Genomic DNA, 131,503 nt, shown 5'->3' on the forward strand with positions numbered 1-131,503 from the left:
CAGAGTCTGCCAAAACAGCAATGTAGAACAAGGGCATTGAGAGAAGCTAGTCAAGATTAAAAAAATCAAAGCTGAAAGGATTGTAAGGGGCTTTAAGTATGTGTGTTGGGGGACTGCAGGAAGGAAACTGGTGGTGATATAAATAATTTTACTACTGAGATATAACATGAAGGGTGAAACTCAAGAGATACTCCCAAGGAGAGGCTCTCAGACACTGTAAGGGGTCCATGGACACAGAGAGAAAGACCAGAGACAGGCCCCTAGACAAAGAAGAGTCCCATAGAGGCAGTTTCCAAGGTACTTCCGAGATCTAAATCTATGACCCCATAGTGGAACCAGAGAGATCCCAAAGAGGAAAATCAGGGCAAAGAGATCAAAGGGGACGAGAACCTCAGGGCTCTTAGGTGGCAGAATCATGAGTTTATTTGGGGAGTGTCTTGTTGGAGTTAAGCAGCAGGCCCAGAAGGGAAACCCAACTGACTAAGGAGAGCTTGTGTCCTGTTCTGTGACTCCCATTATTGCCCTGCCAGGGCAGGGGGTGGGAGTGGTAGCTGCTGTCTGTGCCCCTTTTGTCCCTGTAGTCAGTGGTCCTGGGATGCTGCACCCACCCCTCCACCCTGGATGCCCAGGGCACCTTGGAGCAAGGTAAGAACAGAGGCTACCTACCTACTGGGGTAGTGTCGTGCAGCAGCAGCAGATGCCGACAGAAGTAACTTCCCACTTCCTTCCTTGACCTCCCAGTCATCCCCACCCTCCAGCATCCGGCTAACTGGCAAGAGGAGCCCTGGCAAGCAAAGGGATGCTAAAGAAGCAGCACAGCTCCCTCTAGAGCCATGGGGCCACGAATGAGGCAGAAATCATGTGGACCAAGCTGTGATTGGGGGGCCAAAGATCTTTTCCCCCTAGAGCAATGATGCTGAGGACTTTTTTTTTTTCCTAAAAGGGAAGGGAAAGGATGGTCAACAAATTTCTGGAGCTCTTAAGACCAAAAGGATGAGTGAGAGTCTGGTACCAGTCTGGAGGCCTGGCCATCTCAAGGTCAAGGATATGGGGTAGAGGGAGCACTAGAGCTCCCATTCCCCTTAATCTGTTTGCAGAACTGTACAAGTTTGGGGCGGCCAGGTAGCACAGCGAGTAACAGCACCGGCTCCAGGCTCCAGTGTTGAGAACACCTGGAGATTGAATCCCGGGCTCAGACACTTAGCACCCACCCAGAAACACCTGGCCGTGTAACCTTGAGTAAGTTACTTAACCCCAATTGCTTAGGGTCGGCCAGCTGGCTCCCCAAGTAAGAGCACTGGTTCTAGTGTCGGGATGACCTGGATCAAATCTGGGCTCAGATACTCAGCACCACACCAAGAAATAACTGGCCGTGTAACCTTGAGCAAGTTACTTAACCCCAATTGCTTAAAAAAAAAAAACTGTACAAGTTGATTAGGCTTCACTCACCCATTCAACCAAGCATTTATTAAATACCTATCATTAGGTACCTACTATTAAATACCCCCACAAGAACTGTGGAGGAAAAAAAATCATCACTGCCCTGGAAAAGTATATAGTCTATTGACAGGTGGGGAACAATATGTACACAGTATATACAAAGTAATTTCTGGGTGGCGAGTACTGGTAACTGGAGGGGTAAGGGGAATCAGGGTTGGCTTCCTCCAGGTGGTGACACCTGAGTTGAAACTTAAATCAGGAATTCTGAGGATCTTGAGATTTTGGAGCTGGAAGGGACATTGATTGGATGGAGAGAGGCTAGCTCCATCCTTTTGTTACACTTTAGAGACAAAAGTAATACAAGGGATTTAGTAGCAAAACTAGTACTCAATACTGGTTTCCAAAGCTCTTTCCACCCCATAATGTGTGTGGTTCATTTCATTGAACACTGAACTCACTGAATTAATTCAATTGGGATGTTGGACAAACCCCCTATATGAACAGTCAAATGGCATCTATTAAAGGCCTACTATGGACCAAGCTAAGCACTTGGGACCTACAGGAATGGAAACAAAACAACCAGTCCCTGCTCACAAGGAGCTCATAGTCTATGCATCCCTCCTTAGGTATTTTGCAGTTTGGGGGCCAGGGGCAACATCAGTTGGGCACTTGGCTTTACAGGGCTGTCAGGGAGGGGGGCATTGTTGTTACTTTAAATCTTGACCCTATGGATGACTGCCCAATGTCGGGGTGCTGTAGACGGGGTGGGAGCAGCCGCTGGGATGGGAGTTTACTGTGGCACAGGGGCGTGGGGGCCTGGGTCTGGCTCCCTCAGCTCGGCGGGTCCCCCATAAACCAAAGGTGGCACCTCCGGGTTAGTGCTGAGGTGGCACTCCCGGGCGGCCCACATGAAAGGGTGCCCATAAAACAGGTCGGAGCATCATGAGGGGGAGGGTCCCGCCGCGCTTGGGGATCCCGGGCGGGGATGAAAGGCGCGGGCCGCGTTCCCCCCGCTTGGCTGGGCTGGGCTCCGAGGGCCACCCTCCCCCAGCACGCCGGCCGCCCGCCGGACTCCCGGGGCCGCTCCAGTTCCCCTTGTCTCCCGCACCGTGCCCAGGGAGCAGAACGCGAGGGTGTTGCCATGACGACAGGGCCCTCGGAACCCTGAGACTGAGCGGGTCTCCAGGGCCAGCGCGCGGCCGCGCCGGCGACAGGCACGGAGCCCCACTCCGCGCCCCCGCATACTCCTCCAAGCTGGCTCCCCCGATGAGCCGGGGCCGCCTATGGGCCAGCACTCCGGCCCCGGCGCCAAGACGCGGCCCGGCGCCGCTCTGGCAGCCCGCTCGCCCTCCCGCCGGCCGGCGAGCCCGAGAGAGCCTCTCTGGGCGCACCCAGGCCGCCGCGGCGGCGCTGCTCGTTGCTCCTGCGCCCGGAAGTGCTCTTTACCGCCCGCCCCCCACCCGGCTCCCTGGTTCTGGCGGTAAGATGGCGGCGGCCGCGGAGTGTGATGTGGTAATGGCGGCGGCGGCGGCCGAACCTGAGCCCGAACTGCTTGATGACGAGGAAACCAGGAGGTAACGGGGGCGCCAGCGGGTCCCGGGGAGGAGGAGGAAGCTGGCCCCGGCTCCTAGGGTGGAGAGGCCACTACCACCCCCTAGCCTGACTGGGCCCTGTCCCTGCGCGCGGCTGGAGCCCCCCCGGGGCTGGAGAGGGGGACGCGGGAGTGACGATCAAGGCTGCTGTGACCCCCCCTCCCCCCGGTCCAGGCATCCCCCCCACCGAGACACTTCCCAAGCCTGGGTCCCCGGCCCGAGGTGTTAGGAAGGGAAGGAGGGAGCCTTAACCAAGAGTTCCGGGACCCACACAGTCACAGCCGGGGCCCACAACTTTTGCTGTGTGACCTTGGGCGGGCCCCTTGGCCTCTCTGGGTCTCGGCGTCCTCTTCTGCCAGAGAAGGGTGGGGGCTTTGGGGTGGAGGCTCCCCTCCCCCTTCCCCCCACACCGGGTGCCGGCCCCTTAACCAGCTTGGTGACCGTGCGCTTCCTACACATTGCCTCGACACTATCCTCGCTCTGCGGTATTGGGTTATAATACACAGGCCTGGGTTGGGGGCGTTAATTGTTGAGGGGGATCCTGTTTGCCTGCCCCTCCACAAGTGTCCTGGGAAAAATCCCTTCTGGACGGAGCCCAGAAGTAAGCCTGCTTGGGGCCCAGTTGGCCCTGTGGGTGAAGCAGCTGCAGTGGCCTGAGTTGGCCGGGGAGGACCAACCCCAGCCTCTGCAGCCGAGTGGGAGGTTTTCTGAGAAGGCCTGGATTCTTCCCACATTATTTTATGACTGTTCATTTTAACTGCCTTTCCCCTTCTATGACCCTCAGTCATAGCCCCATTTTGGACTCTTCTAGGTTGTGGGGTGGAGATATAGGATTATGGGATTCAGGTGACTCTGGCTGTGATCCAGTCCCTAGCCATAAGCATATCCTCTCAGTGTGGTCAGTTGAATATTTACCCATTATTAAATTTTCACTCCGATCAAAGGATGCATTGCCAGAGTTCTCACCCTGAGAGTTTGATGTGATGGGAGACACAGAAGTACCTGCAAGCAGTTTAACTTTACTCAGAGCTCAGATATACCATAGTTGAAAAGGACCTGCAAAGAGTGGCCTCCGATTCTTGGTGTTGATGTAAACATTCGTCCTCTAATCATTTGAGAAGTTAGAGTAAATGTGTTCCATTCTTCTACTAAGGAATTGCAGAGTGGAAAGCAATAGTCCATAGTCCTTCCTTCTAACTGTAGACAGACCTGCTTAGGTGACCTGTATGACAACCTAACTTTCCTTGGTTAACTAAGTCTAGCCAAGTCAGAGTGGAAGAGCTTTAAGTTTGGATATTTAGTGCTGAAAATGAGGTGGGTGTGCAGAGTTCAACATCTTAGGAGGTTGTTTTTGTATTCATACAAGTTGTACCCTCTCACCTCCCAGTCACCTGTATCTCCCACTTATCCACATCAGAGGGCAGGGACTGGGGACAATCCTTAGAAATTTCCCTTTTGTGTGCTGTGACATGGTTAACCAGGCCCATGGGCTGATTTTGTGAGTTTGTGTTTGTGGATGTGCTCTGTATGTCCACTGGGCCAGGCACTCCTTTGGCTCAAGGAAAAGATTATCCCTTCATCATTGCCACCTGCCTTTGCTGCTGAACTATCACTGTCCCAGCAGGGGGCAAAGTAAGAAGAGTTTTCTAGAGCTCTCTGGTGTCTAGGTATCAGTAGTTGTCATGTTTAAAATAGGCAGTAGGTTTCATTTTCTTAGCTGGGTGTCTCCAAGGGAAAATGAAACTACTTATTTTGTGCTCAGTTCCCCTGGCAGTGTTCTTTTTCCTGAAGAAGCTGAAATTAAAGCTTTTTGCCCTAAAGGCTAATGTCTGCTACAGAATGGACTGAGATTCCACGCAGAGAGATTCTTGGTTCCTCTTGCCTCTAGAAGAGCTTCATCCTATTAGAAATCAAGGAACTGATACATGGCTTAAAATTCCAGTGGTTCATGTTCTCAGATTCACATTTTCCTATAGAATACAAGTATTATCTTCGTGACTGCTCGAGTGGGCTACCCATGTCGACATCCAGCCTACCCTGAGGGCCCTGTGGTAAAGCAGCATAGCTGTTGTTTGATGCTTCCAGGGCTCTATAGCAGATTGGCCTCTATATGAGATATTATAAGGGTAAGTCTGGACTTTGAGTTGTTCTTTCTCTTATTAAAGAATAGATTCTTGTTTACACACTTCTGAAAGTAAGTGGTCATTCAAAGAGCTTCCTTGACCTACAGGACCGTTAGAGTCCCAGTTCCAAATCTACAATGCTGTCTGTGATCCTAAACCAGGGAGAAATGAGGAGAGTTACATCTGTAAGAATCAGTATACCTGGATTTGTTTGACTAAGCCAGTCACCATACCAATGACTTCATCTTACTTCAAGCAAATAAAATTATTTTAACTGCCTCAGAAAGCAGGCGTAAAAGATTTTCAATCACTTCATAGCAATAAACTGAACGTAATCTATAATATGTGTGTCACATATACAAACATTTTTATATTGTGTATATATGTACATATATGTAGATGCACATAATATAATGCTGTATGGCAACTGAAAGTTTCTCATGCCTGCATCAGATAGGATGTTGTATATCTCTCACACACACCCCTCTCCCAAGAATTTATATTTATAAAGAGTATTCCCAGACTCCATTTCTATTTGTCTGTGTAATGTGACTGGAATTAAAGATAAATGAATAAAAGTTAAAGGGAACATCAGTGAGATATGTGGGAGGGATAGAGCTAGGAGTTCTAAATCCTGAATAGCAACAAATTATTTGAACATACTTACTTTAAAGTTCCAGAATTGAAATTATTACATTGAAAAAATAGAACACACACTGAAGGTCTTCCCCTTCTCCTCCACATCATCTCATTCATAGGCCCATATGATAAATCAAATAATTTTTGATGAATGTTGGGCCAGTTGACTGGCAGTTGCTCAGGTCCATTCCCAACCACCAGCATTCCGATTGGCTTAAAGCCCAACCCTATTGTGTGTTCTGACCAATCAGAAACCAGTTTATTCATAGAAGGGACCGTTTTTTTTTTTAAAGTAGATCTGAGTACTGGGCACTGGGGGAGCCAGCTGGTTTTCCTGTTCCTGGACTTTGGTTTGGAGAATAATGGTCAGCTGCCCAGTGGCCCTGTTGCTTGGTGCAGGGTATCTCTGAGCATATTTCTCCTTTGTCCTCCTAATGTTTGGCTCCCCTCTCCAGTGCTGAATGATGTGGAAGTTACTTAGAGGTCATTCCAGGTATTCTTTTAAATTATAAGAGTCTAAACAAAAAGATACAGGTTCAGAGACTTGACCTGTGTAGTTTTTCCACTGGCCATGTCATTTTCTGGATGATATCTTTTCGACCCTAATTAGGTCAAAATGTTGTTTTGGGATTGTTGTGGGTTTTTTTCCCTGGTTCACCACACCATAAAGTCTGGATGGCTTGCAAGAGCAATGACTCAATGAGGGGGATTTGGTTTTGGTGATCTAATTCTAACAGAGTTCTGGGAGTTGAAGTTTATTTCCATTTGGATGTGTTACTCCTGTAATTGGAAGTTTCAGTCTAACTGTCAAACAGGGTAACTGTCCTTCCTAATCCTAAGGGAGAACATAGTGTTAGATCTGTGAGGAAAATATGAGAAAGAGACTGGCCTGAACTCTTGGGTCAGCAGACCTGTAATGGCAGTCAGCAGCTCCAACAGGTTCTGTTTCTACAGTCTCTTTTCTTTCTTGTCTGACATCTTTCTCAGAAAGCATTGAACTTATCCTGATTCTGGGTGAGAGTGAAGTATCCAATGCCAGTCAGTCTTTCTGGTCTGTTTAGAAAGCCAGTGGTTCTTAGGAAAATTACTCTGAAGCAGCGTGTTTCTGCCTTCAGTTTGGGGCTAGAAACGTTTGTGAAATACACCCAGAGTTTTCCCGTGAACATCAGGTAGTTTCACAGACTTTTGCCTTCAGTCCCTCTTGAACCTGTGGCCTACCTCACCCCCACAGGTTGTGCTCTTCAAATTAAAAAAGGTTAGACTTCTCAGAGTTGATGTAGTAGTACACCTGTCTGCGTACACAGTAGCAGGGCTTCTTCAGAAACTGGGGGAAGAAGCTAGTTTGTATTTATTCAGCTGAGCTGTAACTGTTTCAAGCAACTTGCTGTAGGTTCTCCTTTCTACAAACAGTAGGGAGTGCTGCTGCCCTGTGTGATCTGTCCCTAGCTCCTCTTGTCTGCAGCATTGGTTCTTTTTCTTATGAGTGTGTTATGGAGACTGCCGTCTGAGAAGAACAACAATCACTTGATAAATTTTAGTTAGAGGTTGGAGGGTCTTCTTTCTCAATGAGCACTTCCAACTTTCCAACACAGAAATACCTTCTATTATTTTAAGTGCCTGATGTCAAAACACTAGGATGGTTTTCCTCTCCCATTCCTTTCCCCATGTCCTTACCCACCTGTCCAAACTGGAACACACACAGACATCCTCTAAATCATTTAGAATATCCAATGACTCTTACTATCTCCAGGTTCACTGGTATGACTCCTAGATTTTATGAAAGACCAGGAAGTTGTGACAGGGATATGACTTAATAAGGGTAAGATGTAAATCATTGACAAGCCTTACAGTAGAACCTAGATTTCTAGTCGCTGTTCTACCCTCTTATGAGACATAGAAGCAGTAGAACCTAGAACAACAACCTCCTACTGAGCCTTTGAGGACAGAAGACTTGGACTATGGAATAGAAAGTTTTACTTTGATATCATCATCTTAAGATTCCTTAAGTTTTGAAGGATGTGAGAGTTTTATTAATCCCTAGAAGTAACAGTAAATATGACTGAAAAAAGGAATATTTAAGAGTTATTAAATGATATGGCTCTTTGGAAGTGATGTTTATAAGAATTATGAGTATATAAAACACCTCTGCCACCACTGTTGTCTTCGTTGTCATTATTGTCTTTCCCTTATTTGATCCTGTCCTTATTAAAAGATATTCACTGGTGGAGGAAAGATGCATTTTACTCACTTCCTTGCTGCTGTTCTAATATTCTCTGAAGGAAGAAAAAAACCCTCAAAACACTATGCTCTCCCAACAAAGAACATCACTCGGGGCAAAAAAATTTTTTTCCCTTTAGCGAGGGAACTATATCAGTGATAAAATGCAAAATGACCTCATTCAGGCCTCTACATGTGTTCTAATTGGAACAATTACTAATGATATCAGAAGAGATGAATTTTTAAATATATTAAAACCAATGCCTTGTAATAAATAAAATGTCTTTTTTCTGGACATCCAAAAGAAAAAAAGTCAGCATATCATGGTTCAGAAAAAGAGACTGAAATTGCCCTATTATTTTTAAGGCATCAGAGTAGAATAAATCCTAAGTTGGAAAAGCACAAATAATGTAGATTTCTTTAATAGCCTATAAAAAAGTACAGTGCTTATGAGTTTGGATTCTGATTGTTTATTAGTTTTGTGAACTTGTACTACACATTGACTTCTCTGAGCCTCAGATTCTCATCTCTAAAATGTGGATAATGATAGTAATCATTTATCAAATGCTTACAGTGTTCCAAGCATTGAGCTAAGTGCTTGGGATATAAAAACAGGCAAAAGATAGTCCTTGACCTTAAGGAGCTCACAGTTTAATGGGGGAGACAACAAGCAAACAAATATGTATAAGCAAGTTACATATAAAAACACGAGATAAGTAGGATATAATTAGGAAAAGAGTTACTACTCTTGGTACCTGCCTGACAGTGTTATTCTGTGGATAATACTTTGTAAAATATAAATTTAACTGTTCAGTATAATTTTAACTATTCGTTGTAATTTCAGAGAAACTCTTCAGCGGTGTCAGGAGCTCCATCAAGTAAAGACTCCTGCATTAATGATAACTGATTAAAATTGCCAGATACTACTTTATGTATTTTTTTGCTTTTTTTTTGGGAGGGCAATTGGGATTAAGTGACTTGCCCAGGGTCACATGGCTAGTAAGTGTCAGGTGTCTAAGGCTGAATTTGAACTCAGGTCCTCCTGACTCCAGAGCTGGTGCTCTATTCACTGTGCCACCTACCTGCTCCTGTGTGTATTTTCTAAGAGTAAGCAGTGTTCACATTTGTTCACATTCACAAAGAAAAATACACACACACACACACACACTCACACTCATTCATTCACTCTTTTTTCCTTTCTCTCCCCTGTCCCTCTTACCCCCAACCCCAGGGAAGAGTTGTAACAGCCACAAATTCAACTTGGGATAAATTGTTGTAGTCACAAAGTAGCTAAGAAAATCTGCTCCTAGTTCAGATACTGAACCTTAAAACTTGATACTGATTCTCTTGGCATGGCAACCTTTGTGTAAATATTAGCAATAGGTGAAAGTGGGAGAGTAATTAGAAAATACTATATTTTAACCACACGAAATAGAATAGTGTGTTCCTAACAAGTTGGCTTCCTGACTGGATAGATAATTTATATAAAATAGAACATCTCTTTATATAGTAACTGCATCAATGGTACTTGAATGAACTTTGTACAAGCACTTAACCCATCTGGACCTCAACTTCCTCCTCAGTAAAACGAAAGAATTGGACAAGATAATCTCAAAGGCGTCTTCTGGTTTTGATCTCATGATCCTATGAAATAAAAACTCAAACTGAGACATTGTTTCTTTTAAAAATCAGAAACCCAAAGCCAAAGAATTATGTTAATGCCTTTGGTCTTTACAGCATAGTCATTTTCTATCCTACCCCTTCCAGATTTAATCCTTCCTAATAACAAAGAAAAACCTCAGCAAAAACGTTTGATAGAGACATTCATTGTATAAAATATTCTGCCTTGATAGTCCTGTACCTTTGCCATGGATGAGGAGCTAAGCTTCATTATCTTTTCAAACCACTGATTTTTCTTTTAGTTATTTGTTCATTTACATTGTGGTTATTACTTGTTTTTCTCTTGGTTCTGCTAATTTCACTATATTAGCTCATACAAGTCTTTTCCATATTTCCCTGAATTCCTCATTTGTAACAACATTGCGTTTTATTCCTTGTATATACTGTAAGAGATAAATGATCAGTTTTTTCATCCATTTCTCAGTTGATAGGCATTTACTTTGTTTTCAATTCTTTATTATCACAGAATGGTTCTGTGAATGTTTTCATGTATATATTACACCTTTATTTCTGTCTTTGATTTCCAGTAGTGGAAAAGCTAGGTCAAAGGTATGAGCAGTTTTGTTACTTTTCTCTAAAAATTCCAAATTGAAATATGGAACTGTATTCAGAGTTCCACCAACAGTTCATCCATCGTTGTGCCTTTAAATGCCCAACTTTGGCACCTTTGGCACTGTGCATGGCTCAAGGTGAAGCCTCAGTTTTGTGTGTGTGTGTGTTTTTTTTTAAAGCAGATGGAGTTAAGTAACTTGAACAAGGTTACACGGCCAGTTATTTTGTGTGGGTGCTAAGTATCTGAGGCAGGAACTGATCCCAGGTCTCCCAACTCTGGGGCCTGTGCTCTTACTCACTGTGCCACCTGGCCACCCCAAATGTTGAGTTCCAAATTCTCTCCCCCCCCTTTTTTTTTTTTGCTTTTTGGAGGGCAGTTTGGGTTAAGTGACTTGACCAAGGTCACATGTCTAGTTTTTGTGTTAAGTTTCTGAGGCTGGATCTGAACCCAGGTTCTCCTGACTCCAGGGCCAGTGCTCTATTCACTGTGCCACCTAGCCGCCCCTTTCAGTTATTTTAATTTTTAATTTCTCTTGTAGATGGTGATTTGGAGAATATTTTCATGTGGTCATTTATAGTAATTTTAAAAATGCAAATATCCTTTGATTACTATTAGGGAATCGTTCTTGAGGTTATACATTTGTGTTCAAAGCCATATAGTTTAGTTTTGATTATCAGATTTGTAAGGGTATTTAATGCAAATATTTTTTTCCCCACTACGCCCTTTCTCTCCTAATTGGATCTTCATTTATTTTACTCATACAAAAGCTTTTTGTTTTTGTTTTATGTAGTTTAAATTGTAGAGTATGATCTTTTGATCTTCCTTGTTTAAGAGGTAAATCAGGCCCCAAGGGAACTCTGGTGTTGCCTGCCAAAATCTCCCAGTACCAGCCCCATTGATTGATCTTCTTAGTCACAAACAGCAAAAAGGACAGCAGCTCTGAATTAAATTATTCATCTTTGGGTATTAGATTGGGAACTGGCGCTAGATTTATTCTTGACCTACTTAGGTGACAACTTTGAAGGTGTCTGTCCAATGTTAATCCAGGAATTGAGCACCAAAACCTTGTTTCGTTTTCACCTGAAGAAATTTGATGTAGTTAAGGAAGAGGCTTTCTTTCAGGTGTAGGGTCCATCGGAGTTCGGAACTGGGAATCAAGAGATCTGGATTATAGTTCTGGCTCTGTCACTACCTAGCTGTGTAACTTTAGGCAGTTCCCTGTGCCTCAGTTATCTCTTCTTTCAAATGGGGATAATGGTATCAGACAGTTTCCAGAAAATATAGTGCCAAATTTGTCATCAGAGGAAATATGTTGTCAGAACCAGCATTTGAAATAAGCTTTGTGACCGTGGGCAAATTACCTCTCTGCGCTTTAGTTTCTTCATCTGTAAAATGGACAAAATACTTATACTACCTTACTTCATAGGGTTGTTATGGGGAGAATATATTGCAAATTTTAGTACCTAGATAAAAGTAAACTATTATGATAACCAGAGGAAATAAAGAGATGTGAAACCACTTTTAGGTTGGAAATAAAGTCAAGTGTGAACATATAGTCAAGTGTAATCAGTTTTACTTAACTGTTTTTCTTTGTTGGAAGGTTAACTGGGTAGAGGGAGTATTTCTGAAAATGACTGTGATGTAAAAACAAAAGATATTAATAAAGCTTTTAAAAATAGAGTGGTTGCAAAAATTAAAACTGCTATGAATTGGTCTGATCATTCTGGATATCAGTTTGAAACTCTGCCCCCAAAGACACTAACTGTGAATACCTATTGACCCAGGAATATCACTATTAGGCTTATGCCCCAAAGAAATCAAAGGAGAAAAATATTTATAGAAGCACTTTTTTATTGTAACAAAGCGCTAGAAACAAAGGGAGTGTTCATTGGTTGGGGAATGACTGAACAGATGGTGATAGACAAATGTTAATGGCATATTATAGTGCCATAAGAAATGGTGACCAGGGTGGCTAGGTGGCAGGCACAGTGATAGAGCACCAGCCCTGGAGTCAGGAGGACCTGAGTTCAAATCTGGCCTCAGACACTTAACACTTACTAGCCATGTGACCTTGGGCAAGTCACTTAACCCAATTGCCCTGCCCTTCCCCCTCCAAAAAAAAAAGAAGAAATGGTGCCCAACATAGTTTCAGAGAAACTTGGAAAGGCTTATATGAACTGATGCTGAGTGAAGTAAGCAGAATCAGAATAGTTTATACAGTTAACATTGTAAAGAAAAACAACCTTTAAAGAAAGACTTAAGAACATTGAAACATGCAGTAACCATCAGCAACTCTAAAGGATTGTTCAGGAAGGATGTTTGCCCAACTCCTAAGAGAAGGGTAATGGACACAGTTTATAGAATTAGAGGCACATATTTTGGGGCACGGCATAAATGTATGGCCTTGTTTTGCTTGAGTATGCTTCTTTGTCATATTGTTTTTCATTTTTATTTAGGGAGGAGGGTTATTTAGGGTGGAGAAAGCAGCTAGCAATAGAGTTGCCAAAAAAGTGTCATTGAAACATCTTTTCAAATGCACAGAAGGGAACAGAAAGAAGTTCAGGAGGAAACAACAGATGAGGATAGCTTTGAAAGTAACATCTTGAATTTTTACTTATTTTTTTAAAAGTCAAGCTGTTCACATCCAGAGAAAGAACTGTGGAGTCAGAATGCAGAACAAAGCAGACTGCTTTCTTTGTTTTGTTTTGTTTTGGTTTTTTCTTTCTCATGGTTTTTCTCATTCTTTATAATTCTTCTATGCAACATGACTAATGTGAAAATGTGTTTAATAGGAATGTTTGTATATTCAATTGCAAGCCGTCTTTGGGAGGGGGGAGAAAATTTGAAACTTATGGAAGTGAATGTTGAAAACTAAAAATAAAAAATAAAATGCTAGTTTAAAAAAATCAAGTACTTAGAGCATTTTTACAATCCATATCCTTTCTGTTCTGTGTAGTATATGAAAATGTTTTATTTTGGTGTCCACTAAATTCAGAATGAAAAAGAAATCAAAATATATTTTCTTGGTCTTTTAAGTCATGACTTGAATGGATTTGATCTTTGGGTAGTTCCCAGTATAGCATCGTACAGATCTTGTTGTTGCTGCCATGCTGGATTCAGAAGATGTACTCCTTTTTTATGATGCTGGGTCAAGCTAAAGCTGAATGTGTATTTGGTGGGTAAATTAAAAATAAAAGTCAGACTTTTGGGGGAAAAACATGGAGGCAAAAAGTAATAATAATAATCACTTGGTGTAAAAGTACCAAGTGCATGTTTGGTCAGCTGTTGATCAACAAGGTTTCAGTGAAAACAATCCTTTTTCATAAGGCAGTTGTGTGGGAATGGCTGATTATGGCCCAACTGTTGAGAGTGGGGTTAAAACCATGTTAACTTGTCACAACAGAATTCCTCTTGTTCTTTCTGCTGTGGGCTGACTCCACATTACTCGCTTTGTTCTAGAATGGAATCTACTCACCATTTACTAAAATGACATGCATTTCCCCGGGGGAGGTAAGACCAGTTCACTAGATCTTGCATTTTAAATAGAAAGGACCATATTAATAGAGAGCATTCCTGGCATACACTCTGCTTATTTTGTCATGGAAACATTATTGAATTAAGATTTGCCTTCTTTACCCAAGTTCTTTTTTTGTGGAAACAGTATCTGGTTCAGTTACTCTCAAAGCCTGGACAAACTGATGAGCTTTTCTTTTTTTTTTTTTTTTTGTTTTTTTTGTTTTTGCTTTTTGAAGGGCATTTGGGGTTAAGTGACTTGCCCAAGGTCACATGGCTAGTTTTTGTGTTAAGTGTCTGAGGCTAACCTTTTCTGAGCTTGGGTTTTCCTTTTTTGTAAACTGAGCCTAATGCTTGTACTTCCTACCTCATGGGGGTGTCATGAAGATCAGAAGAGATAATGGGTGAGAACACGAGGTGTGGAGCTCTTAATTGTTATTTGGCTCTATATGATGCACATGTTCTAGATTTGATTAATTCTCCACACTACCTCACCCACAGTGATCTATATTCTGCTCCTGTTACATGAGATATAACGGTATTTTGCAATGTAGGGAATTTACCCTTCTCCAGAACCTTTTGAATTTTATCCCGAAAAAGCCTATGCTAGACCCAGCAATTACTGTGTGACTAGTTCTCAGAGCAGAAAGAACCTAGTGATCAAGCTCTTAGGGTTGAGAGAAAGAGAGTATGTGAGAGAGAGAGCGCCTTGCTTCTTTGAGTTCTGTTCCTGTATTAGGTGGTCTTTGGTTTTTCCTAAAACTTTAGTTTTTGGTTTTTGTGCATTCTCAGCCAACCAAATGACAGTCCAGAGCCTCTTCTCTCACATTAGTTTCTGTACCTGGTATCTAGGGTGTCTTCCGACAACACACAAATACCCGATTTGGAATTTATTTCCTATCAAAGTATGTTATTGGCTCTGCTTCTAAAATCGTTTTCCCAACCCTTTTTCCCAAAACTTTGGAATGTTACCTCCCAAAGGAGAGGCCCTTCTGTGTTCTGTATTTTGTCCTGCCTCCTTAGTATGAGTACTGCAGCTCCTTTTGAAATTGGAATCTTAGCTATTATAGTTTGTATGCATAGTAGGGACCCTCACTTATTTAGGCCACTAGAGGAAGATTTATACATAGGACAGTTCAGGCTTTCCTTTTCTATCACTTTTTTTATGTTAGGGCCCTTGCCAGCAGAGTTAAGATGGGTGGTTTGCCAGCTGCTTCTGGAAAAAAGACCCTTCAGCCACAATTTCTCCCTTTTAATCTTTAATCTTTCATAGAACTTAGTATATTTGCTTAACATATGCAAATAAGCATTTACTTTAGTTTGTATAGAAAATTACAAACTAGCATATAAACTACATAGAATACCTGAACATAAACCTCTCCTACCTCCTACCCACCAAAAAAAATTACATAATCTATTGTAATTAGATAGTCAGTCCCACCCACTGGATTGTGGAGATATTCTAGTAGCTCAGAGTCCTTCGAAGGGATGTTGGGAACAACTTAATATGAAGAAGGGATGGTTTGACTGGATAAGGCTTTTGTGTGCTTAGTTCACCAATTAAACTATGAACACTTTAAAGGACCAGAGCGTCTTAACTTTGTATATGACCCCCTTGCCTGGGTGTGCACATATGCGCACACACACATAGTAGATGTTTGATAACTATTTACTGTTTCCCCAGCTTCATTTGTGCTTTTACTGATAAATATACAACCCAGTTTTTATACTGTGTTTGGTCAAAAGGGAATCCTTTAATAGTTTCTTTTTACTACTGACGTTCAACAAAGGAGTGAAATTTTAAAGGGAATTTACTAAAATTCCACAAATATTTCCTTCCTTTTCACACTGGAAAATCAGTAGGCCTAAAGTTGAAATGGGGAATCAACCAACTTATTTTTAAAAGCATTTTAAAGAGAGAGCAGTTGTAATTCATTGGGAGCAGGCAGGCATAAATTCCAACATTTTCTTGCTATAAGGGAATTTCTAAATTTGTCTAATCCAAAGAAAGATGATTTTGGGAGAATGCTGAGTGCCCAAGCCTTCCAGCATGGGAGGGGGAAGGATTACTTAATTTAGTTTAAATGTAGCTGAATTACAAAAAATAATGCCCAAGTATATCATAGCCTCTCAGTAGAAATTCCTTCAGGTCTTATACCATTTTTTTTGAACTCTGTGTACCTGGGGTACTATATTATTACATCCCTTTTGGATCACAAAGGTCAGACATTTGGTATGGTTCTTATTCTCTGTCTTTTTTTCTCCTCTCTTTTTACATTTCAGGGAAGCAGAATCTTTCAAAGAACAAGGAAATGCATACTATGCCAAGAAAGACTACAATGAAGCTTATAACTATTATACGAAAGCCATAGGTGAGAAAGACTGTGCGTGGTTCCTACATCCCAAAATCAGGGGAAAAATATTTAACCAAAATAGTGGTAAAAAAAAAAAACAAACCTGTAATATAGCTGTGGTATTTATTTGCCTTGTGCATTCATCATGATATTTTGTGAGATCTTTGTAGCTGAGAGTCCAAAAGAGATCACTACCCAGACAGATGGTTCCTTGATCTTGGCAAATGACAGGCACCTTCACAAGTCACTGTTATTGGGAGGGGATGGGGATGTGTATGAAGAGTAATCTGGCAAATGTCAGTTTATTTCTAGTCTTGAAAAATGCTTTTTGTGAATATAGTCAACTCCCAGTTATTTGTGTGTAGGCTCTTACCAGCAAATTTTCAATCTCTTATTGGCACTTCTTATTCAGCAGGTTGCTGAGATTCCTTCCTTCTGTGCCACCGGATGTGTACTCAATGAATACAAATTCATTTTAATATTCATTTAAGCCATATATAATTAGGAAGGTAAATCCCTCCCCCCCCTTAAAAAAATCCATGTGCTCATATCAAGTACTTTTTCATTACATGCCTTATTTTTTGCACTGGTTGTGGCATGATTCTTGGTCAAGAGATTTCATCTGTATTGCACTTTTAGTTTGACAGGAAGCAAAAAACAGTACTAAGTTGGGGAGCCCTCTGAGCTTCAGAAACAGTGACCCATGCTATACTTTGTTTTATATTCCATCCCCCTCTTTAGACATGTGCCCTAAAAATGCTAGCTATTATGGTAACCGAGCTGCCACGTTGATGATGCTGGGCAGGTTCCGGGAAGCACTGGGAGATGCCCAGCAGTCAGTGAGGCTGGATGACTCTTTTGTCCGGGTATGTGATGGGCTCATTTGGGGAAGGCTGGGATTGCTTGGGTTGAGGGCATTTTTGCCTTTGTTTCCTGGTGTTTTTTTAACTTCTGCCTTGCCTGTTCTCTTTTCTGTCCCTTTCTCTTTTCCTGATTACCTCTCTTCCTCTAGGGTCATCTACGAGAAGGCAAATGTCACCTTTCTCTGGGGAATGCTATGGCCGCATGTCGCTGCTTCCAGAAAGCTCTAGAACTGGATCACAGAAATACTCAGGCACAACAAGAGGTAGGGTCTTCTTGTTCTGCATCATTCAGGAAAGACAGAATAGGGTCAAGTAGGAGGAGTCTTAGTGGGAGGCCTTGTTTCTGTTGTTAACTCTGACTAACTATGTGATGTTAGGCAAGTCAGTTCATTTTTCTCGTCCTCAGTTTCCTCATTTGTAAAATGAGGGAGTTGGCTTAGATACCAGAGATCCAGTATTGAGTGAAAACAAAAGGGAATTATTTTCTGAAATAGCAAGAAGTTGGAAGTTGTATTTTATTTAAGTTGTATTCTAAGATACAACTTAAAATCCGGTTCAGATTATTGGAGACTGAAAGTTTCTTCCTACCAGTTTAGATGCTGTTTAATTGAAGAGAATCTAGAAACTCATACTGTTGCAAAGCAATACACATATGCTGTATCTCAACACCTCACTGGTGCTTTGGCTTGATTTTTCAATTCCTGATGTAAATTAAAATATAGGATGGAATTTGACTCTTAATTATCCTGACAGAGACCTTTTTCTGTACCTTCATGAACATGAAGCTTCAAGGTGTATCATGAGTTGCAAAAAGACCACGGTGGTTTGTTTGGGGAGGAAGGAACTTATTTTGGCCTTGTTTTGTGGTTGTTTAATTGTATGGCATCAAAAAAACTTAGCCTTTCTGATTTTCTTTTAGTATAAGAATGCCACTGCTGTCCTAGAATATGAGAAAATAGCTGAAATGGATTTTGAGAAACGGGACTATCGGAAGGTAAAATACAAGAGTACAAATGTAAGATTCAATCTTGCCCTTTCTTTCAGGGCAGGTGCCATTTATTAGTTCCCTATTATTCATGCTAGTTGAGAGGAATAGTGCTGTATGCAGATGATTCAGAAATCATTTTTAGATGGCTTTGGGTAAAACATTCTTTTTTAGTATGTTTACTTTCCTAATTACATTTCCTTTAGTTTACTAATGAAAATTGTATTAGCTGAATATATTCAGTTTGCTGATAGGACAAGATGTCTTAAAAGCATAGGGGAAGCCAGACTAGGATTAAAAAATGTGCTTCAGATAATCCACATTTGAGTAAATAAAAGTTGCTATTCAGAAGTTGGGAGAGACTTCTTTTATACCTTAGGCATATGACCATTTATTTGATCTTAGGCCATATTCACAGAAGCATGCTTCTGTCTATTTATAGAGCTCATCATCTATTGGTTCTTGCAATGAAATTAACCAGAGGAGGTGACAGTAATGCCAGCCCTATATTCAGTCTTTCTAAGAAGAGTGACTGGTATGGACTAAGTATTATTAATAGGGAATAGATGTTTCCAAGTTGAAGGAAAGAATGTTATGAAGTGTTTATCTCAAAGAAATGACTTCCTCCTTATTACCCCAAACCTAAAGAACCATGTTGGAGTTTACACCAATCCTGAGACATAGAACATAACTGCCCCATATGTCATTTAATACCAAAAGCATGTCTTTGGGAAAAAAAAACATCTGGTTGCTGTATATAGAGTTTAGGCATCAATACACTAGAAGCTCTTCTCTACTTGTTGATTTAATGAGCTACTATCTCTCTGTGGTATGATTCATCAGTTATTTGAGAAAGGATTCAACTTCTTGTCAGTGCTTTCTGAGATTTGCTCCCTTCTCCAGCAGAGCAGATACAAGAGCTTTGTCTCTGAAGGGGGCTTGCTTGGGTTTCTGCTTGTTCTTGCCCACCCTGGAGCCAGAATCCCCTGTTTGTGACATCCCAGCCCTCCCCACTGCATCTCATGGTGATGTCACAAATGAGGAATTATGATTCTGACAGGGGGAACAGATGACCTTGAAAGAAACAAAGATCTTCTTTGCCTGCAGCTGTCTCTGGTCATGGGGGGTGGGAAGAGAAATGCAGAGCCTCTGACTGACACTCCCAAGTCACCACTGTTAGCAGAATTGTTTCCTACCTAAGGTCCTCCAGACTTCTGAAGTTATTAATTAGCATGACTGCTGACTGAAGATTGAGCACCCTTTTGTCCTTTATTTTGCTACATTCTTTTCCCAGTTGAGAAAAAAAATGTGACATCATGGCTACTTGTATAACCAAAAATCTGAAACGTGAAGCTTATCCTCAGGATGATAATTTATGACCCTGAATCTCAAAATGTGGTATTTGTATCTTATTGGTTGACCTTGCCTTGTTCTTATTCATCAACTTCTGAATAGGGAAGACCGACATTTATACTGGCTCCCTGTTTCCAGGTTCTAGAACTTTTAACCTCTATTTGTGGTCCCCATACTTAGATACTTGTAGGGATCTGGAGTTCTCTGCTCTCAATTTCTTCCGTGACAGTTATCCTTGGGGAGAAAATTATTTTCCAAATAAATCTTTTTAAATGCATGCATTCTAGAACTAAATGCCTCCCAACAGATTAGGAGTGTGCCCTTGACCTGATAAAGATAAAAGTAGAAAGAAAATGTTTCTACTAGGTTTCTAGAAAAAGAACAGAAATATAACTGTCCTTTTATAATGATGATTCTGGGAAACAGGACTGATAGCCATGTTATCCAGCCTGAGTTTCTGTCCTGAGCTCCAGGCCTGCATCACCAACTGTCTGTTACACTACACGCCCTATTATTATGTCAAGTTCAGTATGTCCAAAACAGAACTCAGCATCTTTCCCCCCAAATTTTTCCTTCTTCCTAATTTCTCTATTTCGTTTGAGGGTCCCTTCCTCCTTGCAGTCACCCCACTTTGCAGCCTCAAGAGTTATCCTTGACCCTTCACTGTTCCTCCCACTATATCAAGTTGTCAGTTTATTTCCACATTCCCCATCTCTCCTTTGCTCCACTTATCCTCTCCCCTGGTTGAGCCCCCATCACGTCTCACCTGGACTAATGCAGCAGCATTCTAATTGGTCTCCCTGCTTCCAGCCTCTCTCTTACCAATCTATCATTTGTACAATTGTCAAAGAACTTTCTAAAGCATAGGTATTACATGCCTTGCCCAAGAGATTCCAGTGGCTCCTTCTTGCCTCACAAATCAGATCTAAACTCCTCTATTGGGTATTCAAAGCCTGTCACAATCTGCCTCTAGCCCACTTTTCTAGGCTTATTTCACATGATTATTCCCTTTCATATCCTCTGTGGGCCAGCCAAACTGACTCATTTATTGTTTTCTGTATGTGACATTCTGTCTCCTGACTGTGCCTTTGCATAGATTAGAAAGCACTCAACCAACCACCCAGCAGGTTTTCACTGAGTATTTACCATGTGTCTCTCCCTCTGCCACGTGACTTTGTGTTTATATAACTGTGTACTTGTTTTTTCCCCTAATAGATTATAAGTTCCTTGAGGGCAAGGACTATTTTACTTTTGTCTTTGTGTCATCAGAGCCTAGCACAGTGCCTGTCATATACTAGGTACTTATCAAATGTGAAGTTTCATTCTTTTACATGTAGTCGCATTTTGGAAATGTGATCTTACACGTAGTTTGTCCAAATCTAGGTCAAAATGAGCTATAATTTGGTTGGTGTTTGTGCCCTGAAGTAGAATTGAAAGTGTCCACTTTGGGTTGAATCCCTTTGGAATTATAGGGAAGGAAGCACAGCTTCAATAAAATAACCATGGCACCTGCAGTAGATGTAATTTCCATATCATATTTGGATGGGAATGAGTTGCTTAATTATCTAGTGTCCCACCTTCCCAGTCACATTGTTTTTTTCAGATGTACAGATTAATGTTTCTGTGATTAAATTTTTTTTCCTCTCTGATAAATAGGCTAAAGAAACTTAACTTTGTGTTTTCTTTTCCCTTTTGGCTTTTAACCAACTAATCCAGTATCTTTGACCAAGCTGAAGTGGAAGTGCCTCAGAAGCCTAAGCTGGAGGACTTCAACTCTCTTCTTCCTCCTTACAGGTCGTCTTTTGTATGGACCGAGCCTTGGAATTTGCCCCTGCTTGTCATCGATTCAAAATCCTCAAGGCAGAGTGTTTAGCATTATTGGGTCGCTATCCAGAAGCACAGTCTGTAGCCAGGTATAACACCAAGCAAATTCCACTCTGGAAAACCATGGGTTGCCTTAAGTACTTGGCTCCCTAAAAGTGAGTTGCCATGTTGGACAGTATGGTTCTTGTCTAACTGAGGACAGTATCTATAATCAGGACTGATTTGGGGCTTATTGATGCTTAAAGACAGAAGTCAGTCAATATTTGAATGTCCATAAGGAGTAGAGGGGGATAAAAATATAGATAGATATACATATATATATATATATATATATACATACATACATACACACACACGTATATACATATCCCTATCCATACACACACACACACATAATTATACTCATTACTTAAATGCACTGACTAAAGAATGAGTTAAGCTGTTCTGGCAGATTGGAGACTGGGATGGGGGGATTTACTTTGGAGTTTTTTAGTAATACCTCTAGGGAATCCTATTGGAGCAGCTGTCTATCCTCTCTTGAGCATTTACAGTACTAAGTGTGAGTCCTTGAAAAAGTTGACTGTAAACAAGCCCTGTCCAATTTAATGCAGGTTCTAGCTGAAATCTGTAGCAGAGGTAGGCCACATTAAACCACATCTGAATTTGCCCCTTTTTGGCCATTACAGTGACATTTTACGGATGGATTCTACCAATGCAGATGCACTGTACGTGCGAGGCCTGTGCCTTTATTATGAAGACTGTATCGAGAAAGCAGTTCAGTTTTTTGTGCAGGCCCTCAGGATGGCCCCAGACCATGAGAAGGCTTGTCTTGCCTGCAGAGTAAGTCCTAGGGCACATAGCTCAGGGTGGGAAAGGTAGCTTCTCTGTGTGATAACCAAGCTAGTCAGAGTGGGAGGCACCTGGATTAAGAGGAGAGTGATTAGAACATAAGGGCAGTATATTGACCCTTTACCCTGCTCTGCCGAGGAACTTGGTCTTTTGGTTACAACAATTCAGGCATTTTTTTGACTTAGCCAAAAACAATTAGAAAAAAATTTGCTAGGGACTGATTACTGTCTGGGACCCTATAGCATATAAGTGATTCTTTCCTAAACTGAAAAATAGTTATTGAGTTCACTGTGGGGCCCCTGGGCATCCAAGGGTGGAAAAAGAATCCTCATGTTTAATGGGGCTGAGGGAAGAGGGAACATGGAGAGAAATGAAATCCACATTTAGCCCCAGAGTGTCATTTTAGGCTTTTTTCCTACAGTGTGGTATAAGTAGCCAGATAGAGGAATATGAATTTATATCTTTTTTTCCCTATTTCCAAACTCATGCAGGAAGTATTAGTGAAAAATGAAATGGCTTAAAGAGGAATGATGGGAGAAAAAAAAATGGGGGGGGCCCTCAGGCCTTAAACTATGGGACTTGGAACAGTCTTTAAAAAATTCAATGAACATTTATTAATCACCCACTCTATTCAAGTTACTGTGCTAGGCCCTGGATATGAAATTAATTAGAATGAAAAATGACAGTCCCTGACTTCAAAGATCTTGTCATTTAACCTTGGGTGGGTGGGTGGGTGGGGGTGCACCCCCTCAGGCCTAACATGCAGTCAAGTATGATGCAATGCAGAATGTGATGGAGGAGACAAGATGCAGGAAAAGTGCTAAGAGAATTTGTTATCCCTTTTATCTGGTGATATAGGTGGGATATTTCATGGAGGAAGCAGCATGTGAAGTTGGGACAAAGTAAGAAAAGGATTCAACAGAGAAGGGAAGGAGAAGAGGCCATTTCAGGCATGGGAAATGTCAGAAACAGCTGCACGATCATGACAGGATAAGAAAAGTAGATAGAGATTAATCCTGTCTGCCTGAAACATAGAATTTTCCAATAGAAATGATAAATAGGTGGCCAACCAATATGTACTGGGGGCAGAAGATGTCTACTAATGTAGTGCTCTAGCTAACCATGCCCCCACAGGCCCAACTGACACATCCCCTGCTTCTTCCTTTAGAATGCCAAAGCACTCAAAGCAAAAAAAGAGGATGGCAACAAGGCATTTAAAGATGGAAATTACAAACTAGCATATGAACTGTACACAGAGGCCCTGGGGATTGATCCTAACAATATAAAAACAAACGCCAAACTCTACTGTAATCGGGGGACAGTTAATGCCAAGGTAAGCACTTAATGGCTGTGGGGTTGTAGAGACATGCTGGGGACTGGGGGCTTTTCTGAGGAATGTAGGAACCGACTTCATGTCTGCCCATATGGAATAGAGACATCTGCTTGGGAGGAGGTACTCATGTGGTTTGTTGGGGTTACAGGTTTTTCTTTGCTTGCCCCACTGTGGTAGGTGACAGGCCTGTGGGGAACAGTTTTGAAAAACAGCTAAGTTTCCCAGACAGAACCATCTCCTAGTTGGTCCATCTCAAGGTCTCTCACTTTGAGCACCTAACAAAGTATGGTTGAAGGACTTACTGTTGCTTTTGTGTGTCCTTGAGAGAGGCCTTGTGGTGTAGTGGAAGGAGCTCAAAAACTTTAGTTTTCACTACTGGCCCAGTAGCTGTGGGCTCCTTGAGCCCTCTGAATCTCAGTCTCTTTGTCTATACGATGATTTTTTTTTTAAAGCATTTGGGGTTAAGTAACTTGCTCACAAGGTTACACGGCCAGGTGTTTCTGGGTGGGTGCTAAGTGTCTGAGCCCGGGATTCGATCTCCAGGTCGTCCTGACACTGGAGCCGGTGCTCTTACTTGCTGTGCTACCTGGCCGCCCCTGTACAATGATTTTGATGATAATCCTTGCACTAGTGACTTCACAGGGTTATTGGTAAGAAACTGCTTTGTGAATCTTCCAGGTGCTACTAGAAGTGTGAGGAGTTGTTGTCTCCTTTCCAGTTACCATTTGGGGGAATTGGAGCTTCAGGTGTTCCCAGTTTATTTTCCTTTGTATATCACATACCACAGTGCTAGGTGTTTACTTTGGATTGAGTGTCTACCATGCCCTATACACCATAGGAAGCGAAAGAGAAAATACAGTCCTTTTCATTTGGGAGCTTGCACTATCCAAGAACACATGCTTCTGGACCTGTGTTCTTCTAAAAGTGTGGGGTAGGGTAAGGGTAATTCTAATAGACCCAGTGTTTTTTTTCTTACATAGGCATTGGTACTAATATAGCAGTCTAGTCATAGGATAGGAGAGATAGGAACATGCAGGTTTTTCAGGAATGGGTCATGTGTTCAGTTTGATTACATGTGAATTACATTCAACTCTAGTTAAAATTGTTAATTAATCCAGATGTGCTAGCATGATCTCTGACAGAGGGTTATTGGTACCCTACTAGCCTGCTAGTTCAGGTGTGCTAACTTATTAGGTGAGAGATAAATTCATCTAAAAGTTTCAGGCAGGTTATACCCTAGGGTCAAACAGGTTACATTTGACCCATGGGCCTTATGTTGGATGCCTAGGATCTAGTCCTTAGTTGTTCTTGGCTTCCAGGGTAATCCTCGCAAAAGAGGGGAAACTGTTCTGACTGGTTTTTCTAATCACTGAAAGCAGAAGTGCTGATTGGAGGATGAGTGGACCTCTTCTCTTGCCCAGTATTCTGACACTATGCTTGGCCCTAGCTGACCAAGAAAGTGAGATGTGACTGCTGTCTTTTTCCTGAAGCTTAGGAAACTAGATGATGCTATAGAAGATTGTACGAATGCGGTGAAGCTGGATGACACATACATCAAAGCCTACCTGAGAAGAGCACAATGGTGAGTGAAGAGCCCTCCTCCTGTTGGGGAGCCACCAGCAGCCCCTCTGGCCAGTTGCATTTTTTTTGTTGGTATAGTTTGGCTTGTTATTTTAAAATAATAAGATATTTTGATTTTACATTACCTTCGTTGTTGAATATATGCCTCCTCTCTCCACCCAGCAAGATGTCCATTAGGAAAAAAAAAAGAAAAGAAAGCTTTTAAGTTTTCTAATGAAAGCATGAACCAAGTCTGATAGTATATGCAGTGCTCCACACTCGTAGTCCCCACCTCTACAAAGTGGGATTGGGATGGGGGGGGGGGTGCATTTTCTCATTTCTTCAGGAAGGGGGGCAAGCTTGGTTACAGAGTGTTATTTCATGACCTTTGCATTTCAGATAATAAATTAGACTTTACTGAGTTTATGTGGTTCCTCCTCTGCCTGTAGATGGGATTGCTAGGTTCTACAGTATACTTATAGACTTTCAGTGGAAGAGATTGCACAAGCTCCCTGGGTCTCCTGTGCCTCTTGCCTCAAGTCAACTGTACCACCATCATCCCCACACCTCAGCAGAGACCTTTTCTCATACTTCAGTGAACAAATTGAGGTTGTCTTTTAAGAGCTCCTTTTCTCTAATACTATGGTTCATATGACTTAAGCGTCATTACCCACTTTCTACTCATTTACTCCAATTTTGGAAGAGCCGTCTATTCTCCTTATAAATGCCCAGTTTGGTAGAGAGTTGTTCCCTTGACCCCATAACTTCCATGAGCTTTCTCCTTTGATCATCCCCTTTCTCCCTAATTTTCAATCTCCTTATCCATTGGTTCTTTCCTACTGCTTAAAAACATGTATAGGCTTCCCACATATTTAAGAAATCTTCATTTGATCCTACCATTCCATCAAATATTCTCCAATATCCTGTTTTTTATCAGTCAGACTCTTAGAAAAAACTAGATGCACTCATTGCTCCTGCTTTCTCACCTCATAATCATATCTCATTCCCTTATAGTCTGGTTTCCATCCTCATTGCTCAATTGAATCTATTCTCCAAAGTTACCAGTGATATATTATCAGATCCAATAGTTTTTTCTCAATTCTTCTCAATGTCTCTCCAGCATTTGACACTGACTATCAACTACTCAGGTACTCTTTTCCCAGGATTTTCATGCCACTTCTTTATCCTGGTTCTTCTTCCTGTCTACTTGTTTCCCAATGTCCTTTGCTTGGATCAGCCATGTTCTACCCTCTTTGTGTATATGTACTCACAGCGATCTGTTTTAGGCCCTCTATCCCCTCCCCTCCCAACTCTGCTCAGCTCTCATGGAGTCAGTGATCATTTTTATACAGATAACTTCTAGATTTATATATTCATCTTTAGTCTCTCCTAAACGCCATTCCTGCATCACCAATTTCCTATCATACATCTCCAACTGGAATACCCAAAGGTCATCTCTAACATCCAAACAAAACTCATTATCTTTTTCACCAAAAAATTGCCCTCTTCCTAACCTCCCTATTTCTGTTGAGGGTACTACCAGCCTTCCAGTCACCCAGGTTCACAAGCTCGGAGTCATTTTCCACACTTTGCTTTCTTCTCATCCCTTATTAATTAACCAAGTCCTCCACGATATCTTTCACAATTCTCTGTGACGCAGTTACCACAATGCAGTTCAGATTCTTATCACCTCTTAACTAGGCTATTTCAGTAGCCTTCTAGGTCGACTCCCTATCTCCAATCTCTTCTCTGTCCAATTTATCTTCCAGATAGCTGCCAAAGTGATATTCCTTGAGTACACAGATGTAACCATCTCATATCCCTGCCAATGAAGCTTCAGTAGTTTTCTCTTCCTTTTATGATAAATACTAATTTCTCTGACTTTTAATACCCTTTATAATCTGGCTCCACCCTGCCTTTCTGGGCTTATTGCATTTTACTCCCCTTTATGCACTCTGTGGTCTAACCAAACTAGCTTCCTTGTTCCCTGTACATAACATTTCTTCTCTCTTCTTTTCCTTTGCATAGGCTGTCCCCCATGCCTGGAATGCATTCCTTCACCTCCACTGCATACAATCCCCGGCTTCCTTCAAAGGTCAGCTCAAGTGACACCTCCTACAACAAGCCCATCCTGATTCCCTTAATTGCTAGTGCACTCCCCCTGGAAATGACTTTGTATTTACTTTGCATATGTTGTACCTTGTACATGTGTCCCTAACCCATACTCAGTACAGCATAAACTCCTTGAGAGTAGGGGCTGGTTTATTTTTATCTTCACATTTCCAGTACATAGTTCATGGCATAAGGTAGGAATTTTATAAATTATTTGTTTAATATAAAAAATGAAATCAATAGCTTCAGAATGTCCTCATAGTAACTCCTCTGTTAGCTGACTTAAATCCCTTTTGTTGCATCTAAAACAATTTACTTGTCTTCTCTATCTTGATGACTTTGAGGCAGCTAGGGGGCACAATGGATAGACCATTAGGCTTGGATTCAGGAAGACTTGAGTTTGAATCTGGCATCAGACAATTACTAGCTGTATGATCCTGAGCAAGCCACTGAACCTCTAATTGCTACAGTCTCCTAAATTGTCAAATGGAAGTAATAGGGCCTACCTCTCAGGGTTGTTGTTAGAATTAAATGAGATAATAGTTTTAAAGTACTTAGTACAGTGCCTGGTATATAGTAGTTGCTTAATAAATGCTTATTTACTTCCTTTTTCCCTTCTTCCTCCTGTCTCCTTCCTTCCATTCCTTCTTTCCTTTATTCCTTCCCTTCCCACCCTTTCCTTCTTTTCTTTTCCTTCCCTTCTTCCCTCTCTCTCTTCCTTCTCAGAAACTGGAGATAAATGAAAACTATGCTGATAATCTAGCCTGTCTTGGGTATGAAAAAGTAGTGCTTTGATTTCAGAGGTCGTGATGTTCACCCCTGAACTTAACAACTTAATTTCTCAAATCAGTAAAAGGATAGAACTCTAGAGTCTTAGGAATCTTATCTTGTTCATCCCTGTCCCTTATAGACAGGATCACACTCAATTCTTCCTAGTAGGAAACCTCTTATTTTTGAATATTCCAAAGGAAGGCATTTCCACATCACCCATCAGTCACCTGATTCACTCTCTATTCTAATGTAAGTGATGCAGAGCCAAGGAGGGGATGATGGTGGTGGTGGTAATAATGATTCCTCACATGCACAATGATTCTTTTTCTTTCCTAGTAGGAGGAAAAGGATGGTATTTATTGTCCATACATGTAAATGTATGTATGTATTATATAGTGATTCTTAAACTTCATTGGTTCATGGAATTCTTTATTGAGGCATAAGACTTCATGGACTATTTGTCATTCACCTTGCTACACACACACATGTGCTAGTGCCCTCATTAGAATTACTGGGAATATTGATGATTTTAATGACCTATACTAATGAGGAAGACATTTGTTTAGCTATTCAATAAACAGGCATTTATTAAGCACCTACCATGTACCAGGCACTCTGTTAAGTCCTATCTTAACAGAGACAAAAATGAAACTGTCCCTGCCCTCGAGGAGCCTACATTCTGTCACAATAAATAAACGTCCATATACAAAATAGATATAAAGTGATTAGAACAAGGACAGAGCATCTCTGGAATGGGGAATTAGAATAGTCAATCTGGAATAGCTGGGAAATTCTAGAAAGGATTCATGGAGAAGGTTGTACTTGAACTGAGTATTGAAAGAAACTAGCAATTCTATAAAGCAAAAGTGAAGAAGGGAGTAGTACATTTAAGGTGTGGGGATGGGGAATGGAGTGCCCTCTATGAGGAACAATAAGAAGGCCAATTTGACTGGACCATAGAGTGATGGACAGTAATAAGGAGGATCTGTTGGTTTTATTTTAAATTAAGTTCCCAAAGCATGATCATATCAGCAAATAACCATTCCAAGAATTATTGAGGACCGTTAGATCACATTTTGACACCTGTTTATGTATACCAATTCAAGGACTTCTTAAGGACATTGCATTTGCCATAAATAATTGTCTTTGAGGGAGGAGCAAAATCATCTTGTTCTCATCATAGCTTTGCCTTTTAGATCCTTCCGAATAAGCAGAAATTATTCTTGTTAATACAGTTGGTGTTAATACAGTTTTGTCTTGTTTTGTTTTTTTTGCTTTGGCCTAGAGATCTGTTTCTTGTCCCTAACAGGAAGACTTCTCTGGTACTGTATCAGAATTATCTCCTAGGCTTGGAGAGACTTTGGATCTTTGGGTTTGCTTATTACCTGCACTGTTCACTTAACTTAGTTTCATTTATAATCTCCAAATCCAGTTGTGCCCTGAATGCTTCTCAACTCAGGAGTTGTACTTCATGTCTTCAGAATTGTTGCCCTGTAACTTTCCTATTAGTTCCTTGTACTGTTTGATCACCACTCAATAAAAATAGAGGTATTTAAAATTCCAGTATTCTTTTTTTGCCAGTTCAACCAGTAATATTTTCTTCACACTTAGTTTGTTAGAACAGTTTGAACCTTCCTTAAAAGGCCAAGACTTAAATGATGGTAGTATTCTGAACTGAATCACAGTAGGAGCAGTGCCTTGTTACAGGATCATTTTGGTCCTGTGCCCTAACTGATGTCTGCGGCATTTCTCCTCAGTCATTGGTGTTGCCTCTTGGTGCCAGCAATCTTACTAGGTCATGGCAGATCCCATCCATCTGTGTCTTTCTTTCACAAGAACCCATGAGGTAGAGGAAGAGGGCTTCAGCTTTGACACCACTCATCTTTCATATTCTCTGTTGTGTCTCAGCACATTTTTCTTTCAGGGTTGACTTGCCCAATAGGAGCCACTGAGTTGACCTGTTGAATTTATCTTTCTGTTTGTTCACTGGCCCTAATTTTATTCTAACAGTAAAGATGTCATGCATGGCTCCCTGAGATCAAGACCTTCTGGCCTCCTGGGGGTTGCCTGGCTTGTTAAAACTTGAGCCAAGCCTAGAAAACAAAATGGAAAAGACATCTCTCTCTCTCGCTTACTAAACAGGAGCATTTGTGCTGCTACTCCTAATTTAGCCCTTGTAGCTGCCTCTTTGGAGGCTCTATGCCTCCAGTAAAGGAGCTTCCCTTCCTTTCCCTTCCCCAGGAACAGGCATCTCCTTGCTTGTGGGTCTTGGCCTGGGGAGCCCAGGTGCCATGAGACCTGTCTGACTTGTGCTCCAGGAGAATGGCAGGTAATTCTGTCCCTGGGGAATGGATTTGGGGTTTTTATTTTATAATATAAAACCTCCTACTTAAGTGTATGCCCTAAACTGCACCAGGTTTTTCCCTAAGTTTCCTGTTTGTCATAGCTGGTATTGAATGTGTACTACATTGTGTCACTGTAGTGACCTCTGTTTCCTCCTCAGTTACATGGATACAGAACAATATGAAGAAGCAGTACGGGACTATGAAAAAGTATATCAGACAGAGAAAACGAAAGGTAAAGGAATTTGGGGTGGTTTCTGGGGGGAGGGGAACAGTTGTGTGTATCTCCATTGCCGAGGCTTGGGTTTCAGGGTGAGTGATGGTGCTGATGTGTTAGACTGGGAGATACGGGGCCCCTATATTTTAATCCTGACTCCACTCTGACTTGGAAATTGCTTTATCTTTCTGGGCCTCAGCTTAGCTTCTGCGTATACACAAGGGAAAAGAGAATGTTAACCCTTCTTTTCCCAGGGATGGCATGTGGACAAATAGACTAGGCATGAATGTGCTCTGAGTTTTTTGGAAGAAAGTTCCATAAAAGCCCTTGGCAGAGTCACTGTCGCTGATCCCAGGCAGGCTGGGCACAAGGTCCCACTGGTATGAACCAGAGTTTGTCTCCCTGCAGAACACAAGCAGCTCCTGAAAAATGCACAGCTGGAACTAAAGAAGAGCAAGAGGAAAGACTACTACAAGATCCTAGGCGTGGACAAGAATGCGTCTGAGGAGGAGATCAAAAAGGCCTACAGGAAGAGGGCCTTAATGCACCACCCAGGTAGGGAGGAAGGCCATTCTCTTGCGACCTTTACGCGGCCCCAAGCCTCAGATTACAAAATCAGGCTTGTTTTCTCAAGCTTATTCCAATGCTCTTACTCCTCTGCCCGCCTGCTCCCCATCTTAGATCGACACAGCGGAGCCAGCGCTGAAGTCCAAAAAGAGGAAGAGAAGAAGTTCAAAGAAGTCGGCGAAGCCTTCACTATCCTCTCCGACCCCAAGAAAAAGACTCGCTATGACAGTGGGCAAGACCTGGATGAGGAGGGCATGAACATGGGCGGTAAGTCTGTTGTGAGCTTCAGGCATATTGCCAGGGAGTCAGACTGAATGGCATCAGATCTCCTTAGGTTAGTAGAGTGTGTGCCTGCAGTCTGGAGGGGGGGAGAAATGTGTGTGCGCACACACGCACACACAAGGAATCAGAGGAAGTTCCTAGGGTTTATAGTGAGATGAAGCACATGGGGAAGGCCTTGTATTTATAAAGCAGCTTCAGCGAGTGAATATTTATATTTATATAAGTGAACATATACATATACACATATATACATACATACACACATATTTATATTCGGGTTTAGAACAAGATGGAGGAGAAAAGTAGAGGCAGGAAGAAGTCTTGTGTAGGGGAAGGGGTGGAGACGGCATTTTAGCTTGCATCTATATCTGTCTTCAGTGTATTGTGGTGTATTTGGGGGTGGAGAGAGATGAAACTAAGAGATATCAGAGAACCCTCTCTAAATTCTTTTGACTCTTTCTTACCTTTCTGTTCTTTCAATATAATTTGCCCTGTCCTTTCAGATTTTGATGCCAACAACATCTTCAAGGCATTCTTCGGTGGTCCAGGGGGTTTCAGCTTTGAAGGTAAGTTTGACTGTTGCTAGGGAAGTGGGGGTAGGGGTAAAGGGCTGTCTTCTCCCTTGAATTAAGTAATTGTAATATCTCCACTTTGTTCACGGGTTTGATGTCAGTGGGTGTGGGGCAAATAGAGCAGACTCCTTCCTGGCAGACACTTCTCCCTTTGTAGCTAAGTTAGGAGGCCCATTTCAGGTCTCAGGGCTATTACAACCACCTCTGCCCCAGTGCCAGGAGGACTTCTCTGAGAACACTTCTGGAGAAGAGGTCCTCTTCCCTGGGCCCACAGGACCTGGTGGTGGTGGTTGTCCCATATGTTAACCTCTATTCAGAGCTAGAAGGACACTCCCCCAAGTCACTCCAGGGGACTGTACCCTAGCTGAGGAGCTGATCTGAACCACAACCAGAGAACTAACACAGCAATGTTCCTTTTCCCTTCCAGCATCAGGTCCAGGGAATTTCTTTTTCCAGTTTGGCTAAAGGAAGGGGGAATAAAACCAACCAACTCAGAACCCAGAGAATGCCGATGTGCTCGTTTTAATTTTGAATACGGACATAATTAGACTCCTCCCTTCATCATGTCTCCTTGTACTTAGAGCAGTTTCATTTTCTCAGTTGGATACCTCTGTGTCTGTGAGTGGGGGTGGAGGATGGGGAACCAGCGCTGAAGATGGGGGTGGGGTAGGGAAAGGGGTGGGTGGAGGGGAGGAAGCTTGTGAATTTTTGTTTTACTGTTTAACTTTATTAAAAAATTAAAAAACACATGAGAAGAATAAAATGATTTGACCCTTTCTGGTCCCTCAAGCTGGCAGCTGCATTGTCTGTTGTTGCAAAGTTGGGAACCAGAACTGACCCCTGTCCCTACCCAGTAGCTCTTCTCCTGACCTCTAGGTAGGGACAGCAGGCTGCTCCTGGATTCCCTATTAATCTCATGGTGGCCTGTAAGTGAATCAATCTTAATGACAGTTGTTTTGTTCTGTGAACACATTGGTTTCATCTTCCAGGCCATACATGTGCTTATAGCAGGTCTCTAGGTGTAGCTGGGCTAGTTGTAGAGGGCATGGCTTCACCTGGCCCTTCCAGTTGATTCAGTACAGTGGCAAAGTAGAAAAGAACACTGGCTTTGGAGTCAGAGAACCTGGGTTCAAATCCTGTCTCTGATATTCCCTGTGTGACTTAACCTTTCTGAGCCTCAGTTTCCTTCTCTAAAATGAAAGGGTTAGACTGGAGAACCTCAGGGGTCCCTTCCAGTGTTAGATATAAGATCCTGTGATCCATTTGTAGAGCAGCTAGAGGTCCTAAGTTAGTGGGTCTGCATTATAGCAAAAAAGATTAAGGAGCCTGAGTGTGACTTGACAACTTAGTTAGCCTCTGCTGCCAATTGAGGGGCTGACAGAGATTTTTGGTGATTTCTGGAGGTCCTTGTTTCCCACACATGTCCCTTCTTACAAGGTCAGAAAGCACATTATCAGGGGAAGGTAGGTGCTGTGCTTAGACCCTGTCCACTTGTTTCTCATGGCCATCAGTTGCCATATTTGATTTGGCATGGGAAAAGAAGAGATTATGGTTGGTTTGACCATCTGAGTTAGTTATCCTGGCTTTCTGGATTCTTCTGTGTAGTGCTTGGATGAGGTAGTGGTAGTCTACTAAGAACTTGATAGGCTTCCTCCTGACTCCGGTTTTGTAATCTGCAGCCCTGGGAAGAAGTGAGACTAAAAGTAATTTTTGGATGATCTGTGTCTCAATTATCCACCCCTAAACTATGCTGAGAAGTGGCTTAGGGCTTTTATGAAGGAGCTGATGTGATGCGCTTAGTGTCTGGCACCACAGTACTTTGTCTTCTTGTAGATGCTGTGCCTTTCACCCACCTCTGGTAGTGGGAGAGTGAGGAAGACCAGCCAAGGAAATAGGGACAGGGAGAATAGGAGCCCAATGAGTGGCTTTTAGGCCCTTATTTTAAAGTGAGGTTTGTGAAGATCTTGAGTCTTTACTCTTCTTGTGTCTGAAGTGGTGTTAACTTTGGTGTGGTCAATGATATATTTCTAAGGGAAATGGAAATGTGTCTTTTGAGTAGCATGCTCTGTGGAAAGCCCAGGCCACGGTCCCTCAGGAGTCTACACAGGCAAGGCAAATGGGGTGGTCTCTGTGTCCATCTCTCTTGCCTGGACCAGCTTGCTCTTGCTCCTGCTCACTTATGAAAGCAGGCACTGTTCAGCTGCCCAGCTTCCTTGCAGCTGTGGCTGGCCAGCCCAGAGACAGGACGGATGGCCCCACAGACTGTAGGACAAAGCCAGCCCTGATAAAGTCCTAGTGGGCAGACAGCTGCCTGAGTCCCTCACTATGGAAGAGAGGGCAAGAAAGACAAAATGGCACACGATTCAAGGTTACTGAGATTTATTTCATTAACGGTCTCACAATTTGGGGGATGGGGCAAAACCAGGATGTTTAACTCAAATCCCAAACCCTTGTGTTGAGAAACAACATGGTGAATAAGATCCCACACTGCACAGGAGCCAGGCCAGAGTCAAAGCGTGACACCAAGAAGACCATGTGAGAGGGGAATGAAGCATGCAAAGCAGTGTTAGAAACCCCTTAAAGAGGGAGGCAGATAGAGCCTGCAGGCAGGGGAACCTGATTGGGACAGCAAGCCCCAGCCTTCCCCATGAACATACAGCAATCCTGACAGGCTTCCCAATCCCTTTAGGCTTGAGCTTCCTCATCTATACAGGGAGAGTACATCAGTAGAATGGGGTGAATCTGCAGCTGCCTAAGGCCCCACCCTCCTAGATGGGGCGATGCTGCTATGGGGGGGGGGGGGCAGCTGTTTTACTGTTGTGCACTTTCCTAGTCAGTTATCAGTACAGTTCTAGAATCACCCTATTTTCCCCCATCAGTTTCATCATGAAGGAAGATTTCTTTCTCTTCCCCCCACCCAAAAAAAAAGGTGGGGGAATGGGAGAATGAAGAACTAGAGTTATAGGAAAGGAAGAGTAAACACTTCCCAAACCTTGCAGACAGTTCTAGGCTTCCTAGAACTGTAGTAATTAACAAAGAAAGTAAAAGCCTGTGTTGGGGGTGGGGAGAGAGAGAAGGGGTCTCTTTCTCTCCCCACCCATTTAAACACAGTCTCTTGTGGAAGTGCTACATGCCTTCTCTGCAGAGTACACTAAGGGAAATGGAGCACCTTGGGACTAAAAGAACCGAGTGCTGCTGCTAGAGACCGGGTGAGTAATGGGGGGTGGGGGGGAGGTAAAATGTCCAGAGTCCTAGGACTTTGGTCCAGTCTCCTAAACGTTCCTTCTGACTTAGAGCATAAAGTGTTAGGCTGGAAGGGGGCAGTTATTTTACAAGTTTTGAAAAGTTACAGGTGAGTTAATGGTATAAAAAAGTCAAGTGAAGGGCAGTGTTTCCTACTCATCCCCACGTAAGGAAGTGGGGTGAATAGTTTGAAAGGGTAGCCCATTGTCTAGATAATGGTACAAGATGGCAAGGCACCTCCCTTTCGGCTGCTGTGCGTGGGCACAGTGTGGTCTTTCCCATAGTATCCTGTGAAGATGGCCCTAAACTCTAACTTTTTGGCCAGACGCAGCATCCACTGCCCATTGCCCAAGGAGTAGAGCTTGCCCCGACTTAGCTCAATCACCTCCTCTCCTTGACTTCCCCCCTTCTCTTGCCGAATCATCTCCAGCAGGTCAACACCGGTCTGCTTAGGCTCTACACCTGCTGCACAGCCCAGTGTGACGTGGGCACGGCTGCCTCGGGGCAGGTTGTCACTAGGTATCATCTTGTCTACATCTGCTGGCCATAGTGGCAGCTGCTGCTCACTCAACTCCACCCGGGCGCCCATTGTCCTAGGCGTCACAAACAGCGCAGAGATGGTCAGGGTGAAGGCCTTAGAGTAGGATTTCTTCACCACCTGAGGTAGGGGGGAGAGAAGAACAGGTGGTTTGACAGTGGGTTGGTCACTACATCAGAGCCACAAGAGGGAGAAAAAAGACTAGAAAGTAGTAGTGTTATGGCTGTTTAAGGCAGCCTAGGAGTACTTTAGAAAGCAAGTGGGAGTCAACTGGAGACTGAGAAGTTGCTTGGGATAAAGCTGACAGTGAAAAGCTTCCTATGTCATGCTTGAGGTCTAAGGGTGAGAATCAGGGCAGGCAGGAGCAGAGCATCCGCCCTAGGTGTTTAACTATGAAGACAAATTTGTGAAAGGGACACTTATTCAGATAGCATTTAAGGTTCTCATGCTTCTAGATATCCATTTTGTGTGAAAGGTATTTTAGTGGCTTCAGGAAATCTCGGCTTAGAAGATCTGTTTTAGGAGGTCCTGGTAGGGGGCGAGTCCCTGCCATATAGTCTTACCCAGACAGTTTCCTTAGATGCAAGTAGCCACCAAAATGAAATTGGGAAAAGAGATTTAAAAAAAAACAAACAAACCCTTTCCTTGATTTCCCTTAGGTCCACTGCTTAATTTCCTTTCAGCTTTGGGTTTTTAGTTGCCTTTGGACTTAAGGAAAAGTCCTTCCCCTCTCCATCTCCCCACTCCCGGCCAACTCCCTGAATCAGCCCCAGCACTCACATCCTGCTGAGAATACTCAGTGGCCCCATCCGCCTTCCCATAGTCACAGAACTTGGTGGTGCAGTGCAGTCCTCCTGGAGACCTCTTCACGAAGTAGGAAGCCAAGGAAATCTTCTCCTTAGGTTCATCCCCAGACACAACTGGGGAGACGGAGGAAGGAGTGCATTAGGAAAAGAGGTTACAGGGCCCTGGCTTACAGATAGAACCTCTGTCTTAGATCAGAGATTTTAAAGGGGGAAGGGCTAATAAGAGAAACGAGATTTGTTCATTTTTAATTTCCGGGAACTGAAATGTTATGCTGTTCTTTCCGAGCCATCATAGCTAGCTAGCTATCTGAAGCACTCAGTAAAAGAATATTTCATGTTCCTAAATCAAGTGCTTTTAACACTTTTTAAAGGGCATCGGTATTGAATATTTCATTATTTCCCCAAAATCAGGATATGCAGAAACAAACAAAAAACCTTGTGTGTCTATAATTTGGTCCCTCTACCAAAGACCATGAAATTGTCAGAAGTGAAGCAGCAGGGGGATTGTAGTACAAGAGTTGGAGTTTGGAGGGTCCAAGTTCAAATCCCATCTCCCTTATTAGGTGTGAGACCCTGAGCAAACCACTTAAGCTTCCTGGGCCTTGGTTTCCTCATCTGTAAAATGGGAATTATAATAGCCCCTTTCTCAGTGTGCTGTCAGAAATCAAAGTGATAATATATATGAAGCATTTTGCAAACCCCAAAGTGCTGTAGGAATGGTAGTCTGGGAGTGGGCAACGTGGACTGTGTATGCGCCGGGGCCCTCCTGGCTGTTGTTGTTTTTCTTATCCCAAGTACTTTCCCTGCTCAAGTGCACAAACTCTAGGAAATAGATTAGTGACTTCTAACATCAGTCCAATGATTTTTTCATTCATTCATTTAAAACCATGATGAGACCTACTGGCTGTGATACAGAGTTGGTATTTACATCATTGTGGGGGTCCCTTCCCTTGCAGTTAGATTGCTCCCCAGGCTCAATATAGATTTGTTAAGGCCTTCCCACCCTTGATTCCCCAGTCAGTCTGGGTGAGCTCCCTGGCATATGTTCTACTCACTCCCAGGTCCCTAGCCCTTAGTTCAAAGGCTTACCCTAGATTCAAGCACCCCATTACAGACTAAATGGTGCCCCACCCTAAGACCTAGGTGTTTGGGAATGGGGAGGGGGGAAGGGCAAGGAAAGAAGTTTTTGCAAGAGGCAGTGTGGTACAGTAGAAAGAATCAAAGGACGGATTCAAATCCTGCCCCTTACTATCTGAGGGTATGGGCAAGTTAGTTCCCCTCACTAGGCCTCAGTTTTTCCATCTATAAAATAGGGGGAGGGGGAGACTAAGTTGCTTCTAAAGTCCCTTCCAGCTCTTAATTCTGTGATTTTGTGTTTGGACCATCTAGGTTCACCATTCTCCCCAAAATGTCCTGGGAATGAGGTGACTTTTTCTCTCTAGAGCCATAAACTTTTTCTCTAAGAAGTGATGCCACTTTCCCCTCCCCTTTCTGATAGTGACCCCTCATAGTCTTGGCTACCCCTCACTGATTCCTCCTCTCCACATCTCAGGATGTTTCCCTTGTGTAGACCCAGAAAGCAGGCTCAGAAGTGATGTACCCCACCAGAGGCCACCCACCAAGTCAGAGGTAAGGAGATGCCCTACCTCCAGGGGCTCTATCTCTGGGCTTTGTTGCTCTCCCTCCTCCTCTCCCAGTGGTCTCCCAAAACGAGAAGAGTGACTGCTCTAAACATTCTGATTTCTTAGTTCTCCAAATCAGCCAAGGGGTTGATAATACCAACTTGTTTCTAACTGCCTTCACGGTGAATCATATGCCCTTGATGTATGGCCTGTATTACATGCCTAGTTTCCTCTGGCTTTGGCTTACAGGATTCTTTTGGGAAGAATAAAGGTTTGGTAGATAAGTGAATGACAGAGTCATTAACAAATGAAGGAGAAATCAGATGCTAGGAGCCACTGTCCCTAACTTCCTGAGTCTGAGGTCAGAGAGAGCAAAGAACTTTAGGTCAGAACCAGTAAGTGGGTGAAATGAAACCAGACTGAGTAGAAGGGCTCTAGCCTGAAGAATCAGTACATCTGGCTTCTAGTCCCAGTTCTGAACTTTAGTCATTTTCCCTCTCCAAGCCTCAGGGTTCTCATTTGCAACAAGAAGGACTTTGACTGTGGATGGTCTCTAATATCCCCAACTGTGCCAGGCATTGTGTTAAGTACTTTACAATTATCTCATTTGAGCCCCACAACCCTTAGAGGGTTGATGTTATTGTCCCCATTTTACAGATGAGGAAACTGAGGCAAACAGGTTAAGTGACTTGCCCAGAGTCACACAGCTAGTAAGTGTCTGAGGCCAGATTTGAACTCAAGAAGATGAGTCCTCCTGACTCAAGACCCAGCACTATCTACTATACCAACTAGCTGCCTTTCAAAAATACATCTCTGTAGCCAGATTTCAATTCGGGCCTTCCTGATTCCCAGGCCCAGTCGCACTCTATCCACTGTACCATCTAACTGCCTCAAAAAAAGTTACCAAGAGTTTGGTAACTTAGGATATTAAAATCTATTTTCCAAAGCAGATGTTGGAGAGGCAGTCCAAATATATGGGAAGGGGGTGGGAAGAGGTTACAGTGGAAGATTGCCTGTTTACTGCCTTGTTATCCACCTTGTGGATAAGAGAAGAACTGAAGAGAAGAACTCAGGCTCTGCTGAGGAGATGAAGGGCTTTTAGGCTTCCCTGCCCGCCCACCCCTAAGTCTTGCCCTACATACAGTGCTTTATCTCCTTCTTGAAGGCCTTCTGGCTGCTCAGCTCATCCAGGAAGGTCTGTCCAGCCTTCTGCAAGCTCTCGGAACCCTTCTTGCTCAGGAACCAGCCAAAGTAGAGTGGCAGAAAGTCCTTCTCCACTCCAGGTTTCAGCTTCTTCAGATCATCAGCAGAGAGCTGCCACTGGTTCTTCTCCTTAAGCAGATTGCAGTCCAGTCGCCATGATGTCTTAGGCTCCACCAGCACCACCAGGTACTGGTACTGGTCAGCAATGTCGAAAATCTTCTCCAGGCGCTCCCTCTCATGGTGGGTGTCATCTAGTACCAGGACACTCATGTCCCGGCGGCAGTAGACTTCCAGGTCCTTATCCAGCTGCTTGTATTCCTCATGGTAGGCAGCCTGGGAGCCTGGATTTATGTTGTAGGCATCAGCAGACACCATCTTGGTGCCATCTCGATACCTATCCACAATGGCTTGGGCCACCGTAGTCTTCCCACTGCCTGGCAGCCCCCGAAGGACAAAGAGGGTCTTGCACTCACGAAATGCATTCACAGTCTCCTCATCAGTCAGGAACGGGAAGGGTAGTTCAGGTTTGTCCTTGGCAGCTGAGGATGACATCTTGCGGAAGAAAATCTTAGGCAAGAACGTGTGACTTTTCCGAGAGAAACCTCTGTTCTGCAGGACCAGGGCAAAGAGAAGGGAAGAATCAGGATGTCAATCATAGCAGGTCCCAGGGCTGATGACATCACTGATTACATCAGATCAGTCGACAGTCTCACCAAGTCCCACTGCTCACTCTCATTCCCCACCTCTTTTCATCAACCATCCAAGTTTTACAATCTGGTTAGTACAATTGCCCTCATTCCCTCTCCCTCTCAACAGCAGTGATGGACCCCAATTGAGGGATCCATGCTTGGGACTCCTCCATAACCAAATCCCCAAAGATACTCCCCACAATCCTGGAATTCCTAAGTCAAGTTTCTTTCCCATTTAGTGAACTTTAGTGAACTACACATCAATTGCTGCCTCCTGTAAGCTAAGACTAGACTAGCCGGTCTGTAAGGGCCTTTCAACTTTTCACTCTAAGATGTCTGTTACTGTAACTAGCCTGCTGGTGAACAAGAGGAACAAGCACACAAAATAACACCCTTTGCCTGGGCAGAGATAAGCCAGAACCCAGACCACAAGACCAAGTTTGGGACAATTCCTTGTGTCTCGGAAAGATAACCCTGTATCCTAATATATTGTGCCTGACTACTCTTAGGAGCAAAATACAGACTCCTCTATTGTAACTTCACATTCTGACTCTAGCCTTATCTTTTTAAGCTAATTATATATCACATTCCCCTTCCTATAGCCAAACAGCCTACTTGATGTATCCCATACTCAGGAATTCATATCCTGATCCTGCCTCTGTGCTTTTGCATAGGCTGTGCCCCATATCTGGAATGTTCTCCCTCCTAACTTCCACCTCTTGGAACCCCTGGCTCCTTTCTAGGCTCAGCTTAAGTACTATCTCAGAGCCACTTTCTTGTTTTCCCCAGTTAATGCTGCCTATACTCCACCCCACCCATCACTGTAAAATACTGTAAAAAAAATTTTATTCTAAAATATAAATCCCATATTTATCTGGAAATATATGGTGTCCTTCCAGTAGATTGTAAGCTCCTTGAGGGTAGAGATTATCTCACTTTTTTCTTTGTATCCCTAGTACCTAGAACAGTTTCTGGCACATAGAAGACATGCAATAAATGCTCTTTTGACTGATAGATTTGAGGTCCTTTTTTTTTTCGGTGGAAGGAGCAGTGATCACTCTTAAGGCACAATCATCATCTCTTCTTTTGTATTCCTGGGTTCCTTTCCACTTCTTATATGGCTAGCTTGGGGAAGGACTGAAAGGTCTCAGCCAGCTTTTCCCTATCTTTTTCTCTGAGGCTAGACCAGCTAGTCCCCAGGTGAGACTGCTCTCACATATTTCCCTTTGGGTAGACAGAGCCCAGCAAAATGTCAGCCCTGTAAAGGCAGTACAAGGGCAGAATGCACATCTTCTAGCTCATGCTTTTAGGTCTAACTTTTCATTTCTTAGGAAATTCAATTCTGTAAACATGTATGGAGCACTTACTATGTATTTACAATGTCTGCCTTCAAAGGGGCTTACCTTACAATAAGGGGAATAAGACACACAGAAATAATTAGCATACCAGGGAGGATGGTGGCTATGCAATGGAGCAGTCCAGGCAAAGGGCTATGAGAAATCTGAGAAAAGGAGAGGTCACCATCACCTGGGGGAGATCAGAGAAATCTTTATGGAGGAAGCCCAACTTGAGTTAGGCGTCTAAGAAATGGCCTGGTGGAGCTTAGGGCAAGGAGAGGGCGTTACAACGGTTTGCCGGTCCCACTGTCTGCTGGCTTTTACCTATTCTCACTTCCCTCTCACCTATCTGGCTCCTAGTGCTCATGCTGACCTCTTCTGCCTTCTCTACTAGGGTGGAATGTTACATTGTCACACAGTAACTATTCTTGTTTTGGGTTCTGGTGTTCTTGCTTTTTGTTTTATTATAAAGAACAGTTCGTTGAAATGGGGGGAGGAGGGGGAGGGCACGCGGAATTTCCTGAAAATTGACTTCATGTAAAAACAAGTTATCAATAAAACTTTTTAAAAGCTCCCCATCCTGCCCAATTAAAGAGTTTACCTTTGGGGCCTCCGGTTTTTTGTGGCAAAACCAGTGGGGAGCAAATAGGGGAGAAGTGTTTGTAAAAGGCTACTCCCCTCCTTAGAACAATCAGTCAGGAGAAGATAATACTCTCTTGTCTAGAATGGGGGGGGGCACAATAGCTCCACAGAGGAGCTAGTGGGGAAGGGAGAGGAGGGGGAACAGGAGTTGCTTGGACAATTGGCTCCTTTCACCACTACTACAGGGGCCTCCTCCTCCTCCTCCTCTGCCCTCTTCCCCCGACAAAGTCATGGTGTGTGCGCCTGCCCTAGAAACGGGTAGCACAGGGCGGCTAGGGTTCTGGGTCCAGCCTCGCATTTGAATTTCACTGTGTGGTTTGCACCTCTGGGGTGGTTTCCCCAGCTGCAAAATGGTAGGTTTGAGAACAAAAGCTCCTAAAACCCATAAGCACCTGCGGAGCTCCCACCCTTCCTCCTCCACTCGCAGAAGGCTAATTTGCAAATTGCCCAAGGCCGAGATAACAAGATTTGCTGAAGGAACCGCAGAGCCCTCACTCAAACCCAGTACCCAGGAAGGTCTCTAATCCTGGACTGTAACAGTTGCTGGCAAGCTCCTCCCCGAACACTTCTGGGAAGGAGAATCTTTTCCATTCAGCCTATGGGCAGAGCACAGCCTGGATTCGGCTGCTGTTTGCCGGATCCCAGCCCACCAGGTACCCAGCCCTGGCCCAGGGTGATCGGAGTTTGTACCCATTCCCAACACGATGCCTCGAGCACGCTTCAGACGTTTTAAGACGCTTTGTTTGACCCTCTCAAGCCCCCCCCCTCCCCCCATGATGCTGGTACTACAAGCATCATTGTACACATTTGACAGGTGGGGAAACAGTTTCAGAACCCAGGTATCTGACAACTCGGAGTCTAGCATGTTTCCAGCACTTCTACCTACCCTAGACTTATAAGTGAATCACTCATCCCGGGGAATGGGGAAAGGGGGGGGCCTTCGGGGGGGGGCGGGGAGGAAGTTGGATGTGTTGGGAGGAGAGTGTCCCATCACTCCTCCCCTCCCCCAGGCTCGAAAACAACAGGTTTGCATCCACTTCGTTTTTGGGTCTGTACCCTGAGCCAGCACCTTCCCCAACCCTTGAACCCCACCCCAACTCACCATGATGAGGAGGGGACGCAGCTCCGCCTCTGCAAGGGCTCTATCCTGGGCCCGGGTAGCAGAGTGAAACGCAGCGACCCCCGGCCCCAGGGGGTTTTACATAGTTCGGGGTGGGAGGGCGGAGCCATGTGGCCTTAGGCCACGCAACCCAGCCTGGCCCCTTGTGCGCCTGCGCACAGGCCTATTTCACCTACCCGCCCAAAGACTCGAAACTAACTTAAGCACCACCCACTTCAGACTGCACATGCTCGCGGTGGCTCAAAGTGTTATGGACCTCATCCCTGCAATTGTTGGCCCTGGTCTCCCCAGAGCCAACGGGCAGGAGCGGAGAAATTTCTAGATCTAACACTTATGCTTTAATAATTAACGCATAGAGAAGCAATCGGGAAGTCCCACAAGCGCCAGTAGCTTCCCCGCTAAAAGCCGTGTCTGCAAGGAGCTGGTCCAGTCACCTGTCCAGGCTTGGAGTGCAAGGAGGGGCTCTTTTGCTGAGTTGTCCTTAAGAAAAATATTTGGATAATTATTACAGGAGGATTGATTTCCTTTGTAATCCTAGTATTTTATTTTACTCATTGACATAATGCTGAGTAGGGGGTCCACAGGCTTCACCAGACTGCGAGAGGTTGTCCATGGTACAAAAAGCAACAAAATGATGAAAGAAAGCAGGTCATCTAAGTCAGTGGCCCTGACAAAATTTCCACTCCGGGGTTTCTGAAGCAGTGGGGACAGGCTTCTGCAAGCCTGTGCCTGACCTTTCTTGCCTTTTCTTTCCCCAAGCTGGGTTCCCTCTGGATCTGTTCCCCCATTCTCCAGACTGATAGTCTGCTATTATACAGTCAACTCAAGTTGTGAAGATCCATTTATTCCTTCTTTAAACAAACATTAAGTGTATTCTGTTCTGAGAGTAATACAGTTTAAGAAATCCCTACCCCTCTTGGAGCTTACAGCCTTGTAGGGGATTATCAAAGACATAATGCATACTATTATGTGATAATGAATTATGTGAATATATGTGATAATGAATTATGGAAGTGGTAGGTGATGTTGGAAACCAAAGGTCCCTAATGACAGATCGATGGGAGCTAGGAAGGAGGTGGCATTTGAAATGAGCTTTATAAAGACTTGGGAATTCAGTAAGTGAAATGAGGGCATTTCTGGCATAGAGAAGGGTTTAAACGAAGGACAGGGCAGGAACCTCAAGCGCATGGAATACTTAGGTTACAAAGACTAGTAGGGTGGTGCTAGGTCAAAGTCCCTGAGTCAGTGCTAGTTGCCCCAGAGGGAGGTACTTCCTCCCATCATACCCTTCTCCAAGGAGGTGGCCCCAGCTAGGCAGAGCTTAAGCTTTTTTAAGTTCTCTCAGCTGTATCCCCCAACTTGGGATGGTCATCTTCTCTGACAATGTAGCTGCAAAAAGCTCCTGCCTCTGGGTAATTCACACAGACTCAGGGACTTGAATTTATGAGGCAGCTGTTTGGGTTAGAAATGTCCATTTCTCAGCATTGCTGTTTGATAATAAAATCTCAAGGAAAGAAACAAGATGGAAGAGGCAGCCAGGGTTTTTAGCTCCAGTCTCAGCTCATCTAGGTAAGTAAGTCCTTCCATATTCATGCTGTCACTATTGGGGGAGGAGGAAGGGGAGGGAGAGTGAGTGACAGGGAGATGGGAATTTCTTTCCTTCCCTTGCTAGAAGTTCAAGGGAGAACTGATGTTGACTGTGTCCCAACAAAATGGAACAGAAACAATGTCTCCTTGCGCCTTAGAGCTAACAGAGTAAACAGCTGTTTGTGGCTCAGTGACCAAACCTGTATGGCACAATCTTCCTTTTTCTTCCCTCCCCGATCCTTCACAGGGACCAAGGAACCAACCAAAAGCCTCTGGTCCTTCATGCCCTTTAACAAGGGGTCAGAGTTTGTATCCCTGTGATAGTAATGGCAATTAAAGATTCCCCTGTATTGGCTTGGTTTTCAAATTGGTTGTGTTAAAACCCAGAGCTTGTTAATCCCACCTGTGGGATGGACTTTTTGATGTGAAAAAAAAAAAAAAGTCCTGAACTGGGAGGAGCTGGTGACGTAATTTGGAGAGATAAGAGAGAGGGGAAGAACTTTTTTTGGAAGCAGCACCTCGTGGAGAGAGAGAGAGAGACTAAGAGAATTGCTGGTGGCCGCTTTGAATTGCCCTGGACTTTTGAGACCTGCCCCCTGAGCTGCCAAGGACTGAGGAGACATGGCTGTTTTGCTGGTACTTTGTCTGTCTGTTTTGATGTTATTTTGCCAGATTTGTCCACTGGTGAAAGACAGTCCTTTTGTTGAAGAAGTCCTGGAACCTGGCTGTTCGCTAAGAAGCCCTGAGACTGTCCTGCAGACAGAATGAATACTGTCCACTGGTGAAGGACAGTGCTGTTGTTGCAGGGGTCTGGAGACTGTCCTGCAGACAGAGTGAATACTGTCCACTGGTGAAGGACAGTGCTGTTGTTGCAGGGGTCTGGGAACCTTTCTGTTGGTTCAGAAGCCCTGAAGAAGGATTTTCTTGTTGTATGTTTACAGAAATCCTAGGAGAGGGTTTTGTTAATGTTTTCAGGGGTTCTAGGACTGTTCTACAGACAGAGGATGAATTAATGAAGAGACTGGCAATTTATCTTGTGGCCTTGCTAAGCCTTGTCTCCCCAGGAACTAAGATTGCTGAGAACTTGTCAAGATGAAGAAAAGACCTCCATTTGGGTATTAAGTGCTGTGCTTGGACTTGATGTAACTCTGGGGTAGATTCAATTGTGATCCAGGGGTGGGGAACTTTTGACCTTTTTGTGTTCTATGGTTGAGCAAATGAATGTATTTTACTTATGTTTGGAAACTAATCTCCATTTGAGAAGAGGGGCTTTGTGGTGGACTAAATGAAGGTATAGCCTAGGGGTGGAGAAGTATTTAGACCAGGAACTTTGTAATTGATTGAATGATTGGAAGGTGGGGTAGTCCTTGGAGATTATTTAATTATTTAATCACATTTAGTAAATGCTGTATTTGGAATGATGTCATGTTTTGATCTTCTCTGTTTTTGGTTTGTCACTGAATAAAATGGAGAGCACCTATGCTGGTATTTTGAACCTTGGGAAGTTGCCTTTCCATGGAATTACATTACAATCCCTACCTATGGAATGAAAGCCCACAGGTTCAGCTACATGGGAAATGCTTTAACCATTCTCTAAATAAAATGATATGAGTGATCAAAGAGAGGAAAGAGTGTCCAGGTAATTCATGGTGTCATATACAGAGAATGAAGTTAGAGGAGGAACAAGTTATAGACAAATTTTGATCACACTTCCAAAACAGAATTCATTCTCATTCCCCCAGATCGATCTTGCCTCCCAACTCCCCTATCTCTGCTAAGAGCATCTCCATCCTTCCAGTCACCCAGAATCACAACCTGAGAATCATCTTTAGCTCTTTCTCTTGCTCTCATCTCCTATAGTCAGTTACACAATAACTTTTGGGTCCATCATCTTTCTACTCCCATGGCCACGAGCCTGGTTCAGGCCCCTATCACCTCTCCCCTGGACTATTCCTGTCACCTCCTAATTGATGCTAATAGATTACCCAACTCTGTCTCTGCCCTCTCCAATCCATCCTCCACACAGCTGTCACATTAGTATTCCTAAAATAGGCCTGATCATGTCTCCTGGTAAAAAAGTTTTAGTGGCTTCCTCTTGCTCTGAGATAAAATGCTTGGCATTTAAAGTTCCTCATGTTAGGCCTCTGACTCATTCATAACTCTCCCTCATGCTAGCTGCTCTCCAACCTACTTTTGGTCCCCTGTCCATCATACCCCATCTCCTGCCCCTAGGTCTTTGTAGAGGCAAGTCTCCCTTGCTTAGTATTCCAGTCCCCCCTCACTTCTGCCCCTTGGAACCCATGTCTCCCTTTGAGGATGAGTGCAGCTGCCACCTCCTACATGAGGCCTTTCCTGAGCTCCCCAGTACATTCTACCCATCTGATATTACCTTGTATACATTTGTTTGAGTTCATATCGTTCCTTCTCAGCTCATCAAGAGTAGGGATGTTTAATTTTTTTTTTACTTTGTATCATCAGCACCTAGTATAGTCCCTTAAACAAGTACTTAACTCTTGTTGAATTGAATAAAAGGAATAAGGATGGTAATTGATGTGGTGAAGAAGATCTCCAAACTAGAGAGGATAAAAGAGTAAAGAGGGCCACTTTTTCATTTATAAAATGAGGGTTTGGATTAGACCAGACCTGAACAAACTGCAGCCCACAGGACCCTTACAGCCCAAGGGCCACTTACAGCAAGTCAAAGGATTTTGGGCTGCCTCATGTTGTGCAGATCTGGAACAGTTGGTTTTTAATGCCTCACTTTTAAAATCAATGATCTCAGGGGCAGCTAGGTGGGGCAGTAAATAGAGCACCAGCCTTAGAGTCAAGAGGACTTGAGTTCAAATTCGGCCTCAGACACTTAACACTTACTAGCTGTGTGTCCTTGGACACGTCACTTAACCCCAAATGCCCTGCCTTTCCCCCTCCAAAAAGGAAAACAAAACAAAAAACCCCAATGATCCTGAGCTAAGGCTAGACCCTAAGGGACACCTACATAAAGAAGCCTGGAAAAGGATAAAGAGCCATCAAAGGAACCATCTCAGGACCACTTTGCTCTTAAAGATGGGAAAACAAAGATAGGAAACTAGATGGTGTAAGGAGGAGACTGTTGATGTAAAAGTTAGGAACACCTGGGTTCCAATCCTTCTTCAGACAACTTACTGGTTGTGTGACCTTGGACATATTACTTAACCTCTGTCTGCTTCCGTTTCTACATCTGTAAAAGAGAAAATAGCAATAATAACAACACCTCACACGGTCATAATGGGGATAGCATGTTAAAACACTGGACAAAATTTAAGTGCTAGCTATTAAAAATGCAACAATCAAGAAAGGGAGGAGGGAAGATTGATGAATCCCTTTCCCTCTCTATTCATATCTAGTTGCTTACCAATAGATGAGAGAGTAGGTTCATCTGTGTACTGTTGGGGAATGAATTCTGGGAGCCAGAAGGCAAGTGATTAAGGAAGTGGTAGAGTGAGGCATAAATATCTATTTCCAAAAGTTTAACGGTGAAGGGGAAGTGAGAGATAGGACTGAAACTGAATGGGCTAGAAGGGTCAAAGAAAGAGTTCTTAACCATTTCTGTGCCATGGGCCCTTTGGCAGGCTGGTGAAACCTAATGCTCCATTCTCAGAATCATTTTTTAAATACATAGGATTAGAAAGGGGAAACCAGTTATATAGAAAGTTACATACACACACATACATACAACATACATATAGACACATAATACATACACACTATATATAGATGTATATGTACATATAGATGTATGTATATTGTAAATTCACTGGCCCCAGATTAAGCCCCAGGTTAAAGGAACATTTGCTGGATTGTTTTTTAAATTGGTATTTTTGTTTTGTTTTATTTTGTTGTTGTTGGGGGGGGGTGGGTGTTAGGAGTAGGAAAACCAGAGAGTGTAGGTACTTGGGACTGACTCAGTGGCAAGGGAGAGGTTAAAGTTTCATTAGCAAGGATGCTGCTGGAGCAAGGGTCATGGTCAGAGGGAATGAAATCAAGGGCACAAGTAGAGAGGATTAACCTGAGTAATACTACATTTTTTGTGACCAAAGCAAGGGGTGCTAGCATGTCTTGCAGGGACATTTTCGTAACCTTTTTTTTTTTTTTTTTGGCCTCTCTGAAGTTTTTGATACTGTCTACAGCCGTCTCTAGATTCTCTTCTCCTGTGGCTTCTAGTATACTGCTCTTCTCTTGTCTGGTTGCCCTTCTTTCCATCTCACTTTCTGGATCATCCAACTTCAATTACTAAAGCATGAGTGTTCCCCCACACTCCATTTTGGGTCCTTGTCTCTCTCCATATTCTGTGTGATCTCAATCACACTCAAAATTCAAATTATCATCTCTATACAACTATCTCTCAAATATATATATATATATATTATATAATATACATATGTATGTATCATCTCTACACAACTGTTTCTCAAATATATGTATATAATACGTGTAGGTATGCATCCATATATGTACACATCCACATATGTATATACATATATTTTATATGTATGTATATATATGTATATATGTGTGTGTGTCTCCCTCTCTCCTGCACTCCAGGCCCATGTCTCCAAATGCTTGCTGACTGGATATATGGATATCCCATAAGCATCTTGAATTTAGCATCTCCAAAGTAGAGTTTATTGCCCTCCCCTCTAAACTTGCCTCTCCTCTAAAATGTTCAATTTCTCTGTAAAGGGCACTGCCATCCCTCTAGTTACCCAGATCCATAGCCTTTGAATCATCCCTGACTCTTCCCTTCCCCTTACTATTCATAACCATTCATTGCCAGATTCTCTCTCTACAAGCACAAAGCTAGGCACTCCTTATTATAAACTCCCAATCTGTTTCCTTGTATCTAGCGTCTCCCCTTCTCTGATTTATCCTCCACATAGCTGCCAGAATTATTTTCCCAAGGCACAAGTCTGACAGTATGATTCCCTTGCTCAAAAATGTTCAGGTTCCCCATTGCTTCCAGGAGACAGACCAGAATCTAAGCTGTGCGTGATCTAGAATCCCTTCTACAACATACACCCAAAGTAGGCCACAGCCTCTGCCTGAAGGCCTCTACTGAGGGGAAACCTACTATATCTTGAGGCTGCCCAATGATACTTTTGTATCATTTGATGTCATTCTGATTTTTAGGCAGTTTTTCAACATCAGTTCTTCCCAACTTCTACCCATTGATTCTATGTCTGCCCTCTGGGATGTCTAAGCCCTCTTCCATATGCCAATCTATCAAATGCTTGAAAGTAATCAGTCTCCCTGAGTCTTCTCTTCACACTAAACATTCTTTAATCCTCCCTTGGCATGATCTCAGGCTCCTCTTCATCTTTATTTATTGCTCCCCTCTACTTAGACCTACACAACTTGGCAGTACATAGGAACCAAAATTAAAATAGGCTAAACTTCTTCAGGCCACAGATAGGTTAGACTACTGACAGACTGACGATGGTTGGTTGCCGTGGGTCACGTGACAAACAGGAGAGCATGGCAGGGGCAACCCCACATTTCTCGTAGGCTGCCTGAAATCCTCTGGAGGATTTCAGTATATTGTGCAGGCCCACTCTGGTTCATTAATGCCCTTCCTAAATTGTAGTCCCCAGAAGTGAACACAATGCTCCAGATGTCTGATGACAAGAACAAGAGTAAAGTGAGATCTGCCCTAGTGCAAATGGTCACCATGCCTCTCTTAAGGCAGTATTAGAATCAATTTGGGGTTTTTTGGCTACCATAGGACATTTTGATACTTTGAACTTACAATTCACTAACATTCTCAGATCTTTTTCAAGCAAATTGCTATCTAGCTTTGCCTTCTCAACCCCCTTCCCCACCTCCATCTTGTACTTGTGAAGTTGATTTTTTTTATACACAAGTCTGTGTCTTTATAGTTTAATAAATTTTATCTTATCAGATCCAGCCCAGTGTCGTACCCAGTCAAGATCTTTTTGGATTATGATTCTATTATGCAATAGGTTTAGCTATATCTTCAAGCTTTGAACTCTCCACACATTTGGTAAGCATGATACCAATGTTTTTATCCAAGCCATTTATAAACATTTTAGACAGCGCCGGCCTAGTGCAGATCTCCAAGGTCTTACTTTGAAGGTAACATTGAATTATTAATGACTACTCTTTGGGTCTGGCTACCCAACTATTTCCAAAGCTAACTGTGCTATCATCTAGCCCTATGTCTCCATCTTGTTCTCAAGAACAGCATAGGAGACTGTCAAATGGTTTGCTAAAATCAAAACAAACTACATGTTCAGCATTCCCCTTGTGGAGTCTCTCCTCATCTCTGACACTCATTTCTTAAAGGCTCAGACTAGGTGCCCCATTCCTACTCTCTAAAGCCCTCTTGGACCTCCACAGTTGTTAGCATTATCTCCTTCCTCAAATGACTTGATATTTACTTTTTTGGGTCCATATTCTATCTTCTCCAGTAGAGAGGAAAGGGAAGCTATTTTATGTTTGTGTTTTCATCTTTTGTGCCTAACACACAGTAGATACTTAAGTGTTTGGTGTGCTGAATTGACTTATCAGCTTTCCCCTTGTGTTTCTCCAATCATTCTAAGGTGTTAGGGACCAGGTTATGACTAGCCAGGATGAGCATTGCAGTACCCTAAACCAATGCTAGTAATTTCTCTCCCAGGGTCTCTTCTGGGAATGAAAGTAAGAAAAAACGTGATTAAAAATCCAAAGTCTATAAGAGGGAAAATATGTATTTGAAGAGTAATAAATGAAGGGCAGGAGAAGAGCCTAGCCTGTGGAAAGCAATCCTCAGCTTTACATAATGCATTTTTTTCCTTTAGAATGCTCATCTTTAAATTACAATCCATTTAGAAGTGTCCCTAAGATGCCCCAACTCAGAAATGAAATGCATACTACTCATCTTATTCAGCATTTTCACCTTCTGTTTCTTCTTCCCTCTCTTCCTCCTCCTCTTCCTCCTCCTCTTCCACCTCGTCTTCCTCATCCTCTTCCTCGTCCTCCTCCTCTTGTTCAATTTCCACCCTCTTCATCCCTTGCCTTTCCCTAATCTGTTTCTGATTCTCTCTTTTTATCTCCTCTGTTATTTTTATCTTCTTTCCATCTCTCCCACCCCTCTCTCTTTCTGAATCATCCATATCCCCCTTTTCTTTTTTCTCATTTTTCCCAACCTCAGGATCCACATATATTTCATCTAAAAAGGAAAGAAAAGAAAAGATTCATTAAGCTCAATTGCCAGGCAGACAAAACCAATCTGGAACCTCAGGGTTAATACTGCTGAGAAGTGCATCTTATGAGACAGAAGGGACACCCAGAAGAACAGATATTTTATTAGAACTCTGAGATTTATCTATACTTCTTATCTAAGAACTTAATGCCTGTATGCCTATGAGAGGACAAGTGTGCATGGGGTGGGGGAGGGGCAGGGTACAGTTGAAAGGAACAGAATCATAGTCCTAGGGCTGGAAGGATCTTGGGGGTCACTGAGTCCAACCTTTCCATTTTAAGGGTGAAGCAAATGAAACCTAGAAAAGTGATTTGCTCACAAATGGCCGAGCTATGATTCAAATTTAGGTCCTCTGACTTCAAAATCCCCTCCCCTTTCAATTCCAGCATGTTCCCGGGGTTGCTGAAGCTCATTTACTGTACTCTAACTTCTCTGAATGAGAGGAATCCCTAAGGATGTATGTTGATTATTGAGTGGGAAGCCTTGGGTGGAATATGAGCTGCCAGCCAAGAAAGGAGTGGAACAAGTAAGTCTTACTGGAGCGCTGTCAATCCCGAGGGATCCTTTGCCAAAAAGCCCATGCACCTTCTACTTCTGGGCAGCTCTTTCCTGGGACACCCATCTCAGGCTCCCAGGAATTTCTATGAGGATAACTTGGGAGTCTGGTCCTCCCATGGCCTCAGGGAAGACAAACATGTACTCGTGTGCTGCCACCTTCAGTCCCAAGAAAAAAGTGCAGGATAAACACCCAGCTTTGGCACAGAGGAGTCTGGTGATTCTTTATTCCTGATGAATTCTTTACAAAGCTCTCATCAGAAGGCTAATAAAAGTTATGGTTTCATCATCTTCACCCTCGTCCAGTCTCATAGGAGAAGGAAGGGCAATCCATTTTCAAGCACCTCCGTCTTGCAGGTGACTCTCCTTTAGACCTGCACCATTTCTCAGGGTAGCCTCGCTGCTCTACAGCAAGAAAGGCAACACTAAGAGACCCCTTTTTTGTGGGATTCATTACATTTCTCAAAGAATGTGTTGGCTTTGCCTAGGAGAGAGCAGTGGGGATCCTACTCTGGTTTCAGGCACCTTGGCAACAAACCTACTCGTTCCCAAAATTAGGCTATAAACTTCTTGGCAACATTCTTGGTTTCCTGTGTGACAAGACACACAATGGACTGTCTGTCCTCTATGCTTATCTGCTAGAACAGTGGGAGGAAATAACAGCAGGTTCTGGCTGACCCACATCCTCATGGCCCTGTACTATTACACTTTGTTACAACTTTGCAAATGAGAACATTGCCAGATGCCTATTAGACAACTTCAGCTGGCCATCCCACTGGCAACTCAAAATGGACTTGGGTCTAAAATCGAATGCATTGTTTTCCCCCTAAACTGATCTTTCTCCCTAACTTCCCTAATCTGTTGAGGATGTCACTACTCTTTCCATCAGATACATCATCTTCCGATCATATAATTTATTCTAATCATATCTGAAGGCATCCAAATAGTGTAGGAGTTAGTACGCTAGCCTTGCAGTCACAAAGACTTCAATCACAACACAGACATTAGTTGTGTGACCCTGGGCAAGTCACTTAACTTCTGGCCGCTTCAGTTTCCTCATCTATAAAATGGGGATAATAACACCTACTCTACAAGATTGGTGTAAGAATCCAATGAGAAAACATATGTAAAGCACTTTGTAAATGCCATTATTGCTCTTATAATCACCCGGTTTCACCGAGCCACCCCTCACAGCTCCCCAGTTGCCAAGTTTTGTCAATTCTACAACATCTCTCACAATTGTTTCACGTCCTCTACTGTAGTTCAAGTCCTTGGCACCTCTTGGCTGGATGACTGCAGTAGTGCACTAAATGGTCCCCCTACCTCCAGTCTTTCCTCTCTCTAATCTTTCACTCAGCTGCCAGTGATTTTCTTAAAGCACAGGTCTAACAATGTCACTCCCTCACTCTAGAAGCTCCCAGTCTCCCTATTTTCTCTAGGATAAATAGAAACTCCAGTTTGGCATTTAAAGCCCCTCCCAGTCTGGCTCCAGTTGACTTTCCTGTTTACTGAGCTCTATGTTCCAGCCAAACTGGCCTTCTTGTTGTTTACCATCCACAAGACTCCACCTCCTGCCTCTGCACAGGCTGCCCTCATGCACCTCCTCCTCTAGATTCTAGATTCCTTCAAGGCCCAGCCCGTGAACCATCAGGCTTACCCTGATCCTCCCACATACTCTAAGTTACTTGGCATTTATTCCACTATATTTTATTCTTTTTGGAGGGCAATTGGGGTTAAGTGACTTGACCAAGGTCACACAGCGTATATTTTATTCTTACAAATGATTGTAATACATGTTGTTTTCCCAAGTAGAATGTAAGCAACTTGAGGACAGGGATTGTTTCACTTCTGTTTTTGTATCCCCAGCGCCTTGCACAATGCCTGGCACACAGTCAAATGGGTCTGTGATCTCACTGATTCAGTTCCCTCCAATGAAGGAAATCAAAACCAATCCAATCCATACTTGCTTGTCATGTGCAGCGCTCATGCGTGTCCTCCCAAGTCTTCCACAAGGGGTTCACCCAATGTGCTAGATGTGTCTACTGTCACCTCTTGCTCTTGCCTCTTGACCAGCCCATCTTCTCTTCCAGTACAATGATTCTTTAATGGCATCCTCATTGGTTACATGTTGCCACCTGGCACCATGGACCTAGTTCTTCTTGGTATTCAACATCTCACTGCTATCCAACAACACTGATAAAATGTTAATACTGAAAAGATGGATGAAGCCTGAGGTCAGTCAAAGAGCTTTGCAAAGTCCTGAAAGCGATAAGGCCTATTCTCTCCCCTTTCCGCGCTGAGCCCAGCAATCTGTCCAAAAATACTGTCAGTCCCAGGTACACATACTGCTGGACACATTTTCCAGGGTATTGATCTCAATGCATGTTGAAACCCGGGCAATCAACGTTTTTCCTCTACTTGGTCTTTCCTCTATGGACGGGCCAGACAGAGTCCTTGGGATTGCAATTCTCTTCCAGGAGGTTCTGTACTGTCTTAAGGCTTGATTCTGTCACCCCAATGTTATCTGCAAAGAGGGGAATCTGGAGAACCCCCACCATTCCCAAAGAATCAATCCTTCCTCAACAGAGCACCTGCATCATGGTGGCAAATACCTTTGGGGGGCATACAGATATCTCCATGTTTTATGTCTTGCCTGATGTCTACTAGCAGAGGATCACTGAATAGTTTTACTTCTGTTGTTCCATCTTCCAAGGACTCCTGAATGATCCTGATGTGTGGAAAACAGGTACAAAGAGAACTTACATTGTCTTTCATTTAATTTTTTAATTGTGATGGTAAAGTCATGGTCCATTGTTGAATAATGATTGTGAAAAATCTTGTTCCCTATGACTCATAAAGATTTTATGGGGACAAGATAGGACAGGGATAGGGACTGGCCCTATAATTATACTGGTTTAAGAAATTCCCAGGTAAGGAATCTCCCTCTATCAATTCTGGGCAGCATTTTCTTCCCAACTCAGAGTCTTAGAACACTGAGGAGTTCAGTGACTTGTCCAGGATCACACAGCCAGTATGTGTCAGAGGTAGAACTTGAACTCAGGTCTTCCTGATTTTGAAGCCAGTTGTCTATTCATTGCCATTGCTGCCTTAACACAAACATACACACATGTATACATACGTACACACAGATACATAGGGAAGAGCAGAAATAGAGGCCAATAGTTATTGATCTCTCAAATTGATTTTTTTATATTAATAAAAGTCTGAGTTTTCCCCCATACTTTTAGTATCTTCCTGTCCCTTCAGATACCTTGTATGTTGTCACAAATATATCCTCTCCACACAGAGCTGTTCTATGTGCACTGTACTTGATCTAAGCTGGCTGTTTTTCCTTTCTTTGTTCTCTTTAGTGCTGTTAAGGCACCTTAGGGACTATCATGAGAGGTCCAGGTGTGATGGTTCTTGTCCTTGATGGAGAAAACTTTGTTGAAATGTTTTTTTTTTCAGATCTTACCCATTTTTCTTCTACTTGTAGTCCATAGTCATTCTTGAATGACATTTGGATGAGTTTGCTTAGTAGCTATATTGCCAAGTTTTCTTTAAACTGTTTTTATGCTCCATTACGTCTGATTTTTGTGATGTTGCTAGGCATAACCTCATGGCACAGAGTAAGTATAAATAAATAGTTGTTGAAAGGATTGGGGTCTATGGGCACTCAGGTTGGGCCACACATCCCATAGACCTGATTCTGTCCTTGTGGATATGAATGCTGCCTCTGCCCTTCATTAGCTGTAATTTGGTAGGGATAAAAGACAGGCCAAGAGAATGCCCAGGGAACTGCTCTCACTGTTGGGGGACAAGATATTGTTTTAACTTTCCAGCCTATTATAGTATACTTTTAGCACCTTGGCCTCCCATTACTCACAGAATGGATTTCATTGCAGTTGGCCAGGCAACAAGCCACCTCCCATCACCCCTACCCCACTCCTCTGCCATCATTGTCCTGTATTACTCTCATTCTATCAGTATCAACTCCTCCATGACATGCAGGTGGGAGGATGGATAGAGCCTGCCAAGTACACAGTGGACATGGAGTAAGATCTCCCATTTATATCATGCTTTCCAGTTACAAAGCCCTTTTAATACATGATCTAGTTTCGTGGTAAGAACTGGCTTTTGGAGTCATTAGACCTGGGTTCAGATACTGATTTTGCCACGTATTACCCATGACCCTGGCCAATTCACACACCTCTCCAAACCTCAGTTTCCTCTCCTAGAAAATGAAGGACTTGAACCAGATTTTCTCTAAGGTACCTTATGGCTCTGATTCTATACTTCTATGCTCAGAAAAAGATCATGCAGGGGAAGAGTCTGAAATCCCTTCCCTGCCTAGTTCTCTAGCACCAGGTGGACCAGAAAAAAAACACCTGAGGTTGCTAACCAGAAATTGGCCTAAAGGCTCAGGGGCTGTAGCCAGCCTCTTTGACTAAAGCCACTAGAAGACTAGGCTTGACAGAAGAGAAAGCAAAGGGAGAACATAGCAACAAATGACCTCTCTAGGGAAAGAAAACATAAAAGAATTGGTCAGGGACCAGAAATAAAGACTTCTTTCCTCTTCCACTTCCTCTGACCCCAAAAGTTCTCACTAGGCTTCCAGGAGCTCCCACCTTTGTCTTTCTTGTCTTTGCCACCGTCAGAGCCTCGAGTCGCCCTCAGTTCTTCAATGATGCCCTTGTTGGCGTCATCCAAAGCCTAGAGGTGGCAGAAGTAACTGGTAAGAATCAATGACTATGTATGAATTGTTAAGCCCAAACAGCTGCTAGTCCTACCCCGGTTAATCTAGCCATTTCTCCCCCTCCCCACTTTCCCCCTAATATAAACTCCATCCACAAAGAAAACCTTCCCTGATTAACAAGCCCCCACATGCACCCCTTCCCACCACTCGAACCTACCTCCCAATGCTGGTTACTTTTTTTTTTTTCCTGTATCCCCTTGGTACTCATGTTTAATGTATACAAGTCAGCCATCAATTATTCCCCATTATACACTATGTGGTGTGAATCCTCTACAGAAGTTCTGCTTCAGTGTCTCTTTATGGCAAGGAAATTGGCTGTGGTAGGGTCTAAGAAGCCCAAAATAAGAAAGCTTCAGTAGACCCAGCAACAGCTTGTGGCCACTCTTGGGGGACTAGTCCAGCCAAGGGCAGAGAGGTTCAGGTTGGCCTGGAGTCGATGAATTCTTTGTTCAGGGTGACCCACAACAAATACAGATTGTTAAATGACCCTCCTTCTACTTCCACAGTAACAGTGGAAAAATAACAGTACCAAGAAGGAAGGAGACAGAGGGCATTAAGAATCACACTGTGTTTAGCTCATTTAGAAATGTACTGTAGTTATTTCCTATTTAACCTGAATTTGGCTTGTTTGTAAATAGTGGTTTGCTTGTTGACTCTCCCTCAAGCCCCTTGGACTGTGAACTCCTTGAGGGCAGGGTCTGTCTTTTATCTCTTTTTATATCCTCATCTCTTAGAACAATGACTGACACACAGTAGGTGCTTAAAAATATTAACTGATTGTACTCTGAATGGCTCCTCCCTTAGGTTTCTGGCTGACTAACAGCATGACAAGCACAAGAAAGCATTTCTAGGGCTGTATCCCAAAGAGATTATAGAAATGGGAAAAGAGCCCATTAGTACAAAAATATTTATAGCAGCTCTTTTTGTGATAGCAAAGAATTGGAAATCAAGGGGATGTCCATCAATTGGGGAATGGCTGAACAAGTTGTGGTATATGAATGTAATGGAATATTATTGTGCTATAAGAAATGAAAAGCAAATGGACTTCATAATAACCTGGAGAGACATATAAACTGACACTGAGTGAGGAGAGCAGAACTAGGAGAACTTTGTGTACACAATTACGGACACATCGTATGTTTGATGACTAACTTGGATAGACTGGGCTCCTCTCAGCAATGCAAAGTTCCAAGATAACTCCAAAAGACTCATGATGGAAAGGGCTATCCTTATCCAGAGGAAGAACTACAGATTCTGAATGTAGATTGTAGCAAACTACTTGCTCTTTTTTTTTCTGTTTTTTTGTTTTGTTTCTTCTTTCTCATTGTTCACTCCACTGGTTATAATCCTTCTTTACAACTTGAGTAATGTTTAATGTGAAGGTATCTGTAGATCCTCTATTTGATTGCATGCCTCCATGGGGGGTGGGGGAGGAGAGGGATGGGGAGAAAATTTGAAACTCAAAGGACTGTGGAACTGAATGTTGTAAACCAAAAATAAATAAATAATTTTTTTTAAAAGAAAGCTATAGATCAATCAGTGCTGTCTGCTTTCCCTTCCTGAAATGTCCTTTCTCTGCTATGACTAAGTAAACCTCTCTTTGTACACTGATGGATGGACTATGAGAGCTTCATTTCATTCCAATTTTGAACCTGAGTTCTCAGACCATCATGAGCCAGGCCCAACCTGCTATACCAGTGAACGCTTATATTAACAAGAAGCTTATATTATATCAGTCAACTTGATGAGCTTATGATTGTATCCCATACATTGGGAACAAATAGATGACTTTTGGCTGTTGCAGATCAACTGGAGAGGAAGGGATTAGCTCATATTGTGGGTTGGCCCATTGAAAAGGGGGTCAAATTGCAATTGTTTTTGTCCCTTCCATTCCCCTTGCCCCAACCCCTGTTTTTCAGAAAACAGACCAGAGAACAGTAAAGCTCAGGACAAAAGCCCCAAAGTGAAAACCTTTTTCCCATCCCAAACAGCTACACGGAGGCTGAGGCACACAGCAATTGCATTAGCTCTCACCCATGTGGCCTAGAAGTAGAGTTCCTGAACCACTGCCTCCTTGAAAGAGGAAGAGGGACTTCCCAGACAATGGTGAATACCCAGAATCCTGGAATCCACACTTCTAAGAAGAGATAGAACAGTACTAAGCCAACATCAGCCACAGGATTGCCCCTCTAAGCAACTCCAAGTTTGAGGATTCAAGATCCAATTCAAGTTTCAAGATTCAATTTTGAGGATTCAGTCAAGAAGAGAGGGGAAGTTTCTGGGTGGTGCTAGCTTTCTGGAGGGAGAAAAAGATTCTAAAATATAATCTTTAGTAATAGAAGGGGTTGTTTTGGGGCACAGCTAACCATCTGAGGAGAAGATTATATATGTGGTCTTCAGAACTTAAATAGTAGTATGGGACTAAGGAATAAGACTAAGGAAAAAGATAGCAAAAAGACCAAAGCTTTGCCCCCAACCCCACCCCTGACTATTACTATGTGTTATTCAGACAGTACAGGTCTGATAGGAGATGGGGGCAGGTTCAGGGGAGGAATGGTTGCCTTTCTAGCAACCTCAAGTACGGGGGGAGTCAAAGCTTTCAGAGTAGTTCTATAAGGCAAAATGCCTAAGTGGGTCTCTGAAATGCAAGTGTGACTCACTGAAATGTCAGAAGGTTCCCTTTTTAGCAGCATCAAGTTTCCATCCTAAGGCAAGTCTAAACCACAGTGTATGTGATAGGACAAACATCCCCAACTCTCTGCACTGCCCTCTAGTTAGCTTTTCCCAAAAAGGTTTCAAAGCCAGATCTTGATAGGTCCAGTAAAGCTCCAGCTGAGCCTGGTAGCCTCTGGCCTTATTAACTTGGCTTCCTGGTCACCTAACAGTAATAAAAAGGCCTACCCACATCCAGTCTGAGCCCTTCAGACTTGGCAACGAGTCATTGCACTCTGCTCTGATAACCAGACATATTTCCATTTGGAGATGAGGGGAGCCAAGTTTACCTAGGCTAAATGTTGCTTTCTCCTTACTATGTTAGGGCTAAGTAAACCTCTTTTTATGAATTGTTAAATGACCTATGAGTGCCTCATTTCATCCCAACATTGAACCTGAACAGGTGCCAGTTAAAGTTAGGCTTTCCCCTAATAGGGTGATTCTGTGAATCTGGGACACTGTGTAGTATCTTGGGGGAAAGTGGGGCCCACCAGAGAGGGAAGGTTATTGCCTTGATTGTTTAAGGGCAACTGTAAATTATTTATGTATTATTTTCTATGGGATGAAGGGCCATTCTATTCCTGATACATATTGTTTCTTTGAGTGCTTGTGTGACAAGAGAAAGGGTCCCATTTACTCACCTCTGTGGAGACCCAGACATAAATTATATTTGAGCTATTTTCTAAGACTTCCTAGAGAGAACTCCATGTGGGGGCAAAACAGGCTAATGAGCTAGGATGTGTGTAGGGATGTGTGTGGGGGGGTGTGGGTGGAGGATACCTAAAACTGTATCTTGGATGGGTACTACAAATGGAAATGTGATGGACCAGGTCATGAATAACACAAGATCAGGCTAGATTAAGTAGGGGAAATTACACAGCTCTTTTGATGATACGATACCGAGCTGCTTGCTGATACAAAAGGCTATCTTTTCAACACCACTCTTTTTCCAGAGATGTTATAAGACTAGGAATTATCAAACACCTTGAGCCACTAAAGAGCAAGGGTGAGAAGCATGGTGGGTATAAGTAGTCAGCTGTGATCAAGGGTATTCTGATAAGAAATGAGCAGGTAGATTTCAGAAAAACCTGGAAAGACTTCCATGACCTGATGCTGAGTGAAGTGAGCAGAACCAGGAGAACACCGTAAACAGTTACAGCCACAGTGTGAGATGATCAACTGTGATAGACTTAGCTCTTCTCAGCAACGCAAGGATCTAAGACAACTCCAAAAGACTCATGATGGAAAATGCCATCCACATCCAGAGAAAGAACTATGGAGTCTGAATGCAGATCGAAGCAGACTATTTTCACTTTTTTTGTTTTTTCTTTCTCATGGTTTTTCCCTTTTGTTCTGATTCTTCTTTTGCTTACCATCTCGGGGAGGGGGAAGGGAAGAAAGGGAGAAAGAAATTTGGAATTCAAAATCTTATAAAAATGAATGTTGAAAACTATCTTTACATGTAATTGGAAAAATAAAATACTATTAGGTGCAAAAAAAAAGAAGAAAGAAAAAGAAAAGAAATAACTATATGGTCCTACGTCCCCAACTAGACTATAAAATCCCCACTGGAATGACATGTTTTCCCGATTAGACTGAGCTGTCTGTCTCTACCTCCCCAACCCCATTTATCCAACAAACAGATTCAGGCAGATGCCAGACTAACCTTCCTGTTGTTGTAGTTGTTGTTCAGCTGTTTCAGTCGGGTCCAACTCTTTGTGACCGCTTTAGGGGTTTTCTTGGAAAGATAATGGAGTGGTTTGCCATTTCCTTCTCCAGTTCATTTTATAGATGATGGACTGAGGCAAACAGGGTTAAGTGACTTGCCTAGGGTCACACAACCAGCATCTGAGGTCAGATTTGAACTGAGGAAGATGAGTTTTCCTGACTCCAGGCCAGTCACCATCTAGCTACCCAATCTTCCTAACTGACACTTTCCTGCTTTGGCTCTTCATTTCCTGACTCCCCTTGGGCCTGACTTTCAAGGCTCTCTGTTATCCATCCTGCTTCTACAAGCTACTCCAACTTTCTATTCCCCACTCCTCAATGTTGCTCCCCAAAATCCGGACTTCCTTACACCTTCTCAAATTCTACCTAAAATGAAAGATTTGAACTAGATGACCACTAAGGTCCCTCCCAATCCGGTCTCTGGTACTATGACTCTATCCTTCCATGACCAACTTAAGGCCTGCCTCCTCCAGTTAGCCTGTCAATAAACATTTATTAAGCACCTGCTGTGTGCTGGGTACTGTGCTAAATACTGGAATTATCCCTTCTTCATGAAGACTTCCCTAACGACCTCCAGGTATATCTCACTTTTTGGACCTTCTGCTGCACTAATTACCTGTCCAGCACTTCATGATATGCTGCTATTCTTCACTCTCTTATCATTCTCTGCCTAAATCTTGTCTCCCTAACTGGAGTATAAGCAACTTGAGAATAAAAATGTTATCTTGTCCTTTTTGTGTCCCATGCCACACCTAGTATAGCATTAGTACACACTAGGTGGCGCCATAGTGCACAGAGCACTGGGCCTGAAATCAGGAAGACTCATCTTCCTGAGTTCAAATGTGGCCTTAGACACCTACTACCTGTGTGACCCCGCACAAGTCACTTACCCCTGTTTGTCTCAGTTTCCTCATCTGTCAAATGAGCTAGAGAAGGAAATGGCAAATCATTCCAGTATCTCTGCCAAGAAAACCCCAAATGGGGTAAAAAATAGTCAAATATGACTGAACAAGAAAAAAGGTATAGAATAGTTGATTGCTTAAGGTGGATCAATCAACAAGTATTTATTAAGTGCCTACTATGTGCTAGAAGGTAGGAGTGCAGAAACAGTGAGAGTGGAGAAACACAAGGCTGATCTGCTGGCAAGCCCTCTTTCCCCTTTCTGGCCGCCAGAAGAAGGAAGGGGGCAGGCTTACACTGATGATGGCATTTTGGGCCTCATTGTTGTGGACGAGCTTTGCCCTCTCCAAGGCTTTCTCAAAGTTGCTCACTGCAGCCTCGTAGTCTTTCAGCTTAACTGGAAAGAAAGGGGAGGGGAAGGGAAATGGTTATTGACAGCGGACAGCACCATGCCAGCCCTGTGGCTTCCCACTCTGGTCTGCAGGTCAGGTCATTGATTGGTACTAAGGGCTTAGCATGTTGCACCAACACAGCTACTGGGGACCAAATGCAGGGGAAGACATACAGCCGCCTTCAAGCAAACTGGATTAATCCAGCTGGCCTCTGGACACAAGAGGCCTCCAGGCATCAATGAGCTAGCTGGCACCATCCTTTTCCTTAGGAGTCCTAGTGCTGGAGAAGCCATCTCTAAAGATGATTCCATCCAGGCCCCTCATTTCACAGATCTGAGGGAACAAAGACAAAGGTACTTGCCTAGAATCACTCAAATTAATGAGTGTCAAAGCTTGCCAGTTGAACCCAGGTGTCCCAAGCCCAAAGCCAGTGTACTTGTCCCCTGCTCCCTCCTGCTTCCCATCCCCCTCCCCACCACCACTTGGCAAACTGAAGCTGACCAGGAGCAAATCCACACGGGCCCTGTGGCTCCCCACTCTGATCTACAGGTCAGGTCACTGTGCAGAAAAAGAGCCTGGCTGAGGATCCCTGGGCTCCCCACTATCTCCAGATTTGATTTATCCTGAGAGTCCCACAGCCTGCAGAGAGGAGGGGAGTGCTACCTCCTCCCCTAACCCATGTCATGCTGTCCCTTCAGCACTAGAAGACTCATCCACTCATGTTCCTTGGTACTTGAGTGTGGCCCTCTATGTGCTCTCCACATGCATCTGTGTGTCCCTCCATCTGAGCTCCCTACCTGTGAGTCCCCTGAGTGCAAGAGCTGTTTCATTAGACTGAGTGAGCCTCCTGGACAGGAATGGGAACCCTTAAGAGGGGGGTCCCAGGGAGACTGAAAATAAGACACCCAACAAGAAAATGTATGGGAGCCCTGGTGTTTGTTTATAAGACTTAGCATTGTAGGGGCAGCTAAGTGGCGCAGTGAATAGAGCACTGGCCCTGGAGGACCTGAGTTCAAAACCTGCGTCAGACACAACACAAAAACTAGCTGTGTGACCTTGGGCAAGTCACTTAACCCCAACTGCCTTCCAAAAAGCAAAAAAAAAAAAAAAAAGACTTGGCATTGGCTCTTCATTGCCTTATGACTCATTTTACCAGCTTTCTTCTTATCTAATTTAAATCAGCCAATTAGACTGTATAAGCTCCAGGAGGGCAGGGACCATTTCTTCCCCCTTTTACTCCCTGTCCCCCAAGCCCATTATACCCTGCACATAGTAGTTACTCAATTATTAGCTGACTAAGTTTGGATCATTCCAGCCAGAAACATGAGACCATGGGATAGTGTGCTCACAGTCAGAGTTAGACTGGGCAGCTCCAGTGGACATTAAGCCTGCTCAGGCCAGTTGATAGCACACACAGGGGCCGTGGCTTGCGTCAAAGGGGGAAAGAAGGGTGGAGGTATCTGGCTGTACCTTGTGCCTGGGCCACCAGGACACTGGCATTGAGTTGCCACTCCACATCACCTTCCTCTTCGGCGCATGCCTGGGACTTCTCCCCATACTCCTGTGCTTCCCAAGGTTGGTTGAGTTCCAGGTAGCAGCGGCCAATCTCATGGAATAGCCAAGTCTTTTCCAGGCTGGTTTTTGCCAGTGGGATCTTCTCCTCCCACCTGAAAAAAGACCAGTGTGAGGGGCCGAGCTTCTAGCCCTCAGCCTCCCTCACATCCACAGGCCCCTGGGGCCATGTTAAAGCTCACCAGTCCAGCTCCAGAACCCAAGTGAATAATCATTAAGCACACAGGGTCACAATAGGGAAAGTGATCTCATTTAGCCCCCTGCCTTAAGATAAAAGAAAACTTACCCTGTAGGGTAAATAATTTCTCCCCTTTTTAAAGAGTTGCAGAGAAAAGACAGACTATAGATTCCTTGCTTACCTGTTCTATTGTCTTATTATACCTATTTTTTGTGGTGGTGCAAGGCAATAAGGAGTAAGTGGCTTGCCCAGGGTCACAGAGCTAATAAATGTCAAGTGTCTGAGGCCGGATTTGAACTTAGGTCCTCATGACTCCAGGGCATTATATACCTGCCCCATATCTCATACTTCTTTAGGAAGTTCTTTCTGAAATCTAACTTAAACTCCTGCTGTAGAACATGCCCATTTCTACATATTCTGTCCTCAGAGGAAGAAAGAATGATCTTCCTCTAAAGAAGCTCCTTTTACAAATGTGAAAACAATCCTTCATCCTCCCAGTTACTCAAGGCTCAAAATCTTGTGCTTATCTTTGACTCTCCCCCCTTCTTCACCCCAAACCCAACCATGAACACTTGATAATTCTGCACCAAAAGTATCTTTCAGATCTTCCCCCTGCCCCCAGTTCCTCTTCTACCACCCAGGTTAGAACCTCACCTCCATCAATGTAAGAGCAGCCTAACTGGCTTTCCTGCTTCTAACTTCTCTCTGCTCTGAGCTGTCTCTGTTTTGCATCACGTCTAGGGACATAAGACACTAAGACAATAGCAGCTCACATTTATATACCACCACCCTGAAGATCTGCAAAGCGCTTTCCTCACAGTGTGATAGGAATTTTTAAGTATAATTTACTCCATTTGCTCAGTGAAGTTAAATTACTTTTCCCCAGATAACACAAGTAGTGAATGTTAGAACCAGGATTCAAATTGAGATCTGTCTGAAAAAGAAGAAAACTGCTTACCTATGTAGCAATGGTGGTCTGGTGTGGTGAGCAGGATCATTCAGTCATTCCTATTTGCCCCCCTCACCCTACTACTGATACATTGTCCAGATGGATTTCCCAGTGTAAACACTCTTCCTCTCCTTAGGGAGTTGTATAAAGAATGTGTCATTTTCTCTCTATCTCTCTTTCTCTGTCTTCTCTGTCCTCTCTCCCTTCCTTCCTCCATCTCTCTCTCTCCCCCTTTCTAGGTCTCTCTTTCTCTTTGTCTGTGTCTGTGTCTCTCTCTGTCTGTCTCTCAGTTATATGCCCCTAGCCAGAGACAGTGCTCTGGTAAAACTGTATTAGATCTCTGTCGCTCTGTCTCTGTCTCTATTTCTCTTTGTCTCTCTCTCCCTTTCTATCCCCTTCCCCTTTGAGGATGCACTCTCTTCAATTATCTTCTTTCAATATTTATTTTCAATAAATACACCGTGGTTAAAACTTATTAAGATGCACTAAACATTTAAAATAAAGGTAAAAAGACTTTTCTTATGTCTTAAAGGACAGGTTTTAGTTTTCTAAAGGAGGTGGGGGAGATACAGGACTAACACTTTGCTGTCTCTAGCTTTCTGCTGTTCCCCATCAGCCCAGTCTCACTCCTAGAGCCTCAGCCTTCCCATTCTATGTTCACCCCTGTTCTCCCAGTTCTGCACACCGCATGGCCTCCCTTGCTGGCTCAGCTCTCAGCTCAGGTACTACTGTACTCTTTCAGGAGAAGGAACCTTTATCCTAGCACCAACAGAAGCTTCTGAGGTCTGCTACCTCCCCCACAACCGAGAGTTAGGCTAACCAGTAAGCTAGGCACCTATTAGGATTCGTCTTTCCTTTTTCTTCCACTGAGTGTAGAGTTGCCTTGGTGAGAAACTTCACACCAACCCCCGGGGTCCATCCAGGACATTCCCCAAGTCTTCATATCTCCAAGCTGGTCCAAGCAAATGTTGTACTGGGGCAAGTTCTCTACCCCGGTGGACTGTTTAGCAGCTTTCCTGGCCAATCTGAAAGGAACTCATTCTTCTTCAAATGCCAATGCAATCTTTCACTTAGAATTCCCAAAATATGTGTCTGCCTAGTATAGTATAAAGAGTGCTGAATTCAGAGTCAAAGAACCTGGGTTCAAATTCTGGTTCTTCCCACTAACCGGTATAATCTTGGGCAAGTCACTTAACCTTGCTGGGCTTTAGCTCCCACAAATGTAAAATGAACTAACTGGACTAAATGATCTCAAAGGTTCCTTCTATCTTTATTCTTTTTTAAGGGGGGAAGGCAAGGCAATTGGGGTTAAGTGACTTGCCCAAGGTCACACAGCTAGTAAGTGTGTCAAGTGTCTGGGGCTGCATTTGAACTCAGGTCCTCCTGACTCCAGGGTCAGTGTTTTATTCACTGTGCCCCTTCTATTTTAAAATCTATTATCTCATGGTCTTACCATTTAGGGTAGGTACAATGTAGAAAGAATAGCAATCTAAAACTGGAAAATCATCGGAACACTGGCACCCATCATAAAACTCATGGCCGGGATGCCAATACAAAAATGCACAAAGTATAAATACTGACCAAGGTAAACGAATGATCTCTAAGGTCAATTTTTAAAAATTGACCTATGATTATCATTGAGATTTAGGGGGATGGAACTCATAAAGATGGCTCTGAAAGAGTCTTTTATACAAAAGCAGAAAGATAGGTAAAAGGGGTGGGAGTAGAAGAGCAGAACAAGATTATTTGTTAAGAAGTTAGAATTTTCTTACTTAAGGCAATGCAGTAGCCATATGGGAAAAGCATGATGGAAAGGATTTGGATCAATGAAAATCAACTGAGGCAAAAACAAAAACAATCTTGCCACTGGAGTATACTGGAGGACCCCCCCTTCCCCCTCCCCCAACTACTTCCTCCACCCCACCCTCAACCTCCCTTACCCCTCCCATCCCCCTACCCCCAGACAAAAAGAAGAGGCAGAAGTTGGGAATGAATGATATAGTATTAATGGAGGATTTCAATGATCTGGAAATCTACTAAAGCTGTCTGTCACTGGGAAAAGAGAATTTCATTAAAGCAAATGGCAACAATGGGACAACATACCAAAAGTTTCAGGATGTACCCAAAGCAGTCCCTAAGGGAACATTTCTATCTCTAAACACTTTCATCAGCAAATTAGAGAAATAACAACTTAATTAATTAAGCATGCAACTAAAATTATTAGAAAAGCAACTGGGTGGCTAGGTGGTGCAGTGAATACAGCATCAGCCCTGGAGTCAGGAGAATCTGAGTTCAAGTCCCACCTCAGACACTTAACACTTACTAACACTTGGGCAAGTCACTTAACCCCAATTGCCTTGCCTTCCCCCCTCCAAAAAGCGAAAAAAAAAAAAGCAACATTTTAAAAACTTCAACTAATCAATTTTTGTGATAAACATTCTTAAAATAAAAAAGAGATAAAATTTAAAACAACAAAATTCGAATGAATAAATAAAAGTAAGAACGGTTTTCTGAGAGAAAAAATACCCAATTAAATATGTAAACCTAATATTAGCTAAACTGATTTTTTTAAAAAGCCTGAAGAAAACCAAATTTCCAATATAAAAATGAATCAGGAAAATTCACAACACATTAAGATAACAGAAAATATTAGAAACTATTTGACTTAATTATATGCCAACAGAAGTGAAAAATAAAATGAATATTTGCAAAAATATAAACTTTTCAGATTAACAAAATGAGAAATAGAGAATTTAAGTAGCCCTAATCTCAGAAAAAGAAGTTGATCAATTCATACAGGAACTCTAAATGAAAAAACCCTAAGACCAGATGGATTTACAAGTAAATGCTATCATACATTCGAAAAACAATGAATACCAATATTGCAAAAATTATTAGGAAAAAATAAGGAAAGAAGGGATCCTATAAATCCTTTTTAGGAGAAAATATGGTTTTGATTCCTACGCCAGGAAAAGGTAATGCAGAGAAAGTAAATCACCAATCTATATCTCTGATGAATACTGACACAAAAACATTTAATACAATTTTAGCAAAGCATCTAGAACAACATATTTAAAAGATCATACTACATGACCAGGTTGGATTCACATCAGAATGCAGGATTAATTCAATATGAGGAGACCTTTTTAACATCATAGATCATAATAAGGAGAAAATAATTAAGATGACATGAATATATCAATAGATGCTGAAAAAGGTTTTGACAAAATATAACATTAATATATATTTAAAAAAATTTTAAAGCATAGGAAAAAACGAATCTTTCTTAATGTGGTAAATTTTGCTACTATTGTTTTTGGGCAGCTAGGTGGCGCAGTAGATAAGAATTTGGAATCAGAACTTGGCCTTGGAATCAGGAAACTATCTTCCTGAGTTGAAATGTGGCCTCAGACACTTAAATGTGTCTTGGCTGTGTGACCCTAGGCAAGTCACTTAACCCTGTTTGCCTCAATTCCTCATCTGTAAAATGAGCTAATGAGGGACATGGCAAACTACTCCAGTGTCTCTGCCAAGAAAACCCCAAAATGAGGTAACAAAGAATGACTGAAATGAAGGACTGAACAACGATAAATAGAATTAACTGTAATGGAGAAATGCTACTGGCTTTTTCAATAAGGTCAGTAGTAAAGCAAGGATATCCATTGTCACCACTATTATTTAATATAGTTCCAGAAATTCTAGCTATAGCAACAAGACAAGAAAAAGAAATTAAGGAATAAGTATAATCAAAGAAGAAATAAAATTATTGCTTCCGGCAGATAACATGATGGTTTTACTTAGAAAATCTTAGTGAGCCAACTAAAATTTTATTATAACAATTACAAATATCAGTAAAGTAGCAGGATATAAAATAAGCCCCTCCCAAATCAGTCTTTCTGAATAGTACCCTCCCAAAAGGTAAAGAAATTCTGCTCAAAATAATTGGAGAATATATAAAGTATATGCAAGTCCAAAACATTCTTTAAAAAAAAATAAAGACAACACTCTTCATGGAAATATAAATACAAAACACTCTTTTACAGAAATAAAGTGACCTAAATAATTGAAAAGATAATAACTGGGGTGGCTAGGTGGTACATGAATAGAGCACTGGCCCTGGAGTCAGGAGGACCTGGGTTCAGATCTGGCCTCAGACACTTAACACAGAAACTAGCTGTGTGACCTTGGGCAAGTCACTTAACCCCAATTGCCCTCCAAAAAAAAGAAAAGAAAAGATAGTAACTACACATGGTTAGGCCATACCAATATAATAAAAATGACAATTCTGCTTAGTTTGTAGATTCAATGTTGTTTTTTTTTTTAAAGCAATTGGGGTTAAGTAACTTGCTCAAGGTTACACAGCCAGGTGTTTCTGGGTGGATGCTAAGTGTCTGAGCCCGGATTTGATCCCCCAGGTCATCTTGACACTGGGGCCGGTGCTCTTACTTTCTGTGCTACCTGGCCGCCCCTAGATTCAATGTTTTATCAATCAAACTACCAATGCTTGACTTTACAGAACTAGTAAAAAGAAGGAGAAGATTCGTCTGAAGGAACAACAGGTCACAAATTCCAAAAGAAATAATATGGGGAAAGTGGGAAGAAAGAAGGCCTGTTAGTACCAGATCTCAAACTATATAACAAACAGTGATTATCAAATTCTTTTTTTTGCCTTTTGGAGGGCAATTGGGGTTGAGTAACTTGCCCAAGGTTACAAGGCTAGTTTTTTTGTGTGAGTGTTAAGTGTCTGAGGCTGGAACCAAACTTGGGTCTTCCTGACTCCAGGGCCAGCACTTTACTCACTGCGCCACCTAGCTGCCCTGATTATCAAATTCTTAAGAAATAATTTAAAAATAGAAAAGTACACGAGACCCAGATGCAATCAAATGTAGTAAAGGTGAGGCCTCATTGTTTGACAAAAAATATTGGAAAAGCTGGAAAATAATCTGGCAGACATTAGGTTTAGAACAACACCTCATACCTTCTGCCCCAATAAGTTTCACATAGACATATGACCTAGATGTAAAAGATCCTATCATAAATGGATTAGAGGAGCAAGTTGAGAGATACTTTCCACAGCTATGGAAAGCTGAAAAGTTCTTAACCAGATAAGGGATAGAGAATATCACAGGAGATAAAAAATGGATGATTTTGATTACATAAATGAAAAACTGGAAAAGAATTAAAATGGAAAGATAAAATGTTAACTAGGGGAAAATCTTTGCAATAAATTTCTCTCATAAAGATCTGATATACAAGATAAATCGGGAATTGTCAAAAACATATAAGAACAATAGTGAGTCCTCAAAATATAAATGGTCAAAGGCTATGAACAGGAAATTCTCAAAAGAAGAAAGAAAGTGGTCAATAACCATGTGAAAAATTCTTCAAATCATTAGCATTAAGAGAAATTCTGAGGTTCTCCCTCAGAGCTATCAGATCAGCCATGAAAAAAAAAGAAAGAAAAACAATTGTTGGAGAGGATCTGAGAGGATCCGCACACTGATGAATGAACTGCAGAAGCAACCATGACATGATTCAACCATTCTGGAAAGCCATTTGGTACAAGACCTCCCCCCCCCCCCCCCCCCCCCGCCAAAAAAAAGTCAATAAATTGTGTATACTTTTGATCCAACTTTACAAGACTAAAAACAAAGTGGATGGCCACCAAATGGAGAATGGCTGAACAAATTTGACATGCATGCAATGTATTGTGCCACAAGAAACTACCACAGGGATGGATTCAGAGGAACCTGGAAGGATTTGTATGAAATGGTGCAGCATGAAGTGAGCACAATCGGGAGAATACTTGTATGATGACTACCACATAAAGAAAAACAACTGTAAAAAACATATGATACCTAATAAGTACAATGACTAATCCTGACCCCAGAAGCCTGCAGATGAACCATGTTGCTTCCCACTTGCCAGTAAAGCAATGAGGGACCACAGCTCAGAATGAGACAAAAACCAATGTGCAGATCTGTTTGGGGGAGTGGGGGTTCCCTCCTCATGTTTCTTCCCCTTCAGTCTGTCTTCCACAAAACCAACCACCAAAATGATTTTCCTAAAGCTTGGATCTCACCACATTAATAGCCAGACATTTGCACTCAATAAACTCTAGTGACTCCCTATTACCTCTAGGATCTGTTTGTTATTAAAGATCCTTCACAACTTGTACATTTTCATTCCACTTGTACTAGACTGCAACTGAAATCAAACACTTCCAGCCAGAGGAGAGACTCTGCTAGCTCAGAATTCCTTTGGTCTGGGATTCCTACCCTGGTTATTCTGCAGGCTTCAGACAGGGCTACAAGCTGGAACTGAGACACTGCTCCACTCCTGGGGTCAGAGCCCCACAGTTGCTGCTTGCTTCTGAATGTGTTTCTTTCTTTTAACTCCACTTCCCATCCCCCACCCCTCCAGGTACAGTTAGGCCTGATTCTAAGAACTTCAAGCAGGGAGTAAGCAACAGAACTGCCAGCTGGCTCCTACATGAGACCGGGCCCCTCCTATGAGCTTAGCTGGGACTCATGTAAAGGTCTCCACATGTAACTGTTTAAACTCATGGGTTACATTTGCATGTGGTGCTTCACCTGATAACTACCTTTGCTTGACCTGTAGTAACCTTTACCTGCTTAGGTCAGTCTACCTCTGCTGTATCAAAGTGAACACAGAGTTCTCCAGGGAAGCAATGGGTGTCAACAAGAAGGCATCTCTGCTATGCCAAAATCTAGAAAATAAACATCCTGAATTATCAGTATTGATTGGGACCAACTCCAGTCTGTTCAAAGAACTGATAGAGTATTCTAGGCAGTAAGCTGGGGCTCAATATCTGAACACTCTGACAATTCATGCCTCCAATATGGAAGCTTAATGGCAGAAGTAAGATGGTAGAGGGCCAGGAAGAAATTTAGCAAGGCTCTTCTACCCCAACTCCTAAACACAGACCAAGAAAATACACCAGACCAAATCCTGAGCAGGAAATCCAACACAAAATCACACTGACTTATTTTTCCAACCCAGGTTGGCATAGGGAGATAGGCAAAGAAGTCTACAGATATTAGCAATGGGTCTGGCCAGGAGCACACTGGTGGGAGCATTCCAGCACAGGGAGAGGCTGTGCACCAGGGCAAAAAGAGGCCCTCAATCCAGCACTGAGCAGCCTAAACTTGTGCAAGAATAGGTGCCTCAGGCAGCTATGTCCTTCAACCCAGTTCTATGCCATAAATCTAGGGAGGGCTGGTGAGGAGACCTGGGCTCAGGGGTGGAGTTCCAGGTGAGAAGTCACAATGCCTTAGACTGTGTGCTGACCAAGAAGGGAATTCAGAAGCAAGTAGCAGCTGGGGGGGTCCTGATCCCAAGAATGGAGCAGAGTTGCAGATTGCTTCTAGTCCAAGAGCTATAGAAGAGTAATCAAGGCAGGAATTCTACATCAAAAGGACACCTACAGTTCTGTCACTTTGAAACAGCAGACCTTTCCAGCTGGCTGACAGTGGCTGCGTCCAACAGTAGCTTACTGAAACTCTAACCAGGAAGGAGTAAGCCCCAAACCCATGTCAAGAACCTGCAAGTGTAGAACAGGAGGGTGGTGACAAGACTTTGCCCTGGAAGAACCACTTTGGGAGCACTGAAAACATGGTGATCCTAACTTGTCCTGCGATCTTGCAATACCCACAATACTCAATACCCCAAGAAATGAGAAGCAGGACTAGCCCAGGCATTTCCTCCAGAAGTGTGCAGAGCCTGGTCCTAACATAAAGTCCAAAGTCAGAAAGGAAGTAATTGGCTGGGAGAATGAGCAAACAAAGAGAAAAAGAATCCCACCATGAAAAAAACAATTATGGTGAAAGACAGGAGAATGACTATAAAATATCTACAGGAAAAGAGAATGACTACAAAATATCTACAAGTAAAGACTCAAAGAAAAACATAGCTTGGGCACAAATTCAACTAGAATTTCTAGAAGAGATGAAATTATTTCTCCAATTACATGTAAAAACAATTTTTTAACCTTCTTTTTAAAAAATTTTGAGTTCCAATTTTCCTCCCACTTTCTCCCTCACCTTCTCCATCCCTGAGGCAGTAAGCAATCTGATGTAGGTTATGCATGTGAAGCAAGAATTTTTTTAAGAGTTTAAAATATTTTTATAAATGAAGCAAGAATGATAGAGGGGAAAAATGAAAAAGAAATGAGAGCTGTGGGGAGAATTAATTGGAAAGAGAATTAATAGCATATGGCACAAGAGTAAAATATTACATAAGCAATAAGCTCTCTGAAAATTAGAATGGACCGAATACAGTAAAAAAAATAATAATTCCATGAGATAATAAGAAATATTAAAACAGTCAAAAGACTAAAAAAAATAGAAAAAATAATTTTAAAAACTGACCTAGAAATTAGATTAAGGAGAGAAAATTTAAGAATAATTAGACTACCTGAAATTCATGACCAAAAACTGATCCTATCATATTTCAAGAAATCATTTTAAAAAAAGAACTTAGAACCAGAGGGCAAAATAGAAATAGAATGAATCCATCAGTCACCTACTGAAACCTCAAAAATGGAAACTCCCAGGAACATTATAGCCACAATCCAGAACTTCCAGGGCAAAGAAAAAATTCTACAAGCAATTGGCAAAAAAGAATTCAAATACTGTGAAGTTAAGAGTCAGGATCACACATGATTTAGCAGCCACCTCAAAAAAGAAACAGAGTTTGGAATACAATATTTCAGAAGGCAAAACCTATAGGCTTACAACCAAGAACAACTTACCCAGAAATACTCAGTACAATTCTACAGGGGAAACAAATGGATTTTTAATGAAATGGAGGACTTCTAAATATTCCTAATGAAAAGACCAGGCTGAAATGAAATACTGAAGTGCAAATATAGGAATCAAGAGAAACATAAAAAAGCACACATGAATGAACAATTTATAAGGGACTAAACAAGGACAAACTGTTTATGGGGAAATCATCGTCATTGTGATGGGTCACAGAATGAGCCTAATTAGATAAAGGGTCTGGGAGTAGTTAGTTCTGTTACATCCTGATCATCTTAAAAGAAAAATGGAAAGGGAAGGGAAGAGGAATGCATTGGGAGGGCAACATGGAGAGGAAGAATGGGGAAAATTATCTCACATAATTGAAGTAAGCAAGTGGAAGTCTATACAAACAAGGAGGAAGAGCAGGGAGTGGCTGAAACTTGAATCACATTCTGAACTGGTTAAAGGAGAGAAGAATACACATACTCCACACACATACAACCCCCCTACCTCCCCCCCAAAAAACACACACATTTCACTCCATAGGGTGACAGGATGGAAAGAGGAGAGGGGAGAAGGGGAAATAAGAGGAAGGGATATAGATTAAGGGAGGTGTTACATACAATCTACCTCAAAGGCACTTAATCTTTTTGACTCAGAAAATTGCCCCCTGAGACAGAAGCCTTCAGAAACTCTCTGCAGGAATTGTTCTGAAGTATTACCAGTGAGACCTGTGTCCTGGATACCTGGATACTTTATCCATAGTAGTGGTACTTTAAAAGCCTGGGAAGATTCAGATGCATGCAGACTATCAGTCTTTAAACAAGGGAATTAATGTGGATCAATATACCATGCTACAAGTTCAAAGTGTACCATCTTTGGTCACCAGGAATTTTCAGTGTTAGACTTACTATTGGGGTACTACCAGATACCCATGGCAGAGAGAGAAGGAAAAGGTGACTTTCATCTGCCAAGTGGAATTTTATCATTTTGAACACATGCTCCAAGAAATGTCTGGGACTCGTGTCACTTTCTAATATTTCATGAAGAAGGTAGTTGATGACATACTGGAGGTGTTGATATATCTGGATGTTCTCACTGTATTCAGGAGACACTAGAAGAGGATAAGGAAAGTGTTGGGTGGGCAAGGGAACCCTGGTCTAAAGCTATTGGTTGACAAATGCCAGTGCTGCAGAACCTTTCCAAGAATGGGGCGAGAGAGGCAGGTGAGTCAAGATGGCAGAGTGGTAGGAAGCAGTATCACAAGCTCTTCTCTACAAACTCCTCCAATCAGACCTAAAAAATGTACCATACCAAAACCTGATGAGGAAGTTCAGAAAAAGTCACTGTGAGTCATTTGTCCAGCCCACGTTGGGATAGGAAGAAAAACAGGGAGACACTGGGGAAATGGCTGGGGCAGGAACAGGTTTAACATGGAGGACGCTTCAGGAGCCAGGGATATTCTGTGCTCCAGGGTAAGAGGTAGTTCCAGACAATACTAGGGCTCTACCAGATCCATGCTGGAGTACCATGGTGGGGACAGGTGCCAACTGGCAATTTTGTCATGCACTACTCAGTTCTGGGTCACAGATCTAGGGAAGTGAGAAGACCTTTGGGCAGTACACAAAGAAAGGAGAAAGTTCAGAAGCCAGTAGCAGCAGTGTAGCTCAGACCCCAAGCTCAGTGCAGGGTCTCACTTCCAATATCTAGCCCAAGGCAAAGTCTGAAGAGAAATAACCAAGGCAAGAATCCCAGAACAAAGGGGAGTCTATAATTCTGCTACTTTAAACCACCAGAGCTTTCCAGTTGGTTAAAAGAGGTAGAATCTAGCAGCAATGTACTCTGGCAAGGACCCAAATCTAGGTCAGGAACTTACAGGGGGTAGCAATCAGACTCTGCCCTGGATCAGACCACTTTGGGAGCACTGAAAAGATATAGACTCCCAACCTGTCCTTGAACTCCTGGACACTCAAAACCCCAAGAAAGCAACAACAGGACCAGCACTGACCTGTCCTCCAGAAGTGTGGCAGAACCCAAGCCTAATATCAAGTTCAAAGTCAGAAAGTTAGCTGGGAGAATGAGCAAACAAAAAATAGAATCCCACCATGAGAAGCAATTACAGTGACCGCTCAAGACACAAAAACAGATGAGAATGTCTCAAAGACACCTACAAGCACAGCCTCAGAGAAAAGGACAACTGACTCTGGGGGAAGCCACTCCTCCCCTTTACTTACCTAAGGGAATCAATAAGGTCCATAAAGGAAATCCATAAAGGAAAAACTCAACTATAATTCCTGAAAGAGATGAGGTAAGAATTTAAAAGAGATTTGAAGATGTTTTTGTAAATAGAAGGAGAGCACTCAAGGAAAAAACTGGAAAAGAAATGAGAGTCAGGCAAGAAGGCACTGAAAAGGAATTAACAGTTTGGCACAAGAGGTACAAAACCTGACCTGAGCAACAAACTCCCTCAAGATTATAATGAACCAAACAGAAGCCAATGACTTCTTTAGGCAATAAGAAATAGTAAAACAAAATAAATAGGCAGAAAAGCAGAAGAAAATGTACAATAGTTAACATAGTTAAGTACGTGTGTCATGCAGTGCCTTTACACAGAGCAAGTACTGACCTCAAGTTAAAAGCACAAGTCATCTGACCATATCTGAAAAACTTAAGAGAGCTAAAGATTTCTCTAGAATTTGGTGGCTACTATCAGCTGTTTGTGAAGACGTACATCATCATCACTGAGTTTCTGAATATTCTCAATCATGAGCAAATGGGTAGGAACTGGAAGCAGAAGGACAGAAAGGAGCACCCTGGCTCTAATCCTCTGGCACCATTTTGGGCTTTCTGGGATAAAAGATGCAAGTAGGAATGATGGAAATGCCATTCACCCCCAGAGAAAGCACTATGGAGTCTGAATGCAGATTGAAGCAGACTATTTTCACTTTTTTTTCCTTTCTGATGGTTTTTACCTTTTGTTCTGATTTTTCTTTCACAACATGACAAATGTGGAAATATGTTTAACATGATTGTATATGTATATCCTATATCAGACTGCTTGCTGTTTTGGGGAGGGGGCAGGGAAGGAAGGGGGAGGGAAAATTTGGAACTCAAATCTTACAAAAATGAATTGCTGAAAACTATCTTTTTATGTAATTGGGAAAAATACTACCAAGTGCAAAAAAAAAAAAAAAGAAATTTGAGTAGGCCTCCAAGAGCTTGGTGAACTGTTAGTCAATCAGCAAAGATTTATTAAACACCTACTATATGCCAGGCACTCTTAAGGGCTGGGGGATACAAAGGAAAACAAAAGACAGTCCTGCTCTAAGGAGCTCACCATTGAATGAGCGAAGACACATTTAAACGACTGTGTGCAAACCCAAGATATATTCAGGATACATTAGAGCTAATGAACAGAGAGAAGGTGCTAGCACTATAGGGCATTGGGAGAGGCTCCTTGTAGAAGGTGGGATTTTATCTGGGACTTGAAGGAGGTGGGAATGAGGAGGCAGAGCATTCCAGGCATGAGGGGCAGCCAGAGTCAGGAGATGGACTGTCTTGTGTGAGGAACAGTAGGGAGGCCAGTGTCACTAGACTGTAAAATATGTAGGGATGAGTGAAATGTAAAGAGATTGGAAATGTGTAGCCAGGGAGGTGGGACAGATTATGAAGAGCTTTGAATGCCAAACAGAGGATTTTATATTTTACCCTGAAGGCAAGAGAGAGCTAATGGAGTTTAACGAGTAAGTGGGTGAATGGCCAGATCTGTGCTTTAAGATCACTTCGGCAGCTGAATGGAGGATGGATTGGAAGAGAAACACTCTGGGCATGAGGTAATGTACGCTCACACCATCTTTTCTCTTTTTGGAGGGGGGAAGGCAGGGCAATTGGGGTTAAGTGACTTTAGTAAGTGTTAAGTGTCTGAGGCTGGATTTGAATTCAGGTCCTCCTGACTCCAGGGTCAGTGTTCTCTTCCTTGTACCACCTAGCCACCCCACCATTTTTTTTAACAGATCAAAAGAAGCCCTTTGTGTTACAGCCTGGGAACAGCTCTTCCAGGATAGTGGTTATTACCTTCTTGACATGTCATCTGCCAAAAGAGTATGCTAGCATGGTACAGTGGAAAGAAGACTGGATTGAGCCAAAGGTCCTGAGTTCAAAGCCTGTCTCTGCCGTGTATTAGCTGTGTGACCCTGGGCAAATCACCTATCTCCCTGGTCATCAGGTTCCTCCTCATCTGATGGGTGGCCCTTAATAACCTCTGAGGTCTCTTTAAGCCCTGAGACTCAGTATCCCACATATGCATTCAGGTATTGGCTTTGAAGCATGATATAGTTACTCAGGTTTGTTTGGACAAACAACAACCCACTAACATATCTTGGGGAATGTTCAGTTGGACGCTGCCTGCCAGAGATGGATGGAGGGCTTGGCCAGCATGCTTCACTGGGTGAATAATAATGCAGGTTATCCCATCAGCCTAGTAATGATGCACATAGAAGTGATGAAAATTACCTTACAGGGAAGGAGGGAGTTTATGGATCTTGAGTTGAATGGAACCTTAAAAGTTCCTCTCATTCAACTTTCTCCTCATTTTACAGAAGAAACTAGGATCCTGGAAAGTAGAGAGGTCTGCCCAAGGTCAAGGGGCAGCAAGCCTCAGAAATGAAATTTAAATCCAGCTCCTCTAGTTCCCAATCCAGTGCTCTTTCCTCTATACCATCTTGCCTCCTGTAGCTACGTTGGACCACAATCACATGAAAATCCAACTTATCCAAGACCACAATTATCAAGAAGCTTGGCCCTGGAGGACAGCTGAGAAAACACCCTTCAGAGGTTGAGGACTATAGGTCTGGAACATCAAATGTACTCTAAGGCCCAGCTAATGTTGGTTAGTTTTGCTGAAATGCCTTTTTTCTCTTTTTAAAATTGTTTGTCACAAGAGATGATTACATATTCAGAAATGAAAAAAAATATATAAAAATAAAAGATGTCAATAACAAAATTTTTAAGAAAAGAGAGTGCCTAGCTGAAAATCTGGGACTTTGATTAGCAAGTATGCCATTAGAGGACATATAACTATGGCCCTGTCATTGCTGTTGTTCCCCATTGGTCTTTGGAATACAAGCAAGTGCACAATGAAGTTGTATGAGTAGTGGTCCAAGCCAAGCAAGGAGGTAAGGCAGGGCAGTAATCTCGAGGATGCAAATTTTATTCCTAAGAGGGCAGACATAGCAGAGATGTAACAAGACATAAAATTGTTTTCTGACTGATCCAACACAAGGTGTGAGAAAGCAGTTGGTATCTCCAGAGTTTCTAGGGTGGCAAGAAAGTGGCATCTCTTGTTTTATAGCTTCTCTGCCAAACTTTATTCTGACCAAGGTCAGGATTTTGAGAACAAGTTACTTTGGCAAGAATCCAGACACCTACAAGTCTTCCTGACTCACCTCAAGGAGACCTGAGCACTTTAGATGTATACTGACAATCTCAGGAGATAGCCCAGAAGAGTCAGAATCTGGGGTTCTAATATATGTATTAGCTACTTGAGCTAGGCACTGGAGACCAGTGTCTGCAGGCAAATCGAAAGCCTCCAAGATGTGTCCTAGATGAGTCCTGGGAGCTTTGGGAACCATGTGTCTGTAGCTGAAAAGATGGTTCCCTCCCTTCATCCCTGAAATCTTAGGAGACATGAGGAGAGTCGGATATCTCAAAGCCCCCAGCCACTCACCACTGCTGCAGCCATTTTCATAACCACAAACTTGCAAGAGAGAGAAAATGGAGAAAGCAAGGGACTGCAGATGCTCCCTGTGGGCCAACACCCTCGGGAAATTCCTATTCCAGTCTCCCATTGTGTAGCCTTGCTCTTGAAGAATGGATTTCCACCTCCCTTATTTCTTTTGAACAGTCTGTTTGTTCTGTGTTGGCCAAGTGGACTCAAGGAAAGAAAATTGTTTCTCTAAGATAACATTCTGTATTCAGAGGGCAGGGAAGGGGGTAGGTGTGTCATTCTGGGGAATTAAAGGAAGCAGCAGAGTGACAAGCTATGGTTCAGTCTGAAATACATACAGAGGGAAGGAAAGTCTCTTTCCAAATTGCTGGATGTCTGGCTGGGGTTTTGTAATGTAATGCCAAAAGAAAGGCAACTTCCCAGGTTCAAAATACCAGCATAGGTGCTCTCTATTTTATTCAGTGACAAACCAAGAACAGAGAAGATCAAAACATGACATCATTCAAAATACAGCATTTGCTAAGTGTGATTAAATAATCTCCAAGTACTACCCCACCCCAGGATCTTCCAATCATTCAATCAATTACAAAGTCCCTGTTCTAAATACTACTCCACCCCTAGGCTATACCTTAATTAAGTCCACCACAAAGCCCCTCTTCTCAAATGGAGATTATTTTCCAAACATAGGTAAAGTACCTTCATTTGTCAATCACGGAACACAATAAGGTCAAAAGTTTCCCACCCCTAGGATCACAATTGAATCTACCCCAGAGTTACATCAAGTTTAAACACAGCACTTAATACCCAAATGGAGGTCTTTTCTTCATCTTGACACGAGGCAAGTTCTCAGCAATCTTAGTTCCTGGGGAGACAAGGCTTAGCAAGGCCATAAGATACATTGCCAGTCCCTTCATGAATTTATCCTCTGTCTGTAGAACAGTCATAGAACCCCTGAACACATTAGCAAAGCCCTCTCCCAGGATTTCTGTAAACATACAACAAGAAAATCCTTCTTCAGGGCTTCTGAACCAACAGAAAGGCTCCCAGACCCCTGCAACAACAGCACTGTCCCTCACCAGTGGACAGTATTCATTCTGTCTGCAGGACAGTCTCCAGACCCCTGCAACAACAGTACTGTCCCTCACCAGTGGACAGTATTCACTCTCTGTCTGCAGGACAGTCTCAGGCCTTCTTAGCGAACAGCCAGGTTCCAGGACTTCTTCAACAAAAGGACAGTCTTTCACCAGTGGACAAATCTGGCAAAATAACATCAAAACAGACAGACAAAGTACCAGCAAAACAGCCATGTCTCCTCAGTCCTTGGCAGCTCAGGGGGCAGGTCTCAAAAGTCCAGGGCAATTCAAAGCGGCCACCAGCAATTCTCTTAGTCTCTCTCTCTCCCCACGAGGTGCAGCTACCAAAAAAGATCTTCCGCCTCTCTCTTGTGTCTCCAAATCTACGTCACCAGCTCCTCCCAATTCAGGACTTTCTTTTCACATCAACAAGCCCATCCCACAGGTGGGATTAACAAACTCTGGGTTTTAACACAATCAATTTGAAAACCAAGCCAATACAGGGGAATCTTTAATTGCCATTACTATCACAGGTTTTGGCAAGAACCAGACGGGATCACAATGAGTCTGACACAACTGAACACCAAGAGCCTCTAGATTTTAGGGCTGAAGTAGGAGATTGCAAGGTAATCCAGGGCAAAGTCAGGCCTGATGAGACTACTCAGATTGGTCTAAGGAGACAAAGGACTACAGAGTTGGCCTGAGTTAAGGTTATTCCTAAAGACCGCTAAAGCACCACAACAGTCATTGACTTGTGACAAATTGATGGACCCTGCGAAAGCATTTGAGCAATTGTAGATAACTTATATGACAAAGAACTTAATTCCAGCCACTGGAGAGTCACCTTCTCTTCTATGGATCATGAAATTAAGCAGGAGAATGACCCTACAGATGCAAATTTAACCTCTGAAACTCAGAAAATCTGGTGAGAGGTGGACCTTGGACAAAACTCTTTTTCAAAGATAAAGTGATGAGGGAACATCATGACAGACTGACACAGGAACACTGCCACCAGTAGTAAACTGAGAAGGCAGAACTACCTTCTGTTACAACTGCAGAGAAGAGAGGGATATACACTCATGAGAATATAGCTTTGACAGTGCCTATAATCCCAGCTACTGGGGAGCCTAAGGCTAGTACACTACTTCTGCTCAGGACTTCTGAGTTCCAGTGTGCTAAGGCCATCAGGAATCTCAATATGATGACATCCTGAGAGGTTTTCAGCATCACTCTGACTTAAGGTGGGGAGAACTGACCAGCTCAGAAATGGAGGAGGTTGGGCTGCTAGGTGGTGCAGTGAATAGAGCATCGGCCCTGGAGTTAGGAGGACCTGAGTTCAAATCCGGCCTCAGACACTTAATACGAAAACTAGCCATGTGACCTTGGGCAAGTCACTTAACTTCAATTGCCCTCCAAAAAGAAAAAAAGAAATGGAGGAGGTCAAACCTCCTCTAGTGATCAGTAGTGGGATCAGCCTTGTAAGTAGTTCCTGACTTAGAGATGGGCAAGACAGGGAGATCCAGATTCAAAAAGGAAAGAAAAAAGAATGTCACTTTGGTGATAACAGAAGCTGAGGACTATAGGACCAGTACTGGGGAAAGAAGGCAAGGCAAGGGAAGGAGGTAGTTACCCTTGAATCCAAAAGTAGCAAGCATGATTTCATCAATTCCTTATGAATCTATCCCACTTGTACTCATAGGGCCTTATATAGAAACAAGAGTGAGATTAAAGATGTGGAATGGACTTCATAGGGGGGTGAAGTGACCATTGTGTTCTGGTCATTTGAGAAAACTTCTATATAGCCTTTGAAGAGGCTTGAACTTATAGGACTAAGTGATAAAAAAATTCCCATTTCTAGGATATACCAAAGTGAATTTGTAATTTCCTAAAGAAATTGCAGGTGTTGACATATTGGATACATGATCAGATCCACTATCTATCAGCAGAGCAACAGCTTAGAACTAATTCCAATCTGTTCAGGAATGTAACAGGATACTGAAAGTTACAAGCTGGAACTCAACACCAGAATACTCTCACTATCTACATAGTTGATGCAGATGTTTAAAGGAGAACAGAGGCAAATGCTCACAATGAATATCACAGGAGTGCTGGACCTTGAGAAATTTGACTTTGGTTGACTCTCCAGTACTAGAAGAATGGAAGGAGCAGTTCAGGAAGAAGCTGAACAAGAAAGAAGAGAGGTAGGTTCTCGCTGCAAGGGGGTATGCAGGATGCACCCCAAAAGAAACCAGTAGGATCTGTCTCACTGATCTATCTCACTGTTCTAACCATTCCAGGAGTGATGGAGGAAAATTCCTTTGTGATGAATAATGCTGGTCAATGGCATCATTACAGACTTCAGCAGCCTATATGCATCATCTATATTGGTGGCAATGGAAAAATAGGTTTCTGTGTAGACTACCAGACTTTGAACAATAGAACCAAACTGGGCTAGAATAGGCTGAGCTTAAAACTCAAGGTGTCCTAGATTACTGGTTAGTTAGCCAGCCCATGGTTCTCCATTTTGGACTCACACAGTGGCTACTACCAGATTCCTACAATGGACAAAGAGAAAACTGCATCTTGGGCACCCGCCACTTTCCAGAGACTGGATGGAGAAGGCAGTTGGGAGACATGAACTACCTTTGGGTATTAAGTATACCTTGATAACATCATGATCTTTGGGAGGACCCCAAAAAGACATGAGAAGCTAACTGTAAGGACTACAGTGATTTCCTGAACCTATGTCATCATGAAACAGCTCCAGGAAAGCCAAAAAATTTCTGAGTCACTTGTCACTAACCTAGGGGGTCCCCTTTTCCTGCTGACAGGGAGGGTGAATATACTATTGTCAAGTTCCCCAACATTCCCTGCCCCCGGCATGAGGCAGCACCAGACCTAAACCTCCCATGTCTAAGCTCCCTAGACTCCATGCCTGCTACTATTTGACCCCAACAAGAACCCTATGAAAACCTACGCTGCTTCACCCATGTTGGGAGTCCTCCTCCCTTCCCTGCACCCACTCCCCCTTTCACTCCTTCATTCAGTGAGGGTCCTGCTCCTTTCACTTTCTCTCTGTCTGCTCTTGCCTCGTGTTCTTCTGTTGTCCAGTGCCACTCCACTTGTCGTCGTCTAGCTCTGGTGTCCAGAATGAATCAGCAGCCACACAAATATCCCAAGGTTTTTACTTGAATATTGAACAAAAGGTTGGACTGGGAACCCCAAACACACTGTGGCAGTGGGGTGCTTCTCTTCCTTCCCCTCCCCCTCCCGAAGGGCTGTGACAAGGGGCCATGCCCCAAATGTGTTCCTCCTTAGGTTTTTTTTCCCCCAGGCAAATTGAAGGAGAAGGCCAACTTTCCTTACAAAGGAAAGTTGTAAGTTGTCGTATTCTAAATCTTCTCAAATATGTATTAAGACACTGATAAAAAATGTTAGATTAACTGGAAGAAAATGACCTAATGCTTTCAACTGATAAGTGATAGTTGTATAAGGCCTCTGTGAAGTATGTAGGTCACATGGTATCTCAGCAAAATGTCAGTATGACCCAGAGAAGACACAGGAGTGTTCCAGGCTTGGCCAAGATTGTTCTAAGATTTGGTAGTTACTATGACAAATTGGTTGAGAATTATATTGCTGCTGCTAAACTACTGCTCATATAGCAATGAAAAGATCCAGAAACAGAAAAAAACAAGAAAAGCGGTTGTTTTAAAACCTACAAGGTACATATACATATGTAGATAGATATATATCCATATATAAAGACTTGGTCAGTTGCCTTTCACTTACCAGTGGTGGGCTATGCAAACTCAAGCAAACCATTTGTCCTTCATACAGATACCAGTTTGGAGGGCTTGAGAATAGTACTGTATCAAGGGAACTTGTTCATCAGACACTAGTTGTATTTGCCAGTTTCAGTTATAGCAACACCCATTACCCCAATATACAAGTTGGAATTCTTGGTTTTGTAGTGGGTTGCCACTGAGAAGTTCAAGGACTATGTATGGAGTAAAGTTGCAAGTGAAGACTGACAACAGTCCACTGACATACTTTGACTGGGATGCTGCTTGCCAAAAACAGATAGCTGCACTAGCCAACTATGAATTCAGCATATAATACCAGCTGAGGAAGACTGTTGTGGATCCAGATGCACTATCCTGAAAGCCACACAACACTGAAACTATAGTGATACCTAAAGGAGACAAGACCATATGTGACACCCAGAGAGCTGCATTGGGAGAACAGCTGAGAATTTGGGATTTCCAGACAGCATGCTCTTCTATCATGAACCCTGCTTCATTAAACCAACATCCTTTGCTCAAGATGTCTGAGTGACTGGTTGCATTCACAGATGGCCGAGGGAAGACTGTGAGAAGTGATATAAGGCAAGAAGTGACAGTGATGCCAAATGACTCGAGTCCACACTTAACTGTTGAAAAAAAGATGGCAGAAGTTAAAGTTGTCCAATGAGTACTGTTCTGGACTGTCCCTGATCTCACAGGAATCAGCTGGTGCTCCCCAGAGCACATTGCTTTATGGACACGAAAGCTTTATAAGACAACCTTGGAAACACGGGTCATGAGATTTCTGGCTAAGCTGGCTGCCTGAACAAAGACAGACTATAATAGCTCTCACATACTGACTGGAAAAAAACCTGAAATTCACACCATACCAAATAATGATCCAGAAAACCAATGAGAAACCATGGTAAGTGACCTCTTCTATCCTAACCTACTGCCAGTAGCCACTCTCCACTTCGGCTTTCCCAAACCTTTTCATCTCTTCTCAAACCTCCCATGGCCCACCCTACCCCAGCCCTCTCTTCGAAGAATCTTGAGAACTGCCTCTTCTCCCCTCCTGGTCCCCTCACATCACTCTATTATTTCTCCCTACATAGCTGTCTTAAATGAAGAAACGGCCCTTCTCCTAACCAAGGTAAATCTCTCTAGATGTACAAGTGATCCCATCCCATCCCATATTCTCCATCAGATTGTACCCTCTATTTTCCTCACTTTCTCACTAATCTCCAATATCTCCCTGTCTACTGCCTGCTTCCTGTTTACAAATAGGCCCATGTCATTCCCATCTTCAAAAACCCTCACTTGATCTATTGACACCCAATGGTGATCAATTCCTTGAGAAGGGCACATATAATCAGTGCCTCCACTTCCTTTCTTTTTGCTGACCTTCTCAAGTGTTTGAAATCTATCTTCTAACCTCATTCAATCCAAACTGCTTTCTCCAAAGTTACCGACTGAATTGTCAATTCTAATGGTCTTTATGTAGATGATTCTTGAATCTGCTTATTCACCCCTAACCTCTCTCCTGTCTTGAACTAGATGTCCTGTAGACTTTTTTTTACACTACATTATCATTTATTGAATAACTCACATGGTCACACCTTGGTTCTCATCCTCACATGAACTGATCCTCCTTTAAGATCTTTCCTCATTGAAAACAACATTTTTTTTTTAAGCAATCAGGGTTAAGTAACTTGCTCAAGGTTACACGGCCAGTTATTTCTGGGTGTGGTGCTGAGTGTCTAAGCCCGGGATTCAATCTCCAGGTCATCCCAACACTGGAGCTGGTGCTCTTACTCACTGAGCCACCTGGCCACCCCTGAAAACAACATTTCTATATTCTCTTTCTCACATTCACTCATACTTGCTAAGTCTGATCATCATCACGGTGTCCTGTAGACATTTAAAATTTAACATGTATAAATTCAAGCTCATTACCTTTCCTTCTGAGCCCTCCCTTCTTCCTAGCTTCCCTGTTACTGTCCAGGGTACCACTACAACCAGCCCCAATCACCCAGGCTAACAACTTAGGTGTCATCCTCAGTTCCTCTCTCTCTCAATCCTCTGCCCCCTGCCAAATTCAATCCCCTGGCACAAGGTCTTATCACTTCACACCTGGACTTGCACTATAGCTTTCTGCTTAGTCTTCCTTTCTCAAGTTTCTCCCCATTTCAGTTCATTTTCCACTCACCTATTTCCACACCATCTCCCACATTATATGTGAGCTCCTTAAGAACAGAAACTATTTTTCCTTTCTTTGTATTCCCATCACTTAGTACAATGAAGTACTAAGCACATAGTAGGTGTTTAATAAATACTTGATGAACTGACAACATAGAGTTCTTTTCTTTTGTCCTAAAAGGAGGGAGCAGAAAGGTGCTCAGAGGAACATGGTGCATAAGGGAACTTGGGAAGGGAAGGGAGAAGAGAAAAGAGACCCATCACTCAGAGCGTTAGACACCACTGCTGTCATGGCCACTTCCAATGAGCAGGTGAGAAAAAAAAAAAATGAGAACAAGAGCTTGCTGCTCTAGTAACTGCTGTTCTCTGTCTTCCATGAACCAGAATGTTGAAATTTCCACTTTCCTATCTCCTACTTTGCTCTGTTTTTTTTCCATTCCTTGTTTCTTTTAAATAGTCTGTTTACTTATTTGTTCTCAAAAAGAAACTGGCTTCTCTGAAACGCTGTTCTGTGTATGTCCTCTGGGTATTAAAAGAAGTAGAGAGAAGAGAGAAAGAGGCCATGGGCATTCTGATCATTTTTTCTTTCACCCAGGAAAGCAGCAGAGGAGCTCAGAAGGGCTTTTGCTTCTGGCACTAAGTACCCATCACAAGTACACTGGTATGACCCATTCCAAGGATAGCATCAGGTGGTAAGCATGCCTGTCAAACTGAGCCAGGCTCAGGGTGGACAGAAACCTCCTATGGAGAAGAGGGCAAAGCTGCCTTATCTTGGTTTTTAGTGTGAATATGGACTATGAAAGCAGATTCTTCTGACTTTTGGGATTTTAAGCAAGAGAAATCAGAAAATTTACAATAGAGGTAACTGGCTTGAGGCAGCCAGGCATTCATAGAGACATTGCTTTCTGATTCTTCAGTATTGGCTCTTTCCATTATTATGAAGCATAACTCAAGAAGAATTGGATTATTCTCCTAGTAATAGAGAATGTGAGCTGGGTTTAAATTGTCAAGAGACAAGCTGGTTTTACTGTACTGATGATGAGCTATCTCCACAGTAATCCTGCTTGAAGAGGAGCCATAGGCTTAGACATTTGGTCTATGTCCTTGGCCGAGGAGCCAATGGGGCAAAACAACTGTGAAAACACATTACAAAACATCCGTTTTAGCAAAACTGAAAATATTAATAAACAGTACTTTTCTCTAAAGCCTTTTCCGGATTTGTGGGGAAAATATCTTGTAAAAGTGGGGGATAGTTTGATGATAGTTCTTAAGGGAAATGGATTGAGGTTGGATACTAACCTTTCAAGGAAGAGTAACTCTTGTCTTGTTTTTATCATTGCCTTCCCCACCCCAGAAGAGAAGGGGTTCTTGACCCATCTAAGAGGAGTCTCCTTTTTGCTCATCCCCTTGAAGCAACTGGCTAGAGATATGGCCTACCCTTCTCCAATGAAGATAAGACACCCACTGAAGGGAGGAAGTTCCTTTGTTTACTCGAGAGGGAAGTAAAAGAAATGGGATCGTTGCTCAACTATTCTTGAATATTAACCCAAACTGCATACATATTGTTCAGTATTCCATAAATATTACCTTAAATTGTCTTTAGGAAGTCATGTCAGAGGACTTGGGGGACTATGGTAGTTTGGCTTTCTCTCTCTCTCTCTCAGCTAGAATTGATTTAATTCAATTGTTTCTGGCAGGCCTGAGTACAGTAGTAATATTTTTTTTCCTTTGACATTACCATATGTGGAATTTTGACTAAAGGCCTCTAGTCAGAATGCTCCCCTATGCAAGATAATACCACAGTGATGAGGAGCCTTGTTTTGTCTCAGAGAGCTGGGCACCAATCCCCTCTTCTTCTGGTGTGCTTTGTGCCTTCTTGTGCAGGTGGGGCCCCAGGAGCCAGAGCCTGGTGCAGAGGGCCACTGGCCCCAGGGGCTGGAGAGTAACAGCAGAGAGGGCATACCACACATTTGGGTGGAACTTGGCTTTAAATTATTCATAGATGACCTGTTTCTGAGCTTAGATTTCCTATGCAGCAGAACAGTTACTTCAGCTATTACTTTACTGTAATCTACTGAAAGTCTACCTTGTGTCCTGGTGATAAGCTGGAAAGTATCCAGAGGAGGGCAGCCAGGATGCTACATCTTATATTCTAGCCTACAGGTCACTTTGACTCTCTCTCTCTTTTTTTTTTTTTTTGCTTTTTGGAGGGCAGTTGGGGTTGTGACTTGCTCAAGATCACACAGCTAGATTGTAGTTTTTTTTTGGGTGTGTATGTTAAGTGTCTGAGGTCGCATTTGAACTCAGGTCCTCCTCACTCCAGGGCTGGTGCTCTATTCAACACTTTGCCTCTTTTTCCAAAAATTTCAATTCCTGACTGATATTCATCATCTCTGTCCCAACCCTTGCCTCCTCTTCTTTCAGGATTTCAATATTCACATTCAAATGTTCTGGTGTCTTACTTCATCAAAAGTCAACTCCCACGACTTTCATCTCCATTCTATTTTAGTTTCCCTGAAGGAATGATCACATGGTAAGGGAGTAAACTATTATCACAATGAACACAAGATTTAGAGAGGAATTGTTTCTGTTCTGAGAGGACCCAGAAGGTGAAACTAGGAGCAATGGGTGGAAGTTATAGGGAGCCAGAATTAGGTGTGAAATAAGGAAAAACTTCCACACAAGAAGATATGACTTGTGTGTAGAGGGGAATCTTGATCAGATACTGGTGGGATTGGATGGTCTCTAAGGTCCCTTCCAATTCTGAAATTCTGGGTTTAAATCTAGGCTTTGTATGTACTACAGTGTGACCTCAAATAAAATGATAACTAAGCATCTCTGGGTTTCACAGCCTCATCAACAAAAAAAGAGTGTTTGGGATTAGATGATCTCTAAGGTGCTCTAGCTCTGTATCTACAGGACAGGAGTCTTTGCCATTGTGTCAGAGCAGTCACCAGCTTGGTCCCATTCTCGTCCCATGTTTCCAATGGTTTTCTGACATAGCTCTAAGACTCAAGACAAATTGTGTATCTGGTCTAGCCTTAGTTGGGGAGGTGGGAATGTGTTGGGAGATGGACAAGAAAATGGAAAGCAGTCTAAATGTTCTTCTCAGCCCTAAGAAGAATCAGTGGGAAGTACCACCTAAGAGAGGGGTATGTCCCATCCAAGCGCAAAACCCAGAAAGCTCCAATTTGACTAGGAAGGGGACAATTGGCTGAGATAGAGGTTAGGGAAGGAGCAAGGGGGACTTTTGTGTGCTGAGACTGACTAGAAAAGAACTGGATACTAGTTAACTAGTCCAGAGTTATGTAAGCCTTGGTGATATCTTTGTAATAAAATAATTATAGAGAGATAGTAGACAATAATGAAGATGATGGTGATGATAATAGATAGATAACATTTATATAGCATCTACTATATGCCAGGCACTGTGTAAAGCACTTTGTGAATATTTTAGTTGATCTTCACAGCAACCCTAGGAAGGTGCTAATATTATCATCATTTTATAGGTGAAGAAACTGAGGCAGACAAAAGTTAATTGACTTACCCAGGGTCACACAGCTAATACTATCTGAGGTTATATTTGAACTTAGGTCTTCCATTGGGCCATGTAGCTGCCATCAGCTTTCAGTAGACAGTTGACTAACATGATAGCAGCCCCCTGCTGACCCCCAGGATGAAGGAAAGGAGTTCTGTCTTTTCAGGTACAAACATATGAAAATCCTCATGGCTGTCACAGGTTCATACTGCCCACCAGTCCTGGGGGCAGATACATGCTGTCCCCAACTTGATATCCCATCTCCTGCCTCCTTGCATTTGCCTCCCCCTATGCTCGGAATATACTCGGGCCTCATCTCTGACTTTCAGAATCCTTATCTCCCCTCATACCTTAAATCAAAGCCCCTCTCTTTCATAGGGCCTTCCCTGATATCCCACTTACTATTCTCTCCCACCTCAAATTTCCCTAGAGTTTCTTGTCTGATATTTCCTCCTCCCCTCCCCAATTCTCCACACCACCATACCAGCACCATTTTATCATGTATTATACTAATGTATTTGTGTTTTTCCCTGTTCTTCCTCCCATATACAATGTAAATTTCTGGCCAGAGACCATTTCATTCTTGCCTTTGCTTTCCCCTAAAGTCTCACACTATGCCTCTCATGTTTTAGGATGCTTACTAAATGCTTAATGCTTAATCGATTATGTTAAACAACTGAATTTGTTGAATTTTTCAGACCTCATCAAACCATCTGTGCTATGCACCCACACCCTGGTCCATATTGGCTGACTGACTATACTTTACACTAACTGTGCTGTTAAAAAATGACAAAAGGGGGAAGATTGACATGAACGGAGGCACAGGGAGGTGAACAGGACCAGGAGAACAGTTTATACAAAACTAGAAAGACCAAACTCTGAGCACAGCAATGACCAGCTGTGATTCTGGAGGAGTCATGACAAAGCACAGTGCCCACCTCCTACTGGAGAGGGGACAGATTCAAGGTACTGAATGAGACCCATTGATAGTCTGGATGTAGCCAATGAGGGAACTTGTTTTGCTCGACTCTGGATATTTGTTACAAAGGTTTGTTTTGTCTTGGTCTTTTCCGCTTTTGTGGCTGAGGCGGAATGAAGAGGAAATGCTTATTCGTTAAAAAAACAAGAGCAAGTTTTGGCAGGGCAATTGGGGTTAAGTGACTGCCCAAGGTCACACGGCTAGTAAATGTTAAGTGTGTTAAGTGTCTGAGGCCAAATTTGAACTCAGGTCCTCCTGATTTCAGGGCTGGTGCTCTGTTTACTGCGCCACCTAGCTGCCCCAATAAGAGCAATTTTCTTTTTTTTTCTTTTGCTTTTTAGAGGGCAATTGGGGTTAAGTGACTTGCCCAGGGTCACACAGCTAGTTTTTGTATTAAGTGTCTGAGGTCAAATCCAAACCCAGGTCCTCCTGACTCCAGGGCTGGTGCTCTATTCACTGCGCTACCTAGCTGCCACAATAAGCGCAATTTTTAAGGCATTACAGGCTTACTCTAGCATTTTCTTCATCTGAATATGTGGCTCCTAGTGCTTTTTTTCGTTGCTTACAGACTCTTTTGTCAGCTCACTGCCCTCTAGGGGTTGGAAGCATTCCTGCTGCCATTTTTACTTGGAGATATTCCTTCCCTTTGGTTGCACCCTATGGCTTTCTGAAAGACTCTGTAACTGGTGTAAGAGGGAAGGTCCCAGAGCAGAGGAAAGGTACCCTGGATTTGGAGTTAGAGACCTGTTCAAATCCCAGTCTTCATTTATGGCCCATACCTGCTATTTGATATCTGTATGACCCTGGACAAGTCACTTATCTCTCAGATTCAGTTTCCTCACCTGTAAAATAAGGTTGGATTTGATGGCCTCTAGGGTTCCTTCCAGCTCTAAATCTAGGATCCTATGACTGTATAAATCTAATCTGTGAAATGGACAAAAGATGGCAAAAAAAAATTACGCTCAAAATATTTGATCTTGGCCCTCTCTGAATGCCTACTACACTTAGGCTTTAATAGTATTACTTATTCTCTAAGTCATTAGAATTCAACAAGAAGCTTTGAGTGCCCACCATTCATTAATTCATAAATTCATTCTATAAGCATTTGTTAAGCTCCTACCATGTGCATGGCACTCAGCTAGTCCTTGAAGAGGTAAGGACAAAATAAAACACAATCCCTTCCCTCAAGAAGCTTATACTTTCCATTCAGGTGAAAGGATGAAAAAAAGATAAGGTCCCTCCCAATCCTTAGACTCAAGGGTTGTTAGAATTAAAGTGTCATAAGAACAGAACAATACGTATTTTAACAGGGTATTTGGAGCCAAGTTTTGGCCTGCAGAAGTCAGGTCTTTAGCGTCTAGGGAGCCTCTGGAAACAAAAGGGCTGGAAAAAAAAAAAAAACCAGTCCAGTCTTCCCTCATCTCAAGCAAGGGAAGAGGAAAAATGTCCTGAAAAGGAACAAAAGGTGATCGAGTACATGAAGGGATGAAATGAATACCCGAGAACCTTTACAACAACACGGACATTCAGTTTTGATTTCAGATTCAGATCTGAGTAGGGAGACCAGTGGCAGAGAGCCCAGATATGGATAGAAGCAGCTGAGAAAACTCAGCCAGTGTTCTAAGAGCAATGACTCCCTCTACCTTCCTCTCCCTTCAGTAGCCAGCCCATGGGACAGGCAGAGGCACCCCATGGAGTGGCTCTGAGATAGTGAGGTGCTGACTTTCCATTCAAGAGAAGGGATATCAGTCAATGCCTGCCTCTTCTCTCTTGATATCCAAGAGGATGAATATGAAATCCAAAGTTTTATTGTTCTTTAAAGAGTATTCATAAGAGTCTGCTTAATTAGCATTAATGCTAGCTATATTTGGTCAGTCTCAACTGTTTCTTATCTACATACTAAATAGCTATAAAGGAAAAGTCAGGGGATGGGAGGTAAGGGTAGGTAGTAGTAAAATGACACCAATTACAATCCACCCAGAGAATTCTGAGCTTATATGATATAGAACCATATTGTTACATTTTATAAACTTTCCACAAGCAGATGTAACCATATCTATCTGATTCTCTTTTTTCTCCTAGCCTAAAAATGATGACTTACAAAAGCAGTTGGGTAGTCTGACTGGGGTAGAAGGGCCTGTGTTGGGCCCTGTGGGAGTCACAGCTGCCTATTCCATTGTTTGCCATAATCCATATGCAAAGAAATCCCTCTGTAAGGATGGGGCCAAGATAGGTAGCTAGAAAATAGGCCATACATGGTGGGAGGAGAGAGGGGATAACTGGGCAAGACTGGCAGGGTCCATACTCCAAGGGTTAGGGAAAAAGGAGAGGGAGTCAACAAGTCTCCCTTTTCTGTAGCAGCTCAATAATTGAACGCTTTTCTATGTTCAACCAAATAAACTTCCAAACCCTCACAGACACAGTGATACTCGGGCAATGCTTATTCAGGGTCACAAAGTGACTGCATATCTCTATTTCTTATGGTCAAAACATAGCCCAACAACAGACAGCAAGAGGGTCAGGGCGGAGGTAGTCTTCTAAAGGTGAAATTAGAACCCTAGTCTTTCTTGAGGAAGAAATGAAGATTCTGGTCTAAGACTTATCTTTGATAATTTGTCATATCAGGATATATTGTCTTGGGTGGTTTCTGATTGTGTCATGCATATAGTAAAGTGTTGTGCAAACTTTATAGCACTATATACAATTTAGCTCTTATTATTATAATAATAAATACAAATTTTGAGGTACCTCACAGCCTTAACTTGTTCTGAGCACATAGCACACACTCCATAAATACTTGCTGACTGACTTTCCCACAACCACTCTGAATGTTAGATGGTAAGAATGTGGGCTTCTGCAGTCAGCCCCTCTCAGTCTGACCTCCCCATGTCCTCAGGCACAGAAGAGCTTAGCTGCCCCCAGTTCTAGGCCTTGAAGCTCACATTGAGTTTTCTGCTCCTATTCTCTGGCTTTTGTCACAATTTAATCACTCTGGACTTTGATGGAAGGCTTGGAAATCACCACTGTTGAGATAACTGGCCTTAGACCCTTGTCTTGCCAGCACTGGAGTTGTATTTTATCCTTCTGGTCAGTTTACTGGTGGTTTATGGGTCAGCTCTGGCTTGCCATATCTGTCCTGGAAAATCACTGTTTTGGTTGAGTTTGGGGAAGAAGAGTGGTCTTCCTTGTGACCTTTCCAAGCAGAGGGGACTTTTACACTGCCCTCACTGTTGCTGTGATCAGGCATATATCAATTCTCCCTGCTTTTCTACCATTTCCCTCTGGGAATGTCTCCTTCCCCATTTTCTACTGCTAACTTCATGAAGATAGAGGCCATTCCCCTGAGCTTAGTGCTCTGCATGGATTAGTACTCAGCATGTTGAACTGAGGTCATCCTATTATAGGTACTTATTAATCTTAGGGCAATCATTAGCCATTAGGGAATTGGGCTCTTATGTGTAGGCCTTTCTGGGACTGTTGGACCTCACTGGTGCCTCTTTTTCCAACTACTCTGTAGTGTGTCTGAAACAAATTCACACATAACTAGTTTAGAACTAATAGCTAGTTGGAAATAAACTTCTGTTTTTGGAGAATAATGATAACAGCTAATAACAGCTAGCTAGCATTTATGCAGAGCTTAAAGGTTTGCAAAGCATTCTATATATGCTATTTCATATGGTCCTCACAACAACTCTGGGAAGTAGGTACTATTATTATCATTCCCATTTTATAGATGTGAAAACTTAGATTGAGAGGTTATGTGACTCACCCAGGGTCACACAGTGTCTAAAGCAGGATCTGAATTCAGGTCTTCCTAACTCCTGGCCCAGCACTGTATTCACTGAGCCTCCTAGCTGCCTTCAACATAACAGAACAGAATGAGAAGAGCTCTGTTTCCTGCTGCTGCTAATCCTCTCAATCTAGTACTTGTCATCATAAGAGCACTATGGGAGGTAGGGAGCCCAGGGCAGGGGGTTCCTGTTCACTTACGTGTTGATGGCTTGCTGGAACTTCCCGACTCTTGCAAAGACCCTGCCAATGTTATCCAGGGCTCGAGACTTGGCATCGATCAGGTCACTGTGGGGAAAGAGTTGAAAATACTTCTTATGTCAACTGAGAAATGTGACTTTTCTAAAGCAGCCCCTGGCTATGGATTTCACATTTCACCTCTTTCCATTCTACCAGCCTGTGGGATGGGGGTCATCTACCTGGAGCTGGCAGGGACCTCAGAAGCAAGCCAGTCCAGCCATCCCATTTTACAGATGAGAAAACAAGCCTAGAGAAGTTAGGTGACTTGAGTAAGGTCATGCAGGCAATAAATGCCAGAGGTAGGATTTGAACCATAGTTCTTTTTATTGGACCATGTTGCCTCCCACCTAGTCTAGGGTAGACAAGTATCATCTCATGCCTGGATGACAGTAGCAGTCCCCTGACAATCGTCTCCTTGCCTCCAGGGTCTCTCCTCTCTAAATCACTGCCTCTACCTTTTATAACACATTCATCACTTCTCTGTCCTGCTCAAAATCAAGTGCTCCTGATTTGTTTTAGGACAAAGTCCAAATTCATCACAATGGCTCTCAGAGCATTCCACAATTTGGCTGCATCTTTCTCGTACAACCCTATCTATTGAACAACACATATGCAATGCCCAGCATTGCTCTAGGCCCTGTGACAATATGCAAGTAAGAAGCATGATTCCTAACATGAAGGAACTCAGGACCTTGCTGGGGAGGCAAAAACAGTATTACAAAATGACGAGAGACATCAAACAGTAAGTGATTAAGTACTAAATTATGTGGCTTCCTCATGGTTGGGAGATGGTTCTTGGGTTCTTCCCATCCAGGACAACTCAAGTGCTGGCAGGTCCCATCAATCCAGAAAGGCTCTGACTATAGGTCAGGCAATGGGTTATCATTAAGGACTAGTAAGGAAGTTGGGAGAAATGAGCCACCTGGTTGGTCATGGCAAGGATGAAACTATCAGCTATGAGGCACGAGTTGTGGTCTGTGTAGGAGAAGGTAGCACCCACATACAGCTGTTGTGAGATACTGAAGTCAATTGTGTGATAGAAATCATGAGGAAGAGGTTGCGAAGGGAAAAGAAAAAAGTAATCAGAGAAGACTGATGGAGGACATGGGACCTGAGCCAGACATCAAACAAGGGAAAGATGTGGAGGGGTAGAATTTAGGAAAGAGAGTATTCCAGGCAGAGGGATATGAACAAAAGGAAAGGCTGGAAGGGAGTTAGAGTATGGTGCAGTCACAGGACAGACAGTAAGAAAGGATACTACCTTGGTGAGGATGGAAGGGCAGTGAGGAGCAGCACAAAAGTAGGTCATAAGGTTAGATAACTTGTATAAGATAGTCTGGTTACAGAGTACTTAAAAACTAGGCAGAGTAGTTGGAACTAGATGCAAAAGGTACAGGCAGCCATTGCCATTTTTTTTTTCCGAATGCCTAACCCCATCTTTATTTACAGCTCCTCAGGGTACAGAGTAATGGCAAACAACTCAGCTCTCGAATTGTAACAGAAAGAAAAAAAGGAACTACTGGTAACCCTCTCAGCAAAACTACCAGCTGGGAATAGGATAGACCAGGGAACAATAGCAGCCACTGAGCCTCAGGGAGAGAGGCTGCTGGTCTAGGAGAGACTTGGCATGGCTGCCTGATAACCCTGTGGGGAATGGGTCCTAGAGGGTTACCCAGGCATGAGGGAGCTGGGGCCAATAGGGTTTGGAAAGCAGGGAAAGGGCCTCAGTTGGACATCTGGGAAAGGAAAGATGGAGACTTCCCAGCTTACCCAAAACAGAAGCAGTAGCAGATGTCTACAGGTTGTGGGAGGTTGGAGCTACCACCACTTAACCTCACCACCTTAGAGAACCAACTTGATCCAACCCCCAGTGGTCCCAGATTCCCCCATATGTCCCTTGTTCCTTCCACCTTATGTCAGAAGTATAGGGAGATATGGGAGGGCTGCCATGCTCAGCTGCCTTTGGCATCTAAAAGCCAAAGAGGGAAATGGAGGGCAGACAGAGATAGGCAACTCCATAGACTTATAGGTTTAGAGTATAGGAAGAGAGGATGGGTGGTGACTGGGGCCAAGTCCCCCAAGTCACGGTAACAACTTGGAACCTCCCTAAAGAAAAAGGAAGGAGGAAAAGGGGAGGAAGGGCCTTGAGTGCCAATCAAGTACATCCTTGCAGGTACTCAGCCCAACATGAGCATAGCTCTTTACTTGCCCTGCCAGGGAGAGGGGCCCAGAGGAGAGGGAGAAAAACCAGCATAAATTCTGCAACTTTCAATCTTCCAAAGGCCATGGGGAGGAAGGGAGCAACCAGGCCACTGCCCTTAGGACTTCTTGGCATCTTGTGTGTTCCAGCATTTCAGGTCACTCAAGTCAAAAGGTTTGAAAGTCTTCAGGCTGGGGTTAGGGCCCTTTTCCACGTACTCCTCCACCAGGCCACACTTGCTGCCAGACATCTAGTTCTGGAGGTCTTGTTCTACACACTGCTATGCTTCATAAATGAAGCGAATGTTCTCCTCATGGGCTGGAGTGAAGATCTCACTGCTGTTGCTTGAAGACTGGGAGCTACTATTCCTTTTGCCATTGCAGACAACTCTAGAGACAGAGGAACTGGTCATAGCTATGTCTAGTCTGGTGTCTGGTCTAATCACTCAACTCAAATGCCTGGGTTTCCTTCTTGGTTTCAGTCTGCTGTTGGGAAGCTCTGGAATGGTACCTGCTCACCCAGTTTCAGACCTGTCACTGCTGCAGCCACTTTCAGTTGGGAGGCCCGGGATGGAAGTAAGTCCATTGCAATTTTTCTTTTTTTATTCGCTTTTTGGAGGGCAATTGGGGTTAAGTGACTTGCCCAAGGTCACACGGCTAGCTTTTGTGTTAAGTGTCTGAGGCCACATTTGAACTCAGGTCCTCCTGACTCCAGGGCCAGTGCTCTATTCACTGCACCACCTAGCCGGCCGCTCATTGCAATTTTTTAAGCAAAGGAATGACGTGAAAATAGTCTGAGGAAAACCATACTGGTAGGGAAGAGGATAAGCATTTATATAGTACTTACTATGTGCCACCTCTCCTGGATCACTGCCTTGTGGCAGCAGAGGGACTTGCACAGTTCAATGAAACTATGATCTATGACATGCAGAGTTATCCAAGATGGACAGGTCATAGTAAATAGTTCTCACAAAAGGTAATTCACTGGGAGCGGCTAGGTGGCACAGTGAATAGAACACCAGCTCTGGAGTCAGGAGGACCTGAGTTCAAATCCAGCCTCAGACACTTAACACTTACTAGCCTGTGACCCTGAGCAAGTCACTTAACCCCAATTGCCCTACCTTCCCCCCTCCAAAAAAAAAAAGGAAATGGAAAACAACTTCAGTATCTTTTCTAAGAAAACCCCATGGACCAGAAGGACCTATGGTCTCTGGGGTCATGCAGTTATACATGACTGAATAACTAAACAACAATACTATATGCTAGCTACTGTGCTAAGCACTTTTTATAAATATCTCATTTGATATTCACAAACAGCCTTGAGAAGTAGGTGCTGTTATTATACCCATTTTACAGTTGAGGAAAATGAGGCACGCAGAGGTAAAGTGATTTGCCCAGGGACACACAGATACCAAGTATCTGAGGTCAGATTTGAACTCAGGACCTCCTGACTCCAGGTCCAGTACTCCATCCACTGGATTGTAGTGTATAGAAAATGGAATGGGGGTGGAAAGTAACAATGTCAAAGCCTTTTTGCTCCTGCTGTGACAGATGAGGGCTTATCTGTCAGTAGACCAGGCCTGAGGGCTGAGATAGGGCAGGAGATTGGTGGTTAATGCTGGATGGGGATCCAATGACAGAGGAAGGAGCTATGAATAGGCCTGAAGTGGGAAGCAAAATACAAACAGCATTAAAACAAACCAAGACCAGATTCTGAGAGAAAAACAGCAATGCCAGAAAGAAGAGAAGACTGCAGAGCCAGGCTAGCATGAGAAATGGGGAAGCAGAAGAAAGGTATATATCTGTAAAAGAAGCTTAGTCACAGGGGGGACAGGATCCTTTATGTGATGAGGAACTCTGACATATGGCTTCCTTTTTATGAAGAACTGGGGCTGTTGGCCAAGCAGATATCCTTGTCTTACGAGAGATGTCCTGTTGCCTACTTCATATATAAGAACTATACCTACTAGATATACTATATCTACTTTATCTACTAGATAAATAAGCAAATGAACAGGAATAGCCAGTTTAAAAAAAAATTCAACCCATGAGATAAAATGGTCCAAATCCTTGCTAATACGATAAACAAGATTAAAACAACTATGAGGTTTTACCTCATACCTGCCAGACTGGTAAAGATGAGAAGAAGCAAAAATGGTCAAAGTTAGAGGGGCTACAAGGAGACAGGCACACCAATACACTGTTGGTGAAGCTCTAAACTGATCCAACCATTTTGGGAAACAATCAATCAATCAGTCAACCAATCAACATTTCTTAAGCATCAATTTAATTTGGAACATTCTAGAAAAGTCACTCAGTTTCACATATCCTTTGACACAGTGGTATCACTACTAGGCATAACCCCCACATAGATTAAAGACAGAGGGAATATTCCCATACATACAAAAATATTTGTGGCAGCGCTTTTTATAGTAGCAAGACTCTGGAAGGAAAGTGGGTGGCTATAGGCTGGAAAAAGGCTGAACAAATTGTAATGTATGAATATAATGAATGAATGAATATAAAGTATGAATATAATGTTATTATGTTTTAAGAAAAATTAATATGAAGAATTCAGAGAAACTTGGTAAGAAGCAAGAAATGATACAGAGAGGGGAGTAGCAGGAAGAAGAATTGAGCTCTCCCCATACCTCCTCTACACAGAAGATTGAGTCCTAAGCAGGAAATTCAAGAAAAATCACAGGGAATCATTTTCTCAGCCCAGGTTGACACATGGAAACAGAGAGTTCTCTGGACACTGGAGAGGGGATCTAGCCAGAAGTGGCCATACAGAACATTCCAGCACAGGAAGAAGTTGCACACCAATGCAAAAAAGGACACCAGATCCAATACAGAGGGACCTAATCTTATACAGAGTACAGGAATAGGAGCCTCCAAGAAGTTCTGTTATTTACTAGATAGTTCCAGATCACAGGTCCTGGATGAACTGAAGATGAGAGGTCTTCCATCTAGGGATGAAATTCCAGGATAAGGAATAGTCATCCCAGGGCCCAAGGCTATGTGTTAACCAAGGAGGAAATTCAGAAGCAAGCAGCATCAAGTGGAGCAGGGTCTCAGTTCCAGTTTCCAACCTCGTCTGAAATCCCAGAACAAAGAGGTACCTAAAATTCTGTTCCTCTGGATCAGAAGAGCTTTCTAGCAGGTATATAGTAGCTGTGTCCAGGAGCAATCTACTAGAACTCGATGCAAGGGCAAACTCACAACTGTTTTGCTTAGGCACAAACTCAGTTTAGGAACTTACAGAGTTCAGACAAGGGGGTTAGCAGTCAGACTTTCCCTGGATCCTAGTACTTTGGGAGCATTGAAATCTTGCCTAAACTGTCCCTAAGGTCTTGGAACAATCAATAGGCTGAGAAAGGAGCAGCAAGAATCTAGTGGATACAGGGTCCACCCAGACATTCCTTCCAGAAATGTGCAGACTGGCCTTAACATAAAATCCAAAGTCAAGAAGCAAGCTGGAAGAACGAGCAAACAATACTCCACCCAAAAAAATCCCACTATAAAAAGTAATTATGCCAACAGGGATACCCAAAACTTAAATCCAGAAGAAAATTACTCTAAAACATCACTCAGAGAGAAATACAGCTTAGGCACAAATTCAGAAAGATGAAGTAAGAATTTTTTTAGAGTTAAATTTTTTTAATAAGTGAAATGAGAATGCTGGAGGAAAAAAAGGGAGAAGAAATGAGAGCTGGGGAAGAAAGAAAAAGGAAGGGAATGAACAGTATGGCACAAGATTTATACAACCTTGGGGAGGGCAGAGTCAAGATGGTGGAGTAGAAACAGGACCTCCACATGGCTCCAGCTTCCACCTTCCCCAATTAAAAGGGGGGTAAAAGGGGACTCTGAACAAACTTTGGAGCTACAGAACCCACAAAATGACACAGAGAAGCTAACCTCCTGCTAAGGACAGCACAGCAGGCTGGCAGGAATTGGCCAGTGTAGCACTCTGGGAGCCAAGCCCAGGCCCCCGTGAGCCTGAGGTTTTAGCCCCAGGGCGGGCCTGACCAACCACCAGCTGCATCAGCTTTTGCCCCCAGGGCAAGAAGGTGCTGAAATGCCTTGGCGTAGCCAGAGCCATGTTGCAGCTTCAGCTCTAGGCCTGCAGACTGTAGGGGGACCAAGCGACCAGTCTGAGAGGTAATCACTCTTGCTTTAACCTGCTTGGATCTGGATTGCAGTCTAGGGTGGAGGTCCTGGGGTGTGTGTCCAGCTTGCCAGAGCGTGTGGACACCTCAGAGAGGGCACCCAACTAATACCTCCAGCAGCTGAGAAAACCCCAGTGTTTGGGATAGAAGCTCCCCTGTCTGGTGGCAGAGTCCTACTGTGGCAAAAAAAACTCAGGGGTCAAGTGACAGGGGCAACATGACCAGGCAAAGGAAGCAAAACAAACAGAAGAATCCAATATTAGACTCCTATTTTGGGGACAAAAAGGATCAAAGCATGGAACAGGAGGAAGACAGTGAAGTCAGAACTCCTGCACCAAAAGCTTCAAAGGAAAATACGAGCTGGTTACAGGCCATAGAGGACCTTAAGAAGCAGATAAGAGTAGTGGAGGAAAAATTGGGAAGAGAAATGAGAACGATGCAAGAAAATTACAAAATGAGAGTCAACAGCCTGACTGAGGAAAATAACACCTTAAAAAATAGACTAACTCAAATGGTAAAAGAGGCTCAAAAAGGGAATGAGGAGAGGAATGCCTTAAAAAGCCAAATTTGCCAGATGGAAAAAGAATCTCAAAAGTTCACTGAGGAGAATCATTGCATCAGAATTGGATTGGAGCAAATGGAAGCTAGTGCTATTAAGAGAAATCAAGATGCTATTAAACAGATCCAAACAAATGAAAGAATAGAAGGCAATGTGAAATATCTCATGGGAAAAACCACTGACCTGGAAAATAGATCCATGAGAAAGAATTTAAAAATTATTGGACTACCTGAAAGCCAGGATCAAAGAAAGAACCTAGAAATCATCCTCCAAGAAATTCTCAAGGAAAATTGCCCTTGATGTTTTAGAACCAGAAGGCAAAATAGAGGTTGAAAGAATCCAACGATCACCTCCTGAAAAAGATCCCAAAAAGAAAACCCCTAGGAATATTATAGCCAGGTTCTGGAATTTCCAGATCAAGGAGAGAATATTACAAGCAGCCAGGAAGAAACAATTTGAATATTGTAGAAACACAATCAGGATAACCCAGGATCTGGCAGCTTCTACACTGAGGGATCGAAGGGCCTGGAATATGATATTCCAGAGGGCAAAGGAGCTGGGATTAAAACCAAGAATCACCTACCCAGCAAAACTGAATATCATGTTTCAGGGGGAAATATGGTTATTCAGTGGAATAGAGGACTTTCAAGCATTCTTTCTGAAAAAACCAGAGTTGAATAGAAAATTTGACATTCAGATACAAGAAGTAAGAGAAGCTTGAGAAGATAAATAGGGCAAAGAAATCAGAAGCCACTTATCAAAGTTGAACTATTAACATTCCTATATGGAAAAACAATAATTGTAACTGATGAAACTTTTCTCAGTATGAAAATAGTTGAAGAGAATATAAATATAAATATTACATATATTTATATATGTCTATGTATGAGGGTATATAGGCATATATAGAACAAGGGCTTCAGTGTTCATATTCCTTCAGGATAACTGCTGACTCTAAGTGTAGAAGATAACATCTCCAAAGTCACCTAAGTATAAGGGCCCTGCTCCCATCTCTGAAGCTTATACCAGAGTAGTTCCCATCCCACTTTGACAGAAGATCAACAGTTTAGCTTAGTCTCTCAGATCTTGGGCACTAATCAGATTAGGAGGAAAGGGATGTTGGGTTGTTTAATGAGACTGATGTGGATGCCTAAGGATCTGCAACTTAGATTTTTAAAAGATATATACAAAGGATGGCAGATAAGAAGAATGTCAGAATGAGCTATGGCTGACAGGAAAGTTAAGTGTGACAAAAAGTGCCTCCATAAACTATGTTTCTACTGGGGAGAACAGGAGGATCATTTGTTCCTTGAGGTAGAAAGACTAATGACACATACAATAAACAAAAGGTATACTTACTTTGCTTTTCTTCTTTGCCAAAGAAAATTATCTTTGGATTGGAAAGTAGAGAATACAAATGGCTTAATAGGAAATCAAAACCCAAGATAAGCAAGGAGGTAGGAAGAATGCAAGTCACCCAGACAGATGAACGACATTTCTGAGTCATTATATTAAACCAGAACTGGCAACCATGGTAGTTGAGCCAATGCGGCTAATCTCTGAAAGGTCATGAAGAAAGAGAGATGTTACAGGACTGGAGAAGGGAAAATCTTATCCTCAAAAAGTAAAAAGAGTGGAGTCTGGAAACTATAGGCCAATGAGCTTGAATTTGATTCTTAAAGGGATGGATAAGGAATATCTAGAAATTACAAGATCATGAGAGCCAATGTGGCTTCATCAAAAACAAGTTATGCCAAATCACTACAGGGTAGCCACTGGTCAATCCCCTCATTACACTTCTTTTTTGGGGAAGGGGGCACAGTTTCTAGCCTGAGGGATCAAAAGAATGTAGTAGATATAATTTTCCTAGATTTCTGCAGTGTTTAACAAAGTGTTTCATGCTATTCTTATAAAACAAATGAAGAGATGTCTAATGGCTAGACCCAATGAGTCATCTTTAATGGTTTAATGTTAACTTGGAAGATAGATAGTCTCCGCTGGCATGCCCCAGGGAACTATACTTGGCCCTGTGCTGTTTACCATTTCTGTCAATGACTTGGGATGAAGGCATAGAGGGCTGGTCTCTCAAATATGCAGATGATACAGATAAGAGGGCCAGCTAACTTACAGGATGACAGGATTCAAAAAGATGTGAATTATGAGAACCTTGAGAGCACTATAAGATGACATTTAATTAGGATAAAGGTAGAGTCTCACACTTAGGGCCAAAGGAGGACAGTCAGAATGGTGAAGGGTCATTAAGTTCATGCCAGCTGTGGATCCATTAAAAGAACTATGATGTTTAGCCTAGAGAAAAGTTCAAGGAGACAAGATAGCTGTCTTTTAAGTTCTTTTTGTTTGTTTGTTTGTTTTTGTTTTTGCCTTTTGGAGGGCAAGTGGGATTAAGTAACTTACCCAAGGTTACATGGCTAGCTGTCTTTTAAGTTCTACAGCCCTGCCACATGGAAAAGAGAAGCAGCTTGTTCTGCTTAGCCCCAAGGGATCAGACCAGAAGGAAAAGAGATAGATAGAAGCTGCAGAGGCAATTTAGACTTGATAGAAGAAAAAATTTCTAACAATTAGAGCTATCGCAAAGTGGAATGGCTTGGCCTTGGAGAAAATGGGTTCTTCCTTACTAGAAGCCACTGGGCAAAAAACCTAGATGATCATTTGTTAAATGTGTTGTAGATGAGATACTTGTTCAGGCACAGTTTGGACTAGATGGTCTCTGAGGTTCCTTCCAATTCTGAGATTCTGTGATTCCATCTGCCCCTAACATGCAAAACAAAGGATAAAAGCCAAGGGAAATAGCTAAGAAATAGAATTATCCTGGTAGGCAGAGATGTGCATGCTACATTTGTAGAGAAATAGTTCTGTATTCAGGGTCAAATCCCTGCTCCAATCACCTTTCTGGTGGACACTCACTAATTACGGGCAATCTCCAGGTCCTTCCGATGGCTTTGCAATGCAGCTGCCATATGCCCCATCTCAATCTGTGCATTCCCAATGCAGCTGTATAAATTTCCAAGCAGTTCATCTTTGTTGGGCACTTCTTCCTTGTCCCACTCCATCACCTTCTTTAGCACTTTCTCAGCTTTCTGGCAGCTCCCCTCAGCACTGCCACTGGTAAGTACTGGGAAGGAAAGAGGCCAGGGTAGGACGTCAGGTATGTCCCCATAAAACCAGGCAGCTGGTCCAGGGTAGAAGGTCTAGGGGTTCATGCTTCTATTAACTGATTCCTCATGTAGAAATGGGCTAAATTTGAATTGATTGCCTCTCTCTGGGCCTCTGGCCCCAGGCCTTTTGTCCGACCCTTGCTCCCCACCTCCCTTATACCATAAACAGCTGGGAAGGAAGGAAAGAATCCGATCCTGCCCACACCTGTGTACCAGTGCCACTTACACATGTCAATTTCCTCTAGGCTCTTGAGAATATAGCGGGCAGTCTCAGAGGGGCGGCGCCTCCGATCTCGGACCCACTTCTCTTGCATAAGCTTCCGATCCCGCTCACGAGCATAGATTGGTTTCTGCTGCCTCCAGAAGTCAGTCCGAGTATCTAGGTAATTTATGCCAGTCATGATCAAATCTTCCACAGTCATTCCATGCTTGATAGTTCCTTTGATCAGGTCTTTGGGAATGAGAAGAGGAGGAAGGGAAGAGCTAAGAACAGAAGTCAATGGGAGTCATGTTGCCCTGAGGTAGGGTTAATAAAAGGGGAGCTCTTGGTCAGAGACCCATACTTTGGGGTTCTCCCTGTGCCAAACTTGTGGAAAATCTGAATGAAGGAAAATCATTCCAGCCAAGAGTTAGGCCAAAATGGACCTCCAGCATTTAAAGAAGGATGATAGATCTTTCTTCCAGTTACCACCTGAGTGGAGAAACCTCTTATTTTGATACCTGAGGTATGGAGAGAAGTAAAAGGAGTATACTACTGCACTGTACACAGTAGGTATTTAATCAATTGAAAGAGAAGCCCAAGAAACCTCCTTTCCAGGCTCTCAGTACTACCCAGGCTCCTATTATACTTAGCAGAGTCCAAAATCGTGGCCTCAGAAGTTGTACCTTGAACAGCTGCTTCTTTCCCTGTCCTTGGAGCTTTGGGGTACAGGTAGGTAAAGTTGGGAGAAGGGGAAAAACAGGGACACTGGATATGAGATCCCAGCTTGGCCTCAACTCCAAATGGAATGGTACATGCTGGAAACTTGCCCAGAATTGCAGGTCAAAGCTAAGAGTAAGGCTCTGGGGGTACTGTATCAGGTTCCAAGCTCTGTCTGGCCATCCCACCCTTCACAAAGCATATATTCTGGGGGGCAGAAGTCATCCAGACCTGTAACCAAGAAGGCACATCTGTATCAAAACAGCTGCCCCTGAGAGGTAGGTGACCTTGAGGGAATCTTCCTACATTATTAGAAAGTCAATTCTAGAGAAAAGGCATTTAGTCAAATTGCCCAAATTTCAGTAGTCAAATTATCTAATGACAGTAATAATTCCTGGGCTTATGTCTGAGCATTTCTACCATGGCACTTTCATTTTCTATCTCATTTTTCTTCTCCTTCCAGCACCATTAGCCCAGACTGTTCTCACTGTGCAAACAGAGAAATTGAGGCCGTAGAAAGCAATGGGAGTGGCCCAAATCTTCTGACTCTGGTTCTATGTTCTTTTCTATCTTCAGCAGCCCCATGCTCATGAGGGACATCTACCCCACATCCCAAATCTCAATAACTGTAATCAACAAGACCTTCATCCTTAAGGAGCTTTTCCAGATATTCCTTGTCCACATAAAGCTCCCCTAAAAGCTGTCGCACAGTCTTCTCACTCTTCAGTGTGCTCTTTCGTTTACTTTCTGCCTTGGAGTCCTTCCAAAGTTTCCTCATGGGAGTCTTCTGTTGGGCTTTCATACTCTGGGAGTACAGAGTAAGACAAAGCAGAGCCTCATTAGGAAGCAGAAAACCCCCAGGCCTTGGCTTCCCATGACACTTGGGCTTCTCCTCCTCCTCCTCTGTGATCTCCCTGTAGGCCTAAAAACCATAGCCCATGGCAGAGAGCATGACTGCTACTCATTCAAGAATAGGGCTGGGAAATGGTCAGACTCCCAAGCTCCCTCTAACAATCTGGGACTGTGGAAGCATTTAAGCATGCACCCATGAGAGAGAACTGAACACTTCTAATCATGAGGACTATACAGATCCCCAAGCATATGTGGATTCCTCCCACTGAGGGCAGTGGGCACTAGGGCCCTTACCTCTGCCTGTTTGCTTAAGAAGAAGAGGTCCCCTTTGTTCTCCAACTTAATCGAGGAAGGACCTAAAAGGACAGAAGCAGACTCACAAGTCAGCCAGGCCCTTACCATGGCCTATGACATACTGTTGACAGAATAGTAGGGGTTGACTTTGGCAGAGGAAGGCTGGGGGCTGTGCTTAAGCTGACCCAAGCTGACCTGGGAGTCAGGATTGTTGACTGTATGATTCACTTCAGTTCCTCCATAAGCCTGGCAGCTTACTCTTGCCCAGGGCTATGGCAGCTTTATTTCCAAATAAGGGGGTGAGAGTCAATGGTACAGAGTAATTGTCCAAACCTGTCCCATTTCTATACTGTGTCTCCTACAGAAACCAGACATAAAAACTCCCCACACTCCTCCTGCCTCAGTAGTCCACAGGGGCTGGAATAGCAACTCAGAACTATATTTCCCAAGGAAAGCAGCTAGAGACTAAAAAGGTCTATCTCTAGGGACTAAAGCTTTGTCTGGGACAGATCTAACTCCATTCCATCCCTATAGCAGCTGGGGGCCTTTGCAATTACTGTACTTTGAAGGAAAAAAAAAATCAAAGACTGCTCTCCTCAGCGGGAAGGTTCAGAGACTGGAAGCGCATGTGTAGGTGGTTCAATCACATGGAAAATCAGAAGGTACTAGATCTAGAGCTTCCTGCTTTATCAAGCCAGTGGGCTTGATAGGGTCACTAACTTCTTTGGGCTTGGCCCCTCAAGCACCAGAGGTTCATGGGGGCATGAGGGAATGGGGGCCTGTTCAGTTCCCAAGATATTCTCAGATATATATCACTTACTTCCTACTGAGTTGTTAATGGCTTCCTGAGCTTTCTGAATCCCGACTTTGAATTCCCGCTCAGGTCGCAGCTTGTAGCCTCTGTGATAGTACACCAAAGCAAACTCAAAGTCTCCCATAGTATACAGGGTTTCAGCCTTTTGGAGAATTCCCTGGAATGAAAGAAGGTTCAAACCAAGATGGTAGGAGTAACAGAACAGGGCATAGGTGGGTTCTGGGTTGATGGTCATGGTTTGGGCATAGAGGTAAGGGGACAGAACAGGTGACTGTAATGTTAATGGAATATAAGACCATCCTTGCTCATTAATAGGCCTCATGTGGAGCCCATTAAAGGAAGCTTGCTTGTAGAAAGGCTTTCACGCCTTTTGTTAATTTCTAATTGGGCACTGAGTCAGGAGGGTTGTGATGCCCTCTGGCTCTAAAAAGGGTATATATACTTTTGAGGTTAGCACTTTGCTGTGGGGTTCCTTCATTGGAAGAGTGTTCTTGTGATTTAACCAGATGAGACTCTGTGTAACTATTAAGGAGCCCCCCTGGCTTTGAAAAACCCAGATATTGGTGCTTCTTTCTCTGGTAACTATATATATATATTGCCTTGGTCAGACACTTGGATCTGTCTGTTGATCTATGCTAATTTCTCAGTTAGAAGCCCTGTCCGTTGGTCTTTATTTCTCTGTTTGTATTTTCTCTGAAGTTCAGGGTTCTGACTTTTCCCCTGAACTAGTGAATATAATTAAAAAGATTATTGACCCCTTAAACAGCTATCTTTCCTAGTAAAGCAGATCTAAGAACCTGTGATAGCAGCCATCCTGGGTACGCCAGGGCAGTTGCCGCTACAGTGACCTAAGAAGAGAAGGAAATGGGGTCAGATACCAGGCCATGCATAAATAATGACACATGTGAATTCCTAGCTAGAAATAAGTCCCACCATATGATTACCTTGCAGAAAGTCTGGTCATTTTTAAGAGATTCCTCAACATCCTTCAGGGAATTCTCCAGATCTCCCAACTTCAGATAGCACTTAGACCGAGCAACCAGACAATTCCGGTCACCCACCTGAAGGTGAAGAGCCTAGAAAAAGCAGCACAGTCAGTTGGGATCATCCAGGGTAAGGAAAAGGCTATGCTGGTAGAGGACAAGCCAAGGGTCTCCCTGCAAAGTGTTTATTAGACTGAGTTGAAGCAGGGATGCCCTGACCCTAATAGCACCAAAAAATAGTAAGGGACTTCACCAGAGACACAGAGGGGCCTTGAGTCTTATCAGTCAGACACCTAGGATTGATTTTGAACAGGAAATTCTTGGACTATTTCATTGAATTTGGAGTTATAGACCAGCAGTTGGATCTACATAATGATTTAAGCTTCATTGATATAATAACATCCTATGAGGTTCTCTCATTGTTCCATCTTGGATGTGCTACAGACCATCTCTCCCCACTTTCTAGTTGGTGTATATGCTTAGAAAACAGACTCATGCTAATTTTCTCCTAGATCAATTAGAACCAAGAAGTTAACTATTTTTTAAAATGACAGAATAAATTCCAAAATGGAATTTCAGGCAAAATGCTATTTGTTAGCTATATCATCTCCATTTAAATAGACATTTGAGAATTCACTATATGTTTCAGTGGTCTATTAAAACAAGACCTTAGAGATTGAAGTTATTTTTGCAGGTAAAAGTAATTACAAAAAATGTCACGTATACATACATACACCCCTCTTACCATTTCCTCTGCCTCTCTACCAGTCCCTTTTCTTCCTTTCTGATACCATGACCAAAAACTACAGCATGTTTTTTTCCTGGCCTTTGACATCTCTCCTTAAAGCATTTCTAAGAAGTAGAAAAAAGGACTGTATTTCTCAGAAAGACGCCATTTCTCACCACAGGCCACCTCCTCTTTGAGTATCCTTTATGCTGTCTGGCATTCTTATTTGGATCTTGGGGGCCATTTTCACCCAAACTAGTTTCTACCTGGCTACAAGTGTGGTGTGTGCCTGGAAGGTACAAGAAAGGATCTGAGTGTTTAAGATCATTTGATTTACTGGAAGGGTTAAGAATGTACTCGTTGTTGATGATGTTTGGTCATGCCCTATTTGGTTTGCCATTTTCTTCTCCAGTTCATTTTACAGATTCAGAAACTAAAGTAAAAAGGGTTAAATGACTTGCCCTGGGTGACACACTATGTATATGAGGCAGGACTTGAATTCAGGTCTGCCTGACTCCAGGTTGGACACTCTTTCCACTGTGTTTTCCACTTAGCTGTCCCAAAGAATGTATTTTTTGTAGCAAATGATATCTTAAAAACACATCTAATCCCATGCTTCCTGTGTCCACTGGAGAGCCAGTCCAGGAAGGGAAGGGGCAATTTATGCTAAGGCTACTTTTGAACAGCAGTGGGAAGGAGGAGGATCCAAGGAATCTAGTGGATAGTTAAAGAGGAAATGATGATTAACTTTAAGAAGAGGTTATAAATCTTTCGTTGTTGTTCAGTTGTTTCAAATGTGTCTAACTTATCATGACCTCTTTTGGGTTTTTCTTGGCAAAGCTACTAGAGGGGCTTGTCATTTCCTTCTCCAGTTCATTTGACAGATGAGGAAACTGAGGCAAACAGGGTTAAGTGACTTGCCCCAGGGTCACAGAGCTAGTAAGTGTCTGAGGCCAGATTTGAACTCAGGAAGACGAATCTTCCTGACTTTAAGCCCCTCACTCTATACAATTCAACAAACTGCTTACCAAGTGTTAAGTAGATAACTAAGTTTAAAGTGGGCAGCTAGGTGGTAGAGTGGACTGGAGTCAGGAAGACCTGAGTACAAATGTGGTCTCAGATACTTACTAGTTGTATGACCCTGGGCAAGTCACCCTGTTTGCCTCAGTTTCCTCATCTGTCAAATGAACTGGAGAAAGAAATGACAAACCACTCCAGTATCTTTGCCAAAAAAACCCTAAATGGGTTCATGAAAAGTTAGGGCTGAATGTCTAAAGTAGTGTGTCTGGGACAAAGACTAACAAACCCTTGAGGAATTCACATTCTAAAAGGTGGAACTATGAATAGACTCATAAGTAAATGGGTGCATAACCATCAGGGAAGGCTTCAGGGAGGAGGAGGCACTGACTGGGCCTGTAAGTATTCTGAGAGTAAAAAGTAAGTATTCTGCCTCGTGGGCCGAGATTATTGGGAATTGATGAAATTCATAGCGACCTCTCAAGGAGAGGGTTAATGGAAAATGATTGGGAGGAGTTCATCTAGGGCTGTAATGGGTTTGGACTGAGGGAGATGATGAACGATCAATCCGGGGAACGAAGTATCTCTACCGTCATGGATTGGGGGTTATCAGAGATGGGCCACCCGGAGCTAGGTATATCGGTAATCGACTAAAAACCCATGTTGTCGACAAAGGCTGATCAGCGATCGATCGATAGGTCTGGAGCAGGGACTCACTTTGGTGAAGCTCAGAGCCGCCTTCTGGTATTCCCCGCATAAGTACAGCCGCTCTCCCTCCGCCATGTAAGAGGGAAAGGTGCTCCGAAGGTCCTCAAGCTCAAAGTCCGACATGACAGGCCGCTTTCAGGACCAAGCACCCGGTGGGAAAGGAAGAATAGAGAGTTCAGGAACCTTTAGGGAACCAGCCGGCTTGTGTAATATCCATCTCCTAGCAACCGAGAGGCATGACGTCACTTCCGATCCCGCCCTTCCTCTCTCATGAGTGGTGCGCATGCGAGGAGTTGGAGCTGGATTTCACGCTTGCCGGAGCTGGGCTCCCCGCAAGAGACGTGTGTGAGTGAGCTGTGCTGCGTGCCTGCCTCCCACGTGCTCCCCTATTGCTCTCCCTGGCGTGTTCGAAAAGAGATGTAAACTTACGGGAGCTTTTGCCCTTCCGTTCTACTGATTTGGGATTTATTCACCTCCCTCCCTGTTGTAGAATATGGAGATTGAAACCCAAAAAGAAAAAGCCTCCTGTCCACCCTTCTCCTGGGGGTGAGGAAAGGTTTACCATACTACGTACATAGATATAAATGAATGAATGAAGCATTATATTTGCAAAACACTTTGCTGACAGCTGAGGATACAAATAGAACCCCTCCACCCCCCTAGCCTTTTCCTTTAAGAGCTCACATTCTAAAGAGGGAGCTGAGTAATGTAACTACAGGGGGGGATTAGGGAGGGTTTCCAGAGGGAGGCTGCACTTGATCTAAACCTTGAAGAAAGATAAACCTTATAGGAGGGGGTGCATTCTTTCCAGCCATAGGGTCAACAAGCTTGGGCAAATTCTAGAAACCCGTAGATGGAATGTCATGTTCAGGAAATGGAGTTGATTGGGAGTATCATAAGATCATGGTTAAAAGAGGGAAAGAATCTTAGATACAGATCATCGATTTCCAACTCACATTTTTTTTTTAAACAAACGAGGAAGATTAAGGGATTTGCTTGGGGTCAAATTGTCGGAAGAGTTCAATTCAGATCTTCCTGACCCTGGGTCCAGCTTATTGCCTCTCAGTTTGGCGACTGAGATAGCTAATAATAATAGCTGGCATATATAGTGTCTAAGGTTTGCAAAGCGCCTTACAAATACCGTCTTATCTTATCCTTACAGCAACTCTGGAGGCAGTGGCTATTGTCATCACCAATTTTAGAGGAAGCTGAGACAGCTAGAGGTTAAGTGTCTTGCCCCTGGGTCTAACAACTAGTCTGGTGGCTAAGTGGCCTCACTGGAGCCTAGGACATGGAATCAGACCACAGTTTGAATTCTGCTTCAGGTACTTACTAGGTATGTGGCCCCTGATAAGTGACTTAATGTCTCTATCACTCAGTTACCTCATCTCTCTGACAATCTATCTATAAAGGTCCCCTTCCTCAATTTTCTGCTTTCCTTCTGATCTTGGCTGCGATTTGTTTTATTAGCACAATTTGTTAAAAAATGGAATCTAAATTGTCCATTTTATACCTCACACTGCTATCTCTTTGTTTATTTCTAAGTGTTCACCTATCCATAAGTCTGACAAGTAATATGTTCCATGTTCTTCAGATTTTCTTGTAATATCTTTCTTTACATTTAGGTCATGTATCCATTTTGATCTTGTAAAAGGTGTAAGATATTGATCCCAATTTCTCCCAGATTGCTTTTCAGTTTCCCCAATAATTTTTACCAAATAACGAATTCTTATCTGTAAAACTTGTCTTTACACTTGTCAAATGTAAAGTTACTATATTTATTTGCTCCTGCAAATTGTATATCTACTCTGTTCCACTGATCTACTGTAATGGGAATGCAAATTTGGAAGATCTTCCCTGCCCCTAGGCTAAAATGCACCTGAAGCCTGGGGAGGGAGGCTTGTTTTTCAGTAGATACTTCTTGATTGGCCAGTGAGTCAATAAGGTTGTTACATTCTCTGAGCCAGGAGAAGGCTACATAAGCCCTGATGTGTAGCTTTGTTTTGTGACTCACTTTGAGAAGTGTTCTGTGATTTGATCTGAATTATGGGAAGCTGTTGTTGAGAGTCCCCCGGCTTTGAAAAACCCAGATGTGGAAACCCAGATGTTGACTGGGTATGGATGTAATGGTTGGACAGTTTGGAAAGCTGTCTACTTGATCTGTTAATGTCTTGATAATTCTGTCTGTATATTTTGAAGTTTGGGGTGCTGACCTTTGTCCCATGAACAAGGTAAACGATATATGTCTGACTGATTAAAGTAAGCTTGTTAACCCATTTTGAGTTGCTTTTCTTTAACAAAGCAGATCCAAGAACCTGTATGGGCAGCAAACCCTGAGGACGCGCTTGGGGTGCTTGCTGCTACATCTACCTTTCTCTTTCTTAGCCAGTACCAGATAGTTTTGATAATTACTGCCATATGGTATAGTTTAAGATCTGGTACTATTACTTTTTCTCACTAGTTCCCATGAAGTTCTTGACTTTTTGTTCCTCCAAACGAATTTTGTTATTGTTTTTTTCTAATTCAGTTAAATATTTTTTTACAATTTAATTGGGATGGCATTGAATATATAAATTAGTTTAGGTAAAATTGTTATTTTTATTATATTGGCCCTGCCTCCCCATGAACAATTAATATTTCTCCAGTTATTTAAATCTGATTTTATTTTTATTAAGAAGGCTTTTTAATATAATTTTGTTCATATAGTTGTTGAACTACTGAAAGTTTTATAATTTGGCCATGAGGGAGTTTTATGGAGGTGAGGGAGAAGGATAATTCAAAGATGATTACTGAAGTTATCAAATAGTATGATTAGGGGAATGGTGGCATACTCAAAAGAAAGAGGAAATTTTGGGAAAGTGGTAAGTTCAGAGAGTCAAATTATGAATCCTATTTGAACATGGTTAATTTGAGATGTCAGTGAGACATCCTTGTGCTTGTAGAGATGTCTAATAGGGTGATTGATTGTATCAGAATTTTTGATAGCGATTAGTACTGGATGTAGATTTGGGAGCCAGCTGTTTAAAGATAGGAATTGAGTGCATTGGACCCAATGAGGTCACAAAAGGGGAAAGAGCAGTCTCAAACTGAGCCTGGAGACAGACCAATGCTTAGGGTCAGGAGAACCAGCAAAGGAAATTAAAAAGGAACCATTATACATGCAAGAGGAGAACCAGGAGCCATTTTCTTGCTTCATTCACCATCTCCACTTTTTCTACCCTTACATTCAAGCTCATGACTCTAGCACTCTATGAAAATTACCTTCTCTGAGGTCCTCAATATCTCCTAATTGCCAATTCCAAAGGGATCTATTTAGGCCTCATCTTCCTTGATCTCTCCGCAGCTTGTGACACTCCTGATCACACCCTTCTCCTGGATACCTACATTTGGCTTCTGTGACATTTTCTCCTGGTTCTCCTCTTACGTGTATAATGGTTCCTTTTTCTTTTCCTTTGCTGGTTCTCCTGACCCTAAGCACCTGCCCTGTATGTTCCAGGACCCAGAGATACAAAGGAAAATGATACATTCAGTGCCTACAAGGAATTTACAATCTTTTGAAAGAGACAACCTATACATCTATAAGTATTGTCAATAGACAATCACAATGTCACAAGATGTATATGAAAACCAGGTTTATTACAAGAGAAATGAACATGCATGTGGAACCCAAAGGGTTCCTAGTTTTTACAGAAGTTTAAATTTATATAATAGCAGGACAAAGGAAAGAGGGGATACCAGGAAAGGGCATGACAAGGGAGGGGAAACAGTGCAGCAAAGGTGGGGAAAAAGACAAGACCTCCTCACCATGGGGAGGAGCAAGGTGATAGCAAAAGCCTCATTCTTTTTCCTTGGGAACTGCTAGACTATGAAGATAGCAGGATCTGCTTATCTGCAAAGGACCCCAGCTGCACAGACATTATCCAGCCTGGCACAGATTGGCTGGTGCCTGTCTTGCCTCCCAAGGACACACAAGGAGTCCAACTTGCGGTACAACAACAAATTGTGTCAACTCAGGGGGAGCTTCATCCATGAGACATTTAGGGCCTCCTGCAAACTCTAGGACCAGTGTTTCTGGAAAATATGGCAATGCAAAAAGACAAGTTAAGGGGACCCCTGAACAGCCCTTAACATCCCCCCAGTGTTGGTCAAAGGTGGCCCCTGGGTATGCTAATGAGCACAGAGAGCACACTGGGTAAAATAGTATTGTGGATAGTACCTGGGACAGCCCCAAGTACAGAGTGGGACCAGAACCATTAACCAAGCATAATACAATCCATAGTAAGAATAACTAAAATTAGGGACTTATTAGAAGGAAAAATCAAATAACATCGAGATAATTAAGAGAACATATATAGTATACAGATACAGAAAACAAAAGACAAAGGAGTACAATAATGGATAGCAATAGCAACAGACATTGTTTCCCTGCAACTGGGTACTCCTGCCCAATATCCATTCAACCAACACAATTCCTGCTGGATCTCAGATGTCCCATGTAGTTGACAGGTCCCTGGCACATCTTTCCTTGGGGCAGTCTGGAAAATACCATGTCCTCAAGGGCACCCCTCCATTAGATTTTTCTATTCTGCCCCCAGGTTACTTGCAGAGACTCCTTATTCATTCCTGCTAGAACTCCTGACCAAAAAGATCTCAATATAAGTTGGTACAAACTCTCAAAGTTTACTCCTCCAATAAATAACTAGTTCATTTGTGAAAACCAGCTCAAACCTTGCAGTTCTAATCTAATCAATAACAGAGCTGAAAGGGGGAACACCAAAGTAGGAACCCAGAGTTTACCTGAAACTTTAGGGAATTTAGGTTACAAATACCCTATGCTCTTTCTATCTTACTCTAAATTCCATACCTGACATAAACGTGTGTGTGTGTATTCATGTGATCTTGTTGGTTCCTCAAAATTTTTACTCAAATCTTTTAAACTGAGCCAGAAGGATACTACCTTGGGCTAGGATAAAGTCATTCATCCTCTAGGTTTTCTCCCAGATATAGACCTCTACCTGTAATAGTTCAGGATCACATTCCCTCTGTGTAGCTTTCCTTTGAATGGTGGATTACTGACTTAATAATCCATCAGACAATTATACCTGAATTCAAATCTCAAAACAAAATCAGTTACAGTCCCAAGAGCTTTTACCTCAAATGGCAAGTTGCACCAACCACAGATTAGGGTTGGATATCGTTATATTTCCTCTAATGAAGTTGCAATGAGCAATAAAAGTTTACCAGGTCTCAAACATAGGTAAGAGAATTCACTTAACATTCTTCACTTGTTTTTCTTTTCTTTTCCAGTATAAATTTGTCCTGGTAATAAAGTCTAATCATTAGAAATAATTTCTATTATACATAAATTTGCAAATCCTCAGCAAGCCAAGTTCATTGTTAAGGAACTCCATAACCCAAACTAGCTCATTTCCCAGACCTTGCCACATAGATGGTTTCCAGGAACCTGGCAAGTTTACAAAATAAGGGCAATTGACAGGGACCCTGGAGAAGGAGCTAAGGCTACCCTTGTCTGCCCACACCATCTAGCCTTGCAGCTGTTATGAGCTGTGCTCTTTGACACCTTCCTCCATGTGCAAGGGGGAATAGACCAACCTTGCTGCATACCCTCATACCCCAAGGCAGACTATTTTGAATAAGTAGAACCAATCCAGATAAAGCTTTCTCCTCATACCTTACATTCCACATGCAGTAATCAATTACCAATTTTAGGTCTCAACATTATGACAATAACCCAAAATAACTTAGTTAACATTAACACTCTTACACTTTCATAAGTGATAGCTAAATAGTTGTAGATGTAACTTCCTCTTAAGTACAAAGGTGGAAATATCCAGTTCCCTAAATGGCAGTTATAAAACAGGGTTAGCAGGGCTGATTAAATAACATAATTGGTTTTACACAATTTTTCCACCGTCTTTTAGTTTCTTTCAGTTCATATTCTAATAACATCCAAGTTATAAAAAGTTACTTGACATAACTGATACAAAAGTTTACCAGTTTGTACAATATAAAAGACTTAGAAGCATAACAAACCATAAACAATATTACGTATTTGAAACTTGAAACAAACCCATAACCAATCAGGTCGCTACAGTCCAGTTGAATGAATTTCCAAATGACCTTACCCAAAAAATCATATGTCTCATCACTGGTGGCTCTGTACACGGACCATATCTAAAACCCCATATAAAGTTATCAAGTATGAAGCAATTATACTTAATTAAGGAAATAATAACAACAGTTAACATTTATAGTGTTCGCCCTGTGCCAGGCATTGTGTTAGTCACTTTACAGTCATGTGAAGTAAATTCAGGTAATAGATGTGAGGTAACTTGTTTAAGGTCACTCAGTTAATAAATTTCAAATCCATGCATTTTTCCTGATTTGTCTTAATGCCAAATAGTATAATAAATTCTGATTTATCTTAAACATCAAATTAGGAGAGACACATTTCACTTTAAATGTGACCAGAATGAATGGAATTACACCTGGATCTATGTTCCAAATAGTATTAGACAGAATCTCAGGTTATGGTTTTAATACTATAGTATTATAGTTTATACAAATGCTATTTATTCCAAACATTTTATATGATGGGATGTACTATTTCCACCCAATCCACTGCCAAAGATTGTAAAACTGGCAATCTGATATTGTGATTTAATCTACTCTGATTAAGAGTACATTTTAATTTAGTTCAAATTTGGATTCCACAATCTTAGAAGGAACCCATAGCTTAGCAATTTACTCATAGCTCTCTATGATTTCTTCTTACATATTTCCAAATCAAGCAGCAATTTTTATTACTATAGTTCCCACTAAAATAAATACATGACATTTCATACAGCCTTCCCTCTTAAACAAAGCCAAAACTTTCTCAACCCTTTCTGTCAACATACTTAAACTGTCTTTCATAAAAAAAGACCCACACCTTCCTTATTACCTTCAGATTCTCCCCTTATGCCATCCATTACTTCGTTCACTCCTTAAATTTTCCTTCAAATTTTTAGTATACAATGGTGTTAAACAAACTTAATGGTAAACAAACATTTAAACTGTTGAATTATTAACAGTTCTGTTATTTGCTAAGAACCAAAAGTCCTTTAAGATGCTTTTAGCCTTTCAAAAATCTTTAAACTTGGTCTATTCAAGTAATAGTCAAATTCTATTCACAAAAGTAGCAAGGAAGCATTTAAAAGTTACTTTCAGAAATAAGCTTCTCTTGTATGGATAAGGAGCAAGACATTTCTTGAGATTCAAATACAGAAATCTAGGATAAAATGAATAGGAATCTCATATAATTTATAGCAAGAGTTCCAGTTTCACAGTACACACGCCAATTTAAAAAGTTACATTTACATTGATCAGTGCTTAATTTTAATTTGTATGATCCCTAAATACCAAATTAGATATTCCAGTCAAACCTAATTACCGTTTGGTTGTGTCCTTGTTCACAAGACTTTCCCCTTTATCATGATCCAGGAAAGGGTTAAGTGCCAGTCCAGTTCTGAAGTGCAACCCTTAAAACTTTCAGTGACAACAGCCGCCAAACCTGTCTCTCCATAATCAGTGAAATGACCTTCTTCTCTAGCTGTAAAACAAGAAACCAATCATTCTGGGGTGGGAAAGGGAGGGGTGATGGAAAGAACTTGACCACAGTTTCAGAAATAAAAAGGAAGAGAAAATCTTTCTAAAAACATGAATTAGGGGGCAGCTAGATGGTACAGTGAATAGAGCACCAGCCCTGGAGTCAGGAGGACCTGAGTTCAAATACAACCTCAGACACGTAACACGTACTAGCCTTGTGACCTTGGGCAAGTCACTTAACACCAATTGCCCTGCCCTCACCTCCCCCAAAAAGCAAAAAACAACAACAAAACAACCAAACATAAATTAGCTAACAAAGCACAGAGAGACATCTAAGCACAGATAAAAGAAACACAGAGTAACAACTTAGCAACACTGAAAATTTCTTGCTAGCATAGGCTTTAAATCTACAAATCAAGTTAAAATGCACATCTTTGTCAATCACATAAATACCTGTAGGTTTCAGAACCATGTAGCTATAAAATTTGGCCTGTGATAGTCCCCTTAGGGGGAACAAAGCCATCTTTGGACATGTTAGTCCCCATGAGGAACACACATACAGAAACAAAAACGATGACAACAGCAATAATAAAAATAATCCTAAACTTCATATTTCCAATTCATACACATATGTTTATATATCTTATCTTCTTTATTTATTACAGGCAGTTGGCTATCCAGGAGAACAAGAGTTCTTACTTTTGATGTGCCCTCTTCAACTGAATCACCTGAGCCAGAACCCTGGAAATGAGGCCAAAAACTCAGCCCCTCTTTCAGCCACCCCAATATATAACAGGAATCTTCCCAAAGCCGTCTTTGACAGTCTTCTAGCTAGGATTACTAAACCAAATCCTGTCCTAGATAGGATAACCTTTATCCAGACATCTAGCCCACTTATCCAAACTGGATTCTTAAATCCACATCAGCTGGAATACCTTTAACTAAACAGGGCCTTACCTGTGTTCCCTTTACCACAGACAACCTACTTTCTCTTGTAATGAGGAACTCAACCCAAAAAGAGGGGAGTCCAAGATATGAGTGGAGAAGTAAAACTGCCCAAAACAGCAATCTGATGCAGGTGGGGAAAAAAAATCCATGCTGGTACCAAGTCCTGCATCTGAATCCTTCTGACCAGTCCTGAGTTCCTTTCTCTCTTCATATCCCACTACTGCTGATGGGGTGCTTGGGTACTTATACTTGGATACTTGTACTTGGACCCCAATTCCAAGGTCACATTTCTCCTAGCCTCAAAACACTATCCCTGACAGTTTTCTTCCCAGTCCAAGGACACTATGCCTAGCAATAACTCCTGAGTGGGCCCTAGTAAGACAAACTATCTTTCCCCATTACAAGAACAAACTGACCTTTGAAGAAATTCCCTTGTAAAAACAGGACTGTCTTGTAACCACGGAATTATCATGTATTGATTCCCACAGTTATCATATATAATCCAGAGGTCAGGCTGTAGACATCAACTCTCAAAGCTATCTTGCTACAGACATAACAGACCAAAAAACACACCTCAGAAACCTCTTCCCCCAGTTTCCAGTAGTGAATGATGCCTGTGACCAAGGTTGTATGTTATCACCTAGTTAGCATATCTGCCATATAATCCACTACTTTTCCCATTATAAGCTTTAGCAATTATTTCTGTTAGGTGGCAAATTCCTGAAGGAGCTCTGCCTGCCACATTGGTGTTAAAATAAACCTTTACCAACTTGACTTAAAGAATGCTTGAGTCTGTAAATTCATTCCAGACGACCCTTTCCTGTGCTTCAGTCCTTGAGGAGTCCCTGAACCCCTCCAAACCATATCACTGCCACCAAAATGTCAACAGACAGTCATATCACAAGACTTGTGTGAAAACCCAGTTTATTACAAGAGAAATGAACAGGCATGTGGAACCCAAAGGATTCCCAGTCTTTGTAGAAGTTTACATTTATATAATAGCAGGACAAAGGGAGGAGGGGATACCAGGAAGGGGCATGGGAGGGGGAATACTAAAGCAAAGGTGGGAAAAAAGACAAGACCTCCTCCCCGTGGGGAGGAGCAAGGTCACAGCAACAACCTCATTTTTTTCCCTTGGGAACTGCTAGACTATGAAGATAGCAGGATCTGCTTATCTGCAAAGGACTCCAGCTGCACAAACATCATCCCATCCTGGCGTAGATTGGCTGGTGCCTGTCTTGCTTCCCAAGGATACACAGGGAGTCCAGCTTGGGGTACAACAACAACATTATGTCAGCTCAGGGGGAGCTTCATCCATGACACATTCAGGGCCTCCTGTAAACTCTAGTTTGCAGTGTTTCTGGAAAATATGGCAATGCAAAAAGACAAGTTAAGGGGACCCCTTAACAGTGTATACAAGATGGATTAAAAAAATAAACATAAAGTAATTAATGGGAAGGAGCCTTCTAAAGAAGCTGGAGCTCGAGCTGGGCTTTCAGAGGAACTTGGGATGCTAAAAAGTTAGAGGTGAGGATAGAATGCATTCCAGGTACGGGACACACATACCCAAACAAAGGCCTAGAGAAAGGAAACCAAGTATTGTCTGTGAGATTGTCCAAAGCAGTGTTGTAGAGAGAGAGTAATGTTTAATAAAGTAGGAAAGCAAGGTTGGAGCCCGATCACGAAGGGCTTTTCATGACAAACAGAGGAGTCTGTAGTTGAACTTAGTGTCTTCATCTGTAAAATGGACTATTTGAACTAGATGATCTTTACAATCTCTTCTAGCTGTAACATTCTTTGATTCTGTATTGATAAATCAAAATCAAAGCACATTATATATTAATTCAGGCTAGGCACTGTAGAGAGAAGCTTCTGGACAGCTAAGTGGCACATTGAATAGAGTGCCAGCCCTGGAGTCAAGAAGACTCCTGTTCCTGAGTTCAAATCAGGCCTCAGAAACTACCTGTGTGACCCTGGACAAGTCACTTAACCCTGTTTGCCTGTTTCCTCATCTGTAAAATGAGCTGGAGAAGGAAATGGCAAACCTCTCCAGTATCTTTGCCAAGAAAATCTCAAAACCTAACAAAGAGTTAAGATGCAAGTGAAATGACTGAACAGCAACAGGCACAATAGAGTGAAAAGTTTATGGACACTTTTTCTCAGTCTCCACCGTATGCAACTAACATCCCATCTCCTTCCTTTCCTTCATTGTTAAACCTCGTGGAAAAAGCTGTCTATACTTGATGCCACCATTCTTCGTGAATCACCCTCTCCTCAGACTCATGCACCATAATCTCCCTTCAGTTTCTACCCTTTTACTGAAGAAACTGCTCTCATGAAAGTCACCAGTGACCAGATTACCAAAACCAATGGCTTTTTGTGATACCTCACCCTCCTTTACCTTTCTGTCATATGTCATCTCTGTAGCATTTATCATTGCTGACCAACCCTTTCTTTTTTCCCTCCATGCCACTTATTTATGGTTTCTGTGACATTTTGCCAGAGCAATTGTTTTCACTTACATTCTGTTTTTCAGTTACTAATAATAAATGATCTTGAGTTGAGGAGGTAGTTGTATTTAAGTAAAAGGACATGAAGATTCTTAACCAAGTCCTGACTTGTCTGTTGAACTCTGGACTCTTATTTCCAACTCTTACCAGATATCTCCATCTGGCTGTCCCACTGACACCCAAGTACAGTATATATAATGCTAAACTCATCTTTTGCCCAACCAGTGGCTCTGCCATTCTCCCAATCATCCAGGCTTGAAATCTCAGAATCATCTTTAATCTCCCCTTTCTCTCATCCTAAAATCCCACTTAATCACTAAGTTCTGCTGACCACCATTTCTCACAAAAGCATTCTCTTCTTTCTTAGCTTCAGAGATAGCATACTTTGTCTCTTCTCTTTCTTCTATTAACTATCCCTTCTCTGTTTACCTCTCTGGTTCTTCGTCTTCTTTCCAAAAAAGGTAAGTATCCCCCAAGGTTCTGTCCTGTCTCTTCTAGGTCCTTCGCCTTATTCACTTTTACAGCTTTAACTCTCCTGTCCTTGAACCTCTATCTAGATTCCCCAAATCTCTATCTCTAGACCTAATTTCTAGACCCTTTAACTGTCTACAGAAAAGAAACTAGGCTTAGATATATAGATCTGAGAGTCAACTTGGAGGTCTCACTGCCATTTCAAACTCAGTATATCCAAAGCCAAATTTATTATCTTCCTTATAAACCTGTCCCTCTTTCTCACCCTACTCTTTCTGTCAGACTTCTTAGTCCAGTCTCCCATGCTCAAAATTGGGGTTATCTTTATGTTCCCTCCCTCCTCAGATTATCCTCTATTCATTTATTTTATACTAGTGTCCCTCAGAAGAATGTAGCTCCTTAAGGGCAGAAAATGGTTTTCATTTTTTATTTTATCTAGCACAAAATAAGGACTTTGTCAATGTCTTTTGAAGTTAAGGGACTCTTCTGTCTGCTTTGATTCTCATTTGCAAACGCTATTTCTGCTTCTGACCTTTCCCTTCTGTTTGTCCTCTCCTTTCTTCTCCTATTGCCACTACCAAGTGCATACCCTCATTACCTTCTGCCTGGACTATTACAATAGCTTCCCTAAAGATCTTCCTGCCTGCCTTCTGTCCCATTCAACCCAGCCTTCCTTTATACCATGTCAAGACTAATTTTCTATCCATCCAGGATAGAGCATCGAACACTAAGTTAGGAAAACCTGAATTCAAATCCATGCCTTAGGTACTTACTAGCAGTGTGATCCTGGGCAACCCCCCTTAACCTTCTGTACCTCAGTTTTCTCAACAACAAATTGGCACCTGTCTTTCAGGGTTGTTGTGAGGATAAAATGAAATTAATATTTGCAAAGCACTATACAAATGCTAGCTTTTAGCTGTTATGTAAGGATTTGGTCATATTACTCCCCTACTCAAACATTTTCAGTGGCTCTCTATTGCCTACTGAGTTTAGTTCAAGCTGCTTTGTGTAGAATTCAAAGCTTTCCACAAGTAGGCATTAGCCTGTCTTTTGAGTCTTACTCCATATTATTCCCCATCCAGTCATTCTGTGATCTACTCAAACCCTATTAGTCTGTCCCCGTAAGCAATAATCACTCCCTATACTTTCCCATGTCCCTGCCTTTGCTTAAACAGTTTAAACATGTTGAAATTCCAGCTATCTTATAGCTCAACTGAAACAGCTTCTAGCTAACTGTCCCTTTCCTATTTTATTTATCTATCTTCCCTGATTCTTCTGTCTCCACTCAATTCTCAAAGGGCTCCCTATTTCATACATCTCCAATACACTCATCACATTATTAGTACATAATAGTTATCTGTATTTGTGTCCTGTACCTCCATTAGACAGTAAACACTATAAAGGCTGTGACCAAACTTTATCAGAACTTTGTGTCTCCCCCCAGTGCCTACAATAGGGCTTGACCCACAGGGGATGCTTAATACAGGACTCTATTCTGCACCCTCTTATCTTTCTCTGTACCTTCTCTCACTAGCTCCCATGAGTTCAACCTCTATGAAGTTGATTTCTAGATCTCTAGATCAAGCCTAATCTCTTCCCCGATTTCCAGTCCCGTATTACAAACTACTTATTGCACATCTCCAACTGGATGTCCAAAACAGAAATCCTTCCCCCAAACCCACCCATCCTTTTAGCAACTTCTTTGTTTTTGTTGAGGCCATCTAGTCACCTTCATCTGCAGCCTCTCAGCCTCAATTCTTTCCTCTTCTTCATCCCTCACAATGAGATAGAGAGGCGCTGCAGTACATGGTGTTGCACTTGGAGTCCCAAAGCCCTGCGTTCACATCGCTAACTGTGTGACCCTGGTTAAGTCACTTATCCTCTCTGCCTCTTTTTCCTCATCTGTAAAACAGGGGTAAGAATAGCACCTACCCCACAAAATTGTTGTGAGGATCAAATGAGATGACAGACATGAAGTGTTTTTAACCAACTTTTAAAGTTTGCAATATAAATTTTGCTATATAAATGCTAATTATCATTATTAGCAGATAGAGACGTAGAGTCAGAAAGACCTGGATTCAAGTCCTTTCTCAGACACATGATGGCTGTGTGACCCTGGGCAAATCACTTAACCTCTCAGTGCCTTAGGCAGCTGAGACTGAGTTGCAGAGAAGGTGCCAACCTATATTAGTAGAGAGAATTTCCTTACCTGGGAGTTCTTCCTCCCAGCGAAGTCATGGGTCTAGTCCCCATCCCTGTCCTTAAAGTTCAATTCTGATTATATCATTTCCCTGTTCTGTAGGTTCCAACAAATTCCTCCATTTGGCCCTCCAAAGCTATCAAAATCTGGTTTCAGCTTACCTTCCCAGGCTGATTGCACAGCCATTTGCTACATATGCTCCTTATTCTGTCCAAACTGTACTGTTTGCTATTCCTGGTACTTGACATTCCATTCCCCACTTCTGTGCCTTTGCAGTGGCTGTCTCCCATGCATGAATGTCTTCCCTTCTTCCCTCCCTCCACTTCATAAAATCTCTAGCTTTCTTTACAAGCTTAGCACAAACGCCATCTCCACCAGGAAACCTGTCCTGGTCATCCCAATGCTCTCTCCTGGAAATTGCTTTGTATATATTCTGTATTTCATCTTCTAGGTACATTCCCTCTCTCCCCAACAGAATGTAAGCTCTTTGAGGGTAGCGTTATAGCTCCATCTCCTAGCATGGTTCCTAACACACAGGAAGCATTTAATAAATGACTGAATGAATTGACTAGACAAGGTCTGCCTCTGGAGAGGCATGGATTGGGTAATATACAATGGGTCATTAAGGAAAAATAAGATGTGGAAGAGGCCATATATTCCAAATTCTTCTATTTCAAGGAGAATAAGACAGTTTCTTGGTGTCACTGAAAAAAAATATTAGGCAGCATGAACACTTGGCTTGACCCAGTCTGTCAGTCTTGTTCTTTGGATATGCTGAGGGTTGACAGGTAAGGTTAAGGCAGCAGATTAATAAACATATCAACAAATAAACCTGAATATTTATGCTGCATGAAAGTCAAAGGTGAATGATTTGTATGGGCAAGGGACTGCTGATTTGAACAGGGTGAAATGGAGGGACTTTCTGGAGGAAAAAGAGATATCAAGAATTGCTTGAATAGTGAAAATCAGCTGTTTTTTTTTTTAAAGATAGCAAGAGTAGGAAGCGACAGGACGTGGGGGATCATGGTGTTAGCTTTGGGTAAGGTAAGAGCAGCTAGGTGGCAAAACTGATAGAGCCCAGAGCCTGGAGTCAAGAAGACCTGAATTCAAATCCAGCTTCAGACAGTACTAGCTGTGGGGCCCTGGGCAAGTCACTTCACCCTGTTTGCTTCAATTTCCTCATTAGTAAAATGAGTTGGAGAAGGAAATGGCAACCCACTCTAGTATCTTTGCCAAGAAAACCCAAGATGAGGTCATGAAGAGTTGAATATAATTGAAACAAAAGACTGAACAACAAAAAGAATTAACTATAAAGGAGAAATGCTACTGGCCTTTTCAGTAAGTTTGGTAGTAAAGTGAGGATGTCCATTGTTGCCACTATTATTTAATATAGTTTTAGAAATCCTAGCTATAGCAGTAAGACAAAAAAAAATTGAAGGAATAAGTATACTCAAAGAGGAAATGAAAGTATTGCTTCCTGCAGACAGCATAATAGTTTACTTAGAAAATCTTAGTGAGTTGACTAAAAATTCATTAAAACAATTACAAACAGGGGCGGCCAGGTAGCACAGCGAGTAAGAGCACCGGCTCCAGTGTTGAGAAGACCTGGAGATCGAATCCCGGGCTCAGACACTTAGCACCCACCCAGAAACACCTGGCCATATAACCTTGAGCAAGTTACTTAACCCCAATTGCTTAGGGGCGGCCAGGTGGCTCAGCGAGTAAGAGCACTGGCTCCAGTGTTGGGATGACCTGGATCAAATCTGGGCTCAGATACTCAGCACCACACCCAGAAATAGCTGGCCGTGTGACCTTGAGCAAGTTACTTAACCCCAATTGCTTTAAAACAAACAAACAAACAAACAATTACAAACATCAATAAAGTAGCAGGATATAAAATAAGGCCTGGAGTCAAGAAGACCTAAGTTCAAATGTATGGCTTACTAGCTGTGTGGCCCTAGGCAAGTCATTTAACTCTGTTTGCCTCAGTTTCCTCATCTGTAAAAAGAGCTAGAGAAGGAAATAGCAGACCACTCCAGTATTTTTGCCAAGAAAATCCCAAATGCAGTCACAGAGTTGGACAGGGCTGAACAGTAAAAGAACTTGTGTGGGAGGCATCTTATCTTTTTGGACACCAGTTTTGCCTCTACGAAGGCAAACCAAACCAGTCTTTCTTCCTGCCTTCATTAGGACCAGCTTCTATCAGGAATAGGAGGTGGCTGGAAGGGAAGGCTTAAATGCTAAGTTAGACATTCTGAAAAAGACTCCTAGTTATTTGGCTCCAGACCTTAGTAACAATAGCTCACATTTATATACCGTGTTTCCCCAATAATAAGACCTATCCCGAAAATAAGCCCTCCCCTTACTGTGTAAGATTCCTCTAAAATAAGCCCTCCCCCGAAAATAAGCCCTATTGAGATTGCTACTGAGGTGAAGGTGATCCCCTGCGCTACACACTACATTACGGTACCCTCTGTATGCACCGTCCCCCCCCCCCGGTGAAACGCACGCCGCGCTCCAAGCTGCATCCAATCAGAGCTGCAGCAGTGAGCGCGTCATCCTGTTCTTCCCCAGTGATTTGCTTATTGAATAAAGGTACATTTTTTTGTTCACATTTACCTGTTTATTAAAATTGCTGTCAATGTTCATTAAAATAAGCCCTCCCCTGAAAATAAGCCCTCTGGTGTTTTTCTGTCCAAAAAAAATAATAAGACAGTGTCTTATTATTGGTATAGCTCTTCATGGTTTGTAAAAACACTTTAAAATAATTTCTTTTGCTTCTTAAAAGAAGGCATGCAGAATGTTGTATACATTTTACAGATGAGGAACATGAGGCTCAACAAGGTAAAGTAATTTACCCAAGTATACACAGCTAAGTTTTTAACCTAGGCTTCCTGACTTCAAGTCTAGTTCTTGTTCCAGTATACTACATTCCCTCTCAAATTTTTTTTTGAGGGAACCCCTCTCATCTCTATAATAATCCTTCAGAAGGGTGGCTAGGTGGTGCAGTGAATAGAGCACTGGCCCTGGAGTCAGGAGGACCTGAGTTCAAATCCAGCCTCAGACACTTAACACTTACTAGCCATGTGACCTTGGGCAAGTCACAACCCCAATTGCCCTACCTTCTCCCCTAAAAAAAATCCTTCAGAGTCTTAGAGACCTTCTGTCCTTGTCTACTCAATCTGTTCTTTCCCTGATTCATTTTTACAGAGAGATTGGGGAAAATTTCAGAAGGTGCCCTTCTCCAGAGCTGTCCAGGCATGTACACAGCCTCCCCTGCTGATGCCAGGGCATTGGCCAGAGTCCTAAAGATCAAGCTGCTGCACCTCCCCCATCCCCTACCCCGTTCCTGGAAAGACAGATAGTGCTGGCTTTTCTCCTTCTTCCCTCAGCAACAACCCTCTCCATTTCAATGGCTCCTTAAGTAGAACCCACCTGATCTAGGTCAGGAACCCTGAGTTAGCAGGAGTTAACAATGACCTCAAACTGGCAGGTGCCATCTACACCTCCTTTGTCTCCCACCCAAGCACACTCCTTTGTCTCCCTCTATTCTGCTTCCAGGAGCAATTTTCATTTCATTGCTAATCTGCTTTTTAATTTTTCTACTTTAACTAGAGAACACAGGTTTGTACACTGCTAAGCAATCATCTTAGTGATTAGTATTGATCCTGGGTTTCCTGGAGCACGGAGTCCCTTTACTCAAGGGAATTAACTAGCCTAGGATAGTGGAGACCAGAAGGTATGTTGATTATGAAAGATCAAAGTACTCAGAGATTTTGATTCAAAAAGCAAGAGGAGGAATCTTAGGATCACCTAACTTGGTGGATCAAGGTGTGTGTGTGTGTGTGTGTGTGTGTGTGTGTGTGTGTGTGTGTGTGTTAGTTAGAGGTGTAGGAGGGCATCTCTTCCCCCTAGACAGGCCTGCCCTTTCCTCTTCTATGAATGGTATCCCCTCTACCACTATCATTCTGCTGAGCAATAGTTTTCCCTCCCAAGTGTTTCCAAGACTGGAAAGAATGTTCCAAGTTTAAGACCTAGGAGTACCCAGCAAGGGTCCATGGACCTGCAAAGGTCATTGGATAAACTTTAGAGGTTCTGTAAACTTGAATGATGACCAAAAAATATCATATCTTTATTTCAATATGATTGGTTTCCTTTCTAATGCTTTGTTTTTATCTTATGCATTTAAAAACATTTTTCTTAAAAGAGGTTCATAGACTTTACCAGATAGTCAAAGGGGTCCATTACACAAAAAAAGTTAAAAAAAACTTTGACCTAGAGAATCTTGCATAGCAGATATCTGTATTTTAGCTTCTCTTTATAGACCTCTAGGCTATGAAGATGTCCTCAGTGAACATACTAAATCACCTTGGTTGCAAACCCCAGAAATTCAGTAGTATTCATTCAACAAACTTTTATTAATCATAATCAACATGCCTCATACATATTTTTTTATTTTTCAAATGCTTTATTAACTTCTGATTTACATCATTCATTTCTGCCAGATTTTGCATTACAAATTTTCTCCCCGTTTTTCCCCTACCCACCGCCCCAAAATAGCAGTCCCACAGGATATCCCCTCCTCCAATGTGCTCTCTCCCATATTTTCTCCCATACCCCTTTTGACTTTTCCAGTGGATCTCTATGCCCCAGTGCCTGTATATCTTATTTCCCAATTACATGGAAAATAGTATTAATAATAGTATATATATATATGTATAATTGAATATTTGATTTTAAAACTTTGAATTCCAGATTCATTCCCTTCCTCCCTTGTCACCCACCCTTACTGGGAAGATAAGCAGTTCAATATAGGTTGTACATGTGTGGCTGATGCAAAACAATAACATAGCAGATATATTATAAAAGACTGGTTATATTTCCCTCCCTCCTATCCCACCTCCCACTTGTTCTATTCTCTACTTTGATCTCCTTTTCAAAAGTGGGTGCTTCCAACTTCCCTCCCCCCCAGCCTGCCCTCCATTCCATCATTCCCCCTCTCATCCCCTTCGCCCCCTACTCTCCTGAAGGGTGAGATACCCGATTTAATGTGTATTTCATTCCCTCCTCAAGCCAAATTCAATGGGAATAAGGTTGGCCCATTCCCTTTTGCCTTCCTATTCTTCCCCTCCATTGTAACCATTTTCCTTTGCCTCTTCTGTATGAGATAGTTTACCCCATTCTGTCTCTCCCCATCTCCTCTCATTATATTCCTCTCTCACCTCTTAATTTCACCTTTTAAGTATCATCCCTTCCTGTTAAATTGGTCCTGTGCCCTCTATCTATGTATACCTGTAAACATATATACATACATTCACATATGTATTCATATGCCCATATACCCTCATATATAGACATATATATATGTATATTTCTATTCCCTTCAACTACTGAGAAAAGTTTCATAAGTTACAATTATTGTTTTTCCATGTAGGAATGTTAATAGTTCAACTTTGATAAGTTCCTTATGATTTCTTTTCCCTGTTTACCTGCTCATGCTTCTTTTGCTTCTTATATCTGAATATCAAATTTTCTATTCAACTCTGGTTTTTTCAGCAAGAATGCTTGAAAGTCCTCTATTCCACTGAATGACCATATTTTCCCCTGAAACATGATACTCAGTCTTGCTGGGTAGATGACTCTTGGTTTTAGCTCCTTTGACCTCTGGAATCTCATATTCCAAGCCCTTTGATCCCTCAGTGTAAAAGCTGCCAGATCCTGGGTTATCCTGATTGTGTTTCCACAATATTCA

General features: G+C 42.5%; 3 protein-coding genes, 2 long non-coding RNA genes and 1 pseudogene across 7 annotated transcripts; 3 read left to right on the forward strand and 3 right to left on the reverse strand.

Annotated features, from left to right (window-relative positions):
• The first annotated feature begins 2,865 nt into the window (after positions 1-2,865).
• DNAJC7 (DnaJ heat shock protein family (Hsp40) member C7) lies at positions 2,866-32,530 on the forward strand. The gene is made up of 14 exons (XM_069067688.1): positions 2,866-3,014; positions 16,041-16,129; positions 16,853-16,977; positions 17,124-17,237; positions 17,894-17,968; positions 21,107-21,225; positions 21,823-21,976; positions 23,154-23,318; positions 24,809-24,900; positions 30,265-30,338; positions 30,729-30,875; positions 31,002-31,154; positions 31,673-31,735; positions 32,169-32,530. The coding sequence occupies exons 1-14, from the start codon at positions 2,926-2,928 to the stop codon at positions 32,204-32,206; spliced, it is 1,497 nt and encodes a 498-aa protein (XP_068923789.1). The 5' UTR covers positions 2,866-2,925; the 3' UTR covers positions 32,207-32,530.
• Positions 32,531-34,103: 1,573 nt separating this feature from the next.
• On the reverse strand, positions 34,104-43,123 carry CNP (2',3'-cyclic nucleotide 3' phosphodiesterase). 2 transcript variants are annotated; one of them, XM_069067690.1, is made up of 5 exons: positions 42,924-43,123; positions 41,289-41,369; positions 39,093-39,762; positions 36,303-36,442; positions 34,104-35,642 (listed from the first exon to the last, which is right to left on the reverse strand). In XM_069067690.1, the coding sequence occupies exons 3-5, from the start codon at positions 39,703-39,705 to the stop codon at positions 35,193-35,195; spliced, it is 1,203 nt and encodes a 400-aa protein (XP_068923791.1). In that variant the 5' UTR covers positions 39,706-39,762; positions 41,289-41,369; positions 42,924-43,123; the 3' UTR covers positions 34,104-35,192. The 2 variants fall into 2 exon arrangements, with proteins under 2 accessions (XP_068923791.1, XP_068923790.1); XM_069067689.1 differs by lacking the exon at positions 41,289-41,369 and having other exon boundaries at positions 42,924-43,122.
• A 347-nt stretch (positions 43,124-43,470) lies between these two features.
• On the forward strand, positions 43,471-46,157 carry LOC138145982 (uncharacterized). The gene is made up of 2 exons (XR_011164354.1): positions 43,471-44,510; positions 44,776-46,157. It is a non-coding gene; the product is annotated as an uncharacterized lncRNA (long non-coding RNA).
• Positions 46,158-51,302: 5,145 nt separating this feature from the next.
• On the reverse strand, positions 51,303-112,157 carry ODAD4 (outer dynein arm docking complex subunit 4). 2 transcript variants are annotated; one of them, XM_069067692.1, is made up of 12 exons: positions 112,024-112,157; positions 109,524-109,655; positions 108,586-108,736; positions 107,766-107,827; positions 107,262-107,424; positions 105,927-106,151; positions 105,450-105,657; positions 95,559-95,645; positions 64,279-64,475; positions 62,713-62,813; positions 56,949-57,033; positions 51,303-51,732 (listed from the first exon to the last, which is right to left on the reverse strand). In XM_069067692.1, the coding sequence occupies exons 1-12, from the start codon at positions 112,135-112,137 to the stop codon at positions 51,443-51,445; spliced, it is 1,815 nt and encodes a 604-aa protein (XP_068923793.1). In that variant the 5' UTR covers positions 112,138-112,157; the 3' UTR covers positions 51,303-51,442. The 2 variants fall into 2 exon arrangements, with proteins under 2 accessions (XP_068923793.1, XP_068923792.1); XM_069067691.1 differs by having other exon boundaries at positions 51,715-55,423.
• On the reverse strand, positions 97,699-98,234 carry LOC138145792 (mapk-regulated corepressor-interacting protein 1-like; annotated as a pseudogene).
• An 83-nt stretch (positions 112,158-112,240) lies between the features above and the next one.
• Positions 112,241-121,334, forward strand: LOC138145984 (uncharacterized). Its single transcript, XR_011164355.1, has 3 exons — positions 112,241-112,359; positions 113,177-113,350; positions 120,288-121,334. It is a non-coding gene; the product is annotated as an uncharacterized lncRNA (long non-coding RNA).
• The last annotated feature ends 10,169 nt before the right edge of the window (positions 121,335-131,503 follow it).

The sequence above is a fragment of the Petaurus breviceps genome, unplaced genomic scaffold (assembly GCF_028583685.1).
Source record: "Petaurus breviceps papuanus isolate PSGF00001 unplaced genomic scaffold, PetGlider_PUasm1.0 90750, whole genome shotgun sequence".
NCBI lineage: Eukaryota > Metazoa > Chordata > Mammalia > Diprotodontia > Petauridae > Petaurus > Petaurus breviceps.

Excerpts from the sequence above, each read along its gene's own strand:
- CNP (XM_069067689.1), bottom strand. Across the intron at positions 36,443-39,092 it reads CAAGAAGGAGATAAAGCACT|TTGTGTCTGGGGATGAACCT; the intron begins GTATGTAGGGCA and ends CCGTCTCCCCAG. Across the intron at positions 35,643-36,302 it reads CTGAGTATTCTCAGCAGGAT|GTGGTGAAGAAATCCTACTC; the intron begins GTGAGTGCTGGG and ends CCCCTACCTCAG.
- DNAJC7 (XM_069067688.1), top strand. The coding sequence starts at position 2,926 with ATGGCGGCGGCCGCGGAGTGTGATGTGGTAATGGCGGCGGCGGCGGCC. Across the intron at positions 17,969-21,106 it reads AGAAACGGGACTATCGGAAG|GTCGTCTTTTGTATGGACCG; the intron begins GTAAAATACAAG and ends TCCTCCTTACAG. Across the intron at positions 21,226-21,822 it reads GAAGCACAGTCTGTAGCCAG|TGACATTTTACGGATGGATT; the intron begins GTATAACACCAA and ends TGGCCATTACAG.
- ODAD4 (XM_069067692.1), bottom strand. The coding sequence starts at position 112,137 with ATGTCGGACTTTGAGCTTGAGGACCTTCGGAGCACCTTTCCCTCTTAC. Across the intron at positions 107,828-108,585 it reads CATTAACAACTCAGTAGGAA|GTCCTTCCTCGATTAAGTTG; the intron begins GTAAGTGATATA and ends CTGTCCTTTTAG. Across the intron at positions 105,658-105,926 it reads CCTAGAGGAAATTGACATGT|TACTTACCAGTGGCAGTGCT; the intron begins GTAAGTGGCACT and ends TTTCCTTCCCAG.